The sequence below is a fragment of the Pseudophryne corroboree genome, chromosome 3 (assembly GCF_028390025.1).
Source record: "Pseudophryne corroboree isolate aPseCor3 chromosome 3, aPseCor3.hap2, whole genome shotgun sequence".
Lineage (NCBI taxonomy): Eukaryota > Metazoa > Chordata > Amphibia > Anura > Myobatrachidae > Pseudophryne > Pseudophryne corroboree.
The window spans coordinates 156,648,624-156,778,629 of record NC_086446.1 but is presented as its reverse complement, the minus strand read 5'-3'; the positions used below and the strand labels follow the sequence as shown (position 1 = coordinate 156,778,629).

At 46.4% G+C, this 130,006-nt stretch overlaps 1 protein-coding gene across 1 annotated transcript; it reads right to left on the bottom strand.

Annotated features, from left to right (window-relative positions):
- Positions 1–51,024: 51,024 nt before the first annotated feature.
- Positions 51,025–113,385, bottom strand: GDF10 (growth differentiation factor 10). The gene is made up of 3 exons (XM_063958511.1): positions 112,693–113,385; positions 109,459–110,366; positions 51,025–53,431 (listed from the first exon to the last, which is right to left on the bottom strand). Exons 1-3 carry the CDS (start codon positions 112,919–112,921, stop codon positions 53,240–53,242), a joined length of 1,329 nt encoding a protein of 442 aa, XP_063814581.1. The 5' UTR covers positions 112,922–113,385; the 3' UTR covers positions 51,025–53,239.
- Positions 113,386–130,006: the final 16,621 nt, after the last annotated feature.

Sequence of the window (130,006 nt, the reverse complement as noted above, 5' to 3'; positions counted from 1 at the left end):
TGTTTACAGCGCAGCGATCAGGCTAAAAATCGGCACTTCTGGGCATGAATATGCGGCTCAATGAACACGCGCGACGTACTTTCACAAAAGCCGATGCAGTTTCACACAAGGTCTAGCGACGCTTTTCAGTCTCACTGCTAGCCGCAGATTGATTGACAGGAAGTGGTTGTTACTGGGAGGTAACTGACCGTTTTCGGAGAGTGTGTGTAAAAACGCAGGCATGCCAGATAAAAATGCAGGAGTGGCTGGGGAAACGTAGGCGTGGCTGGCCGAAGGCAGGGCGTGTTTGTGACGTCAAAACAGGATCTAAATAGTCTGAAGTGATCGCAAGCTAGGAGTAGGTCTGGAACTACTCTGAAACTACACAATTTTTTTTTTGTAGCAGCGCTGCGATCCTTTCGTTCGCTAGCGAGCGAACAACTCGGAATGAGGGCCATTGTTTCAAATATCTTCTTTGTATTATTCTAATCATTTTTATAGCCAAAACTCTGGAGTAAAAAGTCTATGGCAGGTGAGGCTGTGCTGCATCTTTTCCGCACATCTCTGGTCAAAACTCACCAAATTTCCCGGAGTTTATACTGCTGCACCTGTGTATAATGTCCAGATGTACTCTGGTGCTAGTCAATGCCTCCTGAGCCATTTAGCTCACCGCACGTACCTGGTAAGTAGTCTAACCCTACCCTACCCTAGCCGTAACCCTCCCTTTTAGGTGCCTAACCCTAAAGTTCTGATTCTGCTTATGTACTTACTGTTAGGTGCGCAGTTCTCGTCGGGGCCCGGCCGTTGCTAGGCAACGGGGCTGGCGCGTCACGTCCGCCGTGCCTCTTCCTGCTCCCCGCACAGCGCCTGGCAATGGGAGGACGCTGTGCGCCGACAGCCGCCGGGTCCTTGGCAACGGGGACGCCGGAGGCGGACAGTGTTCCCTGTTGCCATGCAATTAATATCCACCTGTCAGCTCTGGGTCGTGCAGCAGGGCAGCTGCACGACATGACCAAATTAGGTTCTCTGCAGCCATTGGAAGAGATTCATGTTATATTCTCCCTCAGTGCCTGACACAGACGCCGGTGATAGCTTCTTGTGAGCTGCTTCCTGCTCTGGAGTATTCCTTGTCCGGTATTCTGTGATCCAGTTAACCTTGTTCCAGTGGTCCTGAGTCCTGGTGTCCGGCAGCCTGTTATTGGAGTCTTTCCATCTTCCCAGTCGTTTGAATCGGTGCCTATGACCTCGGGGTTCCCGTTCACCTGCGTGTATCCACCCCGGTGTTGTGAGTAGCGGCTTTGCCGCACCTTGCGGCCTTGCCCGTACCGTTCTTTGTTTTTGCCTGGTTGTTTTCTGCGGGGGTTTCCGCCTAAGCTGTCCTCGCCAGTACACGGCGGTGTCGTGTTGGCGGGTGGACGGCATTGCTTTTGTTGTTGTTTCTCTCGGTGGCCGCGCCGCACATACTTTTGGTTAGAAGTTCTTTAGTTGCCCTTTACTCAGTGTTCTGTGATTAGTTAGATGTTCCCCTTGTTTTCATCCCGTCTCAGTTTACGCCTTGTCTCCAACTAAGAACGGGGGCATCGGAGTTGGGCAGACCTAATCCGCCCTTCAAACGTGGCTGCCGTGGGCCCAAGCAAACATAGTCTCGCAGGCGTAGGCTGACCACGTGGGTGAGACAACGGAGTCAGGGTTCCGTAGGGGTAGCTACTGAACTTTGTCCTAACTACAGCATCACGTTCATGTGCTTAGGGTTATCCACTCAGTAACTCACATTCTTAGCACAGTGAACGTAACACTTACATAAGGTGCTGCGGGCCCCTTGTGGCCCCATATGATAAAAGGATAATAATAATAAGCATAAACAGAGGGAAAACCATGGAATGTGCCTATTTACATTAACACTTAAATGTTAAATTATCAGTTGTGCTATCTGTATGGCTCTTCTAGTAACTAATGTACCACAGGATATGAAGAGTTAATGGTCCCTTAGGATTGTAGAGAAGTAGTTGCTTATGAAGTACATTTTATATACATTTTAATAAAAAGTAGAATTGCTCAACCTTTTAAAACATATGGAAATTTTCTATTGGGAAGTCCTGGGACTGTGCATTTTAAAGTTAGCAGCGACCGCCAGCCAATCCCGACTCGTGGACCGGCTGCGAATTAAAAGAAGGCTTTTATTTAAACATGGCCTGAGCCAATCATAGCTTGTGGACCATCGGCCAGTGAGAAGCTGCAAAGTGGCAGCTTCTCATTGGCTGGCGATCCGCGTTTGGTGATTGGCGAGCAATCAGCGCCAGATTCAAAGAGCGGCCTCTTTTTATTGGCAGCTGGACCGCAAGAATGGCTGGTGGCCGCTGACAGCTTTAAACTGCACTGCAGCTGGGACTGGGCCAATGCTTCCTGGTTCTCCTCCATCCCACTCCCAGCAGAGACAGAGGTGTGTCTCAGGGGAATGACAGGAGCAGGGGGTGAGATGGGGGAATGACAGGAGCAGGGGGTGACATGGGGGAATGAAAGGAGCAGGGTGTGAGATAGAATCTGAGGCTGAAGGGGTAGCAAGAAGTGAGAGGTACAGGGGGTGAGATGGGGGAGTGAGAGGTGCAGGGGGTGAGATGGGGGAGTGAGAGGTGCACGGGGTGAGATGGGGGAGTGAGAGGTGCAGGGGGTAAAACAGGGAAGCGAGAGGAGCAGGGGGTGAGTTGGGTGGAGTGAGAGGAGCAGTGGGTGAGATGGGGGAGTGAGGCACAGGGAGTGAGATAGGGGAATTAGAGGTGCTGGAGGTGAGATAGAATCAGAGACTGAAGGGGTAGCAAGGAGTGAGAGGTACGGGGGTGAGATGGGGGAATAAGAGGAGTAGGGGATGAGATGGGGAGAGAAAGAAGCAAGGGGTGAGATGGGGGCATAAGAGGAGCAGTGGATGAGATGGGGGAGTGAGAGGTGCAGGGGTGAGATGGGGGAGTAAGATGTGCAGGGGATGAGATGGGAGAGTGAGAGGTGCAGGGGATGCGATGGGGAAGTGAGAGGTGCAGGGGTTGAGATGGGGGAGTGAGAGGTACAGGGGGTGAGTTGGGGGAGTGAGGAACAGGGAGTGAGATACTGGAATGAGAGGTGCATGGGGTGAGATAGAAGCAGAGGCTAAAGGGATAGCAGAGAGTAAGAGGTGTGGGTGATAAGTAAAGGAGAGAAAGATTCAGGTGATCAGACACAAAGTAGAGTATATGGGGGTAATTCTGAGTTGATCGCAGCAGGATTTTTGTTAGCAGTTGGGCAAAACCATGTGCACTGCAGGGGAGGCAGATATAACATGTGCAGAGAGAGTTAGATTTGGGTGTGGTGTGTTCAATCTGCAATCTAATTTGCAGTGTAAAAATAAAGCAGCCAGTATTTACCCTGCACAGAAACAAAATAACCCACCCAAATCTAACTCTCTCTGCAAATGTTATATCTGCCCCCCCCCCCCCCCCCTGCAGTGCACATGGTTTTGCCCAACTGCTAAAAACTTTCCTGCTGCGATCAACTTGGAATTACCCCCATAAGGCGTAAGAGGGTTACCTAGGATGAAGATATGGACACATGAGGAGAGTGACAGACAAAGGAAACATAAGAAAGCAGAGGGGACATGTGGAAGACATATTAGAGATGAACAAAGGCTGTTCAACATATTCTGCTACATTGTGTACCACATCTAAAATGAGGGGGCGGGTACTGCTGTGGGCATTGTGTGTGTAAGGGGCACTGCTACCGTGGACATTGTGTGCATAAAGGGCACTAGCACATGGGGCAATGTGAATAAGATTGTGCTAATCTGAGGCACTATTTTGAATTAGGGTATTGTGTGGACATGCCCCTTCCTTACCACTTTTTGAGGGGGAGGGGTGGCGTGGGAGATGAGTTCTCTCCAGGACCACTGGGAAAAAGATACAGCAAACTGTTCTGTATGAGTGGTTTCCAGATGATGTAGGAAAAGTAGTATAAGCAATGATGTACCCTAAGCATGTAGGAAGCTTGATCGTTTTAGTGGATGGTCTAGGGCACAGGATAAGAAAAAGCCTCATTTATATATTTATCACACAAAGAAGTCAATTCAGTTCAGTACCAGGTCCTGTTGTAGCCTCACTCAATGTTCTGCGCGTATTTCCAGATATTACGTGCGTGAGATCATTTTTACCTTACCCACGGAAACACATTGTACAAAGCTGCAACAGGACCTAGGTATTAATTAACAGCCCCGTGGGATGAAATTGTATTTCACGATTCATCACATTGCCCTGTTTATATACAATACATGTTATGACGTGTCATTAACAAAAGAGAGTAGTGTCTTTAAAATGTTATTAATAAATGTGATATAATCACATTGTCAATTATAAAATGTCATTAAATAAACACACATATTAAATTACCTATAAAAATTTGTTTTCCATTATAAAAATTGAATGGCTATTATTAGAATGGTAGTAAGTATTAATCTCCAAATGTTACAATATGTGAAAATACTATAAGTGATATAATGTTCTGGTGATTACACCACGGAGAACTCGGTTATAGTTTTTATCTCAATGGGTTTATTCACATGATCTTCATTTACTGTTATTATATTATACTAGGGGTACTAGCACTTCATATTACTGATAACACAGCTAGCTATAATAAGCTGTTTACAGTTGCCTATGCTGTTTTCTAGAGATATTTCCAATGATGACTTTGTAATTACATACCTCACAACTGTCCCAATTTTCGCGGGACAGTCCCATTTTTTGGGACTGTCCCGCTGTTAACACCCAAGGGCCACAGTGTCCCGCAGTGGGAGGAGGGGCAGTTGGGAGGCTCCTGTCAATAATGTTGAATAGACGCTGTGCGCAGTATCTATTCAATGGAGACAGAGGGACTGGGGGCATGCCAGCAGCTCACAGAACACTGGGCATGCCCCCTTAGTGATAAAAAAGGGGGCATGGCTTGCGATAGCGGCACTTACGCACGGCCATGCCCCCTTTCACATAGACCATGCCCCTTTTTCGGGCACGCAGGAGTTTCAATCATTGAAATGTTGGGAGGTATGTAATCGCCTAGTTCATGATATAGTAAACACGGATTATTTAGAATAGATCAGTAGTTCCCAAATACGGTCCTCCTCAAGGCACCCCAACAGTCCACGTTTTAGGAATATCCTTGCTTGTGCACAAATGGTATAATCAAACTGACTGAGTATCAATTAAGTCACCTGTGACAAAGATGCCTATTTAGTAACATTGGGGGTAATTCCAAGTTGATCGCAGCAGCAAAGTTTTTAGCAGTTGGGCAAAACCATGTGCACTGCAGGGGAGGCAGATATAACATGTGCAGAGAGAGTTAGATTTGGGTGGGATATGTTCAAACTGAAATCTAAATTGCAGTGTAAAAACAAGCAGCCAGTATTTACCCTGCACAGAAACAAAATAACCCACCCAAATCTAACTCTCTCTGCAAGTGTTATATCTGCCCCCCCCCCTGCAGTGCACATGGTTTTGCCCAATTGCTAACAAACTTGCTGCTGCGATCAACTCAGAATTACCCACATTATTTGTACAAAATTTTTTTTAAAAGTGTGTTTTATTCGTGGAAAACTGCTCAAAACCCTTTAATTTGCATTTTTTTAGTAGTCAGATCGTATTCCTCATACTTATAATGGGAAATGCAATTTGTGCAAATTTACAAAAAAAAAATTTGGAAAAAAAAACCCCTGCAATGAGCACTGCGATAATAACGCCAGCTTCAGCTGGCATAATCACAGGGATCATTGCGATATCCTTACAGCGATATACCTGCCTTAAAGATATACACCTCTTAAATGGACCTTCTGCCAATGCGTCCAGGTCTGATTGTATCACAATAATGTACATCCTTAATGCACTCAGCATGGAGCTGACGAGTCCGGTATGATAAGCCAGCAGACGAGATGCCTGCTGTCAGTATACCGACAGCGGCATCCCGTCTGCCCAGTGGCAAGCTTGGCTTGACACAGGTTCTGTTCCCACTTGGTTGGTGCCCTGGACCCACCAACCGAATGGGAATTAGGGGCAGGTGTCAGGATGCCAGCCATCGGCAAAATGACGGATTCCAACTGCCGGGATTCCAACCGCCGGCATTTCGACTGCATCCCGAGCTGACTGCCACTTCCCTCCGCTGTGTACATCTCCCTGTATGAGCATGTTTACTATGCATGAGCAGAGCAGAAATAAGTTTGCTATGCAAAAAGAAGACTTAATTTCAAATGTAAACTAACTTCAGAGTTACTGAAATAAGCAGAAGCATTTGTCTAAGAAGAAATAGAAAATAAGCATTATTGGCAGGTAAAATTAGAGTAACAGAAAGTATAAAACTAAAGAATTGCAATAATTAGATTACAAGAGGGAAAGATAAAAAAAAAACACAAAAAGGGACCATTATACGAGCATAGAGTATCCAGTTTAGGGGTTCTGTTTAACAACAGAGCTAAATTTATGGTGCCATATTTTGTTTAGCATATCAGTGATACTAACAAATATCCTGCCGGCATTTTAATTAAATAACGGGTTGCTGGTTAATGCACATGCGCTATGCAATTCAACGCCACGGTGACTCAGCAAAGTCTGGAAGGCTTAGTTGAAGCCAGAAGGCTTTTGCTGGGTCCCTATTGCCGGCACAGATGGCATAAGAAGTCCAGTCACAAACAGCAGTAAGCAGCTTCAAGCTTTAGGGGTTATGGCTTGTTTTTAAATAGAGCCCAAAATCACCACCTTCATACATGATGCCTTGATGAAGGTTAACAATCTGCTGAAACATCTTCTTGAAGACAAATGGGCATATAGATAAACAAATGTGGATTATGTATTCCCTTGGCTAAAAAAAATCCCTCCATGCTTTAAGTAAATTATGAAAAAGTCCAATCAAGGGAAGTCTACAATTGCTACACTTATTTTTCCTTTCTGGATTGATGCTACTACATAAATTTGAGTAATACTCTCAGGGGGAGATTTATCAAAGCTTGGAAAGAGGTAAAGAACAAACCAAATGTTAACAAAAGTGTTTCTTTGCATATAGGATCTCCTCTTGTTACATACTCAATCAGTAGGAACGTACTTGGGTGCTCTTGTGGTATAACTTATTTATAATGAAACTGTTTCGATCATAAAACAAACTAACATGCTAAACAAGACATGTCATTACTGCATACTTCTTCTGGAAGATTCCAATAACAAACAAGTACACAGATATATCACAGACTGTTAACACATCAACACTTTAACAACAGCTCCACCTGCTGTGCTTCCAGTGTAATTACTCAACAATGATAAAGTCTCAGTCTGTTGTAATATCTCAACACCAATCAGCTCCTAACTGTCATTTTACAGGCTGTGCTTGACAGGAGCTGTTTGGTTGGTAGTTTACAGTATATTGCTTCACTTTATCTCTCTCCATCCTTTGAAAGATGTACCCTAATTGTATATCTGGTATGTATAGACCATTGCACAGATTGTAAGGTTTTAAAGTGTTGTTTTTAAAGTCATGTGTTTTCTAGGTGGACAAATTATGGAATTTTTTGTTACTTGAGGTAAACTTGTATCCGTAACTTAAGTGTAAAGGTCCCTGGAAAGATATTTTTTATAATTTAGAGCAGAGGTTCTCAAACTCGGTCCTCGGGGGCCCACACAGTGCATGTTTTGTAGGTCTCCTCACAGAATCGCAAGTGAAATAATTAGCTCCACCTGTGGACCTTTTAAAATGTGTCAGTGAGTAATTAATACACCTGTGCACCTGCTGGGTTACCTGCAAAACATGCACTGTGTAGGCTCCCGAGGACCGAGTTTGAGAACCTCTGATTTAGAGGATAGGAGGGAGAAGGCAAGGGAAACTATTTCTAAAACCATACAAAAAAAAAGTCAATAACAACATAACAATATGTAAAATATGGATAAATATCTGAAGTTACAAAATCATGTCATGCACGGGGTGATGTGCCTTGTCATTGTCAGGTACAAATGTGTGCAATTACCAGCCCCCAACATGGGGTGCTGTATGTGATAACATCTAATTGCCTTTTCTATTCAAAGTTTTTTACTTTATTAAAAATTCTTGTTTTACGTACAGTTTTAACTTTCACTTTACATTGTTTTTTTTTTTTTATAAAGCATAATTATTTATTGCTCCTAACTTTTAACTATTTAACTTATTATATTTCTATTTGAAACTGGTTTTATACTTTTTCCAAACTTTTTGAGTTTTCCAAAACTCATTGCATTTAAATGTGGCCACTTACTTACCACTGTCAGCTTAGTGATTACTGTCAAATTAATATATAATATTTATAATCATCATAGATTGCATAGTATCTGAAGGTGCATACACACGGTGAGATTTTGACAAAGTGCCAATTTTGACTATACGATTTCCTTTGAACTCCCCAGAGCCCAGAACCACCAGTTTTGACTATATTTACTTGCGATTTTTACAATTTTGACTAAGTGCGATTTTAACTACAGTATATACAATTTTGACTATACTACAAACTACTGTAGATTGTACACAACATACTCAAAATTGCCTTGCCTGCACAGTCTACTTTTTCTTGCGATACCGACCCCACGCATCGGTATCGCAAGCTGTGTAAACACGGTGTGATATGTACTAACTTTTCTTACAATTTTGAGTATATAATCAAAATCGTAAGAAACCATCGCACTGTGTGTATGCACCTTTACTGTCACAGGGCTGTTTCTAAACAGCTACACAGCAAGAGTTCTCTGTCAAATATATTTACTTACCCACTGCAACTATATTGGTAAATGCAGCCACTGATGATCCGTTATATATGAATTATTTACAACTTTTATTTATATATGTTATATATATTATGTTATTCAAATATATGAATCATTTCTGTCAAAACATTGGAGAAAACAGATTACTTTAGCTAAAATACAGATCAAATGACTACAAGGTCTGAATCAGGGATGGACACAATCAGTAGCGGCTCCAGAGGAGGGGCTGCATCGCAGTCCAAAATACAGATAGGGGAGTCACATCAACTGCCACCCCAAACACTGCCACACATTGCCATCTAGGACTCACTGGCAGTTGATTATGCTCCTCTATTTGAACCAGTGTTCAAAGTGTGCTGGTATGCGGATGTATGGCATAACGGCACTTCGATTTGCACTGTCCCAGATGTTTGTGAGCGGTTGTACATTGGGGGAGTGTCTTGAATGTTGGTAGGTGCAGCTGCATGTGTCACTCACATAGCCACACACTCTGGAGCCCTGCAGTGCCACCACCCACCTGTTCGGGTATAGCGCCGCATCTCCATTGAAGGTCTGGTAGTCAAAGGGTGGGTGATAGGGGTAGCCGGACGGCCCCTCATATAGTTCATTCACTGGGTATCTCCAATCTCTAATAGAGTTGTCAGCAGTAGGGATGCGCTCCAGGACTCCCCTACTCATGCAGTCTCCACTTTTGCTGTGTCTCCCACCCCCTTTCTCACTTTACTAATGCTGTTGCTCCTGTCTCCTGTGGGGTTGCTGCATTACACCCTGCTCTCCTCCTCATTTCCACTTCTTTTGCGTCTTCCCTACACTTCTTCCAGATCCCTCTCCAGCTCTACCATTCATAGATGCCTTCTTAGCAGTCAGCCTGCATGGAGCATGTCTATTCAGCTCTGTTGAAACTTCAATGCTGTGCTGTGTGCCTTCACAGTGTAGATGTGGCTGGACAGGAGGACAAGCTGATCTCTTCACAAGTAACTCAACAATGTGGACTGGTCACAGAAGTAACTGGTTAGTAATACCATCTAGGGGGCCTATGTTTTTTTTTTCCTGTGGGTACATACAGAATGTGTGTGTTTCTTCCTATTGGTGCCTATAGGCCTAATTCAAGGTTGATTGTAAAACATTTTCCTCTAGTGGGCAAAACCATGTGCAGTGCAGGTGGGTATTCAACTGAAGTCGGAAACTTCCGACCTATTCAATGCCAGCTCCTTTTTTCCTACAAGTTGGGAATTCTTGACTTGTCTGAATCCACGTATCTTGTCGGAAGCGCGGTCAAACTCGACTGGTTTTAGCCCCATTTCTGACAATGTGTTAGCGTCTCCTGCCCTGTGCTGCCACGTCGTCATGGCAACCGGGAGACAAGTGCTAGTGGAGTAACCTGAGCGCAGCTGATACTCCGGTTCGGGTCTTTTGCTGTGCAGTGGTTATAGGCTCTGTGCACGGCAGGGGATCCGGTGCTGGTTTTTGTGCTCACAGTCTGTGAGGTCTGAGTGGGGCGTGGACAGCACCTGCTTTATAAGGCCTCTTTTCAGGGTAAGCAGATGCTGCTGAATCTTTGTTGGTTAGTCAGTTCATGAAAGTTAGCCAGTACTGTGTAGCTTTGTATTTGTTTGTTGCTTACTGCAAATAGGCCTGGGGATTTGGTATTACACTCTGCCAATCCAGACCTAGCAGTAAGACTGGAGTCAGTCGTTTAGCTTGCTGGGGTTCTGTTACTACTCTGTGAACTTAGCAAGTTTGCGGCTGTATTCTAAGACTTGCCTGTCTAATCCTGTCTCACTGTGCTAGGTGTCAGGGGTCAGTTTAGTGGCAGTAAGCTAAAACCTGTGCACTGCAAGTGAGAATTAGGATTGTGGAGATTCTCCTTGTGTCTATCATTCCATCTCTGACCAAGGAGTTTACTGCCACACCCGTTGGTAACCCTTTAGGGTTTTGCTGTTGCCCTTAGCAACAGCATTTCGGGTTCTCTACGTATTAAAACACAACATCTTGCTTTTCCATCTGAGCAGTTCTAATACAAGGGAGATACCCAGTTCCTTAGCCTCTGGGCTTCTCTGTTCACTTTGTGTGTATTTTGTTACCCTATCACCTTCTGTGTACATTATGTCATATCCCCCAGTTTGTCTGTGAGTCAATCTGTTTTGCATAACAGTTCAAACACCAGTACTTTCCTGCAGGCACTGGTGTGCATAACATATTCAGCAGCCTCTGCTTACCCTGAAAAGAGGCCTTATAAAGCAGGTGCTGTCCACGCCCCACTCAGACCTCACAGACTGTGAGCACAAAAACCAGCACCGGATCCCCTGCCGTGCACAGAGCCTATAACCACTGCACAGCAAAAGACCCGAACCGGAGTATCAGCTGCGCTCAGGTTACTCCACTAGCACTTGTCTCCCGGTTGCCATGACGACGTGGCAGCACAGGGCAGGAGACGCTAACACAATGTCAATCCGACATCGGATTGACGTTGTTGGAATGGCCAAAACCTGTCGAGTTTGGCCGGGTCATTGAATACTGACCTGTCGGATCCTTTCCGTCAGAATTGGATATACCCCTATGTGTTTTATTATTTTCTTGTGGCAGCCTATGAGTGTGTTTCTTTCCTATGGGGCCCTATTTGTGTTTGTGTATGTTCCTATGAGTGCAAAGTTTAGGTACTACGTAGTTTAGATAAAGATAAGAAGGTACAGTTTCTGGAACGGTACACACCATAACTTACTGTACAATCCCATTAAATTTTTCATACAACAACTTCTACATACATTTTTCATATCCCCATTTCAAGATTCCTACATTAACCATTGGTAGAAACCTTTTGCTAATCTCATAACATAATATTAGGATGTCTGGAAAATCATGCATTGTCTATCTTGCTTGGTCTGGTTGGGTTGATATTTTGCTTGCTCCTCCTGACAGTCTGAGGGGTCCATTTATCAACAAGTAATAAAACTTGTTGTGAATGATAAAACTCATTGCGTATGATAAATGGTGCCCCAACCAATCAGCTCCTAACTGTCATTTTTCAAACACATGACAGTTAGGACCTGAATGGCTGGAGCACCATTTACAGTATCACACACAGCAAGTTTTATCATTCACAACGGGTTTTATCATTCACAACGGGTTTCATCTTTGTAATGTTGTAGTAAATACTGTATTAGAGGTTTCTTAAAGTCCTCAAAAATGACTCAGGAATGTGTTACAGTTGCAAATGTTTGCCAGTTTGTTGTAGATGTATGGTTCTTTGGGATTAGAGACCCTCCAGTGGCTCGAAGTTGTATACCAAGAAAAAAAAAATATTTTTTTTACAGGTTTATTTGTGTTTTATTTTCATATAAACATATACATACATACATGCATAAATAGATAGAATAACCAATAAATGGTGAAAAATAAAAATAAAAATCACATATATGTCAAATTGGCAACAACAGTCATAAACATGCGTAATTAGATTAACTGAGGTACTGTGAGGCTGAATCAAGGAAGTAACCAGGGGCCTGGTAGGGGATAACTAGTATGTATCGACAAATAAAACCAGGAATATCAATAGGAAGTAAAGGTTCTTATGGCACCAAATTGGAGTGTAAAAGAGAAAAAAAATAAGAGACTAAGAACGAAAAGGAAAAAGAGAAGAAAGAGGGGAAGACAGGAAGAAAGGGTAAGAGGAAAATGAAAAGAATAGAAAGCATTATGGGGCTAGTCCGGGTCTATAGTGCATACCTATAAACAAAAAATTAGAGAAAAAATATAACAGAATCACAGCAAAAGGTCCAAAAGGCCCGATGGAAGGGTTCTTTGTAGGATAGAATTGTTGTAAAAGAACCACACCAGATCGTAAGGAATTTATGGGTGGAGTTGTGAAGGTAGGTTGAGATTTTCTCCATAGCTGCCACATGCCAGATTTTATTCAAGAGTTGCTGATGGGAGGGTCAACATATTTCCATTGCTTAGCAATTAAACAACGAGCCGCATTTAAGATGTGCATAGAGAGCTTGTCTGCACACTAACTTAGGTCCTCTAGGGGGCAGCCAAGGAGAAGACCAGGGTGACTTGATTATATGCACCTGGAGAACATCCGATAGTAAATTGGAGAAGTGCCAAAACTGCACTATCCTGGGACAAGTCCAACAGATATGTAAATAGGTGCCTTCTTCGCTACAACCTCTCCAACATCGATCTGAGGCAGACCTGTACATTTTACGTAGATGGGAAGGTACTACGTACCACCTATAATAAATCTTATACGCGTTTTCTTTAATTGAAGATGAGATAGAAGCTTTAGAGACCCTCTCACATACGATGGTCTCATCATTTGTTGGGTCGCCCAGATCGTTTATCCATTGGAGTTCATGACTGGGAGTGTCTGGAAGCTCAGCGTGGAGTAGCTGAGATGATCCCCTCAATTTAAGCTAAGGGACTCAATCAGAGTCATTGGTCGGGTGACCAAATTAGGAGCTAGGGTGCCGAGAAAAAATGGTGAATTTGAACGTAGGTGAAATAGTTGATAGAGACCAGATTATATTTGCTTCCTAGAAAATCCAGGGATGCACAATGGCCTGAATCAAGCAAGTCAAATATAACTCTAATACTGCCCGCAGACCATGGGGAAAAGCGTTTGCGGTTGAACTCAGGAGGTAATGCTGGATTATGCCAGAGGGGAGTGATGGGAGAGGAGTAGGAGGTAATATCAAAGTGAGTTTTACCATAATACCAGCAATAACAGTGTGTGTGTGTGTGTGTGTGTGTGTGTGTGTGTGTGTGTGTGTGTGTGTGTGTGTGTGTTTGCTGGTTTAACTGAGGGGGCCACCCCTAAGATACAGGACATTGAAGGAACTCTACATGAGTTAGCCTCCACTGAGACCCATCTAGGAATTTGAGAAGATGCGAACCAAGCTATTCCCTGGCTTAGATGGGTTGCATAGTAATAGAGCTTGTCATTAGGGAAGCCAGTACCTCCATCGTAAGTGGGACATCTGAGGGTCGCAAAGCTAATATGGGGAGGTTTGAGTCTCCAGACAAATTGCACAAACCATTTATGTACAGTAGTTGTACTAGGGAAGATCTAGGGACCTGAACAGGGAGGGTTTGGAAAAGGTAAAGCAGTCGAGGTAAGATATTCATTTTAATTGTCACGATTCTGCCCAACTAGGAGATAATGAGGTCACGCCAACGATGAAGGTCCAATTTAATAGCCTTAAATAGTGGAGCAAAATTAGCTGTATAGAGTCTCGTAATGATTTGTTATGTATATCCCTAAGCATTTAATTTTAGAAGAATGCCAAGCAAATTTATAGTTATGATATAGAAGGTTTAAAATCGGAGACGTTGGGTTAAGTTTTGGAAAAGTTTATCTGATAACCTGACATGACGCCATAGTCGTCTAATGTCTGAAAAAGGTTAGGGAAAGATGTATGGGGAGACGTTAAGGTGAGCAGGAGGTCGTCTGCAAACAGGGATATCTTATATTCTTCAGAACCTAAGACCACTCCTCTGATGTCCTGATTTAGGTGAATTTGAGCAGTGAGTGGTTTGATAACTAGAGCAAAGATCAAGGGTGACAGAGGGCACCCCTGTCTAGTACCATTGGTTATAGAAAACTGAGATGAAAGTATCCCATTTACATAAACTCTAGCTGAAGGGGAAGAATACAGAGCCTGTACTCCACAGAGATAAGAACCATCGAGACCAAAGGTACATAGGGTGTGAATCATAAAGGGCCAGCTGATCCGGTCAAATGCCTTCTCAGCGTAGAGAGAGAGCACTGTGGCCAGGGTATGAGAACTATTGAGAGAGTGGCTAAGGCTGATGACCCACCTTGTGTTATCTCTAGCTGTCTTCCAGGGATGAAGCCCACTTGGTCACAGTTAATCAGGTTAGGTAGCACCAAATTTAAGCGGTTGGCGAATATCTTTGCATATACAGTATCTTAATGTTGGTGTTCAATAAGGAGATGGGTCTAAAGTTGGCACAATTGGAGGGATCCTTTCCTTCTTTTGGTATAACTATAATTCTGGCTTCAAGGGCCTCTTTGGAGAAGGAACCCCGTGACATCACATAATTGAACACCTCCACAAGATAGGGGGAGAGAATGGTATTACATGTTTTATAACAGTTAGCCGTAAAGCCATCAGGGCCAGGGGCTTTGTTGGCCTTAAGATTTTTAATCAAAGATGAGACTTCCTGTGCCTCTATTTTAGCGCAGAGTGATTCAAGAGCTGAGGGGGATAATTTAGGGAGATGACAACGGGATAAAAAACTTTCTGCAGCAGGGTACACTGTGTTCCACAGGGAAAACATCAGGTGTAGAGTGGATCTTGATCCAGAGGCTAAAGCTTTAGGCTGTCCCAGGATGCATTGGGGCCTCCTCTATAACCCTGCCTCCAGGTACTGTGAGCTCAGTTTCGAGTTGGTGCCTGTAGAACCAGGACACCTAACAGAAAACTTTAAGAGCTGCAGCCCTCTTATGTCAGGGTGACATTCAGCGCTGCATCTCCATCACCTCCCAAGCGGTGTTTCATACTCCAGTGGCCTGCTCCCGGGTACCGGAGACTCTCCGGCTTTAGGCACATGGTCGCGGACGCTCTCCTGGTTCGCGTGGTTACTACGGGGAAGAGGTAAGATGATCCCCCAGGCAGGACCCGCCATTAAATTGCATTACGATCGCAGTCTAGGGAGACGGACTGTGGCGCTTCCATGGACACTGTCACTGAGCACGGACCCCACTAGACCACCAGGGCAAAAGAGCACAGGTTGGGTGTACTAACACCCCAATTAATAAGGCTCGCTAGTACCTGGGGTGGAAGCCCAGCATAGAGCAGTTTGCGCTTGACCTGTAGCCCCTCCCCGGCCCAGTGCGACATCTACTGCAGATTTTCCCACCCTGGAGCTGCCTCACACTCTCCCTCACTCCCTGACTGAAACGCTGGGCGCCATCTTATGAGCAAATCTGCGTCTGGTCTCCGGGACTGCAGGGCATGGTCTCCCTTGTAAAGCCGCCTGTATACAGCGCTGTGATTTTACAAACACTTGAGTCATTATATAGACAGTGTTAGTTAAGAAAAAGTGTACCAATTACAGGATATATTGTACAAGTATTCTGATATATACTGTACCTCTGGTCTAGGACCGTGCTGTGTTTCCCAAATATCTATCAATATATTCTGTACCCTAAGAAAATATCTGCCTCCCCTGCAGTGCACATGGTTTTGCCCAAATGCTAACAAATTTGCTGCTGCGATCAACTCTGAATTAGGCCCAGAGTGCGTCAGGGTCGTTTACATAGTATGTCACAGTCTTTACCTATTACGTGTAATTTACTGTATACTCAGTCACATAATACCGGATCTATTCGCAGGTGTTGTGTACTGTGTATTCAGTCACATACTAAAGGATTTATTCACAGGTATTATGCCCTGTCTGGCTTTATCGTACTAATCTGCTCTGTGTTGCATTTGTGTACAATGTCTAACAGAAAGGGCAGTAAATCTGAGAACGCTCCTGCATCCTGCAGAGTATGCACCAAAGATTTACCAGAGGGGGAAGCTGTGTATGATGGTCTGTGTACTGTGTGTCATACATCCCCTAGTCAGTCCGCAGCTCCTGTACCCAATCAGGAGCCACCCTGGGCCACGTTCTCAAGCCTACTGGTTACTCTAGTGGAACGCCTAATGCCCTCTATGGGACCACCGGTGCCATTACAGCCTCAAATTGTCCCTATGGTTAATACTCCTTGGGCGGAAAATTTGTCTACCCAGTTACAGCAGTTAACTCAATCCTTGGTCAGACAAAAATCTACCCCAGGTCACTCCCGTGTCTCTGGGTCATCTAAGCGGGCTGCTTCCTCCTTTCAATCCACAAATGTCTCAGATTTTTCATCTGAAGAGGTGGGTACTGTCCTGTCAGACACTGAAGCAGCTGTTTCTAATGAGGATTCCTCATTGCAAATTGATGTGTCTGCTCTAGTGGTTGCTATTAAACAAATCCTACAAATCACTGATAATGAGGTACCCACTACTGTCACTAAGAAAACTGATATGTTTAAACGGCAGAAGGTGGTTAAAAAAATCTGTTAACCCATTCTGACCATTTGGTGGACATCAGGCAGGAACCCTGGGCTAATCCAGGGAATAAGTTCCCTCTCTCTAAACCGGCCTTAGCTCGCTACCCTCTCCCTGCAGAGCTATGTAACAAGTGGGAAAATTCACCGCCGGTGGATTCTCATGTCACCCGCCTAGTGGTATCATCCACTCTGCCTGTCACCACTGTCACTTCACTGATAGATCCAACAGATAAGCATGTGGAGGGTTGCCTGAAATCTACAGGTGCTGTACATAGACCCACAATTGCTGCCTCTTGGGCTGCTAAAGGTATTGAAGCATGGGTTCAGGCAATAGAGGAAGAGCTGCCCAAGGATATATCTGGCAAAGCCAGACAATACCGATCTCCCATTGCCACTGCCACCTAATACATTCAGGAGGCGTCCTCTGAGGCAGGTTTATTGGCAGCAAAGGCGTCAACTACGTCTGTTCTGGCTCGCCGTATCCTGTGGTTGAGGTCATGGAAGGTGGACCTGTACTCCAAAAAGACCTTGGAGGTACTCCCTTTTTGGCGGCTGCTAAAACTGCCTTTCTCCCAAATATTAATCCACAGAAGGCAAAAGGTACCACTATTTGTTCCTTTCGGCCTCAGGGGAAAGCAAAAGGGCAGGCATACCCGAGACAATCTCGTGCTTCCAAAACCACTAAGCCCAAGACAATGCAGTCCTGGGTGGCCTGTTGTCAGCCTGTTTCTAAGCAAGACAAGTCTGCCGCATGATGGGGCGGGCCTCGCCCTGGGTGGACCCCAGGGTGGGAGGCCGACTTCTACAGTTCACCCAGGTCTGGTTAAAGACCACTTCAGACGCATGGGTGTGAGAAGTTGTCTCTCACGGGTATGCCTTCTCGTTCAAGACATGTGCCCCTCGCCAGTTTTGCACCACTATCATCCCTTCAGATCCGTTAAAGGCACAAGCTCTGCAGCAGGTTGTGAGTTCTCTCCTGGATACAGGAGTGGTAGTGCCGGTACCTCTGTTCCAGAGAGGAAGTGGTTACTACTCGACCCTGTTTCTAGCTCCGAAACCCATGGATCCTTTCAGCCTATTCTCAACCTCAAATCACTAAACAAGTTTGTGTGAGTGCCCAAGTTCCGTATGGAAATGCTGCGCTCAATTGTACTGGCGATGGAACACATAGACTACATGGTATCACTGGATATTTAGGATGCGTACCTGCATATACCTATTGCCAACTCACATCAGCAGTATCTGCGGTTTGCTATTGGCAACCTACACTATCAGTTCCAGGCTCTGCCCTTTGGACTGGCTCCTCATATTTGGACTGGCTCCTCATATTTTCACCAAGGTCATGGCCGTAATGATGACAACTTTCTGATTCTGGCAAACTCCCACGATGTCCTCCTCAGTCATCTACTACTGACGGTAAGCTTCCAACAAGCCCACGGGTTGCTCATCAATTGGAAGAAATCTTCACTGGTCCCAGCTCAGAACATGGTGCACCTTGGAGCACTCCTGGAAAAGCACAGTCAACGTCTATTCCTGTCTCCGGAGAAAGTCCTGAAACTTCAGGACAGAATAATATACTTCCTTTCCCGCCACACAGTGTCGATAGGAATACTTGGCATAATGGTATCGACATTCGACATGGTGGAGTACGCTCAATTTCATTCCCACCCTCTGCAGAGGTTAATCCTTTCCAAGTGGGATGGCCTACCTCATCGGATCAGATCTCTCATGATCACTTTGACTCGGGAGGTTTGGCTGTCGCTGATCTGGTGACTACAGGACGAGCCACCACCTTCTGGACCCCGACTGGGTCCTGCTGACAATGGATGCCAGTCTGCGAGGATGGGGTGCGGTGTTGGAGCAACACTCTTTCCAGGGTCACTGGACCAGGGAAGAATCGCTCCTCCCGATAAACATTCTGGAGCGGTGTTCAGTGCATTAACTCTCGCCCTGCCTTTAGTACAGAACAGGCCTGTTCAAGTACAGTCAGACAACACCACCATGGTGGCATACATAAACCATCAAGGTGTCACTCGAAGCCGCATCGCCATGATGGAAGTGTCAAAAATTACTAGTTGGGAGGAACACCATCTGCCAGCAATATCGGCAGTGTTCATTCCGGGCATCCTAAGCTGGAAACTTGTCTTCCTCAGTCGTCGGGACGTGCACGCTGGAGAGTGGAGTCTTCATCCGGAAGTCTTTCAACTCCTAGTGGATATGTGGGGCCTACCAGATGTAGACCTGATGGCGTCTCGACACAATCACAAGGTTCCGGTCTTCAAATCAAGGACCAGGGATCCTCAAGCAGCGGTCGTGGATGCACTAGCCATTCCATGAAACTCTCTGCTGCCCTACGTGTTCCCTCCAGTGTAACTCCTACCCAGGGTCCTGTGGAAGTTCAAGCAAGAAGGAGGAATACTACTTCTAGTTGCTCTGGCGTGACCCACACAGCATTGGTTCTCAGACCCGCAGGGTCTATCGACAGAGCCAATTCCACCAATATCACAGTAAATTATTATACATTTTATTAAAATGAGGTATTCTATTCCTCAATTAAGAAGGAAAATATTATAAGACATTTAATATCATAGATAATTGTGCCACTGGTTCCTCACCTGAATTGTTATAGTCAGATACATGATGAGGAGACACAAGTAATCATCCCTTTCACTGGAGACACAAGTAATCATCCCAGCACTGCGTTCCCGTGGAGCGCAGCATCACCTCTAGGATGTTGAGCGCTGCGCTCCATGTCTAGTGGAACTCGGCGCTACTTCCGTATTGTAGGGAGTACTGTGAGATTGGCCTGCATAGTCACGTGATCGAAGACGGTCACGTGATTGCAGGCGGGAAGACACGAACTCCGGGTGCTCACACATCTATTGGTCAGCATAAATCACGTGACCGGAGACGGTCACGTGACTGACTCCTGAACCCTTATTTATATGGTTTTTTTTGGGGTGTTTTTAAGTTTTGTTTTTCAAAATAAAGGTAACATTTATGTTGATATAATATAGAGATTGCCTTCAGTTGTTATCAGACACTGTTTTGTGAAATATGTCCTAGATTGTTTTAGCTGGAATAACAGATGTTCCAAATTATTCCTTAATTTTAAGGATATATAAAACACATCAGTGTGACACTGGACACTGAGGAGGCCGCCAAATAAGCTTGTCTGATGGTCATCGGAATCCATGGCTCCTGGCTTGGAGGGGGGACATAGCAGGGGAGGAGCTAGCCACATTGTTAAAGTTTTAAAGTGCCAGCTCTTAGTTACTACATACTATATCCCCATTGTGACTGCTCTCCAGTGTCCCCTAGTGGACGAAGGAGAAATAGTGAAAATATAAAAAAAAATTGATATTTTTTTTTTTAAACTCCCAATCCTATTCATCCATTAACAAAATGCTGTTCTAATTGCCAAGCAAGGTGGCTTTCCTCAAAAAAGAGAAGGAGTAATTTGGCATATAGACCACTTTGAACAAAATACTTATTTATAACTACCCTTCCACAACCACATGGGTGAGTTTTATCAAAGCTTGGAGAGAGATAAAGTATCATCCCCTCTGCCTTTAAGCATGCACTTGTCTCCCCTATTCTTAAAAAACCTACCCTTGATCCACACACTCTCTCCAACTATCAACCCATCTCTCTACTCCCTTTTCCCTCCAAACTCCTTGAAGGTATTGTTTATAACCGCCTTACTGTCTTTATTTCCTCCCACTCACTGCTTGATCCATTCCAGTCTGATTTCCTTATACTCCACTTAAACTGGCCTCACAAAGGTCTGCAATGATCTCCTTTCTGCTAAATCCAAGGGTCACTACTCTTTGCCTCCTTGACCTCTCTGCTGCTTTTGACACTGTGGACCACCATCTCCTTCTGCATATCCTTCACTCCGTTGGTCTGTGTGATATTGCCCTCTCGTGGCTGTCCTCTTACCTCTCTGATCGTTCCTTCTGTCTCCTTTAATGGCTTCACCTCCCCACACTTTCACTAACTGTAGGTGTTCCCCAAGGTTCTGTCCTTGGTCCTCTCCTTTTCTCTCTCTATACATCCTTTTTAGGTGAACTCATTAGCTCTTTTGACTTAAAATATCATCTCTATGCTGATGATACACAAATCTACCTTTCCTCCCATGACCTCTCACCTGCTCTCCTCACTTGTGTATCCAACTGTCTCTCTGCTGTCTCTTCTTGGATGTCCAGCACTTTCTTAAACGTAACATGTCTAAGACTGAGCTGATGATCTTCGCACCATCCTGCACAACCTCACCTCCCACAATTTCACTATCTATTGATGGCACTGCTATTTCCTCTAGACCCTAAGTGTGCTGTCTTGGAGTAATCTTGGACTCCTCCCTCTCCTTCAAACCACACATTCAGCACCTCTCACAAACCTGTAATTATTATCTCAAAAATATTTCCAGGATTAAACCCTTTCTCACCCAGGATGCCACTAAGACCCTTATCCACTCAATGGTCATCTCCAGACTGGACTACTGTAATCTCCTCCTGACTGGCATCCCTGACACTTACCTCTCTCCACTCTAATCTATCCTCAATGCTGCTGCCCGGCTCATCTTCCACACCAAACACACTATATCCACCTCCCCTATCTTACAAGCCCTTCCCTTTAAGAATCCAATTCAAACTTATCACACTCATTTACAAAGCCCTCACCCGCTCCTCTCCCATTTAGATCTCTGACCTTATCTCCCTGTATACTCCCGCCCGTCCTCTTCACTCTGCTAATGCAAGCTGCCTCTCCTGCCTTCTGATTACCTCCTCCCACTCCTAACTCCAAGATTTTGCATGTGCTGCTCCCTTTCTCTGGAATTTTCTACCTTTGCCTCTCAGACTCTCCACCTCTCTACAAAACTTCAAATGGGCTCTCAAGACATATTTCTTCACCAAACCCAGCCGTCTCTCATCCTAAGCCCTCTGGCCCACACTCACTTTCTACCCCATCTGTGTCACCCCTGGCTGTGTGCCCCTCCCCTTTAGAATGTAAGCTCTCAGGTGTAGGGCCCTCTTCCCTCGTGCTTTTACGTCTCTTACTTAACCTAGCTCCTTTTCAATAGTTCTATGACGGCACCAAATCCCTCAGTTTTCTGTCACCCTGATACACAAATCTACCTTTCCTCCCATGACCTCTCACCTGCTCTCCTCACTTGTGTATCCAACTGTCTCTCTGCTGTCTCTTCTTGGATGTCCAGCACTTTCTTAAACGTAACATGTCTAAGACTGAGCTGATGATCTTCGCACCATCCTGCACAACCTCACCTCCCACAATTTCACTATCTATAGATGGCACTGCTATCTCCTCTAGACCCTAAGTGTGCTGTCTTGGAGTAATCTTGGACTCCTCCCTCTCCTTCAAACCACACATTCAGCACCTCTCACAAACCTGTAATTATTATCTCAAAAATATTTCCAGGATTAAACCCTTTCTCACCCAGGATGCCACTAAGACCCTTATCCACTCAATGGTCATCTCCAGACTGGACTACTGTAATCTCCTCCTGACTGGCATCCCTGACACTTACCTCTCTCCACTCTAATCTATCCTCAATGCTGCTGCCCGGCTCATCTTCCACACCAAACAAACTATATCCACCTCCCCTATCTTACAAGCCCTTCCCTTTAAGAATCCAATTCAAACTTATCACACTAATTTACAAAGCCCTCACCCGCTCTTCTCCCATTTAGATCTCTGACCTTATCTCCCTGTATACTCCCGCCCGTCCTCTTCGCTCTGCTAATGCAAGCTGCCTCTCCTGCCTTCTGATTACCTCCTCCCACTCCTAACTCCAAGATTTTGCATGTGCTGCTCCCTTTCTCTGGAATTTTCTACCTTTGCCTCTCAGAATCTCCACCTCTCTACAAAACTTCAAATGGGCTCTCAAGACATATTTCTTCACCAAACCCAGCCATCTCTCATCCTAATCCCTCTGGCCCACACTCACTTTCTACCCCATCTGTGTCACCCCTGGCTGTGTGCCCCTCCCCTTTAGAATGTAAGCTCTCAGGTGTAGGGCCCTCTTCCCTCGTGCTTTTACGTCTCTTACTTAACCTAGCTCCTTTTCAATAGTTCTATGACGGCACCAAATCCCTCAGTTTTCTGTCACCCTGATACTTATTTCAGTGCTGTTTACTGACGCAGCTATATTTGTATACCCTGTACTTGTCCTATATTGTATTGAACTGTAAGTTATGTTTTGCTTATTTGTTTACTCTGTAATTGGGCGCTGTGGATCCCATTTGGTGCTGTATAAAGGAATATAATACTAATAAAAATAAATCAGCTACTACATAACTGTCATGTTACAGGCTTTATTTAAAAAAATGACAGAAACTGATTGGTTGGTACTTTATCTCTCTCCACTTTATCTCTCTCCAGGTTTGCTAAATCTCCCCCAAAGTGCGTTTCTCATTTCTTTAATTCAGTAGATATTGACTAAGTATAGTTTGACAAGGAGTAAATGTAATACCCAGATAACTCATTGACCTTAGCAGCCATACAAGAGGAGGAGGGTTCCTCTGCCTGGGGAGTAACATTCTGAATCTCCGATTTTTAAAATGTTTTCTTTAAATTTGGGAGCTTGTCAGAGTATACTTCATCCCTAAAGTTATTTTTTATTATTAATGTAGTATTTTTTTAATAACGTGGTATTGATATGATTTTCACATAATTCCATCTCTTTCATGTATAAATCTTTTGTGCACAAGGATAATAATTGCTTGTCTTTCTGAATAGGTCATTATTTTGCAAACATCCCAAGAGCATCATTAACAGTCTATCTATCCACACATTAGTTTTAGAATAACATAGGATTAGTACACAAACAGAAAGGTCCAGCAGCAGGGTGTTATTACACTGTTGTATGTGTAAGTGTGAGCGTGTGCCCACTTCCTGTCACATGGTTGTTATTTCCTAGTCATTGTTTTAGCTTTTGGGATAGAGAATTTAAACAGAGAGTCCTTTAAACTGGGAACCACGGAAATTTTTTTGGATAGAAATTATGCTAAATGTGTAATGGTTTGTGTATGTAATTAATACTGTATGTGGGTATCGTATAGAGCTTGCAGGACTGGTTATTTAAAATCATGACATGTTTCTCATTGACTTTGGATGTAGGCCCTAATTATATCATTATGGGTCATAAAAGATGACAAAGTTCAAACTTACGGTCATTTGAGTGTTACCATTTACTAAAGTGCAGAGGTTCTCAAACGCGGTCTTCAAGGCACCACAACAGTCCAGGGGGGTCATTCCAAGTTGTTCGCTAGCTGCTTTAGTTCGCAGGCGCAGCATTCAGGCAAAAAAATGGCAGTTCTGCGCATGCGGCGCAATGCGCACGCGCGTCGTACTATTACAACGAACGATGTAGTTTCACACAAGGTCTAGCAAAACTTTTCAGTCGCACTGCTGACCGCAGAGTGATTGACAGGAAGTGGGTATTTTTGGGTGTCAACTGACCGTTTTCAGGAAGTGAGTGAAAAAAACGCAGGCATGCCAGATAAAAACGCAGGCGTGGCTGGTGAAAAGCAGGCATGGCTGGGCGAACGCAGGGCATGTTTGTGACGTCAAAACAGGAACTAAATAGTCTGCAATGATCGCAAGCTAGGAGTAGGTCTGGAGCCACTCTGAAGCTGCACAAAATTATTTTGTAGCCGCTGTGCGATCCTTTCGTTCGCACTTTTGCTAAGCTAAGATACACTCCCAGAGGGCGGCGGCTTAGCGTTTGCACGGCTGCTAAAAGCAGCTAGCGAGCGAGCTCAGAATGAGGGCCCAGGTTTTAAGTATATCCCTGCTTGGTCACTGGTGACTTAATTAATACCTCATACAATTTGTATTAACCATCTGTGCTGAGCCTTGGATATACCTAAAACCTGGATTGTTGGGGTGCCTTGAGGACCGTTTGAGAACCTCTGTTATAGTGTATTTTAACCTGCACCTTGAGTTGTAACCTGTTCCATTCTACTTAACCCATTCAAAATTTCCCTTTATATAACTGTACCCAAACATTCTGTTCCTCTCAGATCCTTTCACCCATTGGGTCAGATGTATTAACCTGGAGAAGGGATAAAGAAGTGATAAACCAGTGATATGTGCAAGGTGATAAAGGCACCAGCCAATCATTACGGATTTAAAAAAATGACAGGAGCTGACTGGCTGGTGCACTTATCACTGCTTTATCGCTTCTTTATCCCTTCTCCAGGCTTAATACATCTGCCCCATTGTTTTCTTTCCCTTCTTGCTGAAGTATATTAATACTAGATCCAGTACTTTTTCTGTCAGTAGCCAATGGTACCCATTACCAGCACTTTATTTTTCCCGAAAACAGGAAGTTCTTCTGTCATCATTGCTGGTTTATTTTAACACTCCTGTTTAGAACTGGTTTCACCAGACTCCTATACTCCAGCTACTATCTAGACCTGAGGAGACACCTGTCTACAAGACCTTCAGCAAGCTGGAGGTTACTTTAGCTGAGTTCCAGTACCTGAAACCTCATATTGGCTGAAGAGTGTATCTAGAGTTAGCCACATAATTAATTCAACATATTAAATAACCCAGGCTATAACGTAACACAAGAGATAGAAATTTGTCAGAAAATGGTCAGCTACTTTAATTATTATATGACATATGGTGGTGAAGAAAGGACAGAGAAAACTAATCAAAACAATGCAATGCAAAGTTAACGATTACCAAACATGCAATGTAGGCGGAGAATGACCAAGGAGCTCATAACAGTACAAGACCGTAGGTAGTCAACTACCTCTTCTAAATTTCACATCCCGACAGGGAGGTGTTGCTGCCCCATAAGAGTGAAGAAGCTCACAATACAGTCATAAAGATGAGTGCACCCCAAACAAATATAAATGTAAAGTTGCACCTGGCCTGCTGTTATGACGTTCTTTCCCAGCCAAAAATAACCTTATTTTCCTATATACACTAGTAGCTTGCTTAATTTTAATACTGAACCTGTCAACAAGCCAGATCTGGTCAATTAAGACATAAAACAGTCCTCTTGGTCCTCTTAATATAGTACATTGTTAGGCTGTAGTTTATTGCACAGGCGTTTCAAGGATTGCACTCAGTAAAGATTAGTTTGTTCTTAGCCCTCTGTACACATCTCTCCTGTAGGCGGTCAGACCATGTCCCTATCTGTAAAATACTTAATTATTACATTCTTATTTTTTTATTCATTTATTTCAACATTTTCCCCAATTCATATTTTCATCTCATTCATCTGTATTTGCACTATTTAATAACGTTTATTTTTAACTAGAATTTTTATCAATATTTATTTTGATTTTAACTATTTTAATGAATTAGATTTCTTATTATAGTCCTGTATTCATCCATCAACAGAATACTGTTCTAATTGCCAAGCAAGTTGACTTTAATCAGGGACAAGGGATGGTTAAGCTTCACCAAAGAGTCATGAACCTATCAAACACTGAACTAAATAAACTCTGAAAACACGCCCCTTTCTGTTCCATAGGCTAAAACCACCATGTATTCAGAACAAGAGTTATACAGCAGCCTTAGGATTTCATCCACTTCAGGTATACTCAGCCTTCAGTTCTTCTCTTGTGATTAACAGTATCAGTTTATTTGATAAAAAAAAAAGCAAGCAATGGTTATACAGTAGCACTGTGTATCAGTATTCAGGGCCACATATTCTCTGTACTGCTTCCTTTGGGCCTTATTCAGGTTTGTTATACCCCTTTCACATCGCACTGAAAACCCGGTATCGACACGGCATATTGCCGTGTCGTAACGGGTCCGTGTGCGATGTGAAAGGTCATTTGTTGAATTAGCGGGTCGCCTGACCCGGTAATTCAACCCGGTAAAAAAGAAGGGTTCTTAGCGGGTTGATTACCGGGTCAGGTGCAGTGTGAATGGGAGCCGTTCCGATGCGAATCGGCTCCCATTCACAGCATAGGCAGAGGCGGCGCAGGAGATGAGCTCATCTCCCAGCGTCGCCTCCACCCCCGCCCCTGCTGCTGCTGCGCCCCCCGCTGCTATAGCAACCGACCCGGTATATTGCCGGGTCGGAAAGCCAGCAACGGAGCGCAAATGTCGGATCCCACCCGGTAAGTACACATTTCTCTTACCGGGTAGGATCCGGCATTTGCGATCTGAATGCAGCATTAGCAAACTAAAAAAGCAAGCAACTCGCCAAAACCATGTTGCATTGCATTTGGGGCAGATGTAAGTTGTGCAGGTAGTTAGGGTGTGTACATACGGTGGGATCCTTGCTATGCTCGATTTCGACTATGCAATTTTCCTTGAACTCCCCCAGAGCCCAGATAGTCAAAATCTGTGCTATCTGTGCTATCTGGGCTCTGGGGGAGTTCAAAGGAAATCGCAGTCAAAATCTGAGCTATCTGCAGTTTCGATTTTGTCTATGTACGATTTTGACTAAGTGCCAATTTTGACTATACTTTGCACTAGATAGTCAAGATTGACTTGCCTGCACAGTCTATCTAGCCTTGCAATACCGATCCCGCGGGAATGTGCATTGGGATCGAATCGGTATTTCAAGCTGCCTAACACCTTGAGATGTGCACTTTAATTTCCGTAAGATTTTGAGTCTTTATAGTCAAAATTCTTACAGGTTTATCTCACCAGGTGTACACTAATGGTGCCCATACAATTGTGCGATGCCCCGCGATGCGACATCGCGGGGCATCGCAGCGGCAGTTCAGGTGCAATGAAATTGCACCTTAGCTGCCAAAGTGATTACCATGCGATCATGCGATAGATCGCATGGTAATCACGTTGTCGGAACATCACCGCCGAGTGAGAGCGGCCTCTGGCCGCTCCCGGCAGGTGCCCAACGCAGTGCGATATATCGCATGTGGTTTAAAAACCACATGCGATCGCACTGCGGTGCGAGAAATATTAGGTGCAGCACATACTATCATGAGACGCGATATTCGAGCGGCGTGCCCACGCATCGCGTCTCAAGGTACCTAAAATGTGCATACAATCCTTTGATTTCTCTCACAGATGAGGTCGAAATCGAAGGATAGCACTGATTATCTCACAAGTGTATGGGCACCATTAGATTTGGGTGGATTATATTGTTTCTGTGCAGGATAAATACTGGCTGCTTTATTTTTACACTGCAATTTAGATTTCAGTTTGAACACACCCCACCCAAATCTAACTCTCTCTGCACATGTTACATCTGCCCCACCTGCAGTGCAACATGGTTTTGCCCATATGCTTGTTTTTTTGGTTTGCGAACAAAATGGGCTGGGCTCAGGTGACAGGCGGTCGGGAGACCTCTGGTCACCATACCGACGCCGGGATCCTGGTATGAAGATGTGCGCGCGGGGACAGCGAAAAACAAAGCTCCTTGCAGGCTTGCTGCGCTCGCCACAGCTTCTATTCCCACTCTAGGGCTGTCGTGGACACCCACGAGTGGGAATAGTCCCTGTTAGTCGGCATGCCGACTATCGGGATTGTGAGGGGGCGGGATCTCTGCATCGGTAATGTGATCCTGCCGGTCACATAACTACATCCCGTTTGGTTTCTGAAAGTGACCATAAGATATTGGGAGTAAGGTAGAGGGTGCAGAAGGTTTCCATTTGTAGTTCTTAATTAAATGGTAGTTTTACGCAGCTAGTGTGAAAGGAAGCTGCCGCAGGCACGGCTCTGAGGTGCCTAAAAGAAAATCCAGCTACAACCCACACAAAAGCCTTAGAAATTCAGTGCATTTTGTTTTTGACCGTGTTCAATTGTGTACAGAACGTTAAGTGTATTAAATCAGAACTTGTTAAACTTGAAATTCTATATAATAATGATGATTTTAAAATGAGAGTTTTGTTAGGAAATAATAAGATTTTAAACCTACCGGTAAATCTTTTTCTCGTAGTCCGTAGAGGATGCTGGGGACTCCGTAAGGTCCATGGGGATAGACGGGCTCCGCAGGAGACATGGGCACTTTAAGAAAGACTTTAGTTCTGGGTGTGCACTGGCTCCTCCCTCTATGCCCCTCCTCCATACCTCAGTTAGAGAAACTGTGCCCAGAGGGGATGGACATTACGAGGAAAGGATTTTGTTAATCCAGGGTAAGATTCATACCAGCCACACCAATCACACCGTATAACTCGTGATAACAACCCAGTTAACAGTATGAAAACAATATAGCATCATTCAGGACCGATGCAACTATAACATAACCCTTTAGTGAAGCAATAACTATATACATGTATTGCAGAGAGTCCGCACTTGGGACGGGCGCCCAGCATCCACTACGGACTAGGAGAAAAAGATTTACCTGTAGGTTTAAAATCTTATTTTCTCTAACGTCCTAGAGGATGCTTGGGACTCCGTAAGGACCATGGGGATTATACCAAAGCTCCCAAACGGGCGGGAGAGTGCAGATGACTCTGCAGCACCGATTGAGCAAACATGAGGTCCTCCTCAGCCAGGGTATCAAACTTATAGAATTTTGCAAAGGTGTTTGAACCTGACCAAGTAGCAGCTCGACACAGCTGTAGTGCGAGACCCCTCGGGCAGCCGCCCAAGAAGAGCCCACTTTTCTAGTGGAATGGGCCTTGACCGATTTAGGTAACGGCAATCCTGCTGAATCGTGTTACAGATCCAGCGAGCAATAGTCTGCTTTGAAGCAGGGCCGCCAAGCTTGTTGGCTGCATACAGAACAAACAGTGCTTCTGTTTTCCGGACTCTAGCCGTCCTGGCTACATAAATTTTCAAAGCCCTGACCACATCAAGGGACTCGGAATCCTCCAAGTCAGTAGTAGCCACAGGCACCACAATAGGTTGGTTCATATGAAAGGATGAAACCACTTTTGGCAGGAACTGAGGACGTGTCCGCAATGCCGCTCTATCCATATGGAAAAACAGATAGAGGCTTTTATGTGACAAAGCCGCTAATTCCGACACTCGGCTAGACGAAGCCAGGGCTAATAACATGACCACCTTCCACGTGAGATATTTTAACTCCACCGTTTTAAGTGGTTCAAACCAGTGTGACTTTAGGAAACTTAACACCACGTTAAGGTCCCAAGGCGCCACCGGAGGCACAAAAGGAGGCTGAATATGCAATACTCCCTTTACAAAAGTCTGAACTTCTGGGAGAGAAGCCAATTCTTTTTGAAAGAAAATAGATAGGGCCGAAATCTGGACCTTAATGGAGCCTAATTTAATGCCCAAATTCACTCCAGTTTGTAGGAAGTGAAGGAAACGGCCCAGAAGGAATTCTTCCGTAGGAGCATTCTTGTTCTCACACCAAGAAACATATCTTCGCCATATACGGTGATAATGTTTTGCTGTTACTTCCTTCCTAGCCTTTACCAGCGTAGGGATAACCTCAACCGGAATGCCTTTTTCTGCTAGGATCCGGTGTTCAAACGCCATGCCGTCAAACGCAGCCGCGGTAAGTCTTGGAATAGACAGGGTCCCTGTTGCAACAGGTCCTGTCTTAGAGGAAGAGGCCACGGATCTTCTGTGAGCATTTCCTGCAGATCTGGATACTAGGTCCGTCGTGGCCAATCGGGAACAATGAGGATTGTTCTCACTCCTTTTCTTCTTATTATCCTCAACACCTTGGGTATCAGAGGAAGAGGAGGAAACACCCTTGGTGTCACTAGAGCGTCTACCGCTACTGCCTGAGGGTCTCTGGACCTGGCGCAATACCTCTGTAGCTTTTTGTTGAGACGGGACGCCAGCATGTCTATCTGTGGCAGTTCCCACCGACTCACAATCTGTGCGAAGACTTCTGGATGAAGTCCCCCCTCTCCCGGGTCGTGTCTGCTGAGGAAGTCTGCTTCCCAGTTGTCCACTCCCAGAATGAACACTGCTGACAGTGCGCTTACATGATTCTCTGCCCAGCGAAGAATTCTGGTGGCTTCCGCCATTGCCACTCTGCTCCTTGTGCCGCCTTGGCGGTTTACATGAGCCACTGCGGTGATGTTGTCTGACTGGATCAGAACAGGTTGGTCGCGAAGTAAGGTCTCCGCTTGACGTAGGGCGTTGTATATGGCCCTTAGTTCCAGGATGTTGATGTGAAGACAAGTCTCTTGACTTGACCAAAGACCTTGGAAATTTCTTCCCTGTGTGACTGCTCCCCAACCTCGGAGGCTTGCGTCCGTGGTCACCAGGATCCAATCCTGAATGCCGAATCTGCGGCCCTCGAGAAGGTGAGCACTCTGCAGCCACCACAGGAGTGACACCCTGGCCCTGGGGGACAGGGTGATCAACCGATGCATCTGTAGATGTGAGCCGGACCACTTGTCCAGTAGATCCCATTGGAAAGTCCTCGCATGGAACCTGCCAAAGGGAATGGCCTCGTATGACGCCACCATCTTTCCCAGGACTCGAGTGCAATGATGCACTGACACCTGTCTTGATTTCAAAAGGTTCCTGACCAGAGTCATAAGTTCCTGGGCTTTTTCTATTGGAAGATAAACCCTTTTCTGGGTCGTGTCCAGAATCATGCCCAAGAAAGGCAGACGAGTCGTAGGAACCAACTGCGACTTTGGAATATTGAGAATCCAGCCGTGTTGCTGTAACACTTTCAGTGAAAGAGATACGCTGTTCAGCAACTGCTCTCTTGATCTCGCTTTTATGAGGAGATCGTCCAAGTACGGGATAATTGTGACACCTTGCTTCCGCAGGAGCACCATCATTTCCGCCATTACCTTAGTGAAAATCCTCGGGCCGTTGAGAGACCAAACGGCAACGTCTGAAATTGGTAATGACAATCCTGTACCGCAAATCTTAGGTACGCCTGATGAGGTGGATAAATAGGGACATGAAGGTACGCATCCTTTATGTCCAGTGACACCATAAAAGCCCCCCCTTCCAGGCTTGCGATGACCGCTCTTAGCGATTCCATCTTGAACTTGAACCTTTTCAAGTATAGGTTCAGAGATTTAAAATTCAATATGGGTCTGACCGAACCGTCCGGTTTCGGGATTACAAACATGGTCGAATAATAACCCCTTCCCTGTTGAAGGAGGGGAACCTTGACCACCACCTGCTGAAGATACAATTTTTGTATTGCATTTAACACTATCTCCCTCTCTAGGGGGGAAGCTGGTAGGGCCGATTTGCAATATCGGCGAGGAGGCACCTCTTCGAATTCCAGCTTGTAACCCTGAGACACAATTTCTATTGCCCAGGGATCCACCTGGGAGTGAACACACATGTGGCTGAAATTCCGAAGACGTGCCCCCACTGGGCCCGACTCCGCCAGTGGAGCCCCAGCGTCATGCGGTGGATTTTGCAGAGGCCGGGGAGGACTTCTGTTCCTGGGAACTAGCTGTGTTGTGCAGCTTATTTCCTCTGCCCCTACCTCTGGCAAGAAAGGACGCACCTCGGACTTTCTTGTTTCTTTGTGAACGAATGGACTGCATTTGATAATGCGGTGCTCTCTTAGGCTGTGAGGGAACATAAGGCAAAAAATTTGACTTTCCAGCTGTAGCTGTGGAGACCAGGTCCGAGAGACCTTCCCCGAACAATTCCTCACCCCTGTAAGGTAAAACCTCCATATGCCTTTTTGAGTCGGCATCATCTGTCCATTGCCGAGTCCATAGGACCCTTCTGGCAGAAATCGACATAGCGTTTATTCTAGAACCCAGTAGACTAATGTCTCTTTGAGCATCTCTCATATATAGGACAGCGTCTTTAATATGCCCCAGGGTCAATAATACAGTATCCTTATCTAGGGTATCAAATTCCTCAGATAAGGTATCCGCCCATGCCGCTACAGCACTACATACCCAGGCCGACGCAATTGCCGGTCTTAGTAAGGTACCCGAATGTGTATAAATGGACTTCAGGGTACCCTCCTGTTTGCGATCAGCAGCATCTTTGAGGGTAGCCGTATCCTGGGACGGCAGGGCTACCTTTTTGGATAAGCGTGTTAAAGCTTTGTCCACCCTAGGGGAGGATTCCCATCGTAACCTATCCGTTGGCGGGAAAGGATACGCCATAAGAATCCGTTTGGAAATCTGCAGTTTTTTATCTGGAGATTCCCAAGCTTTTTCACATAACTCATTCAGTTCGTGTGAGGGGGAAAAAAGTTACCTCAGGCTTCTTTCCCTTATACATATACACCCTCGTGTCAGGGACAGGGGTTTCCTCTGTGATGTGCAAAACATCCTTTATTGCTATAATCATATATCGAAGGGATTTAGCCAATTTTGGCTGTAACTTTGCATCATCGTAATCGACACTGGAGTCAGAATCCGTGTCGGTATCTGTGTCAACAATTTGGGGTAGTGGGCGCTTATGAGACCCCGACGGTCCCTGCGACATAGGGTCAGGCACGGGTTGAGACCCTGACTGCCCCAATGCATCAGCCTTGTCAAATCTTTTATGCAAGGAATTAACATTATCATTTAAAACCTTCCACATATCCATCCAATCAGGTGTCTGCGCCGTCGGCGGAGACACCCCATTCATTTGCTCCTGCTCCTCTCCCACATAGCCTTCCTCATCAGACATGTCGACACAAGCGTACCGACACACCACACACACAGGGAATGTCCTTTCTGAAGACAGTTTCCCCACCAGGCCCTTTGGAGAGACAGAGAGAGAGTATGCCAGCACACACCCCAGCGCTATAATATCCCAGGAATATCACAGTAACTTAATGTTAACCCAGTAGCTGCTGTATGTATAGTTTTTTTGCGCCTAATTATGTGCCCCCCTTCTCTTTTCAACCCTCTTATACCGTGTATCAGCAGGGGAGAGCCCGGGGAGCTTCCTCTCAGCTGTGCTGTGGAGAAAAAATGGCGCTGGTGAGTGCTGAGGGAGAAGCCCCGCCCCTGCGCCCTGCACCCTTACAGTGACCGGAGTATGTGAGGTGTGTGGAGCAATGGCGCACAGCTGCAGTGCTGTGCGTTACCTCTAGTGAAGATCATGAAGTCTTCTGCCGCCTGTGAAGTCTTCTTTCCTTCTCATACTCACCCGGCTTCTGTCTTCCGGCTCTGCGAGGGGGCGGCGGCGCGGCTCTGGGACAGACGGCGAGGGTGAGATCGTGCGTACCAATCCGTCTGGAGCTATTGGTGTCCAGTAGCCTAAGAAGCAGGACCTAGCTTCAGAGAGTAGGGCTGCTTCTCTCTCCTCAGTCCCACAATGCAGGGAGTCTGTTTCCAGCAGAGCTCCCTGAAAATAAAAAACCTAACAAAATACTTTCTATCAGTAAACTCAGGAGAGCTCACTGAAAAGCACCCAGCTCCTCTGGGCACAGTATCAAACTGAGGTCTGGAGGAGGGGCATAGAGGGAGGAGCCAGTGCACACCCAGAACTAAATTCTTTCTTAAAGTGCCCATGTCTCCTGCGGAGCCCGTCTATCCCCATGGTCCTTACGGAGTCCCCAGCATCCTCTAGGACGTTAGAGAAATTTATTTAACCTTGTTTTGATTTATGTTGTATCTTTATTTAGTTACATTTTGCATATAAGCCTTAGTTTTACTAATATATATTTGTGTACAATTATGCTATTTATAAAGTTGTTTTTATTTACAGATGGATCCATGTTTATCTTGGCCTTTTATAGGATTAATTGAGCCAGGTCAATCAGACTTAATCCCCTGCTGTAATGATTTAGGGGTTCATTCTGAGTTGATCGCAGCAGGAATTTTGTTAGCAGTTGGGCAAAACCAGGGCCCTCATTCCGAGTCGTTCGCTCGGTAATTTTTTTTTTCATCGTAGCGTTTTTCTGCTTAGTACGCATGCGCAATGTTCGCACTGCGACTGCGCCAAGTAATTTTGCTATGAAGATAGTTTTTTTACTCACGGCTTTTTCTTCGCTCCGGCGAACGTAATGTGATTGACAGGAAATGGGTGTTACTGGGCGGAAACACGGCGTTTTATGGGCGTGTGGATGAAAACGCTACCGTTTCCGGAAAAAACGCAGGAGTGGCTGGAGAAACGGAGGAGTGTCTGGGCGAACGCTGGGTGTGTTTGTGACGTCAAACCAGGAACGACAAGCACTGAGCTGATCGCAGATGCCGAGTAAGTCTGAAGCTACTCTGAAACTGCTAAGTAGTTTGTAATCGCAATATTGCGAATACATCGTTCGCAATTTTAAGAAGCTAAGATACACTCCCAGTAGGCAGCGGCTTAGCGTGTGTAACTCTGCTAAAATCGCCTTGCGAGCGAACAACTCGGAATGAGGGCCCATGTGCACTGCAGGGGGGGCTGATGTAACATGTGCAGAGAGAGTTAGATTTGGGTGGGTTATTTTGTTTCTGTGCAGGGTAAATACTGGCTGCTTTATTTTTACACTGCAATTTAGATTGCAGATTGAACACAGCACACCCAAATCTAACTCTCTCTGCACATGTTATATCCGTCCGTGTCCTGATGCTCACCACCCGCACTCACCCCCAGCCACCCGCCGCACAAAACCTGCATCCTGCTGCTCACCACCCGCCGCTCAACCCCGCTGCCCGCCACTCACAGCCCATGTCCTGCTGCTCACCCCTGGCTGCCCACAGCTAACCCCCTGCCGCTCACAGATTATTACTTCAACTGGCACTGCATGCCTCTCTGTCTCCTCTCTTGCACTGGGAGAAGAGGATGCAGAGGATAAACTAATGTATACAAGAAACAAGAATTGATGGTGAGGGGCTGTATGGGGGAGGTCAGGTGTGGCATTGGGTGGCGGATTGTTATTGTTGCTGGCAGGTCCTGGGGGATAAGGGTGTGTATGCTAGTTGGTCCATTGGAGGGGCAGGTTCGGGGTGGGAGAGCTTTGTAGTATATGCAGTGACAGGTATAGTTGGGGGTTTGTGCAGTGGCAGGTTGGAAGGAGAGGGGGTTGTGGTTTGTGTGCGGCAGCAAGTTCGGGGGTCACCGGGGGATGGGATTGTGAATTGTATATTTTTTCTAAATATATGATAATTTAGTGTGATAATAGGGGCGTGGGGGTAGGGGCGCTGCAGTGCCCCTACAAAAATCCTAGTTTCGGCCCTGTCTGGGCCTAAGCTTTTGGGGAGTCAGTCGTATGTGCTGCAACAGTCACTTTTGGCAGGTAGATCAATCCGCCTAAAGCGGACAGGAGTAAAAGTTGCCCACAGCAACAAATTAGTGTACTAGATAAATGATAGCTTGAATCTGATAGGATGCTATGGACAACTTCTCTAGGTGTACTCTTTAGTTTACTACATCTCCCCCATTGTAACAAATCCTGCCGCTGACAGTTTTTTTTGACAATAATGACAGTAAAGAAGAACAGAACATAGAGATAAATGCACTGTTTCCAAAACACACTGACTTTTCAGGTGGTCACTATCCTTCAAAGATCACAGACTAGGACCCACTGCTATTAGTTGCCTTCATTCTGACCTGTAGCTATCAGCAACAGCTCGGTCATTTTACTTCCTGTCTGTAAAAAATACAGCACTTGTAGGGACTGCAACAAGTAAGATAAACACTGGTTTACAGGACATTGTTGTTTGATACGTCACTGTTCATGCAATTTTTATTTTCAAGGCTGAGTGAGCCTGTGGATACATTCTCCTAGGCGTCTTTGATGAAGGCTGGTGTTGGAGCATTTATGACAGTATCAGAGAGGACCATGGCTAATTATTTCATGCAGAAAGGCTTGAGAGTGATCCTGGTGGCTACCAGTCTAGCAAATACATGGGTTGCCTGTCATTCTGTACTGTACTTCCTTTGCAAGTTAATTGGCTGGTGGCAAGATACTTATTATTCCTTTGGTGTTACCCAGGTGCCCCATGTTCAAAAAGAGATAGGAACTAGGCGGAAGGAAACCTTACCATACAGTAAGGCTGCTCCTATATCCCCTAACTCATCAGCATATTATTCTAAAAGATATATAATAACAACAGTGTAGAGGAAGGCGTTCCCCAGTGAGGGAGCCTCAGCGTTCAGGTTCCAGAGGTAGAAGTGTAGTTACAGTATAATATATATATATATATATATATATATATATATATGTTTAGAATGAAAAAAATTGCGCCACTTGTGAGGATAATATCACCTATGTGTTTATCTGGCAATTAAAAATAATAAATAGTTCAATATATATATATATATATATATATATATATATTATATAAATAACACTCCACAAATCTATGGGCGTCAGCTATTCCCCAGGAGTACAGGGGTGGTAAATCCCTGAAGATAGTTTAAAATAGAAAAATGTTGAGGGGTTCTAAGCGACCAACTGTGTTTATACAGCTATTTAAAAGAATAGTACCCAGTGTATAAAGAATATATATACAATTTATTATAATCACAGGAGCCAATAAAAAAAGAATAAAAAATGTTTCTAAAAATATTCACATCTGACATATACCAAAATAATTGGTTTCATAGGAACACAAAAACAAAAAATAAATAAATAAATTCAAGATATAAAAAGTATTAGAATAAAAGCACATAGATATAGATAAAAGAAATGTGTATATCTTATCTTGGATAGAGGTCATCAAGGGTTAGCCCAACGCGTTTCGTCTATGATAGACTTCATCAACCCCTTTGATGAAGTCTATCATAGACGAAACGCGTTGGGCTAACCCTTGATAACCTCTATCCAAGATAAGATATACACATATCTTTTATCTATATCTATGTGCTTTTATTCTAATACTTTTTATATCTTGAATTTATTTATTTATTTATTTTTTGTTTTTGTGTTCCTATGAAACCAATTATTTTGGTATATGTCAGATGTGAATATTTTTAGAAACATTTTTTATTCTTTTTTTATTAGCTCCTGTGATTATAATAAATTGTATATATATTCTTTATACACTGGGTACTATTCTTTTAAATAGCTGTATAAACACCGTTGGTCGCTTAGAACCCCTCAACATTTTTATATATATATATATATATATTGTCAAAGTCGGAAAAATATCATGCTACACGTTGCCATATATTCACCTCATGCGCTTGCCCGCTGCACGTGCACATTCTCTTCCGTGCATGCGGATACTCGCAGCTGCGTGATGGCGCCTCCTCGGCCATGCGCTTGAGCGCGTGGTATGTGCATTTACGGTAGAGTTTGTGTGCGTCTAGCGGGCGACTCAATCGTTAAAATAAGATTTTACTTACCGATAAATCTATTTCTCGTAGTCTGTAGTGGATGCTGGGGACTCCGTCAGGACCATGGGGATTAGCGGCTCCGCAGGAGACAGGGCACAAAAATAAAGCTTTAGGATCAGGTGGTGTGCACTGGCTCCTCCCCCTATGACCCTCCTCCAAGCCTCAGTTAGGATACTGTGCCCGGACGAGCGTACACAATAAGGAAGGATTTTGAATCCCGGGTAAGACTCATACCAGCCACACCAATCACACCGTACAACTTGTGATCTGAACCCAGTTAACAGTATGACAACGTAGTAGCCTCTGAACAGACGGCTCACAACAAGAACAACCCGATTTTTTTGTAACAATAACTATGTACAAGTATTGCAGACAATCCGCACTTGGGATGGGCGCCCAGCATCCACTACGGACTACGAGAAATAGATTTATCGGTAAGTAAAATCTTATTTTCTCTAACGTCCTAGTGGATGCTGGGGACTCCGTCAGGACCATGGGGATTATACCAAAGCTCCCAAACGGGCGGGAGAGTGCGGATGACTCTGCAGCACCGAATGAGAGAACTCCAGGTCCTCTTTAGCCAGGGTATCAAATTTGTAGAATTTTACAAACGTGTTCTCCCCCGACCACGTAGCTGCTCGGCAGAGTTGTAATGCCGAGACCCCTCGGGCAGCCGCCCAGGATGAGCCCACCTTCCTTGTGGAATGGGCCTTGACAGATTTAGGCTGTGGCAGGCCTGCCACAGAATGTGCAAGTTGAATTGTGCTACAAATCCAACGAGCAATCGTCTGCTTAGAAGCAGGAGCACCCAGCTTGTTGGGTGCATACAGTATAAACAGCGAGTCAGATTTTCTGACTCCAGCCGTCCTTGAAATATATATTTTCAATGCCCTGACAACGTCCAGCAACTTGGAATCCTCCAAATCGCTAGTAGCCGCAGGCACCACAATAGGCTGGTTCAGGTGAAACGCTGACACCACCTTAGGCAGAAAATGAGGACGCGTCCGCAGTTCTGCCCTGTCCGAATGGAAAATCAGATATGGGCTTTTATACGATAAAGCCGCCAATTCTGACACTCTCCTGGCTGAAGCCAGGGCCAGTAGCATGGTTACTTTCCATGTAAGATATTTCAAATCCGCCGATTTGAGTGGCTCAAACCAATGGGATTTGAGAAAATCCAAAACTACATTAAGGTCCCACGGAGCCACTGGGGGCACAACCGGGGGCTGTATATGTAGTACTCCTTTTACAAAAGTCTGGACTTCAGGAACTGAAGCCAATTCTTTCTGGAAGAAAATCGACAGGGCCGAAATTTGAACCTTAATGGACCCCAACTTGAGGCCCATAGACAATCCTGTTTGCAGGAAATGTAGGAATCGACCCAATTGAAATTCCTCCGTGGGGGCCTTCCTGGCCTCGCACCACGCAACATATTTTCTCCAAATGCGGTGATAATGTTGTGCAGTCACCTCCTTCCTGGCTTTAACCAGTGTAGGAATGACCTCTTCTGGAATGCCTTTTTCCCTTAGAATTCGGCGTTCAACCGCCACGCCGTCAAACGCAGCCGCGGTAAGTCTTGAAATAGACACGGTCCCTGCTGAATCAGGTCCCGTCTTAGAGGCAGAGGCCACGGATTTTCCGTGAGCATCTCCTGAAGTTCCAGGTACCAAGTTCTTCTTGGCCAATCCGGAGCCACGAGTATCGTTCTTACTCCCCTTTGCCGTATGATTCTCAGTACTTTGGGTATGAGAGGCAGAGGAGGAAACACATACACTGACTGGAACACCCACGGTGTTACCAGAGCGTCCACAGCTATTGCCTGAGGGTCTCTTGACCTGGCGCAATACCTGTCCAGTTTTTTGTTGAGGCGAGACGCCATCATATCCACCTTTGGTTTTTCCCAACGGTTCACAATCATGTGGAAGACTTCTGGATGAAGTCCCCACTCTCCCGGGTGTAGATCGTGTCTGCTGAGGAAGTCTGCTTCCCAGTTGTCCACTCCCGGAATGAACACTGCTGACAGTGCTATCACATGATCTTCCGCCCAGCGAAGAATCCTTGCAGCTTCTGCCATTGCTCTCCTGCTTCTTGTGCCGCCCTGTCTGTTTACGTGGGCGACTGCCGTGATGTTGTCTGACTGGATCAACACCGGCTGACCCTGAAGCAGGGGTTTTGCTAGGCTTAGAGCATTGTAAATCGCTCTTAGCTCCAGTATATTTATGTGAAGAGACATCTCCAGGCTTGACCATACTCCCTGGAAGTTTCTTCCCTGTGTGACCGCTCCCCAGCCTCTCAGACTGGCATCCGTGGTCACCAGGACCCAGTCCTGTATGCCGAATTTGCGGCCTTATAACAGATGAGCACTCTGCAACCACCACAGAAGAGACACCCTTGTCCGTGGCGATAAGGTTATCCGCTGATGCATCTGCAGATGCGATCCGGACCATTTGTCCAGCAGATCCCACTGAAAAGTTCGTGCGTGGAATCTGCCGAATGGGATTGCTTCGTAAGAAGCCACCATCTTTCCCAGGACTCTTGTGCATTGATGCACAGACACTTTTCCTGGTTTTAGGAGGTTCCTGACAAGTTCGGATAACTCCTTGGCTTTCTCCTCCGGAAGAAACACCTTTTTCTGAACCGTGTCCAGAATCATTCCCAGGAACAGCAGACGTGTTGTCGGGGTCAACTGAGATTTTGGGAAATTCAGAATCCACCCGTGTTGTTGCAGCACTACTTGGGATAGTGCTACTCCGTCCTCCAGCTGTTCTCTGGACCTTGCCCTTATCAGGAGATCGTCCAAGTAAGGGATCATTAATACGCCTCTTCTTCGCAGAAGAATCATCATTTCGGCCATTACCTTGGTAAAGACCCGAGGTGCCGTGGACAATCCAAACAGCAGCGTCTGAAACTGATAATGACAGTTTTGCACCACGAACCTGAGGTACCCTTGATGTGAAGGGCAAATTGGGACATGTAGGTAAGCATCTTTTATGTCCAGGGACACCATAAAGTCCCCTTCTTCCAGATTCGCTATCACTGCTCTGAGTGATTCCATCTTGAACTTGAATCTTTGTATGTACAGGTTCAAAGATTTCAGATTTAGAATAGGTCTTACCGAGCCGTCCGGCTTCGGTACCACAAATAGCGTGGAGTAATACCCCTTTCCCTGTTGTAGGAGGGGTACCTTGACTATCACCTGCTGAGAAAACAGCTTGTGAATGGCTTCCAATACCGTCGCCCTGTCTGAGGGAGACGTTGGCAAAGCAGACTTTAGGAACCGGCGAGGGGGAGACTTCTCGAATTCCAACCTGTAACCCTGAGATACTACCTGCAGGATCCAGGGGTCCACCTGTGAGCAAGCCCACTGCGCGCTGAAATTCTTGAGTCGACCCCCCACCGCTCCTGAGTCCGCTTGTAAAGCCCCAGCGTCATGCTGAGGGCTTTGCAGAACCCGCGGAGGGCTTCTGTTCCTGGGAAGGGGCTGCTTGCTGCCCTCTCTTACCCTTTCCTCTGCCTCGGGGCAGATATGACTGTCCTTTTGCCCGCTTGTTCTTATAGGACCGAAAGGACTGCGGTTGAAAAGACGGTGTCTTTTTCTGTTGGGAGGGGGTCTGAGGTAAAAAGGTGGATTTCCCGGCAGTTGCCGTGGCCACCAAATCCGATAGACCGACGCCAAATAATTCCTCCCCTTTATACGGCAATACTTCCATATGCCGTTTGGAATCCGCATCACCTGACCACTGTCGTGTCCATAAACTTCTTCTGGCAGATATGGACATCGCACTTACTCTCGATGCCAGAGTGCAAATATCCCTCTGAGCATCTCGCATATAAAGAAAAGCATCCTTTAATTGCTCTAAAGTCTGTAAAATACTGTCCCTATCCAGGGTATCAATATTTTCAGTCAGGGAATCCGACCAGACCACTCCAGCACTGCACATCCAGGCTGAGGCGATGGCTGGTCGCAGTATAACACCAGTATGTGTGTATATACTTTTTAGAGTAGTCTCCAGCCTCCTATCAGCTGGATCCTTGAGGGCGGCCGTATCAGGAGACGGTAACACCACTTGTTTTGATAAGCGTGTGAGCGCCTTATCCACCTTAGGGGGTGTTTCCCAGCGCGCCCTAACCTCTGGCGGGAAAGGGTATAATGCCAATAACTTTTTAGAAATTAGCCCTTTTCTATCTGGGTTAACCCACGCTTCATCACATACATCATTCAATTCCTCTGATTCAGGAAAAACTACAGGTAGTTTTTTCACCCCCCACATAATACCCCTTTTTGTGGTACTTGTAGTATCAGAGATATGCAAAGTCTCCTTCATTGCCGTGATCATATAACGTGTGGCCCTACTGGAAAATACGTTTGTTTCTTCACCGTCGACACTAGATTCAGTGTCCGTGTCTGGGTCTGTATCGACCGACTGAGGTAAAGGGCGTTTTACAGCCCCTGACGGTGTCTGAGACGCCTGGGCAGGTACCAACTGGTTTGACGGCCGTCTCATGTCGTCAACTGATTTTTGTAATGTGCTGACATTATCACGTAATTCCATAAACAAAGCCATCCATTCCGGTGTCGACTCCCTAGGGGGTGACATCACCATTACCGGCAATTGCTCCGCCTCCACACCAACATCGTCCTCATACATGTCGACACACACGTACCGACACACAGCAGACACACAGGGAATGCTCTATTGAAGACAGGACCCCACTAGCCCTTTGGGGAGACAGAGGGAGAGTTTGCCAACACACACCCAAGCGCTATAATATATATGGGAACAACCCTATATAAGTGTTGTATCCTTATAGCAGCTTAAATATATTAATATCGCCAAAAAAAGTGCCCCCCCTCTCTGTTTTACCCTGTTTCTGTAGTGCAGTGCAGGGGAGAGTCCTGGGAGCCTTCCTCACAGCGGAGCTGAGCAGGAAAATGGCGCTGTGTGCTGAGGAGAATAAGCCCCGCCCCCTATTTCGGCGGGCTCTTCTCCGGAATCTGTGAGATCTGGCAGGGGTTAAATACATCCATATAGCCTCAAAGGGCTATATGTGATGTATTTTTAGCCATAAAAAGGTATTATATATTGCTGCCCAGGGCGCCCCCCCAACGCCCTGCACCCTCCGTGACCGCTGTGTGAAGTGTGCTGACAACAATGGCGCACAGCTGCAGTGCTGTGCGCTACCTCAGGAAGACTGAAGAGTCTTCTGCCGCCTGCTTCTGGACCTCTTCCATCTTCGGCATCTGCAAGGGGGGTCGGCGGCGCAGCTCCGGGACGAACCCCAGGGTGAGACCTGTGTTCCGACTCCCTCTGGAGCTAATGGTGTCCAGTAGCCTAAGAAGCCAATCCATCCTGCACGCAGGTGAGTTCACTTCTCTCCCCTAAGTCCCTCGATGCAGTGAGCCTGTTGCCAGCAGGACTCACTGAAAATAAAAAACCTAAAAACTTTTTCTAAGCAGCTCTTTAGGAGAGCCACCTAGATTGCACCCTGCTCGGACGGGCACAAAAACCTAACTGAGGCTTGGAGGAGGGTCATAGGGGGAGGAGCCAGTGCACACCACCTGATCCTAAAGCTTTATTTTTGTGCCCTGTCTCCTGCGGAGCCGCTAATCCCCATGGTCCTGACGGAGTCCCCAGCATCCACTAGGACGTTAGAGAAATAATAAAACCAAATAGTATGTTTTATAGATAATGTTCCCCTTAATAATGACTGTAAGTTTGTTTAATGTAACTGGTCGCTGGACAGAGAAATTCCTCTTTGCATGATACGAAGGGTCAGACAGGGTTTGAGCAGTGGTGTCTGGTACCTAACCAAAGAACATTTTATTAGAAACAATCTGGTGCTGGTTAGGTAAAGATTAATCGCTCCTGCGTATAGTTATGTCTATAAGTAGTTTCTGGACATTTACTATATTTGCGGTTCATTATCCATGCGGCGGGAATTCTGAGATTCCCTCCCACCTGAGCAGTTTGATATAGTCACAGCCCACCTGTTCAAACTAACCTATGACCTTTTGTTATGATGCGAGGAGACATTCCTGTGTCCAATGAACAATGAGATTGTAGGTCCCTTTGTAGTATACTGTACGCAGTGTATATAAGGACAGCCAGCCTGGCCAGCTCAGTCTTCTCTCCACAAACGGTTTTCATCTTGACTAACTCGGAGCTGGTACCAGGACTGCGCAGCGATCATTCCCCAGTGTGTGTAAGTTATTCTCTGTGACCATTCTAAATCTCTGACTGTATTCTGCCACGATCTCTCTCTCTCTCATTGTATGTTATTGTTTGCGATTGTGCCGCTATTGTATATTTATGTGTAGTTATTCTGCTTAGATATTGATGTTAGCCTGTAGTGTATGAACTGTTAACTGTTTTTTTCCTTTTTTAACATAGTGTGACAAGAACACTGGGATAGTGTTTGAGGGCAGGTATATTTGTCCCAGGTTCTTGTCTTACATGTTTTAGAAAATGTTAACTTCTAGGAAAAATGCTTTTTGTTTTGTCTGAACCTTTTCAGTTTGCTGTAAAAGCTGGGTAAAGGCTCTGAGAGAGAGATAAGGCGAGTTCTAGACATTGGGCCCAGTTCGGGTCTTTGGCCTCACAGAGGGCTAATCAGGGTTTCAGCTGTGTAAGTGTGTTATAGTGCTGCTAACCTGATTAGTATGGGCAGACTGCCTGGGAAGGCTGAGGGATCTGTGTGTGAGAGACACGCTTTCTGATGCAAGTGAGCTATACAGTATGTACTGAAGAACTCTGTGTTTTGTTTAGTGACAGTTAGGAATATCTTATGTTTAGTTAGTGCCGGACAGGCAAGGTATTTTTATTTTGGGGTTTGTTTTATTTTCTGTTTCAATAAAACTGGCCGGGGTCAGTTGTACCAGAAACTGGACTTGTGTTGTTCCTCAGCTGCTGCGTGCTACCATATTCCCCAGGAAAAGGCGCCTTGCACCCCTACAGTGTTACAACTTGGTGGAGAATGCGAGCAACCCCGTTCTGCGCATAAGTGAAAGCAGCAGCTTTGTGAGGCCTGCAGAAAACGGTGGTTTATGCAGATACAGCCCAGTGTGAAGTTACTGAGACTCACCCCTGAGGGTCTGATATATGTCTTGGGTGAAAGCAGCTACAAAGCCGCCTGAAAAATCTGTCGACATGGAGGATCTGCTTAAAGCCTTGCTGCAAGCTACAGCGGCTCAGCAGGAGGCCAACCGACAGCAGCAGGTGGCAATGGAGGAAAATAGGAGACAGCAGCAGGTGGCTATTGACGAACTTTACCGGCAACAGCGTCAGGATAGAGAGGCCTTAACAGAAGTGGTGCAGAGCCTTGCAGCCCGGATTGGAGATGTGGCCGTCAGTGCTCCGACCAGCTCTAGTTCTATACGGGCCAGTCACTTCTTGCAGAAAATGACAGAGGCTGACGATGTGGAGGCCTACTTGACCACGTTTGAAAGGACTGCAGAGCGTGAGAACTGGCCAAAAGCACAGTGGGCCAGTCTGCTGGCACCTTTTCTGTCAGGTGAGCCCCAAAAAGCGTACTTTGATTTAAGCCCTGCTGAGGCTCGGGACTATGATAAACTAAAGACTGAGATCCTGACCCGCCTGGGAGTCACGCTGTCAGTACGAGCACAACGGGTGCACCGTTGGGTGTACGCCATGGAGAAGCCTCCGCGCTCTCAGATGCACGACCTTATTCAGCTAACAAAAAAATGGCTACAGCCAGAGACATTAACTGGTCCCCAGATGGTTGAAAGAGTCGTCATGGACCGCTACTTGAGATCTTTGCCCATGGTCCTGCGCAAGTGGGTGAGCCATGGAAACCCGGGTACTGCTGACCAATTAGTAGACATGGTAGAGCGGTATTTGGCAGCAGAGGAACTACTGATGACCACCCAGCAACCCATAGATCCTCGACAGCGCCCTTCAGTAAAGACTGGTAAGACTGTTCCGTGGGAAAACGTTGCTGGGCGGTTAAGAGAACGCAAGGCTGGAGAGACTGTAAACACTGGCCCTGGAGACAGGCCAATGGGGCTAGAACGGTCTATGTTGCCCAAACGGGTTGATAATCGTGTGGTTAAATGTTTTAGATGTGGTATGCCAGGTCATGTTGTTGCCAATTGCCCAGTCATGCAAGAACCCATGCAATGTGATGCTGCCTTTGAATGTCGCAGAATGTCTTTCTTTGCTAGGTTAGCCTGTACTGTGGTACCTTCACCTGAGCTGGAAAAACAAATGTGTGATGTGTTCTTAGAGGGTAACCGGGTAGAGGCCTTGCTAGATTCAGGAAGTTTAGTTACCCTCGTGAAAGCTGGGTTAGTGAACCCCTTAAAGGTCCAGCAAATACCTATTGGGGTAACTTGCATACATGGGGATACCCAACATTATGCCACTGCTGAGGTGAATATAGAAACTTGTTGTGGGTCAGCAATGGTTAAAGTGGGACTGGTCCCTACCTTGGTGCATGAGGCCATAATAGGGAGGGATTTTCCTCATTTTTGGAAACTGTGGGAATCACGGTTATCAACAGATGTGAGAAGTAAAAAGCCAGTTGATAATACCGGTGATTTTATGGATGTACGTGGGTCTTCGGAACTTTCTGGCCCTTTGCCTTTTGCTAGTTTGGCTGGGGAAGTGACAGATGGGGAGTCCAGTGAGGACCCTCTTGCCGGGAACAGAGACATAGTAGTTAGAACTGAAAGCGTGCCTGACCTGGAGGTAAAGAAGGATCTGTTTGCGTCTGAACAGTTAAAGGATCCTACCTTAATAAAGGCTAGAGAGAATGTTAAGATTGTTAATGGGGAACCTGTGGTACCAGGTGACAGGGTTACGTATCCCCACATGGCCATCTGTAATGAGCTCTTGTACCACATTGTCAAAAGGGGTGAGGATGTGGTAGAACAGCTGGTAGTTCCCCAGCCTTATCGGAGAACGGTACTAGATTTAGCTCATAGTCACGTTACCGCAGGACATTTAGGGGCAGAAAAAACCACTGAAAGAGTTTGACAAAGGTTCTTTTGGCCAGGGGTTTATAAAGAAGTGTCTGAATATTGTTCTTCCTGTCCTGAATGCCAGTATCATGCCCCTAGACCCCATTTCAGGAGCCCACTAGTTCCCATGCCTATTATAGAGGTCCCGTTTGACAGAATAGCCATGGATCTCGTGGGGCCCTTGTTAAAGTCTGCTCGGGGCCATCAGTATATCCAGGTAATTATGGACTATGCCACTCGATATCCTGAGGCTGTCCCTTTACGCACTATCACAACCAAGGCGATAGCTAAGGAGCTGGTGCAGGTATTTAGTAGAGTGGGAATACCAAAAGAAATTTTGACTGACCAAGGTACTCCATTTATGTCAAGGATCATGAAAGAATTGTGCAAGTTATTTAAGGTCACTCACCTCAGGACGTCCATCTACCATCCCCAAACTGACGGGTTGGTGGAAAGGTTTAATAAAACATTAAAAAGTATGTTAAAAAAGGTTGTTGAGAGAGATGGGAAAAACTGGGATTGTTTGTTGCCCTACTTGTTAATGGCCATCAGAGAAGTTCCTCAGTCCTCTACGGGGTTTTCTCCATTTGATTTGTTGTATGGTAGACACCCCAGAGGGCTGTTGGATATTGCCAAAGAGACGTGGGAAGGACAGCCCACTCCTTATAGAAGCGTTATTGAGCATGTAACACAAATGCAGGATAGGATTGCAGCCGTGGTACCTGTTGTCAGAGAGCACATGGAACAGGCCCAAAGTGCTCAACAGAGGGTCTATAACCGGAGTGCCAAGATACGGGAATTTGCTCCTGGAGATAGAGTTCTTGTTTTGGTACCCACTGTGGAAAGCAAATTCCTAGCTAAATGGCAGGGTCCATTTGAGATTAGGGAAAAAGTGAATGAGGTTAATTACAAAGTATACCAGCCGGGAAAGAGAAAACCCGAACAGATTTACCATGTTAACTTAATCAAACCCTGGAAAGATAGGTTGTCTCTGTCAGCGGAGCCTTGCCCTTCGGTGTCTTCACCCCGGTTGCTTCCCGCAGTGAAGGTGTCAGAGACATTATCAGCTGATCAGAACAATCAGGTTAAAGAATTTCTCATCCAAAATAGGGAGGTATTTTCAGAGCTGCCTGGCCGAACGACCATAATAAAACATGACATTGTCACAGAACCAGGGGTCAGGGTTCATTTAAAGCCATATAGGATTCCTGAAGCTCAGCGAGAAGCTATTTCTAAGGAAGTTAAAACCATGTTAGAACTTGGAGTCATAGAGGAGTCTAACAGTGAGTGGTCCAGTCCCATAGTGCTCATCCCGAAGCCCGACGGTAGCATGCGCTTCTGTAATGACTTTCGTAAGTTAAATGAGGTGTCCAAGTTTGACGCATACCCCATGCCCCGTGTGGATGAGCTTGTAGAAAGGCTGGGAACAGCCAGGTTTCTCACCACATTGGACCTGACCAAAGGTTACTGGCAAATACCTTTATCTGATAGCGCCAAAGAAAAAACAGCCTTTTCGGTTCCGGAGGGGCTGTACCAGTATAAGATGTTACCCTTTGGGTTGCATGGGGCTCCAGCAACCTTTCAACGGGCGATGGATAAAATTTTGAGGCCCCATAGAAAATATGCAGCTGCCTATTTGGATGATGTGGTAATTCACAGTACAGACTGGGGGTCCCATTTGGTTAAAGTACAAGCAGTACTGGACTCAATCAGAGAGGCAGGGTTAACTGCTAACCCAAAGAAGTGCTGCCTCGCAATGGAGGAGGTCAAATACTTGGGCTTCACCATAGGCAGAGGTCTGATTAGGCCCCAATTGAATAAAGTTGATGCTATTCAAACCTGGCCTCGTCCAGTGAATAAAAAACAGGTAAGGGCTTTTTTGGGAATTACTGGGTACTATAGACGGTTTATTCCTAATTTTGCGACCACAGCGGTGCCGTTGTCAGACCTTACCAAAGGGAAGCAGTCAAATGTGGTGAAATGGAACCCTGATGCAGAAAAGGCGTTCCAAGCGTTAAAAGTGGCTTTGTGTTCACAACCGGTGTTGATAACACCAGATTTTTCAAAAGAATTTGTGGTACAGACAGATGCCTCAGAGGTAGGGATAGGTGCTGTGCTGTCCCAAACCAGAGATGGGGACGAACACCCTATCATTTATTTGAGTAGGAAACTCAATGAGCATGAAAAAAGGTATGCCATTGTGGAAAAGGAGGCTTTGGCCATTAAGTGGGCACTAGATACCTTGAGATATTACCTCTTGGGTAGACAATTCAGACTAGTGACAGACCATGCCCCTTTAAAATGGATGTATGTAAATAGAGGCAAGAATGCTCGTGTAACTAGATGGTTTCTAGCGTTGCAGGACTTTAAGTTTACTGTCGAACATAGACCGGGAACACAATTGGCCAACGCAGATGCATTGTCTCGCATCTTCTGTTTGGGGGCTACAAGTGTTCCGGCCCCTAGGTCGAAACAGGGGAGGGGGATATGTGACAAGAACACTGGGATAGTGTTTGAGGGCAGGTATATTTGTCCCAGGTTCTTGTCTTACATGTTTTAGAAAATGTTAACTTCTAGGAAAAATGCTTTTTGTTTTGTCTGAACCTTTTCAGTTTGCTGTAAAAGCTGGGTAAAGGCTCTGAGAGAGAGATAAGGTGAGTTCTAGACATTGGGCCCAGTTCGGGTCTTTGGCCTCACAGAGGGCTAATCAGGGTTTCAGCTGTGTAAGTGTGTTATAGTGCTGCTAACCTGATTAGTATGGGCAGACTGCCTGGGAAGGCTGAGGGATCTGTGTGTGAGAGACACGCTTTCTGATGCAAGTGAGCTATACAGTATGTACTGAAGAACTCTGTGTTTTGTTTAGTGACAGTTAGGAATATCTTATGTTTAGTTAGTGCCGGACAGGCAAGGTATTTTTATTTTGGGGTTTGTTTTATTTTCTGTTTCAATAAAACTGGCCGGGGTCAGTTGTACCAGAAACTGGACTTGTGTTGTTCCTCAGCTGCTGCGTGCTACCATATTCCCCAGGAAAAGGCGCCTTGCACCCCTACAGTGTTACAATAGCTAGATATTGTTAGTAAAGGTGTTGGAACCTTAGCAAGGTATTGTGTGTTTATTACATTGCAGAGGGTAATCGGAGCGTCTCAATCGCTCAACCAGCTTCAGTATTAACAAGGTTAAGCAGCGTTATATCGCTACAGTATTTCAGTAGTAAGGTTTACAGTACAAACTCAATCTTTCACTGTGTTGCATACAAGGTTTACCGAGTGTCATCCCGTGAGCGTCTGCGCCGCTCATGTTCCCCTCGTGGTCACGAGTGTACGCTACGCTAGTAGCGTAGCATTACGGTAGTCGGCCGCCTATAGCGTGCTCGTCACCAAGCGTTAAGCTGTGAGCGAGCGTGTCGCATGTGCGTCTCGACCACAGATAAGCGTCTGCTACGCTAAGTACGTACCCTTACGGTACCCCATACGCCAATTGCGTACTGAGTCTCTTACCCATTTATAGTGAATGTTATAAGATAAGTTTTAGCTTTATCAATATATATATATATATATATATAAAATTATTATTTTGTTTGGTAAGTTGACTTAGCCTTTCAAAAATATATTTGGTTGTTTTAATGGGTAAAAGTAATGTACTGTAGCTGCATAGCACAAGTCTGGTTTGAATAAGACAGATCCAACACAAATAGGACAGGACAAGCTTGAATAACATATACAGAGGAGTATACAAAGCCTTGTTGAGGTTCTGTGTTGAAATACAGACCACACCACCAACCTCACCAAGCACATTGTGGGTCCCAAGCCCTAAATTTCTACAAACTTTTTTTATATATTTTTTTTTTAATAAAACACAGGTTTGTGATAGTAGAAGGTACCCAACACGATCTACTATAAAAGTGTCTATAATGGCAATTAGGAATACTTTCATAGAGAAATTCTTTCTAGGTTCTCTTAAGGCAATGGAAACCTTGTTGGGCTTGCTGGAATCACAAGTGAACCCAGTGGATTCTCCAGGGGCACCCAAAAGTCTATTGAGTTATCTGTAGACACAAGACAGGGGTCTTCTGGAGCCTCACTCCATTTACCATCACTGTGGCCGAACAGAAGACCGGAAAGAGAGCCTGTTCATCCTGTATACATATTCACTAGCTCAAATAGAATTGAGGCACTTTGCAAAAAAATAATTTTACCTTCAAAATAATCAACACAAAGCGGACAGATATTTTATGATTATGTAATATAAAAATATTCCATAGACATATTAGTTGAGTTTTCAGAGCATAAATTACATTCTCAGAGAAATGGAACACAGTACAAACACATTCACACAAACAAACAAACAAACAAACAAACAAACAAACAAGGTGACAACACAATAATTCTAAGGGGATTATATACTAATATTGTGCAAGTAGCACAGATTTGCTCTAACCAGTAGGAACTGACTATATTTTAGATTTATTAGTCTGAATTGCATCATACAAGAACAGCTGCTCAGTGGTTAGTACTGTACATTCAGGGATTAATTTCTAATGGGAAAAGGCTCCTGATTAGTAGTTTTTCTCTTTAATCTTTAAAGTGGCATTGTACTGAGTGTACTAATCACTCACTGATTAGTATTACCAGATAATCATGCATTAAGTTAGTGAATATTTTGCGTAATGATTTTGCTCTTATAACGTGATATTATAGGCCACTATTAGATCAGTAGTGGGTGCAATAACACCTATAAAATCTCTAATGCTCTATAAAGAGTGCCAGTAATTTAGACCCTTATATAAACAAGTGGGTGATCTAGCAAACAGTAAAAAAATGGAGAAGTTGCCCATAGCAACCAATAATCTTCTACTTATTTTCTATAATGTAGTTGGTAAATGCTACAGATGTATCCACTTACATTGTTGCTGGCAGCGTGGCACAGCAAACGAATTTCCGTGCAAGTGCCCGACATATTACGCCATGCTGTGGCACCGTTCGCACCATGCAATCCAATGACTTCTTGGGTGTGAACACTGGGCATGTGCCAGTCGGTGGTCCCCTTTTTCACATTTGTACCTCAAAGCTGATTGTTACGGGTAACTTCTCCACTGCTGTTCCGCTTCTCCATTCTTGATACATCAACACATGATTTTATGGGGTGAAATTATGGCGATTTAGTCATACCACGTTAACACCACTGACACAATTGTATAACTACTGCAGTGCATCATGGCTAGAGTCAAAAAGTAGAATTCAATGTGTTCAATGTGACTTTTAACATACTATTATAACAATTACAGGTTTAGGAACATATGCTAAAAACGCAGTGGCAATACTACTGCCATTGCAAGGGCGGTGGCTGCAAAAATGTAGAATCCAACTTACTGAGAAGGCAGGTAAAATCTGAACAAGCTTTAAATATAATCAACACTAAAGCTGGCTACAAACTGGCCGATATATCAGGCATTTAATTGAAAGGTCGGCAGGTGTGTACCAGCGATATGTCTGTGAACTGCACAGCCGATAAATGACATATCTGCAGATATATCGGCGCATCGCACTGTGGGTGCAGGCGATATTCCTACAACCAGTTCACTTGTTGCAGAGGCCGCTGGTGACTGACATCTCAACTGGGTGGGCACATGTGACGGTTGTGACAGTTGTGATGTCAGGCACGACACATCGGGCCAACAATTGGTAAGTGTGTATGCACTTACCAATTGTCAGATAGGTTGATGGCTCAGCCGGATGGCCGTTCAGTCACCCTAGTGTGTACCCAGCATAAGAGTTTTTTTTCTACTTAAATAAATTGTGAAGTTCAATTATATTTAGTTTTCCATATAGAAATGTAAAAATTCTATATGGTTAATAAAGATGAACTTTACATAAATGCCACTGTACATAATGGAAGCACAATGCTTTTGAACCATATTGATATATAAATCTATAGTTCTCTACATTAACAAAATATATATATTACACAAATACGCACAATTTTAAACACCTCTTGAATTTAAACATAAAAAAAATTTGTAAAGCAACATCAACTCCTTTTGGGAATAAACAAAAAAATGCCCACTCCAGATTTATTCCTTGCAAGTTTTTTTCCCCCCCATACCACAAAGTCACTGACCGAGAATGCACCGGGAACAATAGCACCTGTATTGTGTCTCTTAGTATTGTTCTCAAAGTACTGTATACTGTTCTTTGAACTGAGTGTCTATTTGCAACGCTTCTCCCGGGACAGTTTAGAATTGAATCGCCCAAGGATTCCTAGCAGTGTGGGAAGGATTTGGAATAAAGAGAAGGTTTAAAGGCCTTGTTCATCCATGGCCTACTTAGACGAAGAGTTCTGTGTGACTTCCTCCTGCCATTATCTGCAAGAGCAGCTCTCCACTGACATGTTGGGGTACACTTTTAACACCACATTTCCGCTTTCATCCAGGAAAAGGACAGTGAGTGAGCTCATTCTGTCGGGTGTACAGCACGGCTCTGGGACACCAGGAATTATCCCCACAGCCTTGACGATGCTCTGAATGGTTGCATGATTCGAGGGTCGTACAACCTGTGATAGAAAAATAAGTGAAATGTATCACATATATGTTCAAAAAGGTGTAAACAGCAAAATGTTTCAAATAGTATTCTTTTAAGAAAACCTCCATTAAAACCAATAGTTAATTTTACCAAAATGGATTTGTGCATCAAGTTGGCAGTGACAGTGGGGTAAGATTTACGTAGTCCAAGAGCAGAAGACAGAGCTGCATGAAAGTGACTGGTACCCTCATGCACCTTGTACTGCAAATCAAAAGCATACTTACATCATACTCCAGGAATTTGCGGGAGGCTTTGGATTTTTGGGGTAGCCCACCGCACCCCCAGAAGAGCAGGCAGTTCTCCCGCATCCTGCACGCACCCTAGTGATGCTCACAGGATGGAGAGATACTCACACTGGAATATTCGCGCTTCGCAGGTTCGTGTTGTGAGGGAGGGGCTAAAATTATGCAAATCGCGCCATTTTAGCCCTGCCCCTTCCGGCTGACCCGCGAATCACAGCATTTTTCCGAAGTTCCCTGCACTGTCTCCTCTCCAGGCTTCTCCCAGAGAGGAGGAATTAAAAGTAGGCAATTATGATTTACATATGTATTCCTAATTACACTTACCTCAAGATATATCTAATAAAAAACAGCAGTATTTATGTGTCAGACATATGTCCGGCATACAACCTACTGCAAACGTCGAAAAGGGGCATGGTCTCAGGTGTGAGGGGTGTGGCCTCGCGGCACGACATGTTTCTGTCATTTTGTGCATTGTGTATGAACCTTAAGACTTCTTATTAGAGATTATATGTTTTCAGTTTTATTTAATGAAAAAATGTGTCTTTGAAAACGATTATCTTCTAAATCCTGGCTTTCCAGAAAATTTTAGACTCCTTGAAGGCAGTTTCATTTGGTGTGTAGACTTTATATGGACTGTAGGGATAAGGGATAAGGTTTAGGGTTAGGCACTAGGGGGGTGGTTAGGTGTAGGCTGCGGGAGGGGACGGTTAGGGATAGGATTAGGGTTATAATACTTACCAAAATCCAATGGGATTCCGCTGTTGGAATTCTGATCATTGACATGCTGAGCACTGGAATATTGTACCCAGATGCCTTTTCAGACACCTCAGCAAGTAATCCTCTAGTGAATCATTCTCTCTCTCTCTCTCTCTCTCTCTCTCTCTTAGGAGGAGTAAATTGCTCTTGTCTCATCAATTGGTTTACTTGGCAAAAATCAACAGAGACTCCTCCTTATTCAAATGCAGGCCTGGCAAACCTGTGGCCATACTTGCCTACCTGACCCTCTCCATGAGGGAGAAAATGCCCTGTTCCTGGACTTTCCTGGTAATGTATGATTGCCATCACCTGTGTTGAGCTAGTTAATTGATAAGAAAGGTGTTTCACCACAGGTGATGACAATCATACATTACCAGGAAAGTCCAGGAACAGAGCATTTTCTCCCTCATGGAGAGGGTCAGGTAGGCAAGTATGCTTGTGGCTCTCTAGCTGTTGTGAAACTACATATCCCAGCATGCTCTGCCACAGTTTTACCATTTCCTAATAGCAAACAGTGTAGAAGGACATGTTGGGACTTGTAGTTTCACAACAGCTGGAGAGCCACAAGTTGTGCAGGACTGTTCACATGTATAAACCAGGAGCAATTATAGACCTCAATATGTGATTTGTCTCTGCTCCTGATTTTCTATCATTTAGCTTCTCCAGAGGCATTCCAGGAGCTTAGAAATGAAATCTTCATGCTAATAGCCTTCTAAGGAAGGCTATTAAACACTATAATACCGATATTATGAATTGCTTTACAGATAATAGTCAATCACTATCATAAGTCCCTGCAAGAGTGTAGCTTGCAACCTATGTTCACTGTCTCATGTGTGCAAGAAAATACACACAATAGGGTTCTTTTTCTTTTGAGAAGCTAATTAACCTACAGCAACAATTACCTGTTTTTGCATTCCGGGGGAAAACAGGAGATCATGAAGGAAACCCAGCAACTTGAGTAGAACATGCATGCAAAGAAACACACATAGGGTCTGGTTGGAACCAAACCCAGGACCTCAATGCTGTGAGGCAGCAATGCTAATTACTGTGCCACCAAGCTGCCCATATTACTCCAAATGATACGCATACTGTGTCACCCATTATACAGTAGTTTGGGTGGCCCATAAGTACATACTGAAATGCAAACCGATACAAATAAGAGGAAAGAAAGAAAGAAAGAAAGAAAGAAAGAAAGAAAGAAAGAAAGAAAGAAAGAAAGAAAGAAAGAAAGAAAGAAAGAAAGAAAGAAAGAAAGAAAAGAAATCAACCAGGGACCTGCAGAAAGGAAGGGTTTACTGGCACATAGAAAACCTTTGGAAACACTCCACAAATCTAATTTGTCAGGGGACACCTCTGCTGAGATGACGGCAGTTTGCCAGAAGCTTAATACTTGTTCCAATTACTCAATCAAATGCAGCTTAGCGTTCTGTAAATATAAGTTTTATGAATTTGGATGCAAACCTGGTAGACTACTGGCAAGCGACCTAAGGCAACAGAAAGGCCAGACATACAGTGAATCTATACGGGATAGTAAAGCCTCCATTAAATAGTCTTCAGGTAAGAGAACCTCATTTCCTACAACACTTCTCTACATAATTGCTGCATAAATGTCTCTGCACTTACTCTCCATAGCAGAGGAGCTATAGTAGACTGACCAGTTACCCTTCCTGATGCTGACTATGTTGGAGGCATCTATTGGAAAATGAACTGGTTCTGGTTGTTGCGCAGTCCAATACTATAGAGCAGCGGATCCCAAACTCGGTCCTCAAGTACTCCCAACAGTTCATGTTTTCCAGGTCACCTAGCAGGTGCACAGGTATATTCATTGCTCACTGACACATTATAAAAGACCCAAAGGTGGAGCAAATTATTTCACTTGCAATCCTGTGAGGAGACCTGGAAAACATCAACTGTTGGGGGTACTTGAGGACCGAGTTTGGGAACCACTGCTATAGAGCATTTAGGAGAGAATGACTTTCCAGCTGAGAATGGGCAGTTCATTTATGCCCATATTACTATCATCCACAGGCCACACAAGGATCCCGATCTGTGTACAACTTACCCACCTGTCTATCTGTTTGCGCTGTACACAAAGTTGATGTCTGTCAAATAGACAGAAGAACATTTTTAAATCACACAGAACACACTTTGACTATACAAAATTGTGACCCTTTGTACTATAGATAATATTCTGCATAGATTAAGTCCAATGAGGCAATTAGAGAAAGATTATAACCAATGGCACGTATCCCAGTGTTGTCCCTATTCCACACTCATCTACTTTATCTGTATGGAGTTCCTATGGAGTAGATCATCCAGTCAAATTCCAACATCCTGTGTCTCTTTCACATGTTTCCATAGCAACCACCATTTCCTTCCCAAACCTAGTTCTGAAATTTGACACTATGGCGAACTTTCGATTTAAACAAACATATGACATCAGAGCCTGTCTGATCCATAGCAGTGGTCCCCAGAAGCCCATAAAACGAAGAGGAAAAACTCATGTATTAAGTACTTGGCCACAGATATGCCAACTGGTCTGTCACTGCCAGCTGCACTCTACTGAGCTTCTATTTTTATGGTAGTAAATAAAAATACTTGATGTCAAGAAATATTACAGTATATAGCTTATACATTCTCCTGTGCTTCTACTAGTTCCTACTAGCATTACACATCTATCCTGCCATACATTATCTACAGTTTTCAGTGTCTGTACTCCACATTAACTGCCATGCAAAAACAAAAGCTTTCACCTATTGGTCACATAATTTACCCTTCAAATCTTGGGCGCATCAATGACGGGTGCAGGATGTGCGGTGTACACGGGCTCCTTGGTCCAGGAGGGCCGACACCACTCACCCTGCTCACATAGACTACTATACTTACCTCTCCACTGAGTGCACCAGTCAGCTAGTGGGGGCCTGCACAAAGACTGCATGTGGGCCCCTGCCTCTTTTAAGCCAGCCCTGCTACAAATTGTGGGTTAACACAGGCTAGATCATGGTGCTGTTTATTCTCTATAGCCACTAGATGACACTACTTTTTTATTAACGCGTTACAGTGTTGCACAAAGGTCTAGGACATTAATGCACACTGTGCTGTTTTGGTCTTCCATCACCGTTACTCTATATAATACGCTCATCTCTAGTTTTACACTGATGTCCTTTTGAAGCATCTGCTACCACCTCACTATCAAAGGTTAGGCAATATGCTCAGCTTCCAAAAAGAGCAGCCAGAGCGTTCTGGAGATATTTTCAACAAGATATTGGATAGTATCTATCAGACATAGAGGAGGCTCTTTCTGTATTATAATAATACCTGTAATAATAAAAAAATAATAATATAACAAAGTGTCATGTTTACAGGAAAGAGTCATGTCTTGACAGTGCTACTAATAAATATGATAGTTACAATTACTACATAAAATATACTTAAACACAAATACAAATTACAAACTAAGGGGGTGATTCAGATCTGATGCTGCTGTATGTTTTCGCACAGCGGGAGATCAGCGATAGACTGCGCATGCCTATGCACCGCAATGCGTATGCACGTTGGCAACCAACAGGCATCGTCGGACAGCGACAAGCTGGTGCGAAAATTTCAATTGCACAGCCATTCGCATGCTGATTGACAGGTAGAGGCCATATGTGGGTGATAACTGACCGTTTTTTGGGAGTGTCAGGGAAAGCGCAGGTGTTCTCAAGTATTTTCAGTGAGGGTGTGTGACGTCAGCTCCGGCCCCGATCAGCCTGTTCTCATTGCACTGTAGGAGTAAGTCCTCGGCTGCGCACAGACTGCACACACAATCATTCAATGGTGAGTGAGGTGCGAACGGATTTGCAGCTGTCCGCTGACTGAGGGATTTTTTGCAGCTCGCCGTACACATACGATCGCACACATGCACGGCGAATATACACTCCCCTTGGGCGGCAACTATCTGAACGCAGCACAACAAATTTAGCAGCCCAGCAATCAGGTCTGAATCACCCCCTAAATACAAACATCTGCTGTTTCCCCCTTTAAAAATGAAATGAGACTATTCTTTCCTTCTGCAGTCCCAAAAGAATTACTACAGGTTGAGTATCCCATATCCAAATATTCCGAAATACGGAATATTCTGAAATACGGACTTTTTTGAGTGAGAGTGAGATAGTCAAACCTTTGTTTTTTGATGGCTCAATGTACACAAACTTTGTTTAATACACAAAGTTATAAAAAATATTGTATTATATGACCTTCAGGCTGTGTGTATAAGGTGTATATGCAACATAAATGAGTTGTGTAAATGTACACACACTTTGTTTAATGCACAAAGTTATTAAAAATATTGGCTAAAATTACCTTCAGGCTGTGTGTATAAGGTGTATATGAAACATACATGCATTCTGTGCTTAGATTTAGGTCCCATCACCATGATATCTCACTATGGTATGCAATTATTCCAAAATACGGAAAAATCCGATATCCAAAATACCTCTGGTCCCAAACATTTTGGATAAGGGATACTCAACCTGTAATAAATGAATGAAACAGACAGCCTGAAACTTTATATATCAGCTGCACTAATAACTTAAATATTATTATAGCCAATCATAAATAGCTAGCTAGACAGTGCATCATATTGCATCATTCTTCCACCATGGGAAACCATGGATTAGGATCCCGAGATTTTGCCTAAAAAAAATCTGGGATTTGAATCCTGGGATTTTGGGATTAGCCAAATTAAAAAAATGTGTGAGACGGAAGCCGCTGCTGACTCTTTTTTTTTGAGTCTCTTCCTGTTGTCAAATTCTCCAGTGCTTGTGCATTTGTACACTGCTGCCATCTCTCCTTTTCGTGGGCAGAGACTGGCAAATACATTATAAAAACTGGCACTTCACATTCACAGCAAAATGGATGAAAAGTTCACTCTTTTTCCAAATAGCTCTGCTCAACACCAAGTTATAGCAAGGATGGATTTGCGATGTAGGGAAATCACCCTAACACTGACGTATGTTTAATGGGAACATCTTTTATTCAATTTTAAGTGTTTTTAGGGAGTGTGTTTACTTCCTACAATGTTCATTGGCTGCTAACTTTTCATTATTATCTATTTAGCACATACAGTATGTAATCTACAATGTGACACATTACAATAGTTACCACAAAACATTGGTTTGCGTAATAGCTTTAATTACCCTTATATTGGTCTCCTATTTTTAAGCTCTCTTATACTTTCCCAAGAAGTTATGCTTTGACCTTTCATTTACTATACTATTTGCTTTGAAATATTGCCCTTTTTTGCTCCAGCAGTGTAAGGGTTAACCAGCTATCCCTCTAAATTCCAGAAAGAATATGAGCCCTGGATGGGTTAGATCATAAAGGTCTGGTCACAACATATAAACAGCCCCCTGAGCGAGGATGAATCTAGTAACAAGAACAAAACCCATCTTATGTCACATCATGATGGCTTGTTAAAAATCTGCTACAAATCTACGTTATACAGTAGTTAAAAGACCTGGTTAGGCCACATATGACTGTTGGACAATCTTCGCGCTCGCTGTAAATGCATGTATAACAACTAGTTTAGACTTATCGATTTTCCTTTTCAAGAATATAATATTGAAGATGTACTTACTGTAATTGAAACCCTCATCTATTTGAAGATATATAGGGTGTATGGTCTGTGCCTGGGAAATGCTTATATATATATATATATATATATAAGGGCGCGTTTGTCATGTGATTTCTATGAGTTGCAGTGTTACCAGTATCATTTACTACACTAGCAGTGCATCACTAAAAGGATTGCAGTGCATTCTAAAATGCAAAACACAATACGTACCACTATTTTTTAATGTAATGGTGGGAACAAGGCTATAAATTCATTCATTCTATTGTTAATGTGTTTTTTCATGTATGATCAATATGAAAAGCAAAATAACAACGTATAAGTGTGAACCAGCCCTAAGGATGATAAACTATGTAACACATTTTATTTTTTAGTTTGAAGTGTTAGTTCATATTTGGCAATGCCCCGAGAGTATTGAAAATGGCAATTATTCCCAACAAACTATGCTTTTGTGACCTGGAATGTTCTTATTTTCTGGGAAATTTCTGATATTTCAGTGCAGTTGCAACGTGGGGCCTGCAGAGCAGTCCAACTCTTAAGGTATGTGAGGCAAATTCCCAAAGATGCTCACTCTGAAGGAGGAAGCTGCTTGGACCATCTTTATCATAGTGGTCCGGGCCTTCCTGGACAATCACAAGGCCAAAAACTGTGCAGTTGGTTGAGACTTTGGTGAAGAACTTCGGCACAATGGGGTGCAGGATGTCTCAAAGTCCATATTCTTGATGCTCATCTTGACAAATTCAAGAACATGGAAGCAAACCCAGAGGAGCAAGGCGAACACTTCCACCAGGGTATACTGGAGTGTGAACACCACTACCAAGGACGGGATGCGGTCAAGATGCCGCCGGCCGGAATCCCGGCGGTCGAAATACCGATGCCGGAATCCCGACCGCCACAATCCCGACATATTCTCCCTCCGTTGGTGTCCACGACACCCATAGAGGGAGAATATAATAGTGTGCCCTCAGCGTGGCGAGCGAAGCGTGTGGTCGGGATTCCGGCGTCGGTATTTCGACCGCCGGGATTCTGGCCGGCTGCATTTAGTACTGATCCCCCAAGGACAGTATAAACGAGAACATGATGGGAGACTACATCTGGGGGTGAATTCTGACAAGAAATGTATTACTCCCGAGTGGTTACAAAATTCTTTTCCCTTTCCTGCTGAGGATAGGAAAGTTTGGGAAAACCCACCATCCGTGGATACTTCACATAAAATTGTACTGCCTGTACCTGGAGATATCTCCCTCAAAGACCCAGCTGACCGCAGAATTGAGACTACACTCGAATCAATGTACACTGCAGTGGGCATAGCACAACGTCCCACTATTGCTTGCGGCTGGATATCTAGAGCCATTGTTAAATGGTCCGATAATAAAATACATGGGTTTGACTCTCTACCCCAGGATGAGATCATTATACTGCTACAGCATATCCAAGATGCTGCAAACTTTACGAGTGAGGCGGTTAAAGAATTGTGTCTCATTAATGGCTGTACCACGGCTATGGCAGTCTCGGCTCACAGAGCCCTGTGGCTGTGACAATGGTCAATAGATGCTGATTCCAAAAGAAGTGTTGAGAACCTTCCTTTCACAGGGGATGCCTTGTTTGGAGAAGAACTAAATAAGTGGATATCTCAGGCGACGGCAGGTAAGTCTATCTAACTGCCATCTGCTACACATCCTGCTAGACGTCCCTACCCTGGGCCCTCTCTGCAGTCCTTTTGTGTGGCAAAATTCAGAGGAAGAGCCAGATGTGCGTCCAATGCTGCTAAAGGAACCAGCGGTAAGTTCCGTAAGCCAGCAGCTGCTGGAGCTCTGGACCAGGCCTCCAGATCCTCATCCACCAAGCCCTCTGCATGACGGTTGGCCCCAGCAACAAGGTGACTTCCAGGTAGGTGCTCGCCTTCAGCACTTCGCCCAAATATGCACAAAGTCCTGCCAGGATCCTTGGGTGAGGGACCTCATATGCCAAGGATACCGGCTGCAATTTCAGGAACTACCTCCTCTCAGATTCTTCAAGTAGGCCTTACCAGCTTCACCTGTAGCAAGAGTTACATTGCAAAACGCAATTCAAAAACTGCTTTCCACAGGAGTTATTGTTCCAGTATCTCCTTCGCTGCAAACAAGGGGATTTTATTCAAATCTCTTTGTGGTTCCGAAGCCGGACGGCTCGGCAAGGCCGATCTTGAACCTCGAATCCCTCAACATGTATCTTTGCGTGTTCAAATTCGAGATGGAATCCCTAAGGGCAGTGATTTCCGGTCTGGAGGAGGGGGCGTTCCTGGTATCTCTTGATATAAAGGATGCATACCTTCATATCCCGATATGGCCGCCCCATCAGGCTCATCTTCGATTCACTGTACTGGATCAACACTTTGGTCTCTCCATAGCTCCAAGGGTTTTCACAAAAGTCATGGCGGTGATGATGCTGCAATTGCGCAAGATATGAGTCAGCATTGTCCCATATTTGGACGATCTCCTTATAAAGGCAGTGTCCAGGGAACAACTGCTACACAGCATCAACTTGACAACTCGCCTGCTTACGGAACACGGATGGATCCTAAATTTCTAGATGTCTCACCTGGAACATTCTCAGAGAATTCAGTTCCTGGAATGATCCTGGACATGGTATCTCAGAAGGTATTCCCTCTGATGGACAAAGTCTTGACTGTCCAGGCTATGATCTGCTCGGTGCTCAGGCCCCGCACAGTCTCGATTCATCTTTGCATTCAATTGCTGGGTAAGATGGTAGCCTCCTACGAGGCAATACAGTACGGCAGGTTTCATGCGCATCCGTTCCAGCTGGATCTGCTGCACAAGTGGTCAGGTTCTCACCTGCACATGCACCGGAGTATTACTCACTCACCAAAAGCACAGATCTACCTGTTGTGGTGGCTACAAGTCTCTCACCTTGTGGAGAGTCGGTCTTTCAACACCCAGTCTTGGACAAAACTGACAACGGATGCCAGTCTCAGGGGTTGGGGTGCTGTGACACAGGGAGCCCAGTTCCAGTGGAAGTGGTCGAGCCATGAATCTGCTCTTCCCATAAATGTCCTGGAACTCAGGGCAATTTACAATGCTCTTCTGTAGGCCTCCTATCTCCTTCGGAATCAAGCCATCCACGCGCAGTCGGACAACGCCACGGCGGTGGCGTACATCAACTGACAGGGAGGAACAAAAAGCAGGGCCGCAATGCGAGAAGTGTCAAGGATATTCCTTTGTGCAGAAGCCAATGAAAGTGCCATCTCAGCCATATTCATTCCAGGAGTGGACAACTGGGAAGCGGATTTCATCAGCAGGCACAACCTCCATCCGGGGGAATGGGGCCTTCACCCTCAGGTGTTCCAACACCTGAGTCACCAGTGGGGCTGTCCGCAGATAGACCTGATGGCTTCTCGTGTCAACAAGAAGCTCCGTCATCCGCAGGCTGCAGCAGTGGATACTCTGACGGCGCCATGGAACTACCAGTTTGTGTACCGGTTTCCTCCAATCCGCCTCATTCCAAGAGTTCTAAAAAGACTCAAAAGGGAAAGTGTTCAGGCAATTCTAATTGCCCCAGATTGGCCTCGACGGGCCTGGTACGCAGACCTCTTGACATGTCCCTGGAGGAACCCTGGCCTCTGCTGCTACTCAAGGACCTTCTTCAACAAGTACCGTTTGTCTATCCAGACTTACTGCGGCTATGTTTAACGGCTTGGAAGTTGAAAGGGAGATCTTAACCAGAAAGGGTCTCCCATTCAATGTTATTTCCACTATGGCCCAGGCCTGTAAGGTGGTCACTACCACCGTGTCTGGAAGAAATGTCTCGTGGTGCGAGGGTAGAAAATATCGTCCTGTGGAATTTCGACTTGGTCGGTTTCTGCTTTTCCTGAAAGCAGGTGTGGATAAGGGCCTACGGTTAGGCTCAATCAAAGTTCATATTTCATCTCTCTCTATATTCTTCCAAAAACAACTTGCGGTACTCCCAGAAGTACAGACTTTCCTGACGGGTGTTCTTCATCTCAATGTGGTCCTGATTTTCCTACAGTCGGACTGGTTTGAACCCTTACACAGGGTGGACTTGAAATATTTAACGTGGAAGACTGTCACGTTGCTGGCTTTTGCCTCTGCAAGACTTGTATCAGAATTGGGGGCCTTACCTCGTAAGAGCCTATATTTGATATTTCACGAGGATAGGGTGGAGCTCAGGACTCGCCCGCAGTTTTTGCCGAGAGTGGTATCGGCTTTTCACATTAATCAACCGTTAGTGGTTCCGGTACTGTCTAACATATCGGTTGCTCCAAAGTCCTTGGATGTTGTGAGGGCTTTGAGGATTTACAGTATGTCAAGAGGACAGCTCGTCATAGGAAGTCTGACTCCTTTTTGTCCTCTATGAAGCTACTAAATTTGGTCGTCCTGCTGCTAAGCAGTCCATTGCTCGTTGGCTCAGGTTGACCATTCAACAAGCATATTGTTCAGCAGCATTCCCGCTGCCGAGTTCTATCCAGGTCCACTCCGCTAGGTCAGTGGGTTCTTCCTGGGAGGCAGCCCGGGGTGTCTCGGCCTTACAGTTGTGCCGTGCAGCTACTTGGTCTGGTTCGAACAAGTTCATAAATTTCTACAGGTTCGATACCTTGGTCAGAGATGACCTTCAGTTTGGTCTGGTGGTTTTGCAGGGGTCTCAGCACTCTCCCACCCGTTCTGGAAGCTTTGGGACTTCCCCATGGTACTAAGTACATTCCCAGTATCCACTAGGACATTAGAGAAAATAGGAATTTAATACCTATCAGTAATTCCTTTTCTCGTAGTCCGTAGTGGATACTGGGCGCCCGCCTCAGTGCTTCGTGTTCCTGCTTACCTGGCTGTAGATATTCTTGGCTGGGTCTGCAGTTGCTGTCCCTGTTCCATGTTTGATTAGCGTTGCTATCCTTATTATCAGGGCCGTAACTACGTGTGTGCCAGATGTGCCTGGCACAAAGCGCAGTCGCCCTGAGGGCACAACTGCCCACATCACCATTAAGGGGCCCAAAGTCTGCAGCATTGTATTGAGCCAGACTGACTCATTACAAGCCACCTCTATGCTGCCGCCGGAGCGAGCATTGAACGGTGAGGTAATGTGTGATTGGAGTGTGCTTGGATCCTGATCCCCTCCCGCCCCCACACTCCAGCTGCCGGCTCCCCTCTCCTGATCCCCGCTGCCCGGCTCCCGCCCCCACACTCCAGCTGATGGCTCCCCTCTCCTGACCCCCGCTGGCCGGCTCCCGTATGCACGGGCAGGCTGCCCGGCTCCCCCATCTCAACCCCACCTGCCTGGCATCCGCATGCAGAGGCAGGCTGCCGGCTCCTCCCTCCGGATCCCCGCTACCCGGCTCCCGCCTACCACATGCAGAAGCAGGCTACCCGGCTCCCGCCTCCTAATCCCCGCTGCCCGGCTCCCGCATGCTGAGGCAGGCTGCCTGGCTCCCTCGGGTGCACGGATCGAGCTCCCGCACACAGAGGCAGGTCCGGCAGTGGCTGCATGAGGAGGTGAGCAGAGAGGGGACTGACAGTGGAGTTTTTATATATATATATATATATATATATATATATACACACATACACAGTATACATTGGCTGATAACTAGACTGCTCAAAAAAAATTAAGGGAACACTTAAACAACACAATGTAACTCCAAGTCAATCACACATCTGTGAAATCAAACTGTCCACTTAGGAAGCAACACTGATTGACAATCAATTTCACATGCTGTTGTGCAAATGGAATAGACAACAGGTGGAAATTATAGGCAATTAGCAAGACACCCCCAATAAAGGAGTTGTTCTGCACGTGGTGACCACAGGCCACTTCTGAGCTCCTATGCTTTCTGGCTAATGTTTTGGTCACTTTTGAAAGCTGGCGGTGCTTTCACTCTAGTGACAGAGTCTATAACCCACACAAGTGGCTCAGGTAGTGCAGCTCATCCAGGATGGCACATCAATGCGAGCTGTGGCAAGAAGGTTTGCTGTGTCTGTCAGCGTAGTGTCCAGAGCATGGAGGCGCTAGCAGGAGACAGGTCAGTACATCAGGAGACGTGGAGGAGGCCGTAGGAGGGCAACAACCCAGCACCAGGACCGTTACCTCCGCCTTTGTGCAAGGAGGAACAGGAGGAGCCCTGCAAAATGACCTCCAGCAAGCCACAAATGTGCATGTGTCTACTCAAGCGATCAGAAACAGACTCCATGAGGGTGGTATGAGGGCCCGACGTCCACAGGTGGGGGTTGGGCTTACAGCCCAACACCGTGCAGGACATTTGGCATTTGCCAGAGAACACCAAGATTGGCAAATTCGCCACTGGCGCCCTGTGCTCTTCACAGATGAAAGCAGGTTCTCACTGAGCACATGTGACAGACGTGACAGAGTCTGGAGATGCCAAGGAGAACGTTCTGCTGCCTGCAACATCCTCCAGCATGACCGGTTTGGCAGTGGGTCAGTAATGGTGTGGGGTGGCATTTCTTTGGGGGGCCGCACAGCCCTCCATGTGCTCGCCAGAGGAAGCCTGACTGCCATTAGGTACCGAGATGAGATCCTCAGACCCCTTGTGAGACCATATGCTGGTGCGGTTGGCCCTGGATTCCTCCTAATGCAAGACAATGCTAGACCTCATGTGGCTGGAGTGTGTCAGCAGTTCCTGCAAGATGAAGGCATTGATGCTATGGACTGGCCCGGCTGGTCCCCAGACCTGAATCCAATTGAGCACATCTGGGACATCATGTCTCGCTCCATCCACCAACGCCACGTTGCACCACAGTCCAGGAGTTGGCGGATGCTTTAGTCCAGGTCTGGGAGGAGATCCCTCAGGAGACCACCCGCCACCTCATCAGGAGCATGCCCAGGCATTGTAGGGAGGTCATACAGGCACGTGGAGGCCACACACACTACTGAGCCTCATTTTGACTTGTTTTAAGGACATTACATCAAAGTTGGATCAGCCTGTAGTGTGTTTTTCCACTTTAATTTTGAGTGTGACTCCAAATCCAGACCTCCATGGGTTAATGAATTTGATTTCCATTGATCATTTTTGTGTGATTTTTTTGTCAGCACATTCAGCTATGTAAAGAACAAAGTATTTAATAAGAATATTTAATTCATTCAGATCTAGGATGTGTTGTTTAAGTGTTCCCTTATTTTGAGCAGTGTGTATATATATATATATATATAATTATGTGGCTGGGTGTGTATATGTGGCTTGGTGTGTGTGTACATATATGTGGCTTGGTGTGTGTGTGTATATGTGGCTGTGTGCACTGTGCATCTATGTATATATGTGGTGGTGTGTATATATGTCCGGCGGGCATCTGGTATGTTCTTACGCCCCTCGCCTGCCGTAATGTGTAAAAGGGGGACTCTGCCTGCCGTAATGTTTAAAAAGGGGACTCCGCCTGTAGTAATGTGTAAAACGTGGTCTCTGCCTGCCGTACTGTGTAAGAGGGGGACTCTGCTGCTGTAATGTGTAAAAAGGGGGACTCTGTCTGCTATAATGTGTAAAAACAGGGACTGTCTGCCGTAATGTGTAAAAAGGGGACGCTGTCTGCCGTAATGTGTAAAAAGGGGGACTGTCTGCCGTAATGTGTAAAAAGGGGACGCTGTCTGCCGTAATGTGTAAAAAGGGGGACTGTCTGCCGTAAAGTGTAAAAAGCAGATGCTGTCTGCCGTAATGAGTAAAAAGGGGACGCTACCTGCCGTAATATATAAAAGGGGTGCTTGGTGTAGTGGCGCTACTGTGCGGTGTAATTTGAATAATGAAGACCGGTGCACCGTAATATGAATTGGTATTTTGTGGCCATGCCCCTATATTTTTGATGTGCACCTACATGGGGGGGTGGAGCCGATGCCATTTCTTGCACACAGCGCTAGAATGTCTAGTTACGGTACTGCTTATTATAGTTAGCGTTACTTTCCTCTGTTCTGGTTAGCTTTGCTATCTTGGTTTTTGTTGTGTGTTGGTTCGTTACCTCACCGCTTTTTGGGGGTAATTCCAAGTTGATCGCAGCAGGTAATTTTTTAGCAGTTGGGCAAAACCATGTGCACTGCAGGGGAGGCAGATTTAACATGTGCAGAGAGAGTTAGATTTGGGTGTGGTGTGTTCAATCTGCAATCTAATTTGCAGTGTAACAATAAAGCAGCCAGTATTTACCCTACACAGAAACACTATAACCCACCCAAATCTAACTCTTTCTGCAAATGTTATATCTGCCCCCCCTGCAGTGCACATGGTTTTGCCCAACTGCTAAAAAATTTCCTGCTGCGATCAACTTGGAATTACCCCCTTTGTGTTTATATCCTTCTCTCAAAGTATAGCCGCCTCCTTGGGCACAGTTTTCCTAGACTGAGTCTGCTAAAAGGGGCATAGGGGGTCATTCCGAGTTGTTCGCTCGTTATTTTTTTCTCGCAACGGAGCGATTAGTCGCTAATGCGCATGCGCAATGTCCGCAGTGCGACTGCGCCAAGTAAATTTGCTATGCAGTTAGGAATTTTACTCACGGCATTACGAGGTTTTTTCTTCGTTCTGGTGATCGTAATGTGATTGACAGGAAGTGGGTGTTTCTGGGCAGAAACTGGCCGTTTTATGGGAGTGTGTGAAAAAACGCTACAGTTTCTGGGAAAAACGCGGTAGTGGCTGGAGAAACGGAGGAGTGTCTGGGCGAACGCTGGGTGTGTTTGTGACGTCAAACCAGGAACGACAAGCACTGAACTGATCGCACTGGCAGAGTAAGTCTCGAGCTACTCAGAAACTGCACAGAGAAGTCTTTTCGCAATATTGCGAATCTTTCGTTCGCAATTTTACTATGCTAAGATTCACTCCCAGTAGGCGGCAGCTTAGCGTGTGCAAAGCGGCTAAAAGCAGCTTGCGAGCGAACAACTCGGAATGAGGGCCATAGAGCGAAGGAGCTAGCACACACTAATGATTTCTTAAAGTGCCAGGCTCCAATGGACCCGATCTATACCCCATGGTACTAAGTACATTCCCAGCATCCACTACGGACTACGAAAAATGGAATTACCGGTAGGTATTAAATTCCTATTTTTTATGCCATACTGAATTCCCAATAATTTTTGCCATAACCATATTTAGTTTTATTATACTCTAATAAGCACGATTGTTGTCCCAACTCTATTCCACGAAAGTTAGAAAGCAAAGTAACAAATTAAGGTGTATATTCAGAAATATGGAGCGTTCTGCCCTTTGGTCTGATACATCTGAAAACAAATGTATTTACACGGCCATAAATACACGCAGTTGCATCACCACGACCTCACTGGATTTTGCCCATGGTACATACAGCAGTTACACTTCCTGAGCTGCAAGTGAAGATATGATTCAAATGTGTACGTCTCTGCATCGTTCATACTTGTGTGCGGTCAGTTTTGCACAGAGAAATCACACAGGTTACACCCCACAAAAAGGGCGCACGTTCAGCTCTGCATCAGGCCTAAAGTGCAGCGGAATAAGTTTTATTATCTGGTTTATACCCGGAATTTGTGCAGCACTTGAAATTGTGCAGCAAAGCAATTTAAACATTTTTGTTTTTATTTTCTGATCTTTTTTGGGAAATATATATTTATATATATTTATTTTAGTAATAGTTTTTTAGTTTATATGAAGAAAGGCCTTTTTTCATAAATTAAAATATAAAATGCTTAACCCATTGGGGTAGATTTACTAAAGCTTCTACAACAGACAAATGGAGCATACCTGCCTACGCTCCTGCAGTAGCCCACGCAGGATTGGGGGGGTCGGGGGTTCTGGTTGCACAGAAACCCCCCCTGATGGACTGAATTTGCTTTTTAGAGATGGAGACAGCTGTGTCTCCGTCTCAAGAAAAGCCGTAACCGCATTTGCAGCTACCGCTGCAGGGAGCTCTTGCTAGCAGTCTCCCTACAGCGTCTGTCAGTGAGAGGGAGCTGCTGCTCATGCATAGCAACTCCATATGTCCTCCTCACTGTGTCCTCTGCCGCTTCCGGGTACTGTGTGTATATATACACACATATATATGTGTGTGTGTGTGTGTATATATATATATATATATTTATGTATATATACAGAGCCGGCCCTAACCAATATGATGCCGTAGGCAAGATTTTGGCTGGTGCCCCCTAGCACCGCCACTAGTTCTGCAGGAGACGCCTGGCATGAGTCAGCTGGCAACTCTGCTAACGTCGGGAGCCTTTTGTTTATGAAAATGCATCTTATTTGCATTACTATTTGCATTACAATATGGGTAGGATGCACAAGCAGCGTCTGCTGATTAAAATGATATGCAGCATGCCTATATTCTGTGTGTGACTGCATCTGCACACGAAATGCTACATTACAGTGATTTGCAGGAATACACTGCAACGCAGCATTTCGTATGCAGATACAGCCGCAGTTGCACACAGAATATAGGCATGCCGCATATCATTGTATTCAGCAGAAGCTGCTGGTGCCCCTAAACATAACAAATGCACTAGGCATTTGCCTAGTTTGCCTATGCCTAAGGCCGGCTCTGTATATATACATATATATGTAAGTATATGTATATATAATATGTATGTGTTTGTATATATACAGTGGGGCAAAAAAGTATTTGGACAGCCACCGATTGTGTAAGTTGACCCACTTAAAAAGATGAGAGAGGTCTGTCATTTCCATCATAGGTACACTTCAACTGTGAGAGAGAATCTGGAAAAAAAAACTAGGAAATCACATTGTATGATTTTTAAACAATTTATTTGTATATTCTTGCGGAAAATAAATATTTGGACAATCAAAAAGTTTAACTCAATACTTTGTAATATAACCTCGGTTGGCAATTACAGAGGTCAAACGTTTCCTGTAGTTCTTGACCAGGTTTGCACACACTGTAGCAGGTATTTTGGCCCACTCTTCTATGCAGATCTTCTCTAGATCTGTCATGTTTTGGGGCTGCCGCCGAGCAACACAGACTTTCAACTCCCTCCACAGATTTTCTACTGGGTTGAGGTCTGAAGACTGTCTAGGCCACTCCAGGACCTTGAAATGCTTCTTACGGAGCCACTCCTTATTGCCCAGGCGGTGTGTTTGGGGTCATTGTCATGCTGGAAGACCCAGCCACGTTCCATCTTCAATGCTCTTACTAAGGGAAGGAGGTTTTTGCCCAAAACCTCATGATACATGGCCCCATTCATCCTCTCCCTAATACGGATCAGTCGTCCTGTCCCCTTTGCAGAAAAGCAGACCCAAAGTATGATGTTTCCACCCCCATGCTTCAGAGTGGGTATGGTGTTCTTGGGATGCCATTCATCATTAGTCTCTCTCCAAACACGGCGAGTGGAGTTTATACCAAAAAGTTCGATTTTGCTCTCATCTGACCACATTACTTTCTCTCAATCCTCCAGATGGTCACTGGCAAACTTTAGACGGGCCTGGACATGTGCTGGCTTAAGCAGGGGGACCTTTCGGGCGCTGTAGGATTTCAATCCATAACAACGTAGTGTGTTACTAATGGTAACCTTTGTAACTGTGGTCCCAGCTCTCTTGAGGTCATTGACCAGGTCCCCCCATGTAGTTCTGGGCTGATTCCTCACCGTTCTAAAGATCATTGATACCCCACAAGGTGAGATCTTGCATGGAGCCCCAAGTCGAGGGAGTTTGTCAGTGATCTTGTTTTTCTTCCATTTTTTAATAATTGCGCCAACAGTTGATCTCTTCTCACCAAGCTGCTTGCCTATTGTCGAGTAGCTCATCCCAGCCTTGTGCAGCTCTACAATTTTGTCACTGGTGCCCTTAGACGGCTCTCTGGTCTTGGCCATGGTGGAGAGGTAGCAGTCTGACTGTTTGAGGGTGTGGACAGGTGTCTTTTATACAGATAACCAGTTCAAACAGGTGCCATTAATACAGGTAATGAGTGGAGGATAGAAGAGCTTCTTAAAGAAGAAGTAACAGGTCTGTGAGAGCCAGAAATCCTGCTGCTTGGTAGGTGTCCAAATATTTATTTTCCACAAGAATATACAAGTAAATGGTTTAAAAAAAATCATACAGTGCGATTTCCTGTTCCCCCCCCCCCCCCCCAGGTTCTGTCCCTCAGAGTTGAAGTGTGCATATGATGGAAATTACAGACATCTCTCATCATTTTAAGTGGGTCAACTTGCACAATCGGTGGCTGTTCAAATACTTTTTTGCCCCACTATATGTATATATATATATATATATATATATATAGAAACCCCCCACAGTAGATCCTGCATTTGCCCCTGGCTCCTGCAGGAGGCGCACGATTATTATTCAGGTAGTCCCCACAGCCCCAGGAGAGTGAGCACCTCTCCCGCATTCTGGACACTTCCTAGTGAACTGGGTGAAAATACAACACTTGGTCCTGACCTTATACAAATATGTACCAATTGCAGCAATTTTACAATGGGCATGGCCTCATGGCAAAACTGTCCCAACCCCCATTTCCACCCACCTGCTTTTCCTGGAGACGAATAAATGAAAGTAGGCAAGAATGAAATAGAGGTGTAGCCCATAGCAACCAACCAGATTCTGTGTGACATTTTTGTAGAATGCAAGAGAGAAATGATAGCTAGAATCTGATTGGTTGCTATGGGCAACACCACTACCTGTTTTAGAAACTTTAATAAAACTGCCCCTTTGCATCATCCTTGGTGTTACTGGTCTGTTCAATAGACAGACACAGATGAAGCACTTTTTAATTTTGCATACAAGCCTATTTTTTGCATACATGTAATCTGCTTTATCGCTGTCCAGCTGAGCAGACACTTTGCTTGAGGGAGTGAACGGATACTGAAATGTATTCTACAAAGGTATGAGGCCATCTAAAAGCACGCCTACTCGCACCATATCACTTCATACATTGACTTTCATTTTCCTATTCATGTATTAAATCACAATAATTGGGTATTAGTACTCTTTTTTACAAACGTGATTTATAAATGTCTATGTTTTATTTTCACTAATTTATATGCACATTATTGTATATTACGTCAATTCCAGTGTAGTGTCCCACCAACCTGTGGGAGGTATGTCCTTGCCACCAGTGATCTGTCAGTGTCCAGATGCTACACATTCCTTATTATTACGTTATTTATATAGCACATACACATGCTGCAGCACTTTTATAGAGAATATTTGGCCATTCAAATCAGTCCCTGTACCAGCGGAGCTTACAATCTATATTCCCTATCACACACACACATTTCATATTAGACAGTTATGCGTGAAAGGAAGTATAAGCATATGTGCCTACTTTTGATACCCTGCCAACGAGAGGAAGATGCACAAGGCCGGCATGAAAAGAATAGGACAGCGTGACATACTGGCACTATTTGCATGATAAAGTGCCCTTCATCCTAACATCAGCTTTTTCCTCATTGTGGAAGTTGGCTATCCATGGCAGCTACGACTTCACTGTACCAGCTGAGAAACACTGGCACCATGTCCAGATACTGGCACACAGTATTATAACCTTTATCCAGGCAAAATCAAAACCTCCCCCAAAAAAGGATCAATCACCAGTGTGCTGAAAGCCATAACAAGCCCGAATCTACCTTCATGTCCACTTCCTGATGAAGCCTAAACCTCTTTATCATAAGTACTGTATCATACCTCCCAACTGTCCCGATTTTCGCGTGACAGTCCCGTTTTTTGGGGACTGTCCCGCTGTCCCACCCGTGGGCCACAGTGTCCCGCGGTGGGGGGGTCAGTTGGGAGGCTCTGTCAATCGCTGCTCTGCAGCGGTGAATAGACGTTCTGCGCATGCGCACAGCGTCTATTCAGTGGAGTCAGAGGGAGAGGGAGCATGCCAGCGGCTCACAGAGCGCTGGGCATGACCCCTCAGTGACGAAAACGGGGCGTGGCTCGTGATCGTGTGCCCTCCCACGAAGCCACGCCCCCTTTTTATAGGCTACTCCCCCTTTTGGGGACCGCTTCACTAAAGAACAATGTTGGGAGGTATGCTGTATGTTTCACTTCGGGTCAATGAATTTGGAACAACGTACTGTAATCAGGACAGTTGGGATTTTGGGAACAGAGAAGTAGAGCAATAGTTTGCAAATACTATTATGTAAGAAATTACCACCGGACTTTCTCAAGCATTGCAATGAAAGGAATGAGCATCCACTGGAGGTGCAGAAAAAGAGCAAAACTTGAAATCAAAATACCCAGGCCTGAAGCAAAACAATGATGTTTGGGAGATCTTGCAGAAAGTATATTATTTTGTCCTCCATTTAGTTTGAGAGGCTAGATTGTCAACAAAATCCATGGTCTGAGTAAACTGCAATAAATAGTTCCAGATGTGAACTCACTGTGGGGGTAATTAAGAGTTGATTGCAGCAGCAAATTTGTTTGCAGTCGGGCAAAACCATGGGGGGTCATTCCGAGTTGTTCGCTCGGTATTTTTCTTCGCATCGCAGCGATTTCCGCTAACTGCGCATGCGCTATGTTCGCACTGCGACTGCGCCAAGTAAATTTGCTATGCAGTTAGGTATTTTACTCACGGCATTACGAGGTTTTTTCTTCGTTCTGGTGATCGTAGTGTGATTGACAGGAAGTGGGTGTTTCTGGGCGGAAACAGGCCGTTTTATGGGAGTGTGTGAAAAAACGCTACCGTTTCTGGGAAAAACGCGGGAGTGGCTGGAGAAACGGAGGAGTGTCTGGGCGAACGCTGGGTGTGTTTATGACGTCAAACCAGGAACGACAAGCACTGAACTGATCGCAGATGCCGAGTAAGTTTGAAGCTACTCAGAAACTGCTAAGTGTCTATTCGCAATTTTGCTAATCTTTCGTTCGCAATTTTGATAAACTAAGATTCACTCCCAGTAGGCGGCGGCTTAGCGTGTGCAAAGCTGCTAAAAGCAGCTTGCGAGCGAACAACTCGGAATGACCACCCATGTGCACTGCAGGTGTGGCAGATATAACATTTGCAAAGGGAGTTATTTTTGGGTGGGTTGTTGCTTCTGTGCAGGGTAAATAAGGCTGCTTTATTTTTACACTTCAATTTAGATTTAAATTTAAACACACAACACCCAAATCTAAAGGCCCGTACACACTGGTCGATATATCGGCCGTTCTCGTGAACGGCCGAAATATCACGGGATCGTCGGCCATTGTGTACGGCCGATACGTCTGTGAACTCCGTCGTTCACAGACGTATCGCGTCGGCCGCGCAGCACAGCCGACGGCCAATATATCTACCGATATATTGGCGCGTCGCTGTGTGTGTACAGGGCGGTCGGCCGACCGCCCGTACACGTGCTGCGGCAGCCGGCGGTGATTGACAGCTGAACTGGGCGGGCATGTGTACATAACCTTTATCCAGGCAAAATCAAACCCTCCCCCAAAAAAGGATCAATCACCAGTGTGCTGAAAGCCATAACAAGCCCGAATCTACCTTCATGTCCACTTCCTGATGAAGCCTAAACCTCTTTATCATAAGTACTGTAAGTTTCACTTTGGCCAGTGTGCACAGGAGTTATTTGCAAAGTGAGTTACTTTTGGCTGGGTTGTTGCTTCTGTGCAGGGTAAATAAGGCTGCTTTATTTTTACACTTCAATTTAGATTTAAATTTAAACACACAACACCCAAATCTAAAGGCCCGTACACACTGGTCGCTATATCGGCCGTTCATGAAGTCAGTCCCCGACGGATCGGGCAGTGTGTTTGCACAACACACTGCCCAATCCGTCCAAAGATATATCTGCAAATCAATTGATCTGCAGATATATCTATTAGTGTGTACCCACCTTAACTCTCTCTGCACATGTTACATCTGACACCCCCCCCCACACACACACACACTGCAGTGCACATGGTTTTGCCCAACTTCTAACAAATGTGCTGCTGCGATAAACACTGAATTAGGCCCTGTGTCGCTACTAGTTTGTCAGCCCTGGTTTTCACCAGAGACTCCCACAAGGGTGTAATAGAAGTTGCTGTGGAAACATCACAGGTTGTGGTTTTCATGCTAGTCTGACTAGGCACAAGCAGATACTACAGAAATAGTTAGCCAATAACGTCAAACACAACTTGAAGTCAAGGCAAGCAGCAAATGTCTAGGTTTGGTATAATAAGACAAATTAGGAACTGGTATCATGTGTATTAACAATCACATACTCTCCAACTGTACCTTTTTGGCAGGTACCAGTGGCGCACGCAGGGGGGTTTCCGAGTACCTGGAAACCCCCCTTAATGAGCCAAATTGTTTTATTGTTGAGACGGAGACAGCAGTGTCTCCGTCTCTAAAAGCCGCGATCGCGACCGCGGAGCTGCTAGAGCAGGCAGCAGAGAGCTAGCTATGTGTAGCTCTCTGCATAAAGAATGTCCAGAGGAAGCTGCTGGCTGCGCATGCTCAGCCACAGCAGCTCCCTCCGTCCTCACAGTCATGACAGGCTGCTCCTGCCTCCCAGTCCCAAGGCTTGTGATACGCATAAAATATACAGTATGTATACTGTATATGAGGTTTTTGTATATGTATGTATTTGTAGTTATGTATGTATGTATGTTAGTATGTGTGTGTGTGTGTGTGCTTGTGTATGTATGCATGTGTGTTTATGTATATACGAATGTGAGTGCTATACATGTATCTACATATGTTTATGTTTTATATATGTTTATGGAGGCTGATGTACAGTGGATCATGAGGCTGCATTTAAGGAGTATATTATGACGAAGTACTTGCTTGATTAGATGAATATGCCCACAGCTGCGATCTCTTTTGGCTGAAACTGCACTTTATGGGGAGATTCATAAAGGATTGTTTATTTTTTGCATAAAAATTGGATGTGCGTATTCTTTTACCTATACAAATTGACATTATGTGTTGAGCACTCTCTGGAGAGGACATTATGTGTGTGCGGCTGTTTTCTTTTTTCACTATATACGTGTGTGTGTGTGTGTGTGTGTGTGTGTGTGTGTGTGTGTGTGTGTGTGTGTGTGTGTATGTGTGTGTATATATATATATATATATATATATATATATATACCCACACACACCCCTACGGAAACCCCCCTGACTAAATCCTGCGTTTGCCCCTGGTACAGTACCTTTATTTTTATGGTCTGTACCGATTTTTGGCTCTGCACACTTTCACTGACTCCTTTACCCGTGGCCACACCCCCTTTCCAAATTTGTACCGCTTTTTATGTGTAAAATGTTGGAGGGTGTGCAATCAGTAACGTGCGATGGGGTGAGCAGGTGAGGCAGAGCCTTTCCTTTCATACTAACATGTAATCTAGAGTTTTGCCTATATAAAGTATATGAAAAATACAAAGAATATGTTAGAAATATCTTCTTTCTATTATTATAACCATTTTTATAGTCAAAACTCTGGAGTAAAAAGCCTATGGCAGGTGAGGCACTGTTTTTTCCGCACATCTCTAATCAAAACTCACCAAATGTCCAGCAGTATATACAGTGCATCCAGAAAGTATTCACAGCGCTTCACTTTTTCCACATTTTGTTATGTTACGCATTATTCCAAAATGGAATAAATTAATTTTTTCCCTCAAAATTCTACACACAATATCCCATTATGACAACATGAAAAAAGTTTTTTTTGAGATTTTGCCAAATTTATTAAACATAAAAACTAAAATCACATGTACATAAGTATTCACAGCCTTTGCTCAATACTTTGTTGATGCACCTTTGGCAGCAATTATAGTCTTTTTAAATATGATGCCACAAGCTTGGCACACCTATCTTTGGGCAGTGTCACCCATTCCTCTTTGCAGCACATCTTAAGCTCCATCAGGTTGGATGGGAAGCGTCGGTGAACAGCCATTTTCAGATCTCTCCATAGATGTTCAATCGGACTCAAGTCTGGGCTCTGGCTGGGCCACTCAAGGACATTCACAGGGTTGTCCTGAAGCCACTCCTTTGATATCTTGGCTGTGTGCTTAGGGTCGTTGTCCTGCTGAAAGATGAACCGTCGCCCCAGTCTGGAATCAAGAGTGCTTTGGAGCAGGTTTTCATCCAGGATGTCTCTGTACATTGCTGCATTCATCTTTCCCTCTATCCTGACTAGTCTCACAGTTCCTGCCGCTGACAAACATCCCCACAGCATAATGCTGCCACCACCATGCTTCACTGTAGGGATGGTATTGGCCTGGTGATGAGCGGTGCCTGGTTTCCTCTAAACATGACGCTTGGTATTCACGCCAAAGAGTTTAATCTTTGACTCATCAAACCAGAGAATTTTGTTTCTCATGGTCTGAGAGTCCTTCAGATGAATTTTGGCAAACTCCAGGCGGGCTGCCATGTCCTTTTTACTAAGGAGTAGCTTCCGTCTTGCCACTCTACCATACATGCCTGATTGGTGGATTGCTGTAGAGATGGTTGTCCTTCTGGAAGATTCTCCTCTCTCCACAGAGGAATGCTGTAGCTCTGACAGAGTGACCATCGGGCTCTTTGTCACCTCCCTGACTAGGGCCCTTATCCACAGATTGCTCAGTTTAGACGGCCGGCCAGCTATAGGAAGAGTCCTGGCGGTTCCAAACTTCTTCCATTTACGGATGATGGAGGCCACTGTGCTCATTGGGATCTTCAAAGCAGCAGATATTTTTCTGTACCCTTCCCCAGATTTGTGCCTCGAGACAATCCTGTCTCGGAAGTCTACAGACAATTCCTTTGACTTTATGCTTGGTTTGTGCTCAGATATGCACTGTCAAGTGTGGGACCATATATAGACAGGTGTGTGCCTTTCCAAATCATGTCCAATCAACTGAATTTACCACAGGTGGACTCCAGTTAAGCTGTAGAAACATCTCAAGGATGATCAGTGGAAACAGGATGCACCTCAGCTCAATTTTGAGATTCATGGCAAAGGCTGTGAATACTTATGTACATGTGATTTCTTAGTTTTCTATTTTTAAGAAATTTGCACACACACAAAAAAAAAAAATTTCACGTTGTCATTATGTAGTATTGTGTGTAGAATTTTGAGGTAAAAAAATAAGTTTTTAAACCTACCAGTAAATCTTTTTCTCCTAGTCCGTAGAGGATTCTGGGGACTCCGTAAGGACCATGGGGTATAGACGGGCTCCGCAGGAGACATGGGCACTATAAAGAACTTTAGAATGGGTATGCACTGGCTCTTCCCTCTATGCCCCTCCTCCAGACCTCAATTAGAGAAACTGTGCCCAGAGGAGACGGACAGTACGAGGAAAGGATTTTAGTTAATCTAAGGGCAAGATTCATACCAGCCCATACCATCCACACCGTAGAACATGGAATATACGAACCAGTTAACAGTATGAAACAAAACAGCATCAGCCCGAGACTGATCAAAACTGTAACATAACCCTTATGTAAGCAAAAACTATATACAAGTCTTGCAGAAGATAGTCCGCACTGGGACGGGCGCACAGCATCCTCTACGGACTAGGAGAAAAATATTTACCGGTAGGTTTAAAATCTTATTTTCTCTTACGTCCTAGAGAATGCTGGGGACTCCGTAAGGACCATGGGGATTATACCAAAGCTCCAGACCGGGCGGGAGAGTGCGGATGACTCTGCAGCACCGACTGACCAAACAGGAGGTCCTCCTCAGCCAGGGTATCAAACTTATAGAATTTAGCAAAAGTGTTTGACCCCGACCAAGTCGCCGCTCGGCAAAGTTGTAAAGCCGAGACGCCTTGGGCAGCCGCCCAAGAAGCGCCCACCTTCCTAGTGGAATGGGCCTTTACCGAATTTGGTAACGGCAATCCAGCCGTAGAATGAGCCTGCTGAATCGTGTTACAGATCCAGCGAGCAATAGTCTGCTTAGAAGCAGGAGCGCCAACCTTGTTGGCTGCATACAGGATAAACAGTGCCTCTGTTTTCCTAATCCGAGCCGTCCTGGCCACATAAATTTTTAAGGCCCTGACTACATCAAGGGACATGGAATAGCCACAGGCACCACAATAGCTTGGTTCATATGAAACGATGACACCACCTTAGGTAAAAATTGAGGACGAGTCCTCAACTCTGCTCTATCCACATGGAAAATGAGATAGGGGCTCTTATGAGACAAAGCTGCCAATTTGGACACCCGCCTTGCAGATGCCAAGGCCAACAACATGACCACCTTCCAAGTGAGAAATTTTAATTCAACTGTCTGAAGAGGTTCAAACCAGTGAGATTTTAGGAACTGTAACACCACATTAAGGTCCCATGGTGCCACTGGGGACACAAAAGGAGGCTGGATGTGCAGCACTCCCTTCACAAAAGTCTGGACTTCTGGGAGAGAAGCCAATTCCTTCTAAAAAGAATATAGATAGGGCCGAAATCTGTTCCTTTATGGAGCCTAACTTTAGGCCCATATCCACTCCTGTCTGTAGAAAGTGGAGAAAACGGCCTAGGTGGAAATCTTCCGTAGGAGCATTCTTGACTTCACACCAAGATACATATTTCCTCCAGATACAGTGATAATGTTTCGCCGTCACCTCCTTCCTAGCCTTTATCAGAGTAGGGATGACTTCCTCTAAAATACCTTTTCCAGCTAGGATTCGGCGTTCAACCGCCATGCCGTCAAACGTAACTGCGGTAAGTCTTGGAACACGCAGGGCCCCTGCAGCAACAGGTCCTCCCTGAGAGGAAGAAGCCATGGATCTTCTGTGAGCATCTCCTGAAGATCTGAATACCAGGCCCTTCGAGGCCAATCTGGAACAATGAGTATTGTCTGTACTCTTTTTAGCCTTATGAGTCTCAATATTTTTGAGATGAGAGGAAGAGGAGGGAACACATAGACCGACTGAAACACCCATGGTGTCACCAGGGCGTCCACCGATACTGCCTGAGGGTCCCTTGACCTGGCACAATACCTCCGAAGCTTCTTGTTGAGGCGTGACGCCATCATGTCTATTTGAGGAAGTCCCCAAAGACTTGTTATCTCTGCAAAAACTTCTTGATGAAGTCCCCACTCTCCTGGATGGAGATCGTGTCTGCTGAGGAAGTCTGCTTCCCAGTTGTCCACTTCCAGAATGAATATCACTGAGAGAGCGCTTACGTGATTTTCTGCCCAGCGTAGAATCCTGGTGGCTTCCGCCATTGCTCCTTGTCCCGCCTTGGCGGTTTACATGAGCCACGGCTGTGACGTTGTCTGATTGATTCAGAACCAGTAGGTCGCGAAGAAGATTCTCCGCTTGTCGTAGGCCGTTGTATATGGCTCTTAATTCCAGTATATTGATGTGTAGACAAGCCTCCTGGCTTGACCATAGTCCCTGAAAATTTCTTCCTTGTGTGACTGCTCCCCATCCTCGGAGGCTTGCGTCCGTGGTCATCAGAACCCAGTCTTGAATGCCGAACCTGCGACCCTCTAGAAGGTGAGCACTCTGCAGCCACCACAGGAGAGACACCCTGGCCCTGGGGGACAGGGTTATTTTCTGATGTATTTGAAGATGGGACCCGTACCACTTGCCCAGAAGGTCCCACTGTAAAGTCCTCGCATGAAACCTGCCAAACGGAATGGCTTCGTAGGTCGCCACCATTTTCCCCAGTACTCGAGTGCATTGATGGACTGACACTCTTTTCGGTTTTAACAGGTCTCCGACCATGTTCTGGAGTTCCTGGGCTTTTTCCATCGGGAGAAAAACCCTCTTTTGTTCTGTGTCCAGTATCATACCTAAGAAAGACAGTCGAGTCTTCGGAACCAACTGTGACTTTCGTAGATTTAGAATCCAGCCATGCTGCTGCAGCACTCTCAGGGAGAGCGACACGCTTTTCTGCAACTGTTCCTTTGATCTCGTTTTTATCAGGAGATCGTCCAAGTACGGGATAATTGTGACTCCTTGTCTGCGCAGGAGCACCATCATTTCCGCCATTACCTTGGTGAAAACCCTCGGGCCGTGGAAAGCCCAAACGGCAACGTCTGAAACTGGTAATGACAGTCCTGTACAGCGAATCTCAGGTATGCCTGATGAGGAGGATATATGGGGTTGTGAAGGTATGCATCCTTTATGTCCAGTGACACCATAAAATCCCCCCCTTCCAGGCTGGAGATAACTGCCCGGAGCGATTCCATCTTGAACTTGAACTTTCTCAAGTACAGGTTTAGGGCTTTTAAATTTAGAATGGGTCTGACCGAGCCATCCAGTTTCGGGACCACTAATAGGGTTGAATAGTACCCTTTTCCCTGTTGTATTAGGGGAACCTTGATAATCACCTGCTGTCGACACAGCTTTTGAATTGTAGCTAAAATTATCTCCCTCTCTGGGGGAGAAGCTGGTAAAGCCGATTTGAAGAATCGGCGAGGAGGCACGCCTTCGAATTCCAGCTTGTAGCCTTAGGATACAATTTCCATCGCCCAAGGATCCACGTCCGACTGAACCCAGACTTGGCTGAAGAGTCGAAGACATGCCCCCACCGGCGCGGACTCCATCAGTGGAGCCCCAGCGTCATGCGGTGGATTTAGTAGAAGCCGGGGAGGACTTCTGTTCCTGGGAACTGGCCGTAGCAGGCATTCTTTTTCCTCTACCCTTACCTCTGGCGAGGAAGGAAGAGCCCCGACCTCTTCTGGACTTATGCTACCGAAAGGACTGCATCTGATACTGTGGTGTTTTCTTTTGCTGTGGGGGAACATAAGGCAAAAAAGTAGATTTACCTGTGGTAGCTGTGGAAACTAGGTCCGTGAGACCTTCCCCAAATAAAACCTCCCCCTTGTAAGGCAAAACTTCCATATGCCTCTTTGAGTCGGCATCACCCGTCCATTGGCGGGTCCACAGTGCTCGCCTAGCAGAAATCGCCATGGCGTTGGCTCTCGACCCTAGCACCCAACGTCTCTCTGAGCGTCTCTCATATATAAGACTGCGTCTTTGATGACCTAAGGTCAATAAAATGGTATCCCTATCTAGGGTATCAATATCAGCTGACAAGGTATCTGTCCAAGCTGCTACCGCGCTACAAACCCGAGCCGATGCTATTGCCGGTCTGATTAAAGCACCCGTATGTGTATATATTGATTTTAAAGTCGTTTCCTGTCTGCGATCCGCAGGATCCTTGAGGGCTGCCGTGTCTGGAGACGGTAGCGCCACCTTCTTGGATAAGCGCGTTAAAGCCTTGTCCACCCTGGGCGATGATTCCCACCGAACCCTGTCCTGCGCAGGGAAAGAATACGCCATAAGAATTCTCTTGGGAATCTGCAGCTTCTTGTCTGGAGTTTCCCAAGCCTTTTCAAATAACGCATTCAGCTCATGAGATGGGGGAAAGGTTACCTCAGGTTTCTTTTCCTTAAACATGTGTACCCTCGTGTCAGGGACAGAGGGGTCATCTGTGATATGCAAAACAAATTTTATTGCAATAATCATATAATTAATACTTTTGGCCACACTTGGGTAGTCGACACTGGAGTCAGAATCCGTGTCGGTATCAGTGTCTGCTATTTGGGATAGGGGACGTTTTTGAGACCCTGAAGGGCCCTGTGACACCGTCAAAGCCATTGATTGACTCCCTGTATTATCCCTGGACTCTGCTTTGTCTAATCTCTTATGTAATAAAGTCACATTTGCATTTAAAACATTCCACATGTCCAACCAATCAGGTGTCGGCGTTGCCGATGGAGACACCACAATCTGCTCCACCTCCTCCTTAGATGAGCCTTCCGCTTCAGACATGCCGACACACGTGTACCGACACCCCCACACACACAGGGATATATTTTTATGGAGACAGTTCCCCAATAAGGCCCTTTGGAGAGACAGAGAGAGAGTATGCCAGCACACACCCAGCGCCAACTGACACTGGCAAGGTGTATATGAAACATAAATGCATTCTGTGCTTAGACTTGGATCCCATCACCATGATATCTCATTATGGTATGCAGTTATTCCAAAATACGGAAAAATCCGATATCCAAAATACTTCTGGTCTGAAGCATTTTGGATAAGGGATACTCAACCTGTATATGTATAGCTATACACTCACTGCGCCTTACAAGTGCCCCCCCCCCCCTCTTTTTTGCACTGTGTCACCGTGTTCAGCAGGGGAGAGTCCGGGGAGCCAGCTTCTCTGCAGTGTGCTGTGGAGAAAATGGCGCTGGTTAGTGCTGTGGGATCAAGTTCCGCCCACTCAGCGGCGGGCTTCGGTCCCGCTCAATTTTTCAATACTGGCGGGGGATTTTAATATATATTGCCTCCGCAGCCCATATATGCCTGTTAGCCAGTCCTAGAGGTTTATTATTGCTGCCCAGGGCGCCCCCCCTGCGCCCTGCACCCATCAGTGCCTGCAGTGTGTGTTGTGTGTGGGAGCAATGGCGCGCAGCGTTACCGCTGCGCGTTACCTCAGAGAAGATCTGAAGTCTTCTGCCGCCTTTGAAGTCTTCTTTCTTCTTATACTCACCCGGCTTCTATCTTCCGGCTCTGTGAGGAGGACGGCGGCGCGGCTCCGGGACGAACGGCGAGGGTGAGACCTGCGTTCCGACCCTCTGGAGCTAATGGTGTCCAGTAGCCTAAGAAGCAGAGCCTATCATTTAAGTAGGTCTGCTTCTCTCTCCTCAGTCCCACGATGCAGGGAGCCTGTTGCCAGCAGTGCTCCGTGAAAATAAAAAACCTAACAAAATTCTTTTTCAGAGAAACTCAGGAGAGCTCCCCTGTAATGCACCCAGTCTCCTCTGGGCACAGGATCTAACTGAGGTCTGGAGGAGGGGCATAGAGGGAGGAGCCAGTGCACACCCATTCTAAAGTTCTTTATAGTGCCCATGTCTCCTGCGGAGCCCGTCTATACCCCATGGTCCTTACGGAGTCCCCAGCATCCTCTAGGACGTAAGAGAAATGAATTTATTCCATTTTGGAATAAGGCTGTAACATAACAAAATGTGGAAAAAGTGAAGCGATGTGAATACTTTCCGGATACACTGTATTGCTACACCTATGTATAACGCCCTCATTAACCCTTGGGCAGATATATTGTGCGTAAATCTGTCTCTGGTACTAGCCAGTGCCACCTGAGCCATTTACCTCACCGCACGTCCCTGATAAACAAGTGATATACATTAAGAAATTAGTAGCTGGTACACCGTACAGTCTGATCACCTTACTGCTGTGACACAATTTTTTGGGTTTTCACCAGGGCTGCCGGGAGCACGATGCCATACCTCCCAATTGTCCCTGAGCTCCCCGCTGCTTGGCCACCCCTGCTCTGGACTTGCAGGCTCCCCGGCTCCCGGCATCCTGGCTCCCTGACTCGAGTCCCGGCTCCCAGCTGAAGGTAAGGGGGGATGGGGGGTAAAAAAACACAGACACACAAAAAACACACACTCACTATCTCCCTGAAGGGGAGAGGGGACACTAAGAGACACAGAATGAAGGGCAGGTCCGGATTAAGGCTTGTGGAGGCCCCCACCAGTGGCGTAACTAGTGGGTGCGAGCAAGGCATGTGCTGTGGGCATCATGGCAGACCCAGCAGAGGGGGGAGCCACCGGCACCTGCACGGCCCGCTCGCATCACTGTGACCACTGCCACCAGAACTCCGGCTGTCCTCCACACCCTCCACAATTGTGGTGCCCCCGAGCCGTCCGCCCGCCAGCCCTCCATCATGTCTGCTTGCTGCTGGGAGCATGCTCCCTTTCTAATGAACGGAGTGCCGAACCAAGGGGCTAATTGAGACTTGATCACTGCTGTGCATTTTCGCACAACGGGCAATCAGGTCTGTACTGCGCATGCACCGCAATGCGCCAGCGCGTTGGACGACTGCACCAGGCATCGTTGCATAGCGATGGGATGGTGCGAAAAAAGCGATCGCACGGGCTATCGCAAGGTGATTGACAGGAAGGGGTGACACACACAGAGAGACACAGTGCAGTGGCGTGCTGAATGATGACATAGGGGGGAGGTGATGGTGTGCTCAGTGACGTCAAAGGGGGAGATGATGGTGTGCTGAGCACTGACGCAGGGGAGATGATGACATGCTGAGTAATGACAGAGGGGGAGATAATGGTGTGCTGAGTGATGACGCAGGGTGGGAGATGATGTGCTGAGAGACAACGTGTGGGGGAAGGTGACTGAGTGCTGAGAGACGTCGCAGGAGGAGGTGATGGTGTGGCTGTGAGATGACACGAGGGGGAGATGATAGTGACTGTGAGACGCAGGGGACAGGATGTGAGTCTTGTTGAACCGCTTGCAAACAGGCATCTTCTGGACAATGGGATCTCCTACATGGATAGTGAATACCGTTGAAGATGCTGTTTGCCTTAGAGGATACAGTTCTTCAGAGGTTCCATATTGTGAGAAACCATCATACAGGTAAGGTGCATGTTGAATTGAAAACAATGTTTCCAGTGTGACGTGAAACAGGTGGCGTGCCATGTGGGCACGCTCCATTTTCAGTAGTCATGCCCTTTCAGGTATGTGGTCACGCCCATTTTTCGGGGTGCGCATGCACACAGTTACTTTATGGGCCTTTGTGTGTGTGTGTGTGTGTGTGTGTGTGTGTGTGTGGGAGGGGGGGGGGGGGGGGGTTTGGGGGTGGAGGGGGGGAGCCATTGCTAATCTTGCCCTGGGCTCCTAGTTGCACCTCTGGCAGTGGGTGATGATGTGTGGCTGAGAGACGTAGGGAGGAAGATGATGGTGTGACTGAAAGGAGCAGGGGAGAAGATGATGATGTGGCTGGGAAACACAGGGGACAGGAGTTGACACATGGGGGCATGAGTATGGTTGAATCTCTGTTGTATGACGAGGACTTTGGTTATATTCCTACACCAACAGGCATCTTACAGATCACCTACGTGAATAGTGAATACCGACTGAAGACACTGTCTGACCTGGGAGTATCCATTTTTTCAAAGGATTCCCATTGTTAGAAACAATCATACAGGTAAGGTGCATTTGGAATGGAAAAGAATGTTCCCAAAGTGACGAGAAATGGGTGGGGTGTCATGTTGACACGCCCCCATTTTCGAAGACACCGCCGCTTGTAACATGTGGCCACGCCCACGCATATTTCTAATTACATTAACAGAAGTATAGGGGGTCATTCAGACCCGATCGCATGCTAGCTTTTTTTTGCAGTGGTGTGATCAGGTCTGAACTGCGCATGCATATGCTCCGCAATGCGCAGGCGCATCGGCCGCAAGCGACGAGGATCGCCGGACAGCGACGGATTTAATGAAGAAATCGATCGCACCGGCGAACGCAAGAAGATTGACAGGAAGAGGCCGTTGGTGGGTGTCAACTGACCGTTTTTAAGGAGTGTCCGGGAGAACGCAGGCATGTCCAGCCGTTTAAAGGGAGGGTTCCCAACGTCAGCTCCAGGCCGGATCGTCGCAGCGGCTGAGTAAGTCCCGAGCTGGGCAGAGACTGCACAAACTTTTGTTTGTGCAGCTCTCTGCACAAGCGATTGCACCCCTGCACAGAGATTACCCCCTCCCCCTGTAGGCGGCACTACCTGATCACCGCACTGCAAAAACCCGCCCACATGTGCGATCAGGTCTGAATCACTCCCATAATGTCGTAGGTCAGCAGCAGTTCTTAGTCGCATTGGCTATGTCGGATCTGTCCAGCCTTCATTAACAGTACACACATGTTTGGTAAGACCAGAGCACAGATTTATCAAGCCTTGGAGAGTGATAAATTGCATGGTGATAAAGTACCAACCAACCAGCTCCTAACTGTCATGTTACAGGCTGTGTTTGAAAAATAGGATTTTAATTACCTACCAGTAAATCCTTTTCTCCTAGTCCGTAGAGGATTCTGGGGTCCATACTAGTATCATGGGGTATAGACGGGTCCACCAGGAGCCATGGGCACTTTAAGAGTTTGATATTGTGGTCTGGCTCCTCCCTCTATGCCCCTCCTACCAGACCCAGTCTAGAAACGAGGAGACGGATAACTACGACAGAAGGAATTTACACAGATAGTGGCGAGATTCACACCAGCTCACACATACAAGGCAAACCAAGCTAACCAGCTTGAAAACTCAGCGACAGCTGAACAACATTACTTAACCAAGTAACAAAACAGTACTTAACCAAGAACAAAGCAGTACTGAACCAAGTAACCACTGCAGGATCATCATCCTCTACGGACTACGAGAAAAGGATTTAACGGTAGGTAATTAAAATCCTATTTTCTCTTACGTCCTAGAGGATGCTGGGGTCCATATTAGTACCATGGGGATGTACCAAAGCTCCCAGAATGGGAGGGAGAGTGTGGAGACTCCTGCAGAACTGATTGACCAAACTTTAGATTCTCAGTGGCCAAAGTATCGAACTTGTAGAACTTAGCAAAAGTGTTCAACACAGACCAAGTAGCTGCTCGACAAAGCTGTAAAGCCGAGATACCCCGGGCAGCCGCCCAGGAAGAACCCACCTTACGAGTAGAGTGGGCCTTAACCGATTTAGGACACGGCAATCCTGCCGTAGAATAAGCATGCTGGATAGTGAACCTGATCCAGCGAGAAATCATCTGCTTAGAAGCCGGACACCCAAGTTTCTTGGGATCATACAGGACAAACAGAGAGTCCGATTTCCTGTGATGAGCAGTCCTCTTCACATACATTTTCAGAGCCCTTACAACATCCAAGGACTTTGATGGAACTGAGGAGTCAGTAGCAACTGGCACCACAATAGGTTGGTTGATATGAAAAGCCGACACAACCTTTGGAAGGAATTGCTGACACATCCTGAGCTCAGCGCTATCTTCATGGAAGATTAAGTAGGGACTTTTACAAGACAAAGGCCCCAACTCCGACAGACGTCTAGCAAAAGCTAAGGCCAACAATGCTTACAGCCTTCCACGTGAGAAACTTGACCTCAACCTCCTGTAGAGGCTCGAACCAATCCGATTTGAGGAACTGCAGCACCACGTTAAGATCCCAGGGTGCCGTAGGAGGCACAAAGGGAGGCTGGATGTGCAGAACCCCTTTCAAGAAGGTCTGACCCTCAGGGAGGGAAGCCAGTTGTTTCTGAAAGAAAATGGACAAGGCCGAAATCTGGACCTTAAGGGATCCCAAACGCAGGCCCATATCCACACCTGCTTGCAGGAAGAGGAGAAACCGTCCAAGTTTAAACTCCACCATAGAAAACTTCTTGGATTCACACCAAGACACATAATTTTTCCAAATGGGATGGTAATGTTTAGACGTTACTCCTTTCCTAGCCTGTATCAGGGTAGGAATAACTTTGTTCAGAATGCCCTTCCGAGCTAAGATCTGGCATTCAACCTCCATGCCGTCAAATGTAGCCAAGGTAAGTCGTGATAAGCGAACGGCCCCTGTTGCAGAAGGTCCTCTCGAAGAGGAAGAGGCCTCGGATCTTCTAGCAGTAGACCACAAGATCCACGTACCCAGCCCGTCTTGGCCAGTCCAGAGCAATTAGGATGGCTTGAACACCTGTTCTCTTTATGAGCTTTAGAATCCTTGGGATGAGTGGAAGTGGAGGGAACAGGTACACTGCCTGGAACACCCACGGAGTTAGTAGGGCGTCCACCGCCACTGCTTGTGGGTCCCTTGACTTGGAACAGTACCTCTGAAGCTTATTGTTGAGATGAGAGGCCATCATGTCTATTTGAGGTACACCCCAAAGACTTGTCACCTCCCTGAACACCTCCAGATGGAGGCCCCACTCTCCTGGATGGAGATCGTGCCTGCTATGGAAGTCCGCTTCCCAGTTGTCCACTCCCGGAATGAAGATTGCTGACGGCGCCTTTGCGTGCTTTTCTGCCCAGAGGAAAATTCTTGTCACCTCTGACATTGCCGCTCTGCTCTTCGTTCCGCCCTGTTGGTTTATGTAGGCCACCGTCATTACATTGTCAGACTGCACCTCGCCTGATCTTGCAAAAGATGTGCCGCTAGTAGGAGACGGTTGTATACGGCCCTTAGTTCCAGAATGTTTATTGGAAGAATGAACTCCAGACTTGACCACCTTCCTTGGAAGGTTTCCCCTTGGGTGACTGCACCCCAACCTCTGAGACTTGTGTCCATGGTTAAAAGGATCCAGTTCTGAATCCCGAACCTGCGGCCCTCTAGAAGGTGTGGCATTTGTAGCCACCACAGGAGTAAAAATAAGAATTTACTCACCGGTAATTCTATTTCTCGTAGTCCGTAGTGGATGCTGGGGACTCCGTAAGGACCATGGGGAATAGACGGCTCCGCAGGAGACTGGGCACATCTAAAGAAAGATTTAGGACTATCTGGTGTGCACTGGCTCCTCCCCCTATGACCCTCCTCCAAGCCTCAGTTAGGAACTGTGCCCGGAAGAGCTGACACAATAAGGAAGGATTTTTGAATCCCGGGTAAGACTCATACCAGCCACACCAATCACACCATATAACACCTGATAGGAACCCCGGTTAACAGTATGATAACAAAAGGAGCCTCTGAAGAGATGGCTCACAACAAAACCCGATTTTTGTAACAATAACTATGTACAGGTATTGCAGACAATCCGCACTTGGGATGGGCGCCCAGCATCCACTACGGACTACGAGAAATAGAATTACCGGTGAGTAAATTCTTATTTTCTCTGACGTCCTAGTGGATGCTGGGGACTCCGTAAGGACCATGGGGATTATACCAAAGCTCCCAAACGGGCGGGAGAGTGCGGATGACTCTGCTGCACCGAATGAGAGAACTCCAGGTCCTCCTCAGCCAGGGTATCAAATTTGTAGAATTTTGCAAACGTGTTTGCCCCCGACCAAGTAGCTGCTCGGCAAAGTTGTAAAGCCGAGACCCCTCGGGCAGCCGCCCAAGATGAGCCCACCTTCCGTGTGGAATGGGCTTTTACAGATTTAGGCTGCGGTAAGCCTACCGCAGAATGCGCCAGCTGAATAGTGCTACAAATCCAGCGCGCAATAGACTGCTTAGAAGCAGGAGCACCCAGCTTGTTGGGTACATACAGGATAAACAGCGAGTCAGTCTTTCTGACTCCAGCCGTCCTGGAAATATAAATTTTTAGGGCCCTGACTACGTCCAGCAACTTGGAATCCTCCAAGTCCCTAGTAGCCGCAGGCACCACAATAGGTTGGTTCAAGTGAAAAGCTGAGACCACCCTTTGGAGAAACTGAGGACGAGTCCTCAATTCTGCCCTATCCATATGGAAAATCAGATAAGGGCTTTTACAAGACAAAGCCGCCAATTCTGAAACCCGCCTGGCCGACGCCAAGGCCAACAGCATGACCACTTTCCACGTGAGATATTTTAAATCCACAGTCTTAAGTGGTTCGAACCAATGTGATTTCAGGAATGCCAAAACCACATTGAGATCCCAAGGTGCCACTGGGGGCACAAAAGGAGGCTGAATATGCAGTACTCCTTTGACAAAAGTCTGAACTTCGGGCAGTGAAGCCAGTTCTTTTTTGGAAGAAAATCGACAGAGCCGAAATCTGGACCTTTATGGACCCCAATTTGAGGCCCAACGTCACCCCTGCTTGCAGGAAGTGCAGGAATCGACCCAGTTGAAATTCCTCCGTCGGGGCCTTCATGGCCTCACACCAAGCAACATATTTTCGCCAAATGCGGTGATAATGTCTTGCGGTGACATCCTTCCTGGCTTTGATCAGGGTAGGGATGACTTCCTCCGGAATACCCTTTTCCTTCAGGATCCGGTGTTCAACCGCCATGCCGTCAAACGCAGCCGCGGTAAGTCTTGGAACAGACAGGGTCCCTGCTGCAGCAGGTCTTGTCTGAGCGGCAGAGGCCAAGGGTCCTCTGTAAGCATCTCTTGAAGTTCCGGGTACCAAGCTCTTCTTGGCCAATCCGGAACCACGAGTATGGTTTTCACTCCTCGCCTTCTTATTATTCTCAGTACCTTGGGTATGAGAGGTAGAGGAGGAAACACATAAACCGACTGGTACACCCATGGTGTCACTAGAGCGTCCACCGCTATCGCCTGAGGGTCTCTTGACCGGGCGCAATATCTTTTCAACTTCTTGTTGAGGCGGGACGCCATCATGTCTACCTGTGGTTTTTCCCACCGGTTGACCAGCATTTGGAAGACTTCTGGATGAAGTCCCCATTCTCCCGGGTGGAGGTCGTGCCTGCTGAGGAAGTCTGCTTCCCAGTTGTCCACTCCCGGAATGAACACTGCCGTCAGTGCTAACACATGATTCTCTGCCCATCTGAGAATCCTTGTGGCTTCTGCCATCGCCATCCTGCTTCTCGTGCCGCCCTGTCTGTTTACATGGGCGACCGCCGTGATGTTGTCTGACTGGATCAGTACCGGCTGGTTTTGAAGCAGGGGTCTTGCCTGGCTTAGGGCATTGTAAATGGCCCTTAGCTCCAGGATATTTATGTGAAGAGAAATCTCCTGATTTGACCACAGTCCTTAGAAATTTCTTCCCTTTGTGACTGCCCCCCAGCCCCGAAGGCTGGCATCCGTGGTCACCAGGACCCAGTCCTGTATTCCGAATCTACGGCCCTCTAGTAGATGAGCCCTCTGCAGCCACCACAGCAGCGACACCCTGGTTCTGGCTGATAGGGTTATCCGCTGTTGCATCTGGAGATGGGACCCGGACCATTTGTCCAACAGGTCCCACTGGAACGTCCTTGCGTGGAACCTTCTGAATGGAATTGCTTCATACGAAGCTACCATTTTTCCCAGGACTCGTGTGCATTGATGTACCGACACTTTTCCTGGTTTTAGGATGTCTCTGACCAGAGATGACAATTCCTCGGCTTTTTCCAGTGGAAGAAACACTCTTTTCTGGTCTGTGTCCAGAATCACTCCCAGGAACAGAAGACGTGTCGTCGGGACCAGCTGTGACTTTGGAATGTTTAGAATCCAGCCGTGCTGTTGTAGCACTTCCTGAGAAAGTGCCACCCCCACTATCAACTGTTCTTTGGACCTCGCCTTTATCAGGAGATCGTCCAAGTACGGGATAATTAAAACTCCCTTCTTGCGAAGGAGTATCATCATTTCGGCCATTACCTTGGTAAAGACCCTCGGTGCCGTGGATAACCCGAACGGCAGCGTCTGGAACTGATAGTGACAGTCCTGTACCACAAATCTGAGGTACTCCTGGTGCGGAGGGTAAATGGGGACATGCAGGTACGCATCCTTGATGTCCAGGGATACCATGTAATCCCCCTCCTCCAGGCTCGCAATAACCGCCCTGAGCGATTCCATCTTGAACTTGAACCTTTTGATATAAGTGTTCAAGGTTTTTAAATTTAAGATGGGTCTCACCGAAACGTCCGGTTTCGGTACCACAAACATTGTGGAGTAGTAACCCTTTCCTTGCTGAAGGAGGGGTACCTTGACGATCACTTTCTGTGAATACAGTTTTTGAATAGCCACCAACACTGCCTCCCTGGCAGAGGGAGTTGCCGGCAAGGCAGATTTTAGGAAACGGTGGGGGGGAGACGTCTCGAATTCCAGCCTGTACCCCTGAGATACTACTTGAAGGACCCAGGGATCCACTTGTGATAGAGCCCACTGTGTGCTGAAAAACCTGAGACGTGCCGCCACCGTTCCCGATTCCGCCTGAGCAGCCCCAGCGTCATGCTGTGGACTTACCGGACGCAGGGGAGGACTTCTGCTCCTGGGAACTAGCTAACTAGCTGTGTGCTGCAGCTTTTTCCCCCTTCCTCTGCCCCTCGGCAGAAAGGATGAGCCTCTAGCCCGCTTATTTTTCTGGGGCCGAAAGGACTGTACCTGATAATACGGTGCTTTCTTTTGCTGTGGGGTAGCCTGTGGCAAAAAAGTCGATTTCCCAGCAGTAGCTGTGGAAACGAGGTCTGAAAGACCTTCCCCAAAAAAGTTCCACCCCTTTATAGGGTAAAACTTCCATGTGCCGCTTGGAGTCGGCATCACCTGACCATTGCCTAGTCCATAACCCCCGTCTGGCGGCAATGGACATAGCGCTTATTTTTGATGCCAGCCGGCAAATATCCCTCTGTGCATCACGCATGTATAAGACCGCGTCTTTTATATGGTCAATCGTTAGCAAAATATTGTCCCTATCCATGGTATCAATGTTTTCCGACAGGGAGTCTGACCACGCAGCAGCAGCACTGCACATCCATGCTGATGCAATAGCGGGTCTCAATATAATGCCAGTGTGTGTGTATATAGCTTTTAGGGTACTTTCCAGCTTTCTATCAGCAGGTTCTTTTAGGGCGGCCGTATCCGGAGACGGTAGTGCCACCTTCTTTGATAAGCGTGTCAATGCTTTATCTACCCTAGGGAGTGTTTCCCAGCGTGACCTATCCTCTGGCGGGAAAGGGTACGCAGCCATTAACCGTTTAGAAATGATCAATTTCTTATCTGGGGAAGTCCACGCTTCCTCACACACCTCATTTAATTCGTCAGATGCAGGAAAAACTACTGGTAGTTTTTTCTCACCAAACATAATACCCTTTTTTGTGGTACCTGGGGTATCATCAGAAATGTGTAAAACATTTTTCATAGCCTCAATCATATAACGGGTGGATCTATTGGAGGGTACACTCGTCTCATCATCGTCGACACTGGAGTCGGTATCCGTGTCGACATCTGTATCTGTCATCTGAGGTAGCGGGCGTTTTATAGCCCCTGATGACATTTGAGACGCTTGGACAGGCACAAGCTGAGTAGCCGGCTGTCCTATGTCGTCAAACCTTTTATGTAAGGAGCTGACACTGTCACGTAATTCCTTCCATAAGTCCATCCACACTGGTGTCGACCCCGCAGGGGGTGACATCACATTCACAGGCATTTGCTCCGCCTCCACATCATTATCCTCATCATACATGTCGACACAGCAGTACCGACACACAGCAGACACACAGGGAATGCTCTTACAGAGGACAGGACCCCACAAAGCCCTTTGGGGAGACAGAGGGAGAGTATGCCAGCACACACCAGGGCGCTATATAACACAGGGATATCACTATACAGAGTGTTTTCCCCTATAGCTGCCTATAATATATATATATTGCGCCTAAATTGTGCCCCCCCCTCTCTTTTTTACCCTTTCTGTAGTGCAGGACTGCAGGGGAGAGCCAGGGAGCTTCCTTCCAGCGAAGCTGTGAGGGAATAATGGCGCCAGTGTGCTGAGGGAGTTGGCTCCGCCCCTTTTTCGGCGGGCTTTCTCCCGCTATTTTATCGTTTCTGGCAGGGGTTAATATACACCTATATAGCCTCTGGGGCTATATATGGTGTTAGTTTTGCCAGCCAAGGTGTTCTTATTGCTGCTCAGGGCGCCCCCCCCCCCCAGCGCCCTGCACCCATCAGTGACCGCAGTGTGTGGTGTGCATGAGGAGCAATGGCGCACAGCTGCAGTGCTGTGCGCTACCTTGGAGAAGACAGAAGTCTTCAGCCGCCGATTTTCCGGACCACCTTCTTGTTTCTGGCTCTGTAAGGGGGACGGCGGCGCGGCTCCGGGAACGGACGACGAGGTCGGGTCCTGTGTTCGATCCCTCTGGAGCTAATGGTGTCCAGTAGCCTAAGAAGCCCAAGCTACCACCACTTAGGTAGGTTCGCTTCTTCTCCCCTTAGTCCCTCGTTGCAGTGAGCCTGTTGCCAGCAGGTCTCACTGAAAATAAAAAACCTAAACTATACTTTCTTCTAGGAGCTCAGGAGAGCCCCTAGTGTGCATCCAGCTCAGCCGGGCACAGAAATCTAACTGAGGCTTGGAGGAGGGTCATAGGGGGAGGAGCCAGTGCACACCAGATAGTCCTAAATCTTTCTTTAGATGCGCCCAGTCTCCTGCGGAGCCGTCTATTCCCCATGGTCCTTATGGAGTCCCCAGCATCCACTAGGACGTCAGAGAAATCCTGGCTTTCTGCGATAGACAGGTGCATGTGTAGGTGAGAACCGGACCACTTGTCCAGGAGATCCAGTTGGAAGGACCGTGCATGAAATCTCCCGTACTGCAGAGCCTCATAGGAGGCAACCATCTTCCCCAGAAGGCGAATGCACTGATGAACCGACACCCGGGGAGGCTTCAAGACATCCCTGACCATTGTTTGGATCACCAACGCTTTTTCCACCGGTAGAAATACCCCCTGCACTTCCGTGTCGAGGATCATTCCCAGGAAAGACAATCTCCTTGTCGGCTCCAAATGTGACTTTGGAAGATTCAGGATCCATCCATGATTCCTGAGCAGTTGAGTCGTGAGAGTAATGCTCTGCAACAACCTTTACCTGGAGGACGCTTTTATCAGCAAATTGTCCAGATACGGAATTATATTCACCCCCTGCTGGCGGAGGAGAATCATCATCTCTGCCATTACCTTGGTAAACACCCTCGGTGCTGCGGAGAGGCCGAATGGCAGTGCCTGGAACTGATAGTGACAGTCCAACAGTGCAAATCTGAGATAAGCCTGGTGCGGCGGCCAAATCGGAATGTGGCGGTACTCATCCTTGATATCCAGGGATACCAGAAACTCTCCCTCCTCCAGTCCTGAGATCACCGCTCTCAGAGACTCCATTTAGAATTTGAATTCCCTCAGATAAGGGTTTAGTTACTTCAAGTTCAAAATGAGTCTGACCGAAGCATCCAGTTTCGGTACCACGAAATGGTTTGAATAGTAACCATTGTTTTCCAGATGAGATGGAACTGGAACAATGACATCTGACTTTTCCAATTTTTTAATGCCCTTTCTGACAGCAATGCTGGCAAGCCCAATTTGAAGAATCTGTGAGGCGGGAGCTCTTAAAATTCCAGTCTGTACCCCTGGGACACAATATCTTGTACCCAGGGATCCAGGCCGGATGACACACAGACGTGACAGACACGTCTGAGTCTCGCACCCACCTGCCCGTTCGCCAGGCTGTGAGGTCCACCGTCATGCCAAAGATTTTGAGGAAACAGAAGCAGGCTTCTGTCCCTGGGAACCTGCAGGTGCAGGCTTTTTAGATTTTGCCCGACCACCTCTGATGAAAATGGTAGGAGGCTTGGACTTTTTAGCCTTTGCGGTCCTAAAGGACTGCAGTGTAGATGAAGAAAAGGGTTTCTTCGTAGTCTGAGGGAAGACATGTTGACTTACCCGCGGTTGCCGCGGAGATCCACGCATCCAATACTTCCCCATTCAGATTACCTAGGTCCTTCATGGCCTCCACCATGAAACCCGCAGAATCCTGTATGTTACGCAGAAGCAGTTCAATGTCACTTCTATCCATAGTATCTAAGTCCTCTAGTAATGTGCCTGACCACTTTACTATGGCTTTAGAAATCCATGCACAGGCAATAGTGGGCCTTAACGCCACGCCTGAAGCAGTGTATATGGATTTGAGTGTAGTTTCTTTCTTGCGGTCAGCCGGTTCCTTCAAAGCGGTAGACCCAGGGACAGGTAAAACCACCTTTTTTGACAGTCAAGATACAGAAGCGTCAACTATAGGTGGGTTTTACCTTGTTTTCCTATCCTCCTCAGGGAAGGGAAAAGCAACGAGAACCCTCTTTGGATCTGGAATCTTTTCTTCGGGTTTTCCCAGAATTTTTCAAATAACGCGTTTAATTCCTTAGACGCAGGGAAGGTCAGCGAGGCTTTCTTATTGTCTGTGAAGTAAGCCTCCTCAACCTGTTCAGGCGGTGTGTCAGCAATGTTAACACATCCCTAATGGCCTCAATCATGAGCTGCACCCCCTTTGCAAGGGATGCCTCCCCCCTCAGAATATCCCCATCACCGTCTGCCGTGTCAGTGCCGGCTTGCATAATCTGGGCAAGGGCACGATTTTTCAGGTATATGCCAGGTGATTTGGAGGTAGTAGGGACAGAACCAGACAAAACCTCCATAGATTTCTCAAAACCTGTGTTTCGGTCTCATTGTGGGCTACCCTAGTAATAATCTGGGATAACATTCCCTTAATGGAAGCCAGCCAATATGGCTCAGATTTAAAGGACTGAGACATGACATTACATTCCTGAGTATATGGAATAGATTCCTCTGGAGAAGATATATATTCTGCCGCACAAGACACAGAGTCCCTGGACATTATGTGAGAACTTTGCATACACACACACACACACACACACACACACACACACACACACACACACACACACACACACACACACACACACACACCTTCAGAGAAACACAGAGTTTGGAGCCAGCACACACAGCGCCCTAGTAGACAGTTATAGACTAACTGCCTGGCGCTGACTGTGTACCCTTAATAGACTACACAGTAAATTACAGTCTCTTCCTCCTTTTACAACCCCCTGGTACCGCACAGGATAGCTGGAGTCGTGTGGAGGGTCAGCGCTCCCTGTCAGTGTCTCTGGTGTGGATCAGCAGGGAGAAAATGGCGCTGGTGAGCTGCTGGATCTGCTCTGAGAAGCTCCGCCCCCAAGTATGGCGCATCTTCCCGCACTTTGAATCTTTATACTGGCCTGAGGAAATGTTGCTAGCAGCGTTACCGAAGTCCCTGATAGCCTGAGTGACCAGTTTCTTTAGGGTATAGCGCTGGCCCAGGGCGCCCCTCACAGCGCCGCACCTGTTGTACCGCTGAGCCTTCCGGAGCGCAGTGTCAGTACTGCGCTACCACCCTGTTGCCGCCATGCACACCGGCTCCCCGCTAGTCGGTTCGCCGGTGACACACTCACCACCACAATCTTCTGGCTCTGTTAGGGGGTGGCAGCATGCTGTGGGAGTGCGCGGTCACCTCTGGGGCTTACGATTATCACCCTCAGGAGCTCAGTGTCCTATCAGCTGAGATAGTGGCCATTAACCTCGGAGGGTTGGACACTATTTCCCCCCCTAAGTCCCACGAAGCAGGGAGGCTGTTGCCAGCAGCCTCCCTGTGCCTAATTACTCTTAGAAAAACAATAAAACCAAAGAAGCTCTAGGGGCTCCCCTAGCTGTGACCGGCTCCTCCGGGCACATTTTCTAAACTGGGTCTGGTATGAGGGGCATAGAGGGAGGAGCCAGCCCACACTATCAAACTCTTAAAGTGTCCATGGCTCCTGGTGGACCCGTCTATACCCCATGGTACTAATATGGACCCCAGCATCCTCTATGACGTAAGAGAAATGACAGTTAGAAGCTGATTTGGTTGGTTCTTTATCATCACGCAATTTATCACTCTCCAAGGCTTGATAAATCTGGGCGTAAGCATGATTCAGTAAAGCCCATAGCAAACAGTTGGCTTAAAAGTGTGATTTCATAGACTGTGCTAGAAATATAACAGAAGTTGATTACAGTTATGCTGGATACACACTATACAAACCAATTTATCATTTAATGAATAGGGTGGTTGCATTGTGCCACTGGATGTTCTGCACATCCACTGGAATGATTCCATGGTATTGCGATGAGGTATTGTTCCATGAAGCATGTAACAATATATTGTTGTATGATGTATCATGTAGTGTGTACAGTGATACAATATACTGTTAACTCACATCACCATGTCGCCGAGTCGCACTGTTGTTTAGGTATGTACTCAGCTTAAGAAGGCAGAAACTACCAACCTTCACAATAAGGTGCAATAGTGCAGCTGGAACCAATGATGTCACCAAGCCTTCCACAGAATGCTGGAAGCTCTCTCCCAGCATCTGTAAAGGGGGTTATGCCCTCATACATCTACTGTAATTTCCCCGATTCCCTGACGAGATCGGAACCGCCAATTGGATCCACTGATCATCAGCCATCCATAATTGGTTTAGTCCCTGCATAGTATAGGGCAAACCGTCAATAATTTAGCAGAAACACACTAGGTATTTATTTACTTCTATATTCAGAAATAGCCAGGTTAGCTGCCCATTAAATAGATTTGGGACAATGCCCTGCAGTTATTATAGGGTATTATATCCATTGTAAAGGTGATTGTAATTTTCTTTAAGACAAGTGACTGAAGAACTACCAGCCTGAGATTATACAGTCTGAATATGTGGCATTGTAGAGTGTTACGCCAATGGCAGGCATTTCCTGGGAGGAACATCTTCCCACAGCAGGCAGTGAGGCATTGTTAGGAGATCTCCAACTGATAGATAATTCGCTGTTCACTGTAAAGTTACCTTGATATCTTACCCACCTGCTTCATGGGATAGCAGTGCACTGGGAGCACTACACTACAACTCCTGTCAAGAGAACCACAAGCTCTATCATGCAAAAGCAATAAGATGGGCTTGGCATAGCCATAAACTTACCATACTATCCTTTTAAACTGGGACGTTAATGAATTACACAGGTTCTGTGGCAGATTAAAACCAGGTGAAATGCAGGTTTGAAGTCAGCAGCCACAGAACCTGTGGCATTCATGAGTGTCTCAGTTTAAAAGGATAGTATGGTAAGCCTATATATCCAGCAAATTGTTCCAAGAGTTATCAGGACTCATAAACAACCAACGCAGAGTATGGACAGCAAGTCTTTTATGCCTAGATGGAATCAGGTCCTTCCTAGACCAATGTTTCTTGTAGTTAATGGAGGTCAAAATAACACAGTGGAAATTAGAATCAAAAGAATTGTTTTGGAGAAAAGGGAAAGGAACTTAAAAAAACTATAGAAAAGTCATACATTGATATTTGTAAAGCCTTTGATGTAGTGACATATTTAGATAGAAAATTGCATCTGACCTGAATGAATCCTAAAAGTATTAAGGTTGCCAAAAGGATTTCATAGCCCAATATTCAAACCATGCACATAAAAGTAAAAAATCTATATCTTCAAAATATTGTCACATATTATTAAGAGATTAAGTATTGGCTCCCATACTCCTTAATATTCATATGCAGCATATCTCCTAACTTTTCTATGGGGCACAGTGGTATACTTGCACATGCTGTGGATGCAAGCTCTGAAATGAAGGGGCTCATGGCCTTGTGACAAGGCGGCATGGCTTCATGACACACACAGAGACTTCAAGCAATGACCACGCTTTTATCAGGTTTGGGGCATGCCCCGGCCGAAGCTCCCAGGGCAGCCAAGAGAAATCAACAACTCCCCCCCCCCCCCCCCCAACCTAGGAGGGGATGTGACCACAGCATGCTGGGGGCATGGCCACACCTTCTAGGAGGCATGTCTAGCACTTGAGAAGCACCCACTCTGACAGATACCTATCTCTTTTTACCTATGTGTATACAAATAAATATATATATATATATATAATATTTGTATATTATGACCACCTCCAACTTTTGACGTCGGTAGCGCGTAGCCCATGAAGTACGCCACGTGATTGTGCGCTGGCTTGGTGGGTATATAAGGAGTGCGATAGGCCGTCTGCACACATATCACTCGTTGCTGTCATGGGTAAAAGGGGCAATTTATCCAAGTTGCAAAAAGGTTATCGGCATGCGCAGGACTCCAAAAAAATGGCGCAGCGGACATTTTTTGGAGTCCTGAGCATGCTCTGAAGACTCTGGCACTGTACCAGAGTCTCAGCGCTGAGAGCGCTAACAGCAGCGGTGACAGCTACAGGAGAGGAGGGGGCCCGCACATGGAGTCTGCACATGGGTCCCCTCTTCTCTAGAAATGCCGCTGTGAGCACATCACAGGGATGGTCTCCTTTCATGCAATGATACATCCCGCCATAAGAATCGCTTCTGGTTGTTATTACAGTGTCCAGATCACATTGCAAACGCAATTCTTAATAAATGGGCCCCGAGGCTGAACTCTGCATGACATGGTGGTATTTTGGATGATCTTTAGCATTAGTAGTAGGACTGCTTGGCCTAGCAAAGGCTGTGGTTGATGCCAGTGTCGGACTGGAGCATGACGGGCCCACTAGGGAAATGCAGTGGTAGGGCCCCATGCTCAATGATAACTGTATTAGGTATAGTAAAAGGTGAAATACATGCCAATGTAAAATAAGAATTTACTCACCGGTAATTCTATTTCTCGTAGTCCGTAGTGGATGCTGGGAACTCCGTAAGGACCATGGGGAATAGACGGGCTCCGCAGGAGACTGGGCACTCTAAAGAAAAGATTAGGTACTATCTGGTGTGCACTGGCTCCTCCCTCTATGCCCCTCCTCCAGACCTCAGTTAGGGAAACTGTGCCCGGAAGAGCTGACACTACAAGGAAAGGATTTGGAATCCAGGGTAAGACTCATACCAGCCACACCAATCACACCGTACAACTTGTGAAAACCTTACCCAGTTAACAGTATGAACAACAATTGAGCCTCTCGTAACGGATGGCTCATAACAAGAACCCTTATTCAAGCAATAACTATATACACGTATTGCAGAAAGTCCGCACTTGGGACGGGCGCCCAGCATCCACTATGGACTACGAGAAATAGAATTACCGGTGAGTAAATTCTTATTTTCTCTGACGTCCTAGTGGATGCTGGGAACTCCGTAAGGACCATGGGGATTATACCAAAGCTCCCAAACGGGCGGGAAAGTGCGGATGACTCTGCAGCACCGAATGAGCAAACACAAGGTCCTCCTCAGCCAGGGTATCAAACTTGTAGAACCTTGCAAAGGTGTTTGAACCCGACCAAGTAGCCGCTCGGCAAAGCTGTAAAGCCGAGACCCCTCGGGCAGCCGCCCAAGAAGAGCCCACCTTCCTTGTGGAATGGGCTTTTACTGATTTTGGATGCGGTAATCCAGCCGCAGAATGAGCCAGCTGAATCGTGCTACAGATCCAGCGAGCAATAGTTTGTTTTGAAGCAGGAGCACCCAGCTTGTTGGGTGCATGCAGGATAAACAGCGAATCAGTCTTCCTGACTCCAGTCGTTCTGGAAACATATATTTTCAAAGCCCTGACTACATCCAGCAACTTGGAGTCCTCCAAGTCCCGAGTAGCCGCAGGCACCACAATAGGTTGGTTCAAATGAAACGATGATACCACCTTTGGGAGAAATTGGGGACGAGTCTTCAATTCTGCCCTGTCCATATGGAATATCAGATATGGGCTTTTACATGACAAAGCCGCCAATTCCGACACACGCCTAGCCGATGCTAAGGCCAACAGCATGACCACTTTCCACGTGAGATACTTTAGGTCCACGGTCTTAAGTGGCTCAAACCAGTGGGATTTCAGGAAATCCAACACAACGTTAAGATCCCAGGGTGCCACTGGTGGCACAAAAGGGGGCTGAATATGCAGCACTCCCTTAACAAACGTCTGAACCTCAGGCAGTGAAGCCAGTTCTTTTTGAAAGAAAATGGATAGGGACGAAATCTGGACCTTAATGGACCCCAATTTCAGGCCCATAGTCACCCCTGACTGTAGGAAGTGCAGGAATCGACCCAGCTGAAATTCCTCTGTAGGGGCCTTTCTGGCCTCACACCAAGCAACATATTTTCGCCATATACGGTGATAATGCTTTGCTGTCACGTCCTTCCTAGCCTTTATCAGCGTAGGAATAACTTCATCCGGAATGCCTTTTTTCGCTAGGATCCGGCGTTCAACCTCCATGCCGTCAAACGCAGCCGCGGTAAGTCTTGGAACAGACAGGGCCCTTGTTGCAGCAGGTCCTGTCTGAGAGGCAGAGGCCATGGGTCCTCTGTGAGCATTTCTTGCAGCTCCGGGTACCAAGTCCTTCTTGGCCAATCCGGAACAATAAGTATTGTTCTTATTCCTCTCTTTCTTACTATTCTCAGTACCTTGGGTATGAGAGGAAGAGGAGGAAACACATATACCGACTGGTACACCCACGGTGTCACTAGGGCGTCCACAGCTATCGCCTGAGGGTCCCTTGACATGGCGCAATATCTTTTTAGCTTTTTGTTGAGGCGGGACGCCATCATGTCCACCTGTGGCAGTTCCCATCGCTTTGCAATCTGTGTGAAAACTTCTTGATGAAGTCCCCACTCTCCCGGGTGAAGGTCGTGACTGCTGAGGGAGTCTTCTTCCCAGTTGTCCACTCCCGGAATGAACACTGCTGACAGTGCTTGCACGTGATTCTCCGCTCACCGAAGAATCTTTGTGGCTTCCGCCATTGCCACCCTGCTTCTTGTGCCGCCCTGGCGGTTTACATGGGCGACCGCCGTGATGTTGTCTGACTGAATCAGCACTGGCCGGTTTCGAAGCAGGGGCTCTGCTTGACTCAGGGCGTTGTAAATGGCCCTTAGTTCCAGTATATTTATGTGTAGAGAAGTCTCCAGACTTGACCACAGCCCCTGGAAGTTTCTTCCCTGAGTGACTGCCCCCCATCCTCGGAGGCTTGCATCCGTGGTCACCAGGACCCAGTCCTGTATGCCGAACCTGCGGCCCTCTAGAAGGTGAGCACTCTGCAGCCACCACAGAAGAGACATCCTGGCCCTTGGGGACAGGGTGATCAGTCGATGCATCTGAAGATGCGATCCGGACCATTTGTCCAACAGATCCCACTGAAAGATCCTTGCATGGAACCTGCCGAAGGGAATGGCTTCGTATGAAGCCACCATCTTTCCCAGGACTCGCGTGCAGTGATGCACCGACACCTGTTTTGGTTTCAGGAGGTCCCTGACCAGAGATGCTAATTCCTGGGCCTTCTCCTCCGGGAGAAACACCTTCTTCTGTTCTGTGTCCAGAATCATGCCCAGGAAAAGCAGACGCGTCGTAGGAATCAGCTGCGACTTTGGAACATTCAGAATCCAGCCGTGCTGTTGCAACACTTCCTGAGAGAGTGCTACGCTGATCAACAACTGCTCTCTGGACCTCGCCTTTATGAGGAGATCGTCCAAGTACGGGATAACTATAACTCCCTTCTTCCAAAGGAGTATCATCATTTCGGCCATTACCTTGGTAAATATCCTCTGTGCCGTGGACAGGCCAAACGGCAACGTCTGGAACTGGTAATGACAGTCCTGTACCACAAACCTGAGGTACTCCTGGTGCAGTGGGTAAATGGGGACATGCAAGTAAGCATCCTTGATGTCCAGCGACACCATAAAATCCCCCTCTTCCAGGCTTGAACTTGAATTTCTTTATATAAGTGTTCAAGGATTTTAAATTCAGAATGGGTCTCACCGAACCGTCCGGTTTCGGTACCACAAACAGTGTGGAGTAGTAACCCCTTCCCTGTTGAAGGAGGGGGACCCTGACAATCACTTGCTGGAGGTACAGCTTGTGAATTGCCGCCAGTACTACCTCCCTTTCCATGGGGGAAGCTGGCAAGGCTGATTTTAGGTAACGGCGGGGGGGAGTCGCTTCGAATTCCAGCTTGTATCCCTGAGAAACAATTTGTACAGCCCAGAGATCCACCTGCGAGCGAACCCACTGGTTGCTGAAGTTTCGGAGACGCGCCCCCACCGCACCTGGCTCCGCCTGTGGAGCCCCAACGTCATGCGGTGGACTTAGTGGAAGCAGGGGAGGACTTTTGTTCCTGGGAACTGGCTGCATGGTGCAGCTTTTTACATCTACCCCTGCCTCTGGCAAGAAAGGATGCACCCCTGACCCTCTTGCCTTTCTGAGAACGAAAGGACTGCATTTGATAATACGGTGCTTTCTTAGGATGTGAGGAAACCTGAGGCAAGAAAGTCGACTTTCCAGCTGTCGCTGTGGACACAAGGTCCGAGAGACCGTCCCCAAACAATTCCTCACCCTTATAAGGCAAAACCTCCATGTGTTTCTTAGAATCAGCATCTCCTGTCCACTGCCGAGTCCATTAGACCCTCCTGGCAGAAATGGACATAGCATTAATTCTAGAGCCCAGCAGGCAAATGTCCCTCTGAGCATCCCGCATATATAAGACGACGTCTTTTATATGGCCCAGGGTTAGCAAAACCGTATCCCTGTCGAGGGAATCTATGTCGTCTAACAGAGTATCTGTCCACGCTGCTACAGCACTACACATCCAGGCTGAAGCAATAGCAGGTCTCAGTAGAGTACCAGAGTGTGTACACTGACTTCAGAATAGCTTCCTGCTTTCTATCCGCAGGTTCCTTTAGGGCGGCCGTATCCTGAGACGGCAGGGCCACCTTTTTTGATAAGCGTGTCAGCGCCTTGTCCACCCTAGGGGATGTTTCCCAACGTAACCTCTCCGTTGGCGGGAAAGGGTACGCCATCAGTAACCTCTTAGAAATCACTAGTTTCTTATCTGGGGAACTCCACGCTTCTTCACATAATTCATTTAATTCATCAGATGGGGGAAAAGTCACTGGCTGCTTTTTCTCCCCAAACATATAAACCCTCTTGGTATTAACAAGGTTAATCTCAGAAATGTGTAATACATCTTTCATTGCAATAATAATGTATCGGATGACCTTGGTCATTTTAGACTGTAAATGTGCCTCATCATCGTCGACACTGGAGTCGGACTCCGTGTCGACATCTGTGTCAACTATCTGAGATAGAGGGCGTTTATGAGCCCCTGACGATTTCTGAGTCGCCTGGGCAGGCGCGGGCGGAGACCCCGGCTGTCCCAAGGCTGCAGCGTCATCAAACCTTTTATGTAAGGAGTTGACATTGTCATTTAAGACCTTCCACATATCCATCCAATCAGGTGTCGGCCCCGACGGGGGCGACACCACACTTATCTGCCCTTGCTCCGCCTCCACGTAACCCTCCTCATCAAACATGTCGACACAGCCGTACCGACACACCGCACACACACAGGGAATGCTCAGAATGAGGACAGGACCCCACAAAATCCTTTGGGGAGACAGAGAGAAAGTATGCCAGCACACACCACAGCGCTATATAACACAGGGATTTTCACTTATAATAAGTGATTACCCAATAGCTGCCTTATATGTCTTATTTGCGCCTAAATTTAAGTGCCCCCCCCCTCTTTTTTACCCTTCTTGTACCTGGATACTGCAGGGAAGAGCCTGGGGAGCTGCTTCCAGCGGAGCTGTGAAGAAAAAATGGCGCTGGTGTGCTGAGGAAGAAGGCCCCGCCCCCTCAGTGGCGGGCTTCTGTCCCGCTTTCTGTGTAAAAAAATGGCAGGGGATTTTACATATATACAGTGCTAGACTGTATATATGTATTTTTCTTGCCAAAAGGTACTTCAATTGCTGCCCAGGGCGCCCCCCCCCAGCGCCCTGCACCCTACAGTGACCGGAGTGTGTAAGTGTGCTGGGAGCAAAGGCGCACAGCTGCGGTGCTGTGCGCTACCTTAAATGAAGACAGGAGTCTTCTGCCGCCGATTTCGCCGTCTTCAAGCTTCTGTTCTTCTGGCTCTGCGAGGGGGACGGCGGCGCGGCTCCGGGAACGGACGATCGAGGACAGGTGCCTGTGTTCGAACCCTCTGGAGCTAATGGTGTCCAGTAGCCTAAGAAGCACAAGCTAGCTGCAAGCAGGTAGGTTTGCTTCTCTCCCCTCAGTCCCACGTAGCAGTGAGTCTGTTACCAGCAGAAGCTCACTGAAAATAAAAAACCTAATAAATACTTTCTTTACTAGCAAGCTCAGGAGAGCCCACTAGGAGCACCCAGCTCTGGCCGGGCACAGATACTAACTGAGGTCTGGAGGAGGGGCATAGAGGGAGGAGCCAGTGCACACCAGATAGTACCTAATCTTTCTTTTAGAGTGCCCAGTCTCCTGCGGAGCCCGTCTATTCCCCATGGTCCTTACGGTGTTCCCAGCATCCACTAGGACGTCAGAGAAAAACAAAAAACAATTCTACTATCTAAGCCAGTGTTTTTCAACCACTGTGCTGTGGCACACTAGTGTGCCCTGAGTAGTCCCCTTCCGACCAATACAGTATGCAGATTTGTCACTGAACTATTGTTAAATAACTGAAAAACAAACCACACAGCTGTCTTTTGAAGTACTGTAACATGAGTATTAGTGCGTGTGATATGTAGTACAAGCAGGAAGAATTATGCATATACAATATTCACATCCATGGAGGTTATTAGAAATATTTGTATACACTTATTCACACATGTAAAATGTCACCTCTCAAGGACTGGTAATAGGCCAGGTAGTAACAGAGAAACAACAGAGGTTGTATGTGTGACCACGAAGGGACACAAGGTTGAACACTTGGGGTGGATTACCGCCTAGATACCGTACACCAGTGTCCACTGTACAGCACAGAGCTACTGGGTTCCCAATTAAGTAACAGCAGTCATCCATAATTATAAATTCTTGCCCCTGCTCTATGCGGTTATGTAACTACTCTGTGCTGCCCCTGAGGTTTCACCTCAGATCTGCTGAATAGGCAGAACTGACATTTAACTGGAGAGACAACTCCCACTTTTCTCACACTAATTTGTGGTTCCCCTTCTTCTTGTCCATTCATTTCAAATGACAGAACAGAGAGGCATGTAATACACCAATAAAGTACATAGAGAAGTATAGAGGCAGACATAACGGCCGGTACAAACTTGGCGATGCGCATAAGATGCGACATCGTCAAGGCAAACAATATCTGGCATACACACTGAACGATATCGTTACCGATATAATCAGTGATAGCATCCCCACCCACATCCAGGTGCATGCGGTCTTGTCCATAAGTTTCAGATTTCAAGGCTTGAACTAAAGATATTGGACATCATTAATGACCCGTGGGAGCTCGCATCGTTAACGATATTGTGCATACACACTGGATAATGTGACCAATATATATCGTCCGATCCACCGGTTCGGACGATATGTCGGCTGCATATCATCATGTGTGTACCCAGAATAGGGGGGCAAAGGATAGAGGTACAACAGTGCTGACAAGGAAGACAGACAAGGTAAATACAAATGGCTGAGGATGAGAGGATTGTGATGTTGTATATGATAATCTGTGTGTAGATGTGGCAGATACCCAAGAAAAAGCAACTCTACACTCTGCTGCTTTGTTTTAGTAAATGGATAAAAATCATTGTTGGAATAAAGGTTGTTGTATTGTGTATGTTAGCAACACTACGTATTTCTGTTTTCCTTTAGTTTATAAATAAAGAGTATTTGGGGAACATTCTTTTATTTGCTGTTTGTAGGGATTTAATGTTGCCATATACATAATTATTTTATTAGCCCGTATTAGCTGACCATAGCCTCAAAACTTTCCTATTGTCACTCATGCAATGAGCTGTGACTGGTGCCCAGCATTCACTACTGGGAAACGAATGCGTGCCATCACTAATGATAGTGCAGTCTGTTACAAATTACTGAGCCCAGCACTGCTGATGCCTGAAATGGATCCCTGATCAGTTCTACAGAAGCACTTCAAAAGCTACAAACATTTGTGAATGGATTCTGGAGGGCTTTGAAGCATTTTTTTTTTTTTGAGAACTTCCTTCATTTGAAGGCATTTGACCTGAGTTCAGTAGGTCAAAAGTGCTTTTAAAATGCAATTGTGTTTTTAAAGCACTTACAAATTGTTGAGTATGGCTCCATTCAAAAATGCACATACCCTTCACCTGTGTATCGTTCAAAGGGGTGCGTATCCACATAGACATCACTGACCACTGAAAGAGTTTTAGGGGTTTATTTACTAAGCCTTGAATGGAGATAAAGTGCACGGAAATAAAGTACCAGTCAATCAGCTCCTAACTGTCATTTTTCAAACACAGCCTGTGACATGACAGTTAGGAGGTGATTGGCTGGTACTTTATCTCCGTGCACTTTATCTCCATCCAAGGCTTAGTAAATAGACTCCTAGTTCTTGCTGTCCAGTGATGTGAGCAGGACAATAAGCAATGAATTAAGTAAGATGGGACAATTTTTACTAATGTGAATGACTTACCTTTGGCATCGGAAATTCACAGACACCGGAACAGTAATAAGCATCAAATGATTTTGGGGCTATAATCCATTCACTCCATCCAATGTCAGCAAAGTCCACCTTTAAGTACCTACGGGAGCAGTCCCTGGGCTCGTCCCACTGGCGCCTCCGCGCTTTCTTCATTGTCCTCTCATCAAAGTGCAACACTGGAGATTTGGGCATTGTATCGGCATTCTCCTGTCCCTTCTTCTTCCGTTCCTTTCTTGAGGGCTTTTGCTTCAGGGACTTGTAGGTACTCTCCCAGAGATCCTGTTTGCTGTAGCGTACATACGTGGCATCTGGAAGTTCATTATCATGGGTGGAAGTGGCGAAAGTGGCCTCCCGCCTCACTCTGCTCTCTGAAGATGCATTTGGCAGCTGTTTTGAGACTACAATGTTGGGCTGGAAAGGGTCGTACCTCTGTAAGGTCATGGCCACGCTGTTGGGTTCTGCAATTGCTCTATCATTAGCAAATACTAAAATGTATGGCATCTCGTTTGGATTATTTTCAGAAATGGCAGAAAACTTGTGGCCAAAGTCAATCTCCACTGAGATGAACAGGTCCTGTTGACGCTGGGCCTCCCTGATGATGCCAGTGATGTCTTTAACATGCCAGGACCCTTTTTTATAGGAAAGAACATTGCTCACATTCCCTTTCACCGAACCTAAGTCTGTGTGGTGGAGAATGCTTCTGAAAATAACACTGACCCTTTGGGTTTGTGGTGGAAGCAGAAGACGGCAGGAGGCATTCTTAGAACGTTTACAGAACGACTCCCTGGGAGGCCTGGGGCCTTTGTCAGGTCCAAAGTGAAGAGTGGCAGCCAAGACCACTTCAGACTGCTGAAGCGATGTCAAATTGAAGCGATATGTAGGACGGGAAGCCAGGAAATCTGTTAGATAGAGAAGTGTTAGTGTATAGAAAACAACATTTCTGCCAACAGTTTATTTTTCATGGATGGATTAACCACTAGGCAACATGGGTATATGCATTTAAACCCATTGATGCATCTGAGTGATTACATTATCCATAGATGCATTTGGCAGTCAAATTTCTACATCATAGCACGCATCTTATTCATCTTTTAAATAGACAGCCTGAAGGTTTTTCAGTAGAAATGTAATTCCTATGAATACAATTTTAATAAAGACTGAGATTATGATATGCGTTGTTGTTGTTATTATTATTATTATTATTATTATTATTATTATTGCAACTATGATTGAAGAGAAAGTCTCTCAGGTTAAAAATAGCATTAACAACTGATAATTATCTACAGCAGTGGTTCCCAGACTTTGTCCTGAAGGATCCCAATAGTTCACATTTTCCAGGTCTCCTTACAGAATCGCAAGTGAAATAATTAGCTCCACCCATGGAACTTTTAAAATGTGTCAGAGAGTAATGACACCATGCATCTGCTGGGTGTCCTGGGAAACATGAACTGTTGGGGGTACTTGAGAACCGAGTTTGGGAACCACTGACCTACAGTGAAGTTAGGGGGCAATCAATTATCAGTGATGGGCACATAGCACTGGAGAAAAGGTTATAACACCGGCAACTCGCAGTTGGCAGCATTGCACATTTTCCCTTGTACCCAATGGAGGTGTGCATAAATCTTGGTGATTATTGCAACTGGTTATCACTGAGAATTGCATTGCCCCCTTGGAGTTTAATGAGGTGAATAAGTTTCCACCATAGAACATAAAATACTGCACACTGTGGGACCTACTGCTATCATCAGGTATAATGCACACGTTAGCATTAATACGCATCTGATGGATTTCTTCAATCAATTAAAAAAAACCTGTTGTAACACAAATAGGGGTCTATTTACCAAGCCTCGGATGGAGATAAAGTACCAGCCAATAGGCTCATACTGTAACTGTCATTTTTCAAACACAGCCTGCGACATGACAGTTAGGAGCTGATTGGCTGGGACTTTATCTCCATCCAAGGCTTAGTAAAATAGAAACCATAGTCTCTTTCCATTCATTTTTCAACAACAATGCAGGATGTTCCATGTGTTAATAGTATACAGGTTTATAGAAATAGCTCCATTATTTATAAATCTCTGCATATGTCTAAACAATGTTGATGCCTGTAAAAAAAATACCTTTACAACAGATCATAGCACAATATAAATCTCATCATATTGGTGATATAAATGCATGTACATAACTATTACTTTAATGAAAACAATCTAATTCCATGCAGAGAAAATCAGGTCCAGTGACCAAAACAACTACAGACATTTCTGATCATTATACTTTTAGTGTTTGGGGATCTTTTCTAGACAGACCAAGTAACTGGAGGCTGAATACATCTTCAGTAAAACTCATTGCAAGTGGTGGGGCTCCTCACTTAGAATATTTCCTGACTAACTGGCTTACAGTACTGTACCCATGATATTTCTTATGCGTGTAATTAATGCAGCCTTACAACTTTTTACAACACCCTGTATCCTATCCAACATTACTTATTCATAGACGTGACTAACCATCCTCAGGACCAATGCAGCGGCACAGTCATGATCAGCTTTGTGTAAGTACATTTTTCCAAAGAAATATAATAATTCTTATTCTTTACCTTCATATTGGTTAAATGACTAAGGGGTCTATTTACTAAGCCTTGGATGGAGATAAAGTCGCTGGAGATAAAGTACCAGCCAATCAGCTCCTAACTGTCATATTTCAAACACAGCCTGTGACATGGCAGTTAGGAGCAGATTGGCTGGTACTTTATCTCCAGCGACTTTATCTCCATCCAAGGCTTAGTAAATTGACCCCTTAGTGTAGTGTATCCTCAGCTGTGGTCACCGAGGCTCTCCTTCCTAATGACCTGTCACTTTCACTCTGCTGAAAACCATCAGGCAGCATTTGTATTATCACTAATTGGCTGATACAGCTGCATTATAGCCCATAGCATGGGCCAAGCGAGTGACGGGAGATCACAGTTCTGCAAGACTCTCCTGGGGGCACAGTTGCGCTGCATGCAAGCCAAACGTATGCGTGTTACTGTATGTGTATGTATATATATATATATATATATATATATATATATATATAAACTATGTAAGATATAATGTCTCTTTTGCAATTCCTTGCCCTGATCCTCCTACAGGTTGGTATTACAAGAAGTTCTGTGCTCGTCCCTGTGATCATATTGCTGTCCTTGTCGCCCTCCCTCATCATACATAACCCCCGGGGTGTTCCCATTACCTGGCTGTGCCCGGAAACTCCGCACCGTGTTCCCCTCCTGGAGGCGGCTGCCCTCCCGGCTGTACCTCTCGTACAGCCGCATCATGTGCACTGAGAGCGGGTCTGCAGCGGAGGTCAGCAATCTCGATGCCGGGCGTACTCTGGTGGTCGATTCAGAGCCCTGCGGGGATTTGCCTCTGGACAGCGACAGGAACAGGAAAAGCATCCAGTACTGAGCCTCCATCATCATCCCCAGGGCTATGGCTGGGGGTCCAGGATATACTGTATGACACCCACAGAACAGTGGTGTAAGTGTATATGTCCTTATGTCTCTGATACCTGGACCCTCTCCTCTCAAAGTTTGCCTTGCCTAATCTCAACCTTTTTCCTGTGGTTGCTAATTTATTTTTATGGCTCTTGCTTTGTGGCTGTATCCATGAGTGTAACTACTCTGACTCCTGGGTGTACCTAAATTGACTCCTGAGTGTCCCTACTGTGACTGCTGAGTGTCCTTACTCCTGAGTGTCCGTACTGTGACTGCTGAGTGTCCTTACTCTGACTCCTGGGTGTCCCTACTGTGACTGCTGAGTGTCCCTACTTGTGCAGTCCCTCTCTGTCTAAGCCCGGTTAAATATCTAGCCCTCACTCTAGTCTCTATGTTTCTGTCTCTCTCCCGAGTGTCAAAATTCAAAGCTCAATTTTAAGCTGTAGGCTCAGGGGCTGGGAAGGGGGGCACTGAATTGACGTCTGGTCCCCTCCGTGCAGTCATAGGGCACCTCTGGCTAGCTATGGCCAATCAGGACTAGAAGCATTCAGGGGCTTGGCTAGGACACTTTCATTATAGAGTTTAATGATTGTGTATTCCTGGTGTTTATACAGTCAGAACAGTATAAATGCATTAATTTCTCTTTACATATACACCACCAGTGAGTAGAAGATTCATCCCGGATGAAAAGGGATTAAACCAGGTTTGTTGGTTACTCCTGTCTCTAACAAGCCTATTAATAAAGAAGTGATCATTTTTTTCTCATATGTCCTAGAGGATGCTGGGGTCCACTTCAGTACCATGGGGTATAGACGGTTCCGCAGGAGCCATGGGTACTTTAAGACTTTTCAGAGTGTGAACTGGCTCCTCCCTCTATGTCCCTCCTCCAGACCTCAGTTTAGATATTTGCCCTCATTCCGAGTTGATCGCTCGCTAGCTGCTTTTAGCAGCAGTGCAAACGCTAAGCCGCCTCCTCCTGGGAGTGTATCTTAGCTTAGCAGAATAGCAAACTAAAGGTTAGCAGAACAGTGCAGAAATTTTTTCAAGCAGTTTCAGAGTAGCTGCAGACCTACTCCTACCTTGCGATCACTTCAGTCTATTTAGTTACTGTTTTGACGTCACAAACACGCACAGGCGTGCGCAGAGACTGACTGGCGGGTGCCGCTCCGGACTTCCCCCCCTCCACGGCATTATAGTGTTCTCTCACCTCCCCTGTCCTGGATATAAACTGCTCACCTGGGCGGCCCAGGTGAGCGGACCAGGTGAGCAGTCTATATCCAGGACAGGGGAGGTGAGAGAACACTATAATGCCGTGGAGGGGGGGAAGTCCGGAGCGGCACCCGCCAGTCAGTCTCTGCGCACGCCTGTGCAAACACGCCCTGCGTCCGGCCAGCCACTCCCCCGTTTCCCCAGGCACGCCTGCGTTTTTATCTGACACGCCTGCGTTTTTTAGCACACTCCCGGAAAATGGTCAGATACCTCCCAGAAACGCCCCATTCCTGTCAATCACTCACCGATCAACAGAGCGACTGAAAAGAGTCGCTCGGCCTTGTGTGAAACTGCATAGTTTTTTGTGAAAGTACGCCGCGCGTGCGCACTGCGCCCCATACGCATGCGCAGAAATGCCGATTTTTAGCCTGATCGCTGCGCTGCGAACGGCAGCTAGCGTTCAACTCTGAATGACCCCCATTGTGCCCAGGAATACTGATCGCACTCTAGTGGAGCTCTACAGAGTTCTGCTAAAAGACTTTACTTAGGTTTTCACCTTCGTCCTAGGGAATGCTGGGGACTCCAAAAGGACCATGGGGTATAGACGGGATCTGCAGGAGACATGGGCACTTTAAGACTTTAATTGGGTGTGAACTGGCTCCTCCCTCTATGCCCCTCCTCCAGACCTCAGTTAGATTCTGTGCCCAGAGAGACTGGACACACACTAGGGGAGCTCTACAGAGTTTCTCTAGAAAATACTTTCTGTTAGGTTTATTGTTTTCAGGGAGCACTGCTGGCAACAGGCTCCCTGCTTCGTGGGACTGAGGGGAGAGAAGCAGACCTACTTCTGTGAGTTAAAGGCTTTGCTTCTTTGGCTACTGGACACCATTAGCTCCAGAGGGTCTGATCACTTGGTATGGCTTAGCTGCTCGTTCCCGGACCCGCGCCGCCGTCCCCCTCACAGATCCAGAAGAGAGAAGCCGGGTGAGTAACAGAAGCAAAGAAGACTTCAATGAAGGCGGCAGAAGCCCTCAGTCTTGGAGGTACCGCGCAGCGGGCGGGCTGCCCGCCATTGCTCCCGCTCTCAAACGGCACTACACGGGTGCAGGGCGCAGGGGGGGGGGCACCCTGGGCAGCAATAAAACCTCTTTTTGGGATCTGGCAAAGAGGTATACAGTGCCCAGGCACTGTATACAGACCCCCACCAGATTAGAAATAAGTGGACTCAAGCGCACCATTTAGGGGGCGGGGCTTCGTCCTTCCAGCTCTTATCAGCGCCATCTTCTCTCTCTTCACAGCAAGCTGCAGAGACGCTGGTCCTGGCCCTTCACTTCTGTCACAAGTAACAGGGTGCAAAAACGGGGGGGGGGGCACAGCATATTTGGTGTTGAATGTGTGTGTATATATATATAATATATATAAGAGCTGCAAGGTCTGGGGCATTGTATATTCCTTCAGACCGGGTGAGGCGCTGGGTGTGAGCTGGCAAACTCCCTCTCTGTCTTTCTGAAGGGCCTTACTGTGGGTCTGTTCCCTATAGCCCAGTGTGATAGTGGGTGTTGGTACACGTGTGTCGACATGTCTGAGGCTAAATGCTCTTCCCAAGAGGAGGCTGGTGTGGGGGCAGAGCAGAATGTGGGATTGAATCTGTCGGCGCCGCCGACCTCTGATTGGGTAGATATGTGGAGTGTCTTAAATGCAAGTGTGGCTTCATTGCATAAGAGATTAGACAGATCTGAGTCTCAGAACCAAACATGGAGACAATCCATGGAAGATGTTTTGTCACAAACTCAGACCCCCCCTCAGGGTCACAAAAAACGTTTGTTTACCCAGATAGCAGACACAGATACCGACACGGATTCGGACTCCAGTGTCGACTATGGTGATGCCAGGTTGAATCCTAAACTGGCTAAGAGCATTCAGTACATGATTGTGGCAATAAAAGAAGTGTTACATATCACGGAAGACCCTGCTGTTCCTGAGACAAGGGTCTGTATGTTTAAGGGAAAGAAAGCTCCGGTAACGTTTCCTCCCTCTCATGAACTGAACACTCTTTTTTAAAAGGCTTGGGAAATTCCTGACAAAAAGTTACTGATTCCCAAGAGAATTATTATGGCATGTCCGTTTCCCTCTGAGGATAGGAAAAATGAGGGGTCGACCCCCAATGTGGACAAGGCTCTAGCGCAGCTGTCCAAGAAGGTGGCGCTTCCTTCCCCTGACACGGCGGCCCTAAGGGATCCTGCGAATCGTAAGCAGGAACCTACCTTGAAATCTATTTATGTCACTACGGGTACACTGCTCAGACCTGCCGTGGCATCAGCATGGGTGAGTAGCACTATTGAAAAGTGGGCAGATAACTTATTATCTGAAATGGACACCCTGGATAGGGATAGCGTTCTTTTGACGCTGGGCCATATCAGGGACGCTGCAGTCTATCTAAGGGGGCTGCGAGAGATATTGGCCTCTTGGGATCAAGGGCCAAAGCCATGGCAATCTCGGCTAGGAGAGCATTATGGACTCATCAATGGAATGGTGATGCTGACTCTAAGAGGGCTATGCCGTATAAGGGTAGTGTTTTGTTTGGTGAGGGGCTCGCGGACCTGGTATCTACAGCTACCGCGGGTAAGTCATCTTTTCTACCTTTTGTCCCTCCACAGCAAAAGAAAACGCCTCCGTATCAGATGCAGTCCTTTCGGTCTAGTAAATTCAAAAAAGGACGAGGGTGCTCCTTCCTTGCTGCTAGAGGTAAGGGAAAGGGAAAAAGATCACCGGCTGTGGCAAGCTCCCAGGAGCAGAAGTCCTCCCCGGCTTCTGCCATGTCCACCGCATGATGCTGGGGCTCCGCTGCGGGAGTACGCACCGGTGGTGGCACGTCTTCAGCTCTTCTGTCTGGGCTCACTCAGGCCTGGATCCTTGGGTGCTGGAAATTGTGGCCCAAGGATACAAACTGGAGTTTAAAGACGTGCCCCCCCCACGATTTTTCAAATCGACCTTGCCAGCTTCTCTTCCGGAAAGAGAAGTGGTGTGCGCTGCAATACAAAAGCTGTGTCAACAGCAAGTCATTGTCACGGTACCCCCGTCACATCGGGGAGAAGGGTTTTATTCAAGCCTGTTCGTGGTCCCGAAGCTGGATGGCTCGGTCAGACCAATTCTGAACTTAAAATCCCTCAATCTATATTTGAAAAGATTCAAATTCAAAATGGAATCTCTCCGAGCAGTGATTTCCAGTCTGGAAGGGGGGGATTTTATGGTGTCAGTCGACATAAAGGATGCTTACCTACATGTCCCCATATATCCTCCTCATCAGGCTTACCTGAGGTTTGCTATTCAGGATTGTCATTACCAATTTCAGACGTTGCCGTTTGGTCTTTCCACCGCCCCGAGGATTTTCACCAAAGTAATGGCGGAAATAATGGTGCTCCTGCGCAAGCAGGGTGTCACAATTATCCCGTACATGGACGATCTCCTGATAAAGGCGAGGTCAAAGGAGCAGTTACTAAAAAACTTTGCGCTCTCCCTGACAGTTCTGCAGCAACATGGTTGGCTCCTAAATTTGCCAAAGTCACAGTTGATTCCGACAACGCGGCTGTCGTTCTTGGGCATGATTCTGGACACGGAACTACAGAGAATCTTTCTCCCGATGGAAAAAGCTCTGGAAATACAGAACATGGTCAAGGGGATTCTAAAACCGGCAAGGGTGTCAATTCATCAATGCACTCGGGTGCTGGGGAAGATGGTGGCGGCCTACGAGGCCATCCCGTTTGGCAAGTTCCATGCCAGGGTTTTTCAATGGGACCTGTTGGACAAGTGGTCCGGGTCTCACCTACAAATGCACCGGAAGATAAGCCTCTCTCCCAGGGCCAGGATTTCCCTCCTGTGGTGGCTCCAAAGTTCTCACCTTCTAGAGGAACGCAGGTTCGGAATCCAGGATTGGATCCTGGTGACCATGGAGGCAAGTCTTCGAGGCTGGGTAGCAGTCACACAGGGACAAAATTTCCAGGGAAAATGGTCAAGCCAGGAGGCTTGTCTGCACATAAACATTTTGGAACTGAGGGCTATCTACAACGGCCTTCTGCAAGCAAAACATCTTCTTCGCGGCCTTCCTGTCCCGATTCAGTCAGACAACATAACCGCAGTGGCGCACATAAACCGCCAGGGCGGAACAAGGAGCGGAGCGGCGATGGCGGAGGCCACAAAAGTTCTTCGCTGGGCGGAAAAACAGGCAAGCGCTCTGTCGGCGGGCTTCATTCCAGGCGTGGACAACTGGGAAGCAGACTTCCTCAGCAGACATGATCTCCATCAAGGAGAGTGGGGTTTTCATCAAGAGGTCTTTGCAGAAGTGACAAGTCGTTGGGGAATTCCTCAAATAGACATGATGGCGTCTCGCCTCAACAAGAAACTCCAGATATACTGTTCCAGGTCGAGGGACCCTCAAGCAGTAGCAGTGGACGCCCTAGTGACACCGTGGGTGTATCAGTTGGTCTATGTATTCCCTCCACTTCCACTCATCCCAAAGGTGATACGGATCATATGAAAAACGAGGGTTCAGGTGATACTCGTTGTTCCAGATTGGCCACGGAGGGCCTCGTATCCGGATCTTCAGGAATTACTCATAGAAGATCCCTGGCCTCTTCCTCTACGAGAGGATCTGTTACAGCAAGGGCCGTGTGTGTTCCAAGACTTACCGCGGTTGCGTTTGATGGCGTGGCAGTTGAACGCATCCCCACTCTACTGAAAGCTAGGAAGGAGGTAATGGCGAAGCATTACCACCGTATTGGGAGAAAATATGTGTCTTGGTGTGAATCCAAGAAGGCTCCTATGGAAGAATATCACCTGGGTCGGTTTCTCCATTTTTTACAAGCAGGTGTGGATGCGGGCCTGAAGTTAGGCTCCATTAAAGTGCAGATTTCGGACTTATCAATTTTCTTTCAAAGGGAATTGGCCTCGCTTCCAGAAGTACAGACTTTTGTGAAAAGCGTACTGCACATCCAACCTCCATTTGTGCCCCCAGTGGCACCATGGGACCTTAACGTGGTGTTACAGTTCCTTATGTCACATTGGTTTGAACCTTTACACACGGTTGAGTCGAAATTTCTCACTTGGAAAGTGGTCATGCTGTTGGCCTTGGCGTCCGCAAGGCGGGTGTCGGAATTGGCGGCTATGTCTCACAAAAGCCCCTATTTGATTTTCCACGAGGATAGAGCGGAGTTGAGAACTCGTCAACAATTTTTACCCAAGGTGGTTTCTTCGTTTCACATGAACCAACCTATTGTGGTACCTGTGGCTTCTGAAGCCTTGGCTTATTCATAGTCTCTCGATGTGGTCAGAGCTTTAAAAATTGATGTTGCCAGAACGGCTCGTATTAGGAAAACAGAGGCTCTGTTTGTCCTGTACGCTTCTAACAAGATTGGGGCTCCTGCTTCTAAGCAGACTATTGCACGCTGGATCTGTAATGCGATTCGGCATGCTCATTCTACGGCTGGATTGTCGTTACCGAAATCAGTGAAGGCCCATTCTACCAGGAAGGTGGGCTCATTTTGGGCGGCTGCCCGGGGTGTCTCGGAGCTACAACTTTGCCGAGCAGCTACTTGGTCGGGTTCAAACACTTTTGCTAAATTCTACAAGTTTGATACCCTGGCTGATGAGGACCTCATGTTTGCTCAATCGGTGCTGCAGAGTCATCCGCACTCTCCCGCCCGTCTGGAGCTTTGGTATAAACCCCATGGTCCTTTTGGAGTCCCCAGCATCCTCTAGGACGAAGGAGAAAATAGGATTTTAATACCTACCGGTAAATCCTTATTGACAATATAAGTGCTTGAAAGGTCTCTGTGTATAAAAAACGACACACAGGGATTTTTTAATTTGGCGCTGAGCTGTGAGCTGGCAATTCCTTTCTGTGTTCCTCTGACAGATTTTACTGTGGGTCTGTCTCCAGTAGCCCCCCGGAGTGTCTGTGGTGTGATTTTGCACGTATCTGACATGTCTGAGGCAGGGAGATCTTCCCCTGGGGAAGCCATTTTAGGGACACAAGGATGTAATGTGGTGGCGCTGCCGTCGCAGCACGAGCCTGAGTGGGTGAAAGAATTACGTGATCGTGTGAGTCATATTAGTAAGAGATTATATAGTGATTTCTAATAATCATGCCTTTTCATCCACGGAGGACCCCTCGGTTTCCTAAAAAAGGTCATTCGCACAAGTAGTACAGAATGATACCGACACGGACTCTGATTCCTGTGTCGACACTAGTGATTCCAAGGGAATTGATCCAAAATTAGCAAAAAGCATTCAATACATGATTGTTGCTATCAGGGAGGTGTTAGAGGTTACAGAGCCCCCTCCCTTACCACAGGAGAAGGCTTACTTTAATAAAGAAAAGAAACCTGATGTAACTTTCCCTCCATCTTATGAACTGAACAGTCTCTTCGAAGGAGTCTGGGCAAACCCTGAAAAGAAATTCCAGCATCTAAAAAGAATTCAGGCAGCTTATCCCTTTCCTGCAGAGGATAGGAAAAGGTGGGAGTCGCCTCCCATTTTAGACAGTGCCCTGTCAAGGTTAACAAAGAAGGTGATTCTCCCTGCGCCTGGGACGGCTTCATTAAAGGAGCCGGCAGAACGCAAGTTAGAGACAACGTTGAAATCTATTTATGTGACCAATGGGACATTACTCACGCCTACCATTGCCTATGCGTGGGTGAGTAGTGCTATAGAAAAGTGGTCAGAAAACTTGTCAACAGTCATTGATACGGTAGATAAAGATAAGATACTCCTAACGTTAGGTCATATCTAGGACGCTGCAGCTTACATGCTGGAAGCCATGACAGATATTGGTTTCTTGGGATAACAGCCGCTACCATGGCGATTTCAGCACGTAGGGCGTTATGGATTCGCCAATGGAATGCAGACGCAGACTCCAAAAGAAATATGGTGGCTCTCCCGTACAAGGACGAGGCGTTGTTTGGGGATCGGCTGGATGCCTTAGTTTCTGCGGCTACCGCAGGTAAGTCGACATTTCTGCCTTCTGCACCAGCGCCGGCAAAAAAGACACATCACTCTCAGATGCAGTCCTTTCAGCCCAATAAATACAAAAAGGGCAAAGGTTCCCCTTTCTTTGCAGGTAAAGGAAGGGGAAAAAGTCCACAGCGTCTCTAGGATCACAGGAGCAGAAATCAACCTCTGTCTCCGCAAAAACTTCAGCATGACGCTGGGGCTCCCTCGCGGGAGTCCACTCAGGCGAGGGCGCGTCTGAAACTCTTCAGTCAGATTTTGGTTCAATCGGACCTGGACCCCTGGATCTTACAAATAGTGTTCCAGGGGTACAAGTTAGAGTTTCAAGACATTCCCCCTTGCCGATTTTTCAAATCAGCCTTACCAGCTTCTGTTCTAGACAAAACAGAGGTAACGGAAGCAATACAAAAATTATGTCAGGATCAAGTAATTGTCCTGGTTCCCTTGTCACAACAAGGAGAAGGGTTTTATTAAAGTCTTTTTGTAGTACCGAAGCTGGACGGCTCGGTCAGACCGATTCTAAACCTGAAAACACTGAAACTCTACCTAAAAAAGTTCAAATTCGAGATGGAATCTCTAAGGGCAGTGATTTTCAGTCTGGAGGAGAAGGAATTCATGGTGTCAGTGGACATAAAAGATGCCTACTTACATGTTCCAATCTATCCTCCACATCAAGATTATTTGAGATTCGCAGTACAGGATTGTCATTTCCAATTTCAAACATTACTGTTCGGGCTATCCACGTCACCGAGGGTATTTACCAAGGTGATGGCAGAAATGATGGTTCTCCTTCGCAAACAAGGAGACAACATAATTCCTTACCTGGACGATCTCCTGATACAAGCACGGTCCAGAGAAAAGTTGGTGCAGAGCATTGCACTCTCCCTGACAGTGCTCCAGCAGCAGGGCTGGAGCATACATTTTCCAAAGTCTCAATTGGAACCGACGAGAAGATTATCATTTCTGGGAATGATACTGGACACAGAAGTACAGAGGGTATTTCTTCCAGTAGAAAAGGCTCTGGAAATACAGAGGATGGTCAAACAAATTCAAAACCAACAAAGGTGTCGATTCATCAATGCATACGTTTGTTGGGGAAGATGGTAGCAGCCTACGAGGCTCTACAGTTCGGCCGATTCCATGCCAGAGTATTCCAGTGGGACCTACTGGACAAGTGGTCCGGATCGCATTTACACATGCATCAGAGGATAATCCTGTCGACAAAAGCCAGAATTTCGCTCCTGTGGTGGCTACACAGTTTTCACCTCCTAGAGGGACGCAGGTTCGGGATTCAAGACTGGATCCTGGTGACAACAGATGAAAGTCTCCGAGGCTGGAGAGCAGTCACGCAAGGAGAAAACTTCCAAGGAAGATGGTCAAGTCAAGAAGCCTGTCTTCACATAAACATTCTGGAGTTAAGAGCCGTTTACAACGGCCTTCTACGAGCGGTGCATCTTTTTCAAGATCAACCCATACAGATCCAGTCAGACAATGTAACAGCAGTGGCGTACATAAACCGTCAGGGCGGAACGAAAACCAGAGCGGCAATGGCAGAGGTGACAAAGATCCTCCTCTGGGAGGAAAGACATGCAAGAGCTCTAACAGCAATTTTCATTCGGGGAGTGGACAACTGGGAAGCGGACTTCCTCAGCAGACACGATCTCCACCCAGGAGAATGGGGCCTCCACCAAGAAGTTTTCACAGAGATGACAGGTCGTTGGGGAGTTCCTCAAGTAGACATGATGGCATCTCATCTCAACAAGAAGCTTCAGAGATATTGTTCCAGGTCGAGAGACCCGCAAGCAATAGCAGTGGATGCACTAGTGACCCAGTGGGTGTTTCAGTCAGTGTATGTGTTCTCTTCACTTCCACTAATACCAAAAGTTCTCAAGATCATAAGAAGAACAAGGGTTCGAGCGATCCTCATTGTCCCAGACTGGCCAAGGAGGACTTGGTATCCAGATCTTCAGGAGTTAATCATAGAAGATCCTTGGCCTCTTCCTCTTCGCGAGGACCTGCTTCGGCAGGGGCCGTGCGTGTATCAAGACTTACCGCAGCTACGTTTGACGGCATGGCTGTTGAACGCCGGATCCTAGCCCGAAAGGGTATTCCCAAGGAAGTCATTACCACGCTTATTCAGGCCAGGAAGGGAGTAACGTCTAGACATTACCACCGTATTTGGAGAAAATATGTGTCTTGGTGTGAAACCAAGAAGACTCCAACGGAAGAATTTCAGTTAGGACGTTTTCTCCAATTTCTTCAGGCAGGTGTGGATGCAGGCTTAAGATTGGGTTCAATCAAGGTCCAAATTTCAGCTTTGTCCATTTTCTTTCAGAAACAATTGGCTTCTCTTCCGGAAGTTCAGACGTTCGCGAAGGGGCTTCTGCACATCCAACCTCCTTTTGTGCCTCCTACGGCACCTTGGGATCTTAATGTGATGTTGCAGGAAGTCTCCGGTTGCTAGGAGACGAAACGCGTTGACGCCCAGACACACTCTCTCTCAATTAAGCTCTCCAGGTGTCAGTACCCGCAGGCTCGAATTGCTCACGGAGCTTCATGTTCTCCAGCACATTGCCGTGCGACATCTCTGTCAGACGCCGGGTGCTTCACGCCGGGGCCCCGCGGCGAAATTCAACAGTCCGGTGTTCTCAGAGGGATATACAGACATCGTGCAATTACCAGTGGCCAGCATCCATCAGTGCATTGGAGACGTGCAGTGTCCCCTAAACGGAGCGGCTAATATTCAATTGCAGCAGTTATATCACATTATTTCCCTCATCTCACGTGCAAATATACCATCTGAAAGGACCCTGTTTGCACTTTCTACAGGAACCAGCACGTGGGTAATTATTTCAGATTACACCGTTTTACCAATAATACAACCATTGTGATTGTGGATATCATTTGCGGGACATTTATCACACTATACACTGGGACGCCAGTGTTTTGACGAACACTAGTTCTACATCTGAGAGAGCTAAATTAATTGCATATTTTAAAAATGTTTGCTAATTATCAATTTTGATATGTAGTGATTTTATTTTACTGATTGTAATTGATATATGTTTTTTGATAAAAAATCCTTTATCCATACTTTAAGTCTCACTGAGTCAATCATTACCAATGGTGAACTGCACAGTGATAATTTATAGGATAATATCTAAAGTGATTTAAAGCGCAGAGTAATTCTCCTTTCTATGTTGCAGTTCCTTAAATCAGATTGGTTTGAACCTCTCCAAGAGGTCGAGTTAAAAGTTTCTCACTTGGAAAGTGGTCATGCTGTTGGCCTTGGCATCCGCAAGGCAGGTGTCTGAGTTAGGGGCCTTGTCTCACAAGAGCCCTTATTTGATCTTCCATGAAGATAGGGCTGAGCTAAGAACTCGTCAGCAATTTCTTCCAAAGGTAGTTTCTTCTTTCCATGTGAACCAACCTATTGTGGTGCCAGTAGCTGTTATGCACACCAGTGCCTGCAGGAAAGTACTAGTGTCAGAACTGTTATGCACTCCAGTGTCTGCAGGAATGTACTGGTGTTTGAACTGTTATGCAAAACAAATGGACTCACAGACAAACTGGGGAATATGACATAACGTACACAGAAGGTGATAGGGTAACAAAATACACACACAGTGAACAGAGAAGCCCAGAGGCTAAGGAACTGGGTATCTCCCTTGTATTAGAACTGCTCAGATGTAAAAAGCAAGATGTTGTGTTTTAATACGTAGAGAACCCGAAATGCTGTTGCTAAGGGCAACAGCAAAACCCTAAAGGGTTACCAACGGGTGTGGCAGTAAACTCCTTGGTCAGAGATGGAATGATAGACACAAGGAGAGCCTCCACAATCCTGATTCTCACTTGCAGTGCACAGGTTTAAGCTTACTGCCACTAAACTGACCCCTGACACCTAGCACAGTGAGACAGGATTAGACAGGCAAGTGTTAGAATACAGCCGCAAACTTGCTAAGTTCACAGAGTAATAACAGAACCCCAGCAAGCTAAACGACTGACTCCAGTCTTACTGCTAGGTCTGGATTGGCAGAGTGTAATACCAAATCCCCAGGCCTATTTGCAGTAAGCAACAAACAAATACAAAGCTACACAGTACTGGCTAACTTTCATGAACTGACTAACCAACAGAGATTCAGCAGCATCTGCTTACCCTGAAAAGAGGCCTTATAAAGCAGGTGCTGTCCACGCCCCACTCAGACCTCACAGACTGTGAGCACAAAAACCAGCACCGGATCCCCTGCCGTGCACAGAGCCTATAACCACTGCACAGCAAAAGACCCGAACCGGAGTATCAGCTGCGCTCAGGTTACTCCACTAGCACTTGTCTCCCGGTTGCCATGACGACGTGGCAGCACAGGGCAGGAGACCCTAACAGTACCCCCCCTCTGACGAGGGGTCAAAGAACCCCTACCACCGGGTTTATCGGGGAACTGCGAGAAGAAAGAGCGTATCAGTCTGGGGGCATGAAGATCACAACTGCGCACCCACGACCGCTCCTCCGGGCCATACCCCTTCCAGTGCACCAAAAATGACAGCCGACCCCGAACCACCTTGGAGTCAAGAATCCTTTCAACAACAAACTCCCTCTGGCCACGTATCAGAAGAGGGGAAGGTCTTCCACTGGAAGAAGGATTACTAATCGCCCGTTTTAAAAGGGAACAATGAAATGTTTTATTGATACCCAAAGAACGGGGCAGATCTAACTGAAATGCCACCGGATTGATAACCCTGGTGATCTTATAAGGGCCGATGAACCGGGGCCCTAACTTATGAGATGGCTGTCTCAACTTCAAATTCTTGGTAGACAACCAGACGAAGTCTCCTAATTTGAAGCTGCAGGGTCTTTTCCGCTTATCAAAAACCCTTTTGGTCACTAATGACACAGACACAAGGGCTTTCTTCACTTTCCGCCAAATACCTCTAAGGACCGAAACCACAGAGGAACCACCAGGCGTGGAGTCCAGGGGGTCAAAAGAATTGGCCTTAGGATGATGCCCATACACACAAAGGAAGGGAGAGATCCCTGTAGCAGAGTGAGCCGCGTTGTTATAGGCAAACTCCGCCATGGACAGATGAGCAACCCAGTCAGTCTGACACTTGGAGACATAACACCTGAGGAACTGCTCCAAGGACTGGTTCACCCTTTCAGTCTGCCCATTAGACTGCGGATGGTAGCCTGACGACAAGCTGACAGAAATCTGGATCTGGAGATCGGGAACAAAATGCCCTCCAGAATTTGGCCACAAACTGGGATCCGCGGTCAGAGACCACATCAAGTGGCAACCCGTGGAGACGCACAACATGCAGCATAAATAATTCAGACAGGCGTCTGGCTGATGGCAGCCCAACCAGTGGAACGAAGTGCGCCATCTTCGAAAACCTGTCAACGACAACCCAGATGGCTGTCATCCCCGAGGATTTGGGCAAGTCCACCACAAAATCCATTGAAATGTGGGTCCATGGCTTAGATGGGATAGAGAGTGGATGTAATGGGCCAACAGGAACCCCTCTAGGAGTCTTATTTCGGGCACAGATGTCACATGCCCGAACCCACTGATCCACATCCTTAGCCACCGAGGGCCACCACACCGCCCTAGATAGCAACTCCCGAGTTCTGGCAATACCCGGGTGACCTGCCGACTTCTTGGCATGGAATTCCAGGAACACTCGCTGTCTTAACCTAGGAGGCACAAACAAAAGACCTACCGGAAGGTCTGGAGGAGCCTGCTCCTGTGCTCTAAGGACTAATGATAAGAGGTCCTGGGTAATGCCCACTTTAATACATGATGGGGAAACAATGGGCAACGGCTCCTCGGTGGTCTCCTGGATTGGAGCAAAACTCCGCGAGAGCGCATCAGCCTTGATGTTTTTTGACCCAGGGCGATATGTTATCAAAAAATTAAAGCGAGCAAAAAACAAAGCCCATCGTGCCTGCCTGGCATTGAGACGCTTCGCTGACTCTAAATATGCCAGATTCTTATGGTCAGTGAGAATTGAGACCACAAACTTAGCCCCCTCAAGCCAGTGTCTCCACTCCTCGAGTGCATCCTTAATAGCCAACAATTCCCGGTTACCCACGTCATAATTCATCTCGGCAGGCGAAAATTTACGGGAAAAGTAAGCACAGGGATGAAGGCGATTATCAGACACTCCCATCTGAGAAAGCACTGCCCCAATACCCATCTCAGAGGCATCCACCTCCACCACAAAAGGACGCTCTGGATCTGGGTGTCGCAGCACCTTGGCCGAAACAAATGCCCTTTTGAGACGGGCAAAAGCCGCTTTAGCCTCACAAGACCAGTGAGCAACATCCGCCCCTTTCTTAGTGAGTGCCACCAAGGGCGCCACTATAGACGAAAATCCAGCGATAAATCGTCTATAAAAATTCGCAAAGCCCAGGAAACGCTGAAGCGCCTTCAAACTAGTGGGCTGCACCCAATCCAGGACTGCCTGTACCTTGGAACCCTCCATTTGGAAACCTTCTGGGGAGATAATATATCCTAGAAATGCGATTTGCTGAACTTCAAATTCGCACTTCTCCAGCTTCGCCCCAAGCCGGTGGTCTCTGAGTTTCTGGAGGACTAAGCGTACATGCTTCCGATGTTCCTCCAGGGAATGGGAGAAGATTAGGATGTCATCTAAGTATACAACTAAGAATCTATCCAAATATTCCCTGAGCACATCATTCATGAAATCCTGGAAGACTGCCGGGGCATTACAGAGCCCAAAAGGCATCACCAAATATTCATAATGCCCTGAGTGGGTATTAAAGGCAGTCTTCCATTCATCCCCCTCTCTTATTCGGATTAGATTGTACGCACCGCGTAGGTCAATCTTAGAAAAAATGGTGGCAGTACGAAGCTGGTCAAACAAGACCGAAATGAGAGGCAGTGGGTATGAGTTTTTAATCGTGATACGGTTCAATTCAATTCCCTGAAGTCGATGCAGGGTCGCAACGAACCGTCCTTTTTACCCACGAAGAAGAACCCCGACCCAACTGGAGACTGTGAAGGTCTGATAAATCCCTTAGCCAAGTTCTCCTGAATGTACTCTGCCATAGCCTGAGTCTCAGGACGTGACAGGGAGTACAACCTGCTCTTGGGAAGCTTAGCATTTGGCAACAAATCAATGGCACAGTCATAGGGGCGATGGGGAGGTAGTACCTCTGCAACTTTTTTGGAGAACACGTCCGCAAAATCTGCATAACACCCTGGCAATCCTGGCAAACTTAGCCTGACTGGAAGGCTCAAGCAACTCCTGAAACAATCAGTACCCCAACTAAGAATCTCCCCAGAGACCCAGTCAAATTGAGGATTGTGGGCCCTTAACCAGGGTAACCCCAACACCAATGGGGCAAAAGTACAGACAGTCACATAAAAGGACAATTTTTCAGAGTGTGTGGCTCCAATAAACAAAGAAATCTGGCTAGTGCAAGAGGTAATTTTACCTTGGGATAATGGTTCCCCGTTTAACCCACAAATCTCAATTTCCGATGCCAAGGGTACTAAGGGAACAGAGTGTTTTAGGGCGAATTGGCGGTCCATAAAAACCCCGTCGGCCCCACTGTCCACAAAGGCCTCAGTCTTGACAGTTTGACCGAGGATCTTCAAGGTCACCGGAATGATAAAAGTCTTCTTGGGAAATTCTGACTTCTGGCCTGACAGGATATTTCCCATCACCCTCAGGCCCTGAAGTTTTCCGGCTTTTCTGGGCATGATACTACCACATGACCTTTATTCCCACAGTACAAACACAACCCCTGCTGTCTCCTCCGCGTCTTCTCACGCGAGGAGAGGCGGGTAGCCCCAATCTGCATAGGCTCCTCAGAAAATTCCTCAGAGTCTGAGGTTCCCTTGGGAAGGAAGGAAATCTCAGTCTCCCTTTCAAGCCTACGCTCTCTCAGCCGTCTATCCACCCGGATGGATAACTGCATGAGCTGATCCAAGCTATCAGGCAAGGGATATTGTACCAGTTGGTCCTTTATCTGGTTAGAAAGACCTCTTCGGTACTGGTGTCTCAGGGCTGGGTCATTCCACTGGGTATCATGGGCCAACCTCCGAAACTCCGTACAGTAAACCTCAACTGGCCTTCGCCCTTGCTTAAGGATCGAAATCTGAGCCTCGGCTGAGGCCGTCTTGTCAGGGTCATCATACAACATGCCCAGTGCCGTAAAAAAAGCATCAACACTTTTAAGCGACGGACAGTCAGGCTGCAACCCATATGCCCAGACCTGTGGGTCTCCTTGTAGCAAGGAAATCACTATGCCCACCCGCTGAATCTCCGACCCAGAAGACTGAGGCCTAAGCCGGAAGTATAGCTTGCAGCTCTCCTTGAAACAAAAGAACTGCGAGCGATCTCCAGAAAAACGATCCGGGAGATTTACTTTCGGCTCCTTAACCCCTGCAGGTGCTGCTGCTGCGGGAGCTCCGCCAGCAGCCTGGGAGGTGTGCATTTTAATGGACAAATCATTAAATTGCCGAGTCAGGACCTGCACCTGATCGACCACCTGTTGCAACGTATTTTGAGGGGTATGCTCCATATTCCCACAAAATTTCAACAGGAGTATTAGGCTGCTGAATATGTTATGCACACCAGTGCCTGCAGGAAAGTACTAGTGTCAGAACTGTTATGCACTCCAGTGTCTGCAGGACTGTACTGGTGTTTGAACTGTTGTGCAAAACAAATGGACTCACAGACAAACTGGGGAATATGACATAACGTACACAGAAGGTGATAGTGTAACAAAATACACACACAGTGAACAGAGAAGCCCAGAGGCTAAGGAACTGGGTATCTCCCTTGTATTAGAACTGCTCAGATGTAAAAAGCAAGATGTTGTGTTTTAATACG

Excerpts from the sequence above, each read along its gene's own strand:
- GDF10 (XM_063958511.1), bottom strand. The coding sequence starts at position 112,921 with ATGATGATGGAGGCTCAGTACTGGATGCTTTTCCTGTTCCTGTCGCTG. Across the intron at positions 110,367-112,692 it reads GAGTTTCCGGGCACAGCCAG|ATTTCCTGGCTTCCCGTCCT; the intron begins GTAATGGGAACA and ends TCTATCTAACAG. Across the intron at positions 53,432-109,458 it reads GTGAATTTCCGATGCCAAAG|GTTGTACGACCCTCGAATCA; the intron begins GTAAGTCATTCA and ends TTTCTATCACAG.